Source organism: Ascaphus truei, chromosome 2, assembly GCF_040206685.1.
Source record: "Ascaphus truei isolate aAscTru1 chromosome 2, aAscTru1.hap1, whole genome shotgun sequence".
In the NCBI taxonomy this organism is placed as follows: domain Eukaryota; kingdom Metazoa; phylum Chordata; class Amphibia; order Anura; family Ascaphidae; genus Ascaphus; species Ascaphus truei.
In genome coordinates, this window is record NC_134484.1 from 189,665,582 (window position 1) to 189,809,760 (window position 144,179).

General features: G+C 44.5%; 3 protein-coding genes and 2 long non-coding RNA genes across 14 annotated transcripts in view; 3 read left to right on the top strand and 2 right to left on the bottom strand.

Annotated features, from left to right (window-relative positions):
• The first annotated feature begins 13,036 nt into the window (after positions 1-13,036).
• Positions 13,037-76,117, top strand: MAK (male germ cell associated kinase). 9 transcript variants are annotated; one of them, XM_075585714.1, is made up of 16 exons: positions 13,037-13,232; positions 31,369-31,475; positions 39,075-39,410; positions 39,939-39,993; positions 40,573-40,694; positions 51,453-51,535; positions 52,750-52,882; positions 53,739-53,910; positions 55,125-55,292; positions 59,604-59,900; positions 60,652-60,836; positions 66,547-66,674; positions 68,644-68,769; positions 71,457-71,582; positions 72,735-72,827; positions 75,214-76,116. In XM_075585714.1, the coding sequence occupies exons 3-16, from the start codon at positions 39,310-39,312 to the stop codon at positions 75,369-75,371; spliced, it is 1,947 nt and encodes a 648-aa protein (XP_075441829.1). In that variant the 5' UTR covers positions 13,037-13,232; positions 31,369-31,475; positions 39,075-39,309; the 3' UTR covers positions 75,372-76,116. The 9 variants fall into 9 exon arrangements, with proteins under 9 accessions (XP_075441829.1, XP_075441833.1, XP_075441835.1 ...); XM_075585716.1 differs by lacking the exon at positions 13,037-13,232 and adding an exon at positions 26,281-26,305; XM_075585718.1 differs by lacking the exon at positions 31,369-31,475 and having other exon boundaries at positions 13,037-13,293.
• An 18,913-nt stretch (positions 76,118-95,030) lies between these two features.
• LOC142487045 (uncharacterized) lies at positions 95,031-110,107 on the bottom strand. 2 transcript variants are annotated; one of them, XM_075585723.1, is made up of 6 exons: positions 109,920-110,107; positions 108,503-108,694; positions 100,828-100,904; positions 98,647-98,748; positions 96,681-96,768; positions 95,031-95,199 (listed from the first exon to the last, which is right to left on the bottom strand). In XM_075585723.1, the coding sequence occupies exons 1-6, from the start codon at positions 110,090-110,092 to the stop codon at positions 95,142-95,144; spliced, it is 690 nt and encodes a 229-aa protein (XP_075441838.1). In that variant the 5' UTR covers positions 110,093-110,107; the 3' UTR covers positions 95,031-95,141. The 2 variants fall into 2 exon arrangements, 1 of the variants encoding a protein (XP_075441838.1); XR_012799120.1 differs by lacking the exon at positions 95,031-95,199 and adding an exon at positions 97,673-98,080.
• Positions 108,438-111,739, top strand: LOC142487046 (uncharacterized). Its single transcript, XR_012799121.1, has 3 exons — positions 108,438-109,744; positions 109,875-110,117; positions 110,205-111,739. It is a non-coding gene; the product is annotated as an uncharacterized LOC142487046 (long non-coding RNA).
• Positions 111,740-123,864: 12,125 nt separating this feature from the next.
• On the bottom strand, positions 123,865-136,415 carry PAK1IP1 (PAK1 interacting protein 1). Its single transcript, XM_075585724.1, has 10 exons — positions 136,263-136,415; positions 133,995-134,157; positions 131,593-131,713; positions 131,430-131,504; positions 130,364-130,416; positions 129,560-129,705; positions 128,036-128,133; positions 126,752-126,851; positions 125,437-125,563; positions 123,865-124,523 (listed from the first exon to the last, which is right to left on the bottom strand). The coding sequence occupies exons 1-10, from the start codon at positions 136,341-136,343 to the stop codon at positions 124,360-124,362; spliced, it is 1,128 nt and encodes a 375-aa protein (XP_075441839.1). The 5' UTR covers positions 136,344-136,415; the 3' UTR covers positions 123,865-124,359.
• Positions 133,553-144,179, top strand: part of LOC142487048 (uncharacterized) — a 19,676-nt gene continuing 9,049 nt past the window's right edge. The window contains exon 1 of the long non-coding RNA XR_012799122.1: positions 133,553-136,676. This is a non-coding gene — a long non-coding RNA (uncharacterized LOC142487048). The remainder of the gene's footprint in view (positions 136,677-144,179) is intronic.

Here is a 144,179-nt window from a genome sequence, read left to right on the forward strand (position 1 = left end):
AAACCGCCCCTAATCCGCTAAGGCTAGCATCGACATGTAGAACATAGTCTCTTTCGGGGTCCGCGTAGGCCAAGACGGGGGCCTGAGTGAGGCTGGCCTTTAAGTTCTTGAATGCCTGTTCACATTCTGGAGTCCATGTCTTCCCAAAGGGTGTCTGCGACGAGATTCCTTTCTTTCCGGTTTCTCCCGAATATCCTTTTAGAAGATCATTCAGTCGCTTGGCCTTGCTGGAATAGCTCTCAACGAACCGCCGATAATAACCACAAAACCCCAAGAAGGACCGCAACTCTTGAACATTTTGAGGTCTGGGCCAATTCAACACCGCCTCTATCTTCCCTGGGTCGGTGGATACCCCATCAGCCGATACAATATGACCCACATACGTCACAGAGGACCGACAGAATTTGCATTTGTCCAGTGACAGTTTTAGACCCTCTCCCTGAAGTCTATCCAGCACCTTCATCAGCCTCTCGGAGTGCTCCGCTAGAGTCCGCCCGAACACGATAATGTCGTCCAAGTACACTAAGCACTCTCGCGGGTTAAGGTCTCCGAGGGTTTTTTCCATTAGTCTCTGGAACGTGGCCGGGGCACCGCAGATCCCTTGCGGCATGCGGGTAAATTGGTAAAACCCTAATGGACAGATGAAGGCCGTTTTTTCTTGGTCTTCCTGGCCCATGGGCACTTGATAATATCCGGACCTGAGGTCGAGCACACTGAACCATTTGCTCCCCGTCAGAGCATTCAGGAGATCCTCGATTCGGGGCAGTGTGTACTGATCGGGAATAGTACGGGTATTCAGAGTCCTGTAATCCACACATAGACGGACCGTCCCGTTCTTCTTGCGGACTACCACAATGGGTGAGGCGTAAGGGCTCCGAGATTCCTGCACGATGCCCGCCGTTTTCATCTCGTCGATTAATCCCCTCACTTCGTCCACATCCCTGGTGGAAAGCCGGCGGGAGCGCTCCCGGAAGGGGGTAGCGTCGCTCATTCGGATGGTATGGTGGGCGCTGCGACTGCAACCCACGTCCATATCACCAGTGGAGAACACACCCCTTCGGTCGTGTAGCTCGTTCTGCAGACTCTTCCTCCATTCATCCGGAAGTGCCAAGTCGCCGAAGTCAAACTCTAACACTGACTCGACGGTAGTAGATGAGCCCCTAGATGGTCCCGTCGAAACCTTCTCTTCGGGAGTTACTGGGTATATCCTTCCCAGCGTCTGCCGCCGGTCAATAGTCAGTGGGTACGGGGATATATTCTGCACGTACACCCCAGTGCGCCTCGGAATCTTCCCGGGCCATTCCTTGATAGAGGCCAATACTTTGTAGCCCCAACGTTGTTCGTCCTGGGCCACACTTTCCATGGTGAAGAGTTGATCCCCCCACCGTCGTCGGGGGTAACGGCAAGCGGCGACCATCATTCGTCCTTCCCCCGGGGGAATTTGAGTCGGTCCCCGTTCTTGGCTGTAAAGGACGCCATACTCTTCCTCAGTTGCAATTCTACCGCAGACCTCTTGGAGGGCGGGGCAGGCCGCTAAGGCCAGCAGTGGGGCTTCTCCCGCTTCTTGCAAAAACTGGCGGAATACTGCACGTACAATGTCAGTGTTGGTCCCCAAGATGATTGGGGCGCTGGGGTGGTCCTGAGGTTCGGGGCACACTAAGGCCTCTACTTCCATGGGATGATGTTTACCAGTATTCAGCTGAAGAATATCTAACTGCACCTTCACTACGCCGTCTATGGGGTAATCTTCATGACTCAATCCCCGTAGTCGTAAGGCGTCCGCAGATAACAACGGTAGTTGGTGCAGGTGTTGGTCGTAGAAGGGCCGGTATACGATGGTCACTTGGGATCCCGTATCCAACAATGCGGCGGCATAGATGCCCTCGATGACGACGCGAATAATGGAGGCGGGACCAATTCGGGGGTTCTGAGAGGGCAGTAACGCCTTTTTATCCTCCAGGGGTTGGCACGGCATCGATTGCGCCGGTCGGGACGACGTCCTACGCGAGGTGGGGCAGTGGGCCCGCAAATGCCCCATCTTTCCACATGCGTAACACTGCATTTGGCTAAGGTAAGCCTCGTCTCTCCTGGTTGGGGGACTCCGCCCTGGCGGGGGACGAGGTCTGGGTGTCACCGGGGTAGTGACATCCTCGGGGACTGGGTCTCCAGGTTCGGGCACGTCGGCCTTGGGGTCCACTTTCTTGGCTTCCTTACCCCCGGGCGAGGGCTTCTTCCCGGTGGCTAGGTCACGCCCTGACAACACCATTTCGTGCGCTTGGACCCGATCCATTAAATCGTGGAACGACAAGGCTTGTCCGGGCATTATGCAGCTACTGACCCGCACCGACACGGGGTGTAGGGGTAGGAGCCCCCTCAACAGCTGATTGGTGCGTATCCCGTTGGCTTCCTCCCTTGGCAACACGCCTTTTCTCACCATATTCCAAAGGTCCAGGTGTAGTCGCCTGAGGAAATCGGATACCATCTCCCCTTCCTTCTGTGCTAACGCATTAAATTTTGACATCAAAGTGTGCATGTCCACCGGAGCTCCATACGCCTTTGTCAGGCAGTAGATGAGATCTGCCGCCTCAGCTTCCGGATTGTCATCTCGGTAGTAGTGCACCATGTGGGACGCGGGGGGTCTTAAGCACTCAACGATGCGCTGCCTGCGGACCGCGTCCGTGCAGGTCCATTCAGGCAGTACCTGTTCTGTATGATCCAGCCAGTCCTCTATCCCTACTTCCCCTTGGGGTGTGGGTTTCTCACCGGAGAAGGCCTTCAACTTCCTGTACTGGAGCGACTGGGTGGTATTGTGGATAGCGGCGGCTATGGCGGGAAAAGAGGTGTCTCCCGGTAAGCTGTCCCCGACTGCAGGGTAAGCGTCCGATCTTGATAAGCTAAGTCGGTTGATGCCAGCCCGTAGGCCGGACGGGGTGGATGAGGAGCCTAGGCTCAGGGCTGCTGGCCAGCGAGGGTGCAGGCCACGGTCAGGGGATGGGTCGGGGCCTCCCGTCGCGGCACCTACGGCGGGTGCATACTCTCTCCGGGGGGTGGAAGTGGCCAGGGGCGCAGGGGTGTCCGCCTGGAGTAGGGGGCAGCGCACCCCCGGGGCCTCGGGCAGCAGCAGTATACGGGGCAACGCCTCAGGGCATATGTCTTGTTCAGTGGCATACAAGACCCGGCGCCAGGTCTGGTCGCGGTCATAGAAGTGGTCTTGTACTTGGGCATTGTCCAGGAGCGGAAGCTTTCGGACTTGCTCGGTCACGGTGCCTAGCGAGATCGTGGCGGGGACGTGACCCAGCGCGAAAACACGGTTCAAGGGAATCCCGTGCCGTTGGGCCCACTTGCGCACCTCGAGTGCCGAGGGTACCGACATGATGTGGTTGGTTGCACAATGAGACACACAAAAAAAAAATGTGGGGGAGGGGGGGCACCCCAGGTCTAAGATCTCAGCAGCGCCTCCAAATGTAGCCCTTTTTGTGAACGCCTGCAATAAGGAACTACTGTGGTGCATGTACCTGTGTCCTCAGGAGCTCTGAGCCTCCGCTATTTGGGAGCCTGGGGTCATACCTCTATTAATCGCGGTGCAGCGCCTCCACTTGCCCAGGATCCCCATGATAGAGATTATACCCTGAGCAAGAACATCACAACAGCATTATGCAACAGCAACCTTTTATATATCATGCATAAAGAACAAATGATCTGCAGAATAAACATATAACATTACACACACACACCGTGGCTCGGCCACACCTTATTAGGGATAATGTCCTGTACATAGGTGGCTCTGCCACTCTCCCTAGGAGTATGTCTTATAACTAGTATAGGTATGGTACCATAGGATTTGCACAGTTGGCCCAATTAGTTAGTTGGGGGCGGGATCAGCGCCTGGTGACCGGTATAGGTGCACTTATAAACAATGATACCTTCCGGTCACTGCGATGACCATCACACTCCACGCAGGGTCCTAGCGTTGCTCCAGCCTTTCGCCGTCACTCCTTGCTGCAGCGCCGTCTGTATCCAATCCAAGATGGCGGCCGCAGCTCCGCAGCCAAATCACACTAATGGGAAATGTCCCTACCAACTAAGGCCGTCCTTATAAAACAGCACCCTACGATGACAGGGAAATACTCCTCGGGCCGGGGGAATACCTTTCACCTAAGCGGACGGGTCACTGACCCTCCGCTCGCGCACACGAGGTTCCGCCAACCTCCTCCTTCACCTCCCTCTCTGCTCTGACCCACCGCCCACACGCATCCTGTTCCTCTATCCAGAGTCTTGCACCCGATTGGTCCTCAGCCTCAGCTGCCTCTCTCACAGTTCGGAGTTCAGAGTTCAACCCCCAAAGTCTATACAGATTGGTTGCCCTTCGCGCGCTTCTCTCGCACATGCGCAGCCTAACTTGTACACAGTGACCTTGCTGACAAAAGAACAATATGGTGCTTCCTTTGTGAATGCCAGCGCGGAACATATATATATATGCACATCCTTACACTAATTTAAAAAAAAAAAGAAGAATCTGAAAGTAAAATTGTCTCAATGTGAAAACCTGGCCTGATTGTGGCTCCTTTTAAGAGTGCGTTGAGAAACACTGGACTACATTCACAGACGTCTGAACACAATCAGGGTACACTTAAACAGCGTTCACAGTGACATCTATGAGACTAAAACCTGTTTATGTAGCGATAAACTAAAAGATCTTTAATGTATAATGTACTGTGTACGCCAATCTGACGGTTGATTGTTCTGATCAATACAAAGTGCAAAGAGTATAAACTGAAAGCAAGGTTGAATGCAATTTATAAAGACTGATGAAAAAGTTGCAGGAAAACAAGTAACAGCCTCTTCAAGAACAAAGGGGGGAAAGGGCTTTCATTCTCAAGGGTTCACTGTGTAAGCTACAGGAAGTGATTCTTAAATGAACACATTTACAAAAGAACCATTCTCTCTGAGTCAGAAGAAAGCTCTTGTATATCAATAAAAGCAACCATGACCTGCAAATAAGAGCAGTAGCATACAAGCAAAATCCTTTATCGTGCAGACGTTTTCAATTTGCTTTGTTATTCTTTATATTTTATTTCTGTCGATATTATGACTCATTCTTCATATATGTGTAGCCCCCTTTCCCTATGCCTATAGGAAATATGTGGACGACTCCGCGTTCTGCTGGTACCTGTATGCTCACAGGAGGCCTAAGCCTCCGCTTCTGGGAGCCTGGGGTGAGCTCTATCTTTTTGCAAGCAGCGCCACCACCTATGAGGGATCCCAGCATTGGCAGGATAACCCCTCACAGGAACCAATACAACAGTAGTAAGCAATAACACCACACAATATATATAACTGACCTTTACTGTACACAGTATATATATCACACACTAATATGCAACAACAATATAATGCAGTGACCCCGAACACTGAGTGGTTCCCCCAAAATGCTGAGGGTGCCGTGGCACCAATAACCCCTGGTGTCCGTTCCAACAATCCCACCCAAATTTGTGTTGGGTACCTGCCTGGGTACTCCAGTACCCAGGCGTAGCTTGCAGACATGTGTGGAAGCAGGTCCCATGCAGCGGGGCCTCCAACAATCCTCTCACACCTTATCCATGGCTTATCCAGGGAGTGGACCGCGTCCTGAGCTCCAGCCGGGGTGTCTCACACAATGTCCTTGCAACCTGCAGGCAGGTCCCAGGCTGCAAATCACCGTGTGGGCGTACGCCCACCGGTACAGCAATGCTCTCACTGATATAAGGGGAAGAGTCCCTATCTGGGGCCTTCCCTACAATACTTAGCTGATGGTGGCTCAGGGCCTACAGGTGCGCCGACGAGTATTCTAAAACTTGCCTTAAACTTGCCTTGGAAAATCTGGGGCTATCACCAACAAGACCCAGGTACATTCTGGGTACATGCTGGGTACATGCTGGGTACATGCTGGGTACATGCTGCAACATTTCAGTGACATTTATGCAGAGACTAATGGCCCATCGGATTAACACCGCAGGGGTCCCTGGCAGTCCCATTCAGTTTGAATAGGACTGCCAGGGACCCCCGCTGTTAATACGATGGGCCATTAGTCTGTCTGCAGAAATGTCACTAAAATGTTGCAGCATGTACCCAGCATGTACCTTGGTCTTGTTGGTGATTGCCCCAGATTTGTTTTAGAATACTCGTCGGCACTACAGTAGCTGAGAGCCTGCGGGGCAAGGTCTGGCCTAATCCAGGAAGCCACTGCTCCCTGGACACTACCTTCCAGCTTTCCGCCTCCGTCCACTCTCGTTCGCGGGCTCCCGCTCACGAAGGATATCCTGCACCTGTTAGGCTGCTTCAAGCCCATTTGCTGGATCACCCCACGTGATCTCCCTTCCCCCCCGAGGATTCTGGGACTCGTAGTCCTGCTTCAGTCTGTGTGGAGCCAAATCAAAGATGGCCACTGCGCTGGCCACACTGCGCATGCCCGCCCCTCTCCAAGTTGGCCACCCCTGCCAACGCCCCGATCGCGTGGATCTCCGCCGATCAGTAGAGCAGCTACCCCTCACCGGAGGTAAGGAGGGGGACTCCATACGAAATTATGTTGATCAATGAAGATATTATATCAAAAGGTATCTTGACGCCTTGTGTAACTACCAACGTTTCCTGACTGCAAAACTGGTGCAAACAGTACCAGATTTATGAAAGAATATGATCCCATTGATATTATTGTAAAAAAAAAATATTTAATACATTGGGTGCTAATATTGCAAATTGAAGTTTTGGCATAAAATTGAAGCACGGAAATAATAAATTATAATGTGTCGATGTAATAACATTTTTTTCCCCCGATTGTGCGCCTAAAATAGATTTTTTTTGCTAGATGTGTTGGCGCAAACAAATGGAATGCGCATGACGCACAGATGTAAACAGTATGTACTCAACAAAATTGTACCTGTGCGCCAACAAAATAGTCGAACCTGTGTCAAAATCATCCACTAAATTGAAGCTGGCAAAAATTCTAACAAGTCTGTTTATACCCTTAGCGCAGAATTAAGTTGCTATGTATCAACCCAAAATGTAGTTCATGATAAAAAAAAGATTCAATTTTTGCCACTTGACGACTCCAAAAATAAAAATAAATACTCAGTAAAAAATAAAAACCAACGAGCCCTAATCCACGGTCTGATGGCATAACTCCATCCTATTGGAGGTGCCCTGGGGTGGGTGGTTAGCAGGAGGGAGGTGGGGATTAACCCCTCTGGGTTAGTAAGGCATTGCCAATCTTAAATGTAGAGTTTAGTGAATAGGGTAGGAATCATTTAGAGCAAGCATGTCAAACTCAAAGGCTAACACAGGCCAAATAAACAAGGTTTAAGTTTAGGTGGGCCGCAAAAAAACAAAAACTTCAATTTTCATAGAAACGTAGGTTTTTTCGAAAAGTGCGGTATAAAAAATAAAATAAAAAAAAAAGAACAAGAACAACGATAAAATTAAGGTTTTCTTCCTGACACTTGGCATCTCTGACTCTCTCTCTGACTGACTGTCTCTCTCTCTCTGACTGACTGTCTCTCTCTCTCTCTCTCTGACTGTCTCTCTCTCTCTGACTGTCTCTCTCTCTCTCTCTGACTGTCTCTCTCTCTCTCTCTGACTGTCTCTCTCTCTCTCTCTCTCTCTGACTGTCTCTCTCTCTCTCTGACTGACTCTCGCTCTCTCTCTGACTAACTCTCTTTCTCTCTAACTGACTCTCTCTCTCTCTCTCTGACCGACTCTCTCCCTCCCTCTGACTTTCTCTGACTCTCTCCCTCTCTCAGACTCTCTCTCTCTCTCTCTGACTCTGTCTCTCTCAGACAGACACACACACAGATACACACACAGACACACAGACAGACACACACACACACACACACACACACACAGATACACACACACACACAGATACACACACACACACACACACAGATACACACACACACACACACACACAGATACACACACACACAGATACATACACACACACACACACACACAGGAGAGCAGTGGAGAGCAGAGGCAGCGACGGATGTGAGTGACTGGGGGGAGGGAGGAAAGGCATGCGATCCGTGCAGGACAGGCAAATGTACAACTAACTCCCCCCTCCCCCAGCACCCCCCTACCTTCTCCTATCACCCGGGGCAGAAGGGGGCGGGACACCGCGCAGCCACCAGCAGGCAGAGGAGCCAGGAGCGGGAAGGCAGACACACACACTCACCGTGTGCTCTGCACAAAGCGGAAGCCCCGCCCCCGGCTTCCTCTGACCTGCAGCCAATCCCCTGCGGCCCGGGCAGCATGAAGGAGGGATAATGGGGAGGGATAATCGGAGGGATGGTGGGGAGGGATAATCGCGGAGCCCCTTTAGGCAAGCCACGCCGCACAGATTTGGAACCACTGGGCTGGGCCGCAAATATGTTCGTTGTGGGCTGCATGCGGCCCGCGGGCCGCGAGTTTGACATGCTTGCTGTAGAGACTCATTAATGTAGTAGAAAATCAGGGAGCGCAGAGAACCAGTGTCTGCATGAAAAAATATAAAAGAAAGAAACACACAAATAGTGCAAACCTGTCTCAAAAGTAGGGACTATAAACACTGTTCCTAGTGGTTGAACACTAACAGTGCAAAAGGAAACACATGCAGAGTCCCGCATTTAGTCTATCTCAAAGAACTAAAATATGGAGTTATAATTAGTAATAGCTCCCCAAAGTACTGAGGTGCCCCTAGGCACCCAACCACCCTGGTGTCCACAAGAGTCATCCCATCCAATGTGTGCGACAGTGCTGCCCACAACTGCGTGTTAAAGTTGGTGCACTTGTAGGTGTAGGTGTGATACCTGGCGGGTACTCCAGCACCCGGTAGCGCCGACTGAAGATAAAGGGGCCGTCTGGTCCCACGTTGTCATTGTCAATGATGAGTCCGCCTCCACGTGGGGTGGTGTCCAGCTGGAGGGTCCCACCATGAAGAGAGTCTCTTATCTGTGGGGTGATCTTGTCCCAGACCACCGGATTGCCAGTTCGCTGCTGCGTCCTGGCTGTGTCCCTCAAACTTGGCACGACAAGGGCAGTGTCCCTATCTAATGGGCCTGTCCCTGCAGCAACTACAGGCTTAGGGGAGTCGGGGCCTATGGGGGTCTCTGGCCTAGAGCAGGGGCCACAGACACCCTGCACACACACCCTACCCTTTCCTTGTCCCAGCTCCGACTGGCATGGTCTCTTCAGTGCACCAAATGTATCTATTCCCTGACATGGGAATCCTGGTGCCCTATTGGCTGCTGTGTGCCACCTGTCTGCAGCCACTGGGGCTGCTGGGGGTTGTAGTCCCCAGCGGATCTATTCCCCTAATGGCCGCCTCACGCGCCTAACACTGCATGCACGGCATCTCGCGAATGCGCGGATACTACCAAGATGGCGGCCCCCTGCAATGGGAGCCGCCGGGATCCTCCGGCGACCCGGTCGCCCCTCTGGACATACCCGCAATGCACCTGAACTCACAGGAGTGCACACAGCCCGCTGCCTCGCTCCTGCAGCCCCCCAGTCGCAGCGGGGGTAAGCTGAGCCAACGATGGACACAAGGGGGAACCTGGCCACATACAGTTTTAGTAATATATACTGCCTTGCCGATTACAATTTACAGCTATAGTAAAGCTTCTGCACCATCTACTGGTCACATCCATTAATTTCACATCTTAGGATGTGCATACTTACTCATCCCAACCTATTTACATGGGAGACTCGCAATTCTCTGAAAAATATATAATTTTTCTACTTTCTCACTAAAAAAAGTTTCCTCAAACCAATGCAAGGGAATGGAAGAGTAAAAAGATCTATCACTTTCCTGTTAAATCTCCCTGATGAACTGCCATGTTCGGCCAATATGTGCAACTTGCAGACTTGAACAGAGCAGTATTCAGCAATGGATAACAGTTATGTACTGTATAGTTACAGTACTTCACTAGGGCCCGATTTAAAGGGGGTTGGGGGCCTCCACACACATAGTAAATAATTTGATAAAAGCCATTTTTTCTTAAATATTTTCGGATCTTGAATTTAGCTACTTTTGAAGTTTGCAGTCACTGCGTAATACTGTAATAATAAATATATATATAACATCTAAATATACTGTACATTAAATATATCTAAAAAAATAAGCTGCTATTCTACGCTACCTTTCTAGGTATGAAGTGAATCGCCTTCAAAAATCTAAATTATGCCAATTTGTTTGGTAAGTGAAAAGGAAAGATCCAGCGCTCCACGGATTTGCAAAAGTATCACATTTATTGCGCCATACACAATGACCGTTTCGACCTTAGTAGGTCTTTTTCAAGTGAAAAGGCATGGCATGGCATGCCTTTTCACTTGAAAAAGACACACTAAGGTCGAAACGGTCGTTGTGTATGGCGCAATAAATTTGATACTTTTGCAAATCTGTGGAGCGCTGGATCTTTCCTTTTCACAGTTCAAGCTTGGATATTTGTGACAGGTATCCCTTTGAACCAGCAGCACCGGTAATACTGTTTTGGTTTTTGACAAATGGTGTGCAGCATATCACTGTTCATTTGCATTTGTTTGGTAAGTAATGTTTTATTTGCTTGCTTTTTGTTTTCTAATTTTATATTATAGTTATATAAATATAAAAATCGCTTTTAAAGCAGCAGTCCAAGCTGTCGTTTAAAAATATATATATATTTTCCCCTTTAATATGTGCATCAATACAATCCACACAATAATAAGTAATTAGCTAAATTGCCGATCGATCCGTTCTTCCTGTAGTCGGTCGGTGAAGATTCGGCTCTGGGGTTTACTAAATGGCTGTCAGTGCAGCAAAAGAGGACCAAAGATACAAAGTTCTGTGGGGAAGATCATGTGACTAGATCATGTGACTAGATACAATTGGTGTACTGCTAGAGAGAGAGGGCTCAAAAAGGGTGTGCCAGAACCTGTTTCAGAAGAGGAAGGGGATGTGACTTTGTAAATTGTTGCTATAGAAACAAAAAATGCTTGTGAACCGGTGTCCAGCAAGCCGATGCATATATGCCGTCCACAAAGACGCGTATGATGGCAACCTTTCCCACGCGACTGTAAGCGTCCAATGGGGGTGCTTCATCGGGGCTTGGCGCTGGGGTGCTCTCGGAGGATGGGGGGGTGTTTCTGACGACTAGACCTTGCAGATCATGGTTTTAGGATGGGATATCCTAGTTTTTTGTTTTTCTGGGCAGTTCCGAGAGAAGTGGCCCTTCTGGCCACAGTGGTAGCAGATGACATTGTGTGGGCTCACCTCGGTTCTGTAGGTAGGTGATCCTCTTTTAGGCATCCTGGACGCGATGGCATGTGCTTTGGGAGGAGGGTCGTCTTCAGCGCCTTCCGCCTCCTTGGGCTTTGGAGTTGACGCCCCTTTGTGAGATTCTTTAACTTTCTTGGGGGTATGGAAGTGGAGCTGTACTATCTGTTTCCGGATGTAGCTTATCAGAGCTATGTAGCTGGGGCGTGTGGTGGCGGGAGGAGCGCATCGCATCATGAGGGCCACTGGGTGTCAGTGCAGGGATCCATTCAGAAGCTGGTTCAACCTATATTGCTCCACCACTTCAGTGGAAATGATTATTTTGGAGAGTAGTGTCCACAATGAAAGCTGCAGTCTTCGAACGAAGGCGGACAGTTCGTCTCCCTCCTTTTGGCTGATGCCTCTGAACTGAGCCAAAAGCTCATCCTCGTCGTCTTCCTTGGTGTAGGATTGGGTTTGAGGAGTTCCACCAACTTGTGAGCCGGGAGCCTCTGGCGACCTGCACGCCTCACCGCCCTCTCCCGGCACCTGCGCTTGCTTCCTGAATGCCCCCGGCACTCGCCGAGCGTCCCAACAGCCCTCCGCAGCTACCGGAGGTACAGGGAACCCCAGAGGGAGCCCTGGCCACATATATACATATATATCATTGAAGCAGGGCGTCTCCGGCGCTGAACCCCATTCATTTAAGCTCTAGGGTCCTCCTGCTTCCCGAGATACCTAGTTCTGCCTCTGCATCTATGCCATGCAACAATTCTACCAGGTTTATCACAGAACAAAATCCTATTGATTTCAAAGAGATTCCCTTTACTTAATAAATCCGATGCTCCACTTTTGCAGCTGAGAGACTCTGTTCCCGTTTTGTGATGTGCTTCAGCTTGAAACTTAACCATTTGCGTGCTAGAGGGGCCACTTCACATGATCGCTCTGTCACTGATGATGGAATGCAAGGGGAGGAATCATCCCCCCTTCCACGCCTCATTAGTGTAGATCCTGTCCGGATGCGACCCCCCAAAGAAAAAGCATTTTGGAGGGGGGGGGGCAGGGGGGCTGATAACATAGCTACTATGTCATGGGGTCCGTGGTGTGCCATACCCCATGATGTAGTAGCTATGTCTCAGGACACTCAAAGGGTTAAGGAGTGTCAGTAATTAGAGGCAAGTTATAAGACAGAAAAGTTTACCTTGATAGATTTAGGCAAAGTGACGCAAGATAAAAATGACACAATTCACCGCAGCAGATTTCCTATGGATTTGCTTGATCACACCCCCAGAGATGTTAACCTCCACAGACCAAAATCAGTCAGGTTTGGGGTTTCTGAGCCAAAAAAATGCCAATACTAAAATACTTATTTAAATCAGTGACCTCCCATTTTTAAATCTGATTTAAGTCTGCTGCTTGTGCTAAAAAAAAAACAAAAAAAAAAACTCCCTGAGACTGACTCCAAATCAGGGAGAGATTACCTCATCACACAGCTAACTACTATTATTTTTATTACGCGATCTATTACGTCACAACTTCCTAGCCCCGCCCCTCAGCTCTAGCTTCAGCAGCAATAATGTCACTAACTCAAAGCCCCGCCCCCTGCTTCTATCCCTATTCCGCAGAGCTGTCAGTCACACAGCTCCGCTCACCCCATAGTCACTTCACACAGTCCCCGCCCTGTTATCCTAACACGTTAATAACCCGGCTGCCTTTCAAGCATTCAAAGCCACGCCCCTTGCTGCCATACCCATGGAGCCCGCCTGCCAGTCATGCCTCTTGGACCCGCCCCTCGCACCTGTCTTGAGACCTAGTTTATTTCCTCCTCAGTCCTGACCTCATCCCCGTGCGCTCGAGCTCCGCCTGCTGTTGCCAGGGTGACGAGTGTCACACAAGGAGGGAGACGGAGACCGAGAGAGACCCGGCGGAGCCAGAGAACACTCCGGAGATCACGTGACCCGGGGAACCCCGAGACCAGTGAGAGGTGAGGGAGAGAGACACACAGAGGGAGACAGAGAGACGTGAGTGTGAGGAAAGAGAAAGAGGTGAGAGAGAAACGCACACACAGAGAGGGAGGTGAGTGTGAGGAGAGGGAGACACAGAGAGGTGAGTGTGAGGAGAGAGACATACACACAGAGAGAGAGGGGAGGTGAGTGTGAGGAGAGGGAGACACAGAGGTGAGTGTGAGGAGAGAGACACACACACACAGAGGGAGGTGAGTGTGAGGAGAGGGAGACACAGAGAGGTGAGTGAGAGGAGAGACACACACACAGAGAGAGGGAGGTGAGTGTGAGGAGAGGGAGACACAGAGAGGTGAGTGAGAGGAGAGACACACACACACACACACAGAGAGAGGGAGGTGAGTGTGAGGAGAGGGAGACACAGAGAGGTGAGTGTGAGGAGAGACACACACACACACACACACACACACACACAGAGGGAGGAGAGGGAGACACAGAGAGGTGAGTGTGAGGAGAGAGGAGAGAGACACACACACACACACACAGAGAGGGAGGTGAGTGTGAGGAGAGGGAGACACACAGAGAGGTGAGTGTGAGGAGAGACACACACACACACACACACACAGAGAGGGAGGAGAGGGAGACACAGAGAGGTGAGTGTGAGGAGAGAGGAGAGAGACACACACACACACACACAGAGAGGGAGGTGAGTGTGAGGAGAGGGAGACACACAGAGAGGTGAGTGTGAGGAGAGACACACACACACACAGAGAGGGAGGTGAGTGTGAGGAGAGGGAGACAGAGGTGAGTGTGAGGAGAGAGGAGAGACACACACACAGAGAGAGGGAGGTGAGTGTGAGGAGAGGGAGACACAGAGGTGAGTGAGAGGAGAGACACACACAGAGAGAGGGAGGTGAGTGTGAGGAGAGGGAGACACAGAGATTTGAGTGTGACCTCGATTTGTGATAAGAATAGTCATTTATTACACTGTGATATCACCCTAATACATCACTCACATCTAGCATGCAGGACATTTGTTCTGTGTGATATACACACATACACACACACAATATTATATCTGATTATATGATACGCTGTTTATGTATACACTACTTGCCGACTGATATCATTTACAGTAACTTTAACCAGAGGCAGTGAAAGTGTGTGTGTGTGTGTGTGTGTGTGTGTGTGTGTGTGTGTGTGTATATAATATATACATGTCACACATCTATCTATAGCTGTGTGTATCCGTATCTACTATGCTAATTTATGAAATGACGGTGTAAAGGGATAGATACAGATATAGATAATTGGAGATTTGTTTAACAATAACAAGTCAATGGGTTATCAATAAGTATTGATTGAATCATCTATTAATACATAATAGGTAGCCTTATTTAGAGAACAGTGTATAGATACAGACATCTAACTATAAGTGGATTCATTATACAGGTCGAGAGATGCTGTTCATGGAAATTACAGCGTTTAGTATCGTTAATAAATGATTAATAAATTATTAGGTGGTACAGTAATTATTATTATACAGTTGCATTAATGACTGATTTATCTACAAATAATATGTATCATTTTTTTTTTTTTTTTTATAGAGAAAGGCGTAGTACAAGGTTAGCACAGGCTTTGATGCCACTGAACCTGGTTTAAATCCAAATGTCAGCTCTCTTATTAACCTGACGAAATAATTTCTTCTCCTTGTGTCTCAATCACCAAAAATAGATTGTAAGCTCTATGGGGCTCGTGTTGTTGTAGATCTGCCCACACAACAGTGCCATGTAAGGAAAGATATTGGTGTACTTTAAGAAATCTCGTCATTGTAACATGTGTGGTCTCTTTAGGAACATCACACCATTTAAAATTACATGTAGCCCATTTTATTCCTCTGAAAAAATTTGGAGTCCTGCAATTTTCACAGCTAAATCAATATACTGTAGAGCACTAAATCAAAGTTTGAGTAGTGTCATTATTACAGCAAAAATGTAGGTATGCTTTTATTTATATAGAACTGACCATGTATGAAGTCTTATACTAGACCAGGGGTGGCCAACACTAGTCCTCAAGGGCCACCAACAGGTCAGGTTTTAAGGATATCCCTGCTTCAGCACAGGTGGCTGAATCAGTGGCTCAGTCATTCTGACTGACCTACTTGGACTGAAGCACGGATATCCTTATAACCTGACCTGTTGTGAGCCCTTGAGGACTGGAATTGGCCACCCCTGGACTAGACCTAATTCAGGGAAATAGAGTGAAAAGATATTGTTAGAAGTGTATATGAAATGGAAATGAATCAAGTTGGATTTCCTGAGATTTACAAAGTCAATAGGAGTACATGAGTGCATTGATTAATAGTACAGGGATTAGAGGAAAGAATGTGCATGTCATATGAGCAGTGGTTAATATATATGAACACTTCCTTAAAGCAGCATTTGTGGCTGCTTGTTTTGTTTTTTGTTTTCTTACCTGAACCCAGGGAGGTCCCCAACAGGTGATCAGTTGTCCTCTGATCCGGAGATAATTGTTGTTTTTTTTTTTTAATATTATTTGTGCCGGGTTTAGCACACAAAAAACCAACAAACATGGTGGCAGACAACAAACATGGCCACTCGGGTCACATTAGAAAGCGGCAACATTTCCCAATGACATTTCAGCTTTTCTAATGGCCACTGGAGTGAGCCTCGACTCCGGCGGCCATATTGTTTACCCAGTGGACAAGACAAATGGGAAACGAATCCCCTGAATGGGGCTTCCAATACAACAGTGTGTGGAATAACTGTATAAAGTAAAAGTCCAGAACCATAAGCAGTATAATGATAATGGTGACTATAATCCATCCATAATGCCCAATCACGTGTGTATGTATACTATCCAGCTCACCTGATATGCCACACAGGAAAAACCCGACATATGGGAGACCGAAGCCGAGCAACCTACGGATAAGTCCACTAACCACAGAACTTACCCTGCGAAGGTGCCCAGATATCTTCCGGTCGGTCCGTGTAGCGGGAGCAGGGGTGTGTGAACACACTGGCTATTGGAGGAAAGTCCCGTTGCAGTCGGAGTAAATGAGCAAACTCACGATTGTGTAGTCTGTCTGGGTCTCGGCAATGGCGTGCTTCAGCCCAAGAGGGATAATGGCAAAAATAGGGTAGAAGCTGAGCACAGCAATTAAAATAGGGCTGGAGGCAGGTACTAGTAAAACATATATTATGTATTGTGCAAAAATGGACAAAGGGGTCCTCTGACGCCTACCAGGCGAGAAACGCATCAGAGGACACCCTTGTCCATTTTTGCTATTATGCACAATAAATAATATGTTTTACTAGTGTCTGCCTCTAGCCCTATTTTAATTGATGTGCTCAGCCTCTACCCTATTATTGCCATTACCCAGTGGACAGTAGGTCTACCCCTGGCTTGCTGCTTTGGAAAGAAAGGGGTGGGGGTCCTGGAAGTCAGGGGACTACTCATGCATTTGGGGAGACCCCTCGGTTCAGGAAATGGGGGGGGGGGGGGGGAAGTAGTTGTAACCAGAGTTGCTGCTTCAAAAAGGGTAAGTTTTCAGTAAGGTCTTCAAGATGGCGGGAGACATGAGTTTGGCAAAAGGTGCAATGAGTGACGAAAGGTTCTAAGCCTGAAAGCACAGCGGAGATAGAAAGGGTAGAAAGCAGATGACCTGGAGCAAATAGTAAAACGGAATCGGACAGTTGGTCACGACCATCTTACAGCATCCAAGTTGCCACCGGGATTTGGCCACCGTGTGACCCGTCGCCGCAGCCACTCCACTGCTGGACACTCAGCAGCTGACCGTTTCGCCAACAAGTTAAGTTCATTTAAGGGGTTTTAGCAGTTCGGGTAGGGGGTTAAGGATCGGGGTTTTAGGGTAAGAGGTTGGGTTTTTAGGGTAGGGAATTAAAAGAAAGGGTTAAGGTTTTTAGGGTATGGGGTTTAGGGTAAGAGGTTAAGGTTTTTAAGGTAGGGGGTAGTGTTTAGTATTATTCATTTTTAGGGAAGGGTAGGTGCTTACCTTGGCGGTGAAATGGCCAGCAGCGAGATGTCCCTGTGGCGAGGTGAGTGGCGGCTAAATCCCGGCGGCAGAGAAGTACATTTGAAAGCGAGCAGAGACATTTGTATTGTATTTGTAAGAATTAAAGGGGAAATCAGCAAAGTGAATACAGGAGGAGGGAGGTCGAGACAGTTCTTGCAGCAAAGTGCTGGATCATTGTAAGACAGGAAGACCAGTCAGTAGAAGGTTGCCATAGTCAAGAAAGGAGAGGAGTGCATGCATTAGAGCTTTAGCTGCAGACTGACAAAGGTGACGACTCTTAAGACTGAGGCTCATAAAACAATGGAAGTAAGCTGTGTTCCTGTCCTGTTTTAAAAACCAATAAAAATCTGTTATAAAAAATTTAAAAAGATTAAGGGGCTCATGCTATGTTTTTCAAATACACGTCAGTAGGAGTTTTCGGCCAATTGCTGTGCGATATGCCGGTTTGGACAATACTGTAGGCAATAAGCCCCTCAGAGGAAGATTCACTAAGCTTTGATTTGGCGTATCAGAGCTCAATCTCGCATTGATTGTCAGTGAAGTCAATAGCAGTTTACATGGGATCGAGATACCATACCCCTTCTCGGAGCTTAGTGAATCTGGGCCTTAGAAGGTGATTACGGTACCTCCTTCCCTGCCAAGGAGCGCCACTCATTCTTTAGTTTTTTAGCATGATGCTGGCCTCTGGACAAGTGAAAGTGATAGCATTAGAGCTGTTATTTAATTTGGCTTCCTCGGCCTTCTCCAGAAGTGTCATCAATTCCTCTCACATACATGAACAATAACATAACCAAAGTATCACTTTGGTTTCATACTATTATCTGCTTGGACAGATATTTGAAAAAACAGAATAGCATTTTGAGCCAATCGTTGTGAAGCTTTCTTTTTATATTCTGAACCTGGTAATAATCTCTTAATCAACCCACATTATTATTATTATTATATATTTTTTACATGAACTGGACTATCTTCCAAAGCATTTACGTATAAGAACATTTATATAGTGCCCTTATCCAGGGCGCTGTACATTAGTTAGTAAAACAATGGTGGGGTTCTATATGGAACATTTCATGTGATGGGCATAGAGGAAAGGAGATGGTGGATATTCAGGAGGGTAGGAGGGAGGAGGAACAGGAAAGTAGAGGACTTTGTAGAAAGTGGGAGGACATCCAGATGGAAATTGCAGAAAGTAGGCAAAGGTACAGGTAGAACGTTTGAGTGAGAATAGCGGGAAGGAGAACTAGATTTGGATGATATCTGCCAAAAATGGACATTGATTCCATGGGAGGAGATGTCAAAGAGGGGGGCAGTGTAGAGGGTAAAGAGAAGAGGGCCAATTTCCAAGCCTTGGGGAGCGCCCACTTGGAGGCTGGTGGACGGAGAATATGAATTGTTGACGGTGAGTAGCCACAGTAGGAGGGATAGGATTGATGTCAAGATTGGTGAGGGTGGAGATGAGTTAATTGATGGACAGTGTCAAAGGCTGAAGAGAGGTTGAGGAGGAGGATAGAGGAAAGTTTGGAGTGACAAGCTTAGAAGAGAAAGTTGTAGGTGGCGAGGAGGGCAGTTTCAGTAGAGTGTAAGGGACAGAAGCCAGACTTGACAATGGGAAGGAGGGAATGGGGTGGATGAAGGTGGAAAGTTAGTTGTGAACAATGTGCTCAAGTAGATGGGGAGGTGAAAGGTATATGAGGTTACTGGATTTGACATGAGTGGAGGTTAGATTGTGTGGGGGGATGGGGGTGGTGAGGACAGAATTGAGAAGGAGGGATGGGTGGGGCAGAGCTTCGCGGGTAGGAAGGGAGTGGAAGGAGGATGAGTAGCAGGGAGGTGATCGTGCTATGGGGTGGATGAGGGATAGGATGGTGTGGAGGAGAGAATAGTTGGTGAGGGAATGATAATGATTTGTGAGGTTGGGTAATAAGCATACTAACAGTCTTATTAACAGGACTCCTGTTTGGGAAAATAAAACTTGAATTATGCTGTTTTTAAACTGTTGCAACATCATCTATCTCAATGTCTTGAATAGCGCATACATAGAGCAATGCCTGCTCCTCGATACATCACTGCCAATAAGCAAGTTAATCCTTCTATTCGTTGTCTATGAGATACGATAAGTCAGACCATTGCTTTGCTAATAATAGAGATTGTGCTCTGTAACACATCTTGCTTCTAATAACGGTGTGTGCATGTATGTATTGTGGCAAACGCCTTCCTTTATGTAGCGCTGCCATTTGCCCAGGCTCTTTGCGACAGTCTTCTAGGGTTAAATTTGTAGAAAAGGACGTGTGTGTGTGTGTGTGTGTGTGTGTGTGTGTGTGTGTGTGTGTGTGTGTGTGTGTGTACACACACACACACACACAAACGAGGCACTCGGCCCTAAACCTTCAGCGGTTTATTTTTCCTTAAACCACGGGTACACTGTGCCTTTAAGAAAACAAAATCATAAAAAGAAACCTATTCCCTATAAGGAAACTAACTAAACTTTGCTGTGGCCCTTTCTAATGGTGCTGGGCAGCTAAACTGGTTCCCAGCCCAAAACATATACAGGCATACCCCGGTTTAAGGACACTCACTTTAAGTACACTCGCTAGTAAGTACATATCGACCAATAGGCAAATGTTAATGTCAACTCACGCATGCGCCTGTCAGCACGTCCTGAACAGCAATACCAGCTCCATACCTGTACCGAAGCTGTGCGCAAGCGGGGAGACTATAGAGCCTGTTACACATGTGTTATTTACATCAGTTATGCCCGTATATGACGATTGCAGAACAGTACATGCATCGATAAGTGGGAAAAAAGGTAGTGCTTCACTTTAAGTATTTTTTCGCTTTACATACATGCTCTGGTCCCATTGCGTACGTTAATGCGGGGTATGCCTGTACTATCTTTTATGCAAGCAAACAGTCTTTTAACATTACAGAGTCTTATTGATTTGTTTTTTTGTATTGTAGGGGATTCCTATCCTAGGGTCTCTGTGTAGGTCCAACAGCAAACAGGAGCGCCGGTTCCGGGGAGCAGGCTGTGTCCAGCCCGTGTAAATCTTTATCCCGGGTGGGGTTCACGGCTGGTCCCAGCAGCTGTGCTTCCTTCAAGGCTGGGGAACCAGAACAGCCAGTGTCCTTCCATCCTTGGAGAAAATCAATCTCCCCCCTTGCTGGGGAAAAGCAGTCTCTCTTGTGCAGGCTACTTCCTGCCTTTTAAACCTTCACTTAGGAGTGCTGTCTTAATTAGTACCAGGTGCAGCAAGCTCCCTTAGAGGAATTTAACCTCATGTACACTGGAACCTATCCACTCTGCTAGCTCTCTAGTCCAGAAGGACAGTGACTCCGTCACTATATTTATATTCTCTGTGTCTCTGTGTCTCTGTGTCTCTGTGTCTCTGTGTCTCTGTGTCTCTCTGTCTCTCTGTCTCTCTGTCTCTCTGTCTCTGTCTCTCTGTCTCTCTGTCTCTCTGTCTCTCTGTCTCTCTGTCTCTCTGTCTCTCTGTCTCTCTGTCTCTCTGTCTCTCTGTCTCTCTGTCTCTCTGTCTCTCTGTCTCTCTGTCTCTCTGTCTCTCTGTCTCTGTGTCTCTCTGTCTCTCTGTCTCTCCTCTCTCTGTCTCTGTCTCTCATATCACATTAACTTTTTCATGGAGAATGTAGAAAAATGCTGAATTTTCTGAGAGTTATGAGTAGGCCAGTAAATGGTTAGTTACTTTAATGATGTAAATGTCTTAATTTAATGTAAACCTCAGCTTTGCGTCTTGTAGATGCTATTCTGATGTCCCTCCGTCCTTTTCCATCCGTGTATGATAATTGTTTTTTTAATGGAAGGAAAGAAAACCTGATAGTAGCTGCCCTATAAAATGTAAAAAAAAAAACACAAAATCTTGTTATACTTTGGAATGCAGCACTGTTACTATATCTTTTACCCGAGTAAGAGAAAATAAACACGTAAAAGGCATTTTCTTAGTTAAATACCAGAGGCTGCTGCAAAGTCAAATTGTTAAAAGAAAAAAAATCCTCCAAAGATTTTATGAAAAAAGAGCAAGAAATGTTAAAAGCAGATCTGCCTGTTAATAATATTCTTGGAGCCAATGCTACAGAGCCCTCTATATGTCCTCTGGCTAATTCCTCCATAATCTTGGGTAAAGCGGTTTAATGTTTAGTGTGTCACTAATAAACAGTCTGTTAGCAGTGGGATTTGCGTGCCCTATTTAGCACACTAAATAGCACACCCCATTTTAAGGCCGCATAGATTAAACATACTCTTCTTTTTAAAGCACTTTGTTTCATTAAAGACTTGAATTGTTACGAGAACTCTGCAATATCTATTGTTGGATCTGGAATGTAAAGTGCTATGAGTCCATCTGTCTTTTATTTTACATGTCACCTTTAGCTTCCCAGTTCCTTGTAAAATAGCTACAGTACTCAGTGATAAAGTTTGTTATACTGTTAAGTCCACAGCAAAAAAAATAAGTTTGTTTCTTGAAGCTGTATCAAGTGTAACACCTTTCCCCCTTCCTATGTGAGATTGGGTCGCTACCAGTGTAATCTGGTGCTGGGGCATATTTAGCTGGTAAACAGGAGGCTGGAGAGCTCCACGATGGTGTGGGGAGGACATCAGGACAGGCTCACGGGTGGTTTCTCAGTTGTGGCAGCGACTCCAGCCCAAGAGGATCCTGGTGCGACCAGGATGGACCTCAGGGGCACGTCTTCTTAGGGTGGTCAGCATACTTCAATTATCACACGAGATTTGGGATAACTGGGGTTTATTGGTACAGCATTATGGTATACAGGTTACACTTCCTGAATGCAATATCCAGACTTGAGGCCTTGAATATCCTATTCTTAGATACCTTACCCCCTAGTCAGGCAAGGCCTCAGCCTGCTCCCACTGGGGAGAGGCTCTCTACTGTATCCTCATACTCTGAAGGGCAGCCCAGAAATCATATTACACTCAAACCTCTAGAGGAAACCCCCTCCTTCCCATGGGAGTGGCTTGTAAGCCGGCCTCCTATACTCCTAGCCCCCCTTACAATAACAGGCTATTCCTGAACTTTATTAATAATGCACACAGAACAATATAACAGGCCCTGCATAATCTACTCCCAACACTGCCCACTCTTTACTGGGACTTACAGTGTTGGAGGGGCCAGGGAATTAGTAGTCCAAGGGGAGTTGGCTACACTAGTATATCAAATGTAGGAAACTGATTAATCTTACATTAGTCACTGCTGGCTATTCAGAGGGCTTGACATAAAGAGGGGAGACGGTTGCAGATAGAGGCTCATGTTTACTAAACAAGGCTATTCCACAATATATTTTACAACCCATTCACTTGTGTGGGCTGCAATGTGTCTCCCGGCCCATTCATTTAAATGGGCCATAAGGTGTCTTCTGGTGCCAGAACGTGTAATGAGTAGCATCACTTAGTAAACATGGGCACAAGTGGGTCGATCCCTAATATAATATGTAACTCCTTTTATACCCACTCCTTTAGATACATACCTACCTGTTCTACCCACTCCCATAGATACATGCTGACACTCACAGGACAGAATAATATTTTGATGTCGAAATACATATACAACAAAATAGGAAGCGCTCTAACTAAATAAAGTCCAAACTTGAAAAAAAGGGGTAGATGTGGTGCAGCGTGAAAAGTCGAAATTGTTCCCAATTCCCAGCAGCAATAGATGTCCAAGATAATCATAAGAAGAAAAGAAGAAGAAAAAGAGCACAATAGTGAAGCAAGTTCACAACACAGTGTTTTTAGCTATAAATGGTGAGATATGCACTTACATTTCAGTGCCTATTACAGGCATGTAATGGTATCTTTAAGCGTCCTCACCACCATGAAGTCATCACAATTTTCAAAGAACTTCTTTTTAAAAATTCTGTTGATGTAAAATATCAGGAATATAATTTCACACAACAGGTTTAAAACATGGGCACAGACCAGTTCATGATGTTCCGCAACCTCCGGTGTCCGCGACAGTCACTTGCCGAACTTATCGGCGTTCTATGTCACTTCCGGTTCCTGGGACTTCAATGAAACAGGTCCTCCCGGCAACCCTACGTGTTTCAACGGTGATTCGTCTTTGTCAGGGGTAAGTATCGTATCGTAGGGTTGCCGGGAGGACCAGTTTCATTGAAGCCCCAGGAACCGGAAGTGACATAGAACGCCGATAAGTTCGGCAAGTGACTGTCGCGGACACCGGAGGTTGCGGAACATCATGAACTGGTCTGTGCCCATGTTTTAAACCTGTTGTGTGAAATCATATTCCTGATATTTTACATCAACAGAATTTTGAAAAAGTAGTTCTTTGAAAATTGTGATGACTTCATGGTGGTGAGGACGCTTAAAGATACCATTACATGCCTGTAATAGGCACTGACATGTAAGTGCATATCTCACCATTTATAGCTAAAAGCCCTGTGTTGTGAACTTGCTTCACTATTGTGCTCTTTTCTTTTTTTCTTCCTATGAAACGAGGTATGTCGAAATACATGTTTAAAGGTCTCAGAGCATCCATGTGTGCCCCTCCATATGTATCCATCCATATTATTGTTTTACCTTTCAGGAAAAGTAATACTTGTGTAACCCTTTGCCTATTTGGGTGTACACGAGGCGTGATTTAAACCATATATTGCAGAGTTGAACTCAAAGTTCAAGCAATATATTGAAAAGCAAGATGTGGCTGGGATGCATATGTGTTTTTTCTTGTCATATGTATGACTGAGCCACTAATTGAGCCAGCTGTGCTGAAGTAGGGATATCCTGAAACCTGACTTGTTTGTGGCCCTCGAGGACTGGAGTTCGACAGGCCTGCCCTGTGTCTATCAGCACAGGACATGGCCCCTTTAAGAATTACATTCCACTGGACCATGTGACTGTGCTCAGCCAGAGGAATGACAGCTGGAAAGGGATTGCTGAGGGGACTGGTGTGGAAGTTTGTTTTGATAAGGTGAGGCTGCTGCAGGACACTCTGCAAGGGCCTGCCAGATCCATGGAGTGAGGAGACTGTACTGTCCAGCAAAATCCACCATAGTACTGTGACACCTCAGGGAGCACTGCACAGTTCAGAGGAGATATATCAGGATTTAACAACCAGAGGAAAGAAAGAGATCCCCCTGCATTGTAACAGCCAGAGGAAAGAATGAGATCCCCCTGCATTGTAACACAGTAACTGTAAGAAGCAGCCATTGCATCTGTTTGACTCCAGAACTCCAACGAAAGATTATTGTACAAATACCCTGTCCGATCAACAGGGTATGTGAACTAATGTGACTGTAAAATATAGAAAGACAGAGGCTACACTTGGAAAAAACATTGTCAACGTGTTTTTGTTGTGTTTTTTTTTTTTTTTTTTTAACTTGTATTTTAATGTATTTATGTGTAGGGTTGTGTGAGTACAGGAAAAAAATAGGGGGGAAAGGGTAATAATGGTACTGAATGAAAAAGTGAGGCTAATTATTTTAATTAAATTACATCTAGTTTCTATATCGTTATACACCTTTTTGTCCTAAGGCGCCTTGCTGCAAGACTTTGGTGAGAATATTTACATCACTTCAGGTGATCATGACCCGGCCAGGCCAGTTCTCAGGCCCGTCCCAGACCAGTTCCAATTATTGTGGTCGTGCCGAGATGAGCCTCAACCACATTCCTTGACCCCTGAACACCCTATGGGGGGGTGGTCTTTAGCTGTCTTAATATGTGAGTGGGGGAGGAATTCGTACATTTCTGCAATATTGAAACCATGGCTTCCAGATACTAATGAGCTTATGGTGTGTATCATTCACTAGGCTGGTTAGCTTTTCCATTTGACATGAGAAGCAGATCTTATCCCGTATTTGTGTTAATGTCAGGATTGTCGGCTTTATCCAGTACAATGCTATCCCATGTCTAGAAGCTGTGGCTATATGAGTTAAGTTTATTTTCTGCTTTGTTCAACCCTGGAACTAGTTTATACAGCAGGAACATCCAAAGGGTCCATCTCTATTGTGTAAGTATTCTCTGTGCCATTCATGCACTGACCTCCATATCCGTTCAATCCTAGGGCACCCCCACCACATGTGTAATAACGTTGCCTGTTCCCCGCACTTTCTGTGGCACAGCAGAGAAGAGCCAGGTTAGGCCTACATTTCTGCCAATTTAGTGGGTGTGCGGTACCAACGGTATAAGATTTTGTCCATTCTTTTTAATTGAGGTACAAAGGAAAAGCTTCACTGTAGCCTCCCAGGATATCTTCCCACTCAACAGAGTCCAACTCAGAGCCCAGGTCCTCCTCCCATTATACCGTGAATTTTAAGCTTTCCGTGAGCATGTAAGTTTAGGAAGGTGCTGTATAAAGTGGTAATTAATCCTTTTTTGATATGTTGGAAATACAAGCACAAGTTCTCAAATGGGGTCAAGTTGTAATCTGGCTTCTTCAGGTTAAGAAGTCTCTGAGCTGCATATATCTGACAAACACTCTCTCGCCTTGGAGGCTCACTTCTGGGAACATGGACTCCTGAGGTTTAATTTTAGCCTTACCTCTCAAATCTTGAGTACCCGGCAGACCTCTAGAGCTGAATGTCCGTCCCTTCCATATTCAGGGTTTCCTAATACAGGGACCATGGAGGAGCTCTTTGCCGTGAGACCCGGCCTCAGACCATTGGCATCCCAAAATTTCAATGAGTGTCTTATTGTGGGTAGTAGTTCAGGTAGTGGACCCCATAATGCCATTTCCACCCTTAATGGGTCTAGAAGATCTGACTAATTTAACCCATCACCAAGGTTTGCATACCAAGCTATAAGTTATCTTGTTTGTGCCGCCTTATTATAAGATAGCAAACATGACTGGGCCAGACCTGCTGCAGTAGCGGGCAGTGTCATGATCTGTTTCTTTACTCTGTCTCCTCCCTGCTCAGATAAAGTCCGTAATCTTATTATGTAAATCGGTGATATCTTGGATTATAAGGGTCTGGAATAGGTAGAGCAGCTGGGGGAGCAAGTTCATTTTTATTCATTGGATACATCCTATCCAGGATATATTACATTTTGTTCAGGTATTTAGATCTTTGCTTACGGTTTTTAGCTGTTTTGGGTAATTATAAAGTGTTGTAGGTACTCATTACATGAACCCCTACATATTTGACGCTGTGGTGTTGCCACTTGAAAGAGTCAACATGCTTTTCATTAACTAATTATTAAATATTTGTATGTATCGCTAAAATGTATTACTTCTTCATTTTCAATAGCCTAGTATAGGAATGTTAGGAAAATAATATATACTATACTAGCTGATATACCCGGCGTTGCCCGGGATGTAAATGCGTAATAGGTAGTATTAGTTATAAATAGGGGAACAATAGGTTGACCATTTTGCGGAAAGGTTGTATAATAATGTTGAAAAAAAAGATGTATGAAAACGTCATATCATGTTGTTGTATACCAAAGGTTTATTGTAAACACACCACAGTACAATGTAGATTTAGGTTACAAAATGGATGTAAAAATGTGAAATGGATGGCAGGTTGGTGTTCAGTACGGGCGGCGGGTTGGTGTTCAGTACGGGCGGCGGTTGGGTGTTGAGTGTGGGTTGTGGGTGGGGGTCCCGCTATGGTGTGAGCGGGTGTCATGCGGCGGGTGTCAGGGGAGTGTGGGCTGACGGATCGGTAGTGAGTGCGGGCGGTAGGGTGTGTGTGTGTGTGTGTGTGTGTGTGTGTGTGTGTGTGTGAGGCGGCAGGTGCGTGGGGCGGCGACTGCTCAGTGATGGCGGTGTGCAGGGGTGTGAGTCAGCGTTAGGTAGTGAGTGCGGCGGGTGTGTGGGAGGCGGCGGTGCGGGGTTTGAGCCGGGGTGCAGTCAGTGATGGCGGGTGGGGGAGAGGCGGGTACGGGGTTTGCTCACTTATGTGGGTCCGCAGGCGGTGCAAGGCGTGTGGGTAGCCACTGGATCAGAGTGGTGTAAGTGTCACGGCCTGCATAGCCCTGGCCGTGACGTCACCCCACCCCGCAGGCCAATGAGAGCGAGAGCCATGGGAGGGCGAGACAACCAATCACAAAACGCACAACCCCACAGATAATTATCCTGCCAGACAAACATTTCAGTATGTGTGTATGTATATATATGTGTGTGTGTGTGTGTGTGTATTTATTATTATTATTATTATATATATATATATATATATATATATATATATATATATATATATATATATATTATTATTATTATATTTAACATATTAAACAAATATGTCCTTTGTATAAACGCAAAAAACTGTTATTTGTATTTTCCATTATTATTTTATTGTCTCATACATTTCCTGCACATTCCCAGATAACCGTACAGCTAATTATGGGGCACAAAGGGAACAGGTCCCTTTCTACCTTCTTCCTTTTTTTTTTTTTTTTTAAAGATTATTTTGTAGTAAGTAGATGGGCCAAGTGTCCCTTTCGTTAATTTCCCTGTACTATCGTGTGTGTGTGTATATATGCATACACTCGAGCTGTCACTATTTGTACCTGTATTTTGGGTCTTTTGCACGGAGAGGGGGTGACGGAAAGAGGGAGAGACAGACAAAACGTTCAATAAATCTTCAAAATGATTTGATGGTGTGCCTGCTTCCACTGCTGTATATACATAGCTTGCATTATTAATGCTGCTGGCACCCACAATTTAACTAACCTCTCAGAGAAAGAGATCCTATGTTACACGTGTCCCCAAGTTCTATATATATATATCCCCCCCAAACCAACCTTCAAACTACACGTTGAGTGACACCTATGCACAAAAGGAGCACAGTTGCATAATAATAACATGCAAAGTATATTTAAATGAGTTAAATTAGCATGTATCTTGGCGTTGGTCCTTTTTGTGCACACGTGTTTCTCTTGCCCTCTCCAGCAAAAGTAAAGGGGCCTATATAGGAAGCACCTCTACCCCATAAAGATAAATACTTAAAGGAGCAATCCCAACAATGTCCTACATGTATGTTTTTTTTTTGTTTTTTTTTTTTTAATACATCCGTTTTGTAGTATTAGATAATACTTACTACGTTTTTTTTTAGTTTTTTAAATACAATTCTTAATGCCATATCTAATGAGTTTTAATATACTGAGCATCCTCTGATTTCTATATAAGGCCCCGGACATGTTTGGCGCTTGCTGGCGGAAGCGCGCTGAGGCGCGCTCCCGCTCAGCACTGAGCCCCTACATCCGCAATTAGAGCGGCTTTAGTAGGGGCTCACCTGCGCTTCCGCGCGCTTGCAGAAGCGCAGGTCTTGGGGGAATTTAAAATTCCCCCGCTTGCCGGCGAGACAGGCCGGTCACGTGAGCGGTTCGCCCAATGAGGGCGAACCAGCTCCGTGACGTCACTGGCCCGCCCCCGGCCAGTGACGCGCCCGCCCCCCGGCCAGTGACGCGCCCGCCCCCCGGCCAGTGACGCGCCCGCCCCTGGACTGCCCCCGTACTGCCCAAGGACCGCCCCGTGACGGCTGCTGAGAGCGCTTGCGGTAAGCAACCGCAAGGCCAGGGAAAGCACCCGCTTTCCCTGAGCCTCAGCGCGCCTCAGCACGCCAGCGGTAAGCGTGTCCGAGGCCTAAGGCTTTAGCCCACCTGCCCAGCAGTGCAAGATCTTTGTAACACTTTCCTGTTTGTGATAATTTGATGCCAATATTTCCAGGGAGTTTGGAGCTCCAAACTGTAACAATAGATAATGTTAGCTTAGTAATATAAGAATATATTGTAGCTCCTGAGTTACACTAACTGAAAGATTGATTTGAAACCATTTAGTGAACCCTGGGAAGCAGGATCTTTGCTGATCAATTACAGGTGAATGAATCGATCGGCAGCTTAGGTATTTAGTTTTCATTTAAGGTAATCAAAGGCTGCATATATTAAAACAAAAAAAAAAAATATATATATATATATAAAAAAATTTTAAAGTGCCTCTTTAGGTGTGCCTGTATCTTCAAACGGTCAGTGTATTAATATTCTGTTTTGTGTAAATGACATTGGTATATCCAACTATATATTTGCATATTTAAATATCATTTAAAGGTTTCCTTGTGTGCAAATTACTACATACAGTTGTCATGAATTAGTGTACAAACTTTAGTCACTTTTGTAAGGGACCAGTGTAAACTATAATGGCAGTGCTAATTAAAGGTTATGTGCATTTCATGTTACCCGGAATAGCGGCAGAGAGCAGATATCATCATATGGTGTAACTTTCTCCATCTGATGTAGGTGCACTTAACTGAAACATGAGTTGGTACAAGTAGGTCTCAGCCAGGACTGTTACTTGAGAATAGTATTACATTTTAAGCGCTCCTGGACAGAGAGCATGTCATAGAGGAATGATTAATAGAAATTGTTTAAATACTGTTTAGAAAAAATGAGGCAAAATGTAATTCCATAAATGTTAGAAGGGACTAAACGGGCAGAATATTTTCTGGCAACTTTCTTGTGGAATCGGGCTCATTATTTGTTACAGACGTATGTATGTATGTTCTTCAGTATTAGGTGATACCTTTTTTATTTGGACTAACAATTTATGTCATAGGACAAGCTTTCGAGAGTTCTCCTCTATTCCTCAGGTCAGCAATACTGATATACAAAGGTTTCTATGACTTAGACAGGGATCCAATCTGTTAGTCCAAATAAAAAAAGGTATCACCTAATACTGAAGAACTCATTTATTCTGCACTATCGCAACTGGACTAACACAGCTATTTCCGTTAGATATATATATCTATCTCTATCCCCACTGCCCTCCCCCCCCCCTCCTACCTCACTACTCTTACCTGCGGCGGGATGCGGTGATCTCAGTCTACTCCCCTGCAAATTGACGCCGTCGACGTCACTGTTTCTTGCAACGTGGCACCGCGTGACCTCACGTAGTGTCCCGTTGCCATGGAACGCAGCGTCATTTGTCGCCGCCATGTTTTCAGGACCTGCAGATGAGAAGACGGAGATAGCCGCATCATGCTGCCTGTCTCCGTCACAGGTAAGCACTCTACAGCGGCAAAAAAAGTGCTCGCCACAAAAGTGGCGTGCGGGCGAGTGCCTTTGTCGATACATATGTGTGTGTATATATATATATGTATGTATCTGTACCGTGTTAGCCGAAATTAATAATCAAAAATGAATAGATGATACCGTTCTGTGGCTAACAAAATGCTTTTATTTGTGTGAGCTTTCGAGATACACTGATCTCTTCTTTCCGGTGGTGTTGCAATGGATAAGGCAAGAAAGGTTTTTACGTAAAAAAACAAAAACAAAGTGAATCTTGGAATGTATCTGTGACTGAAGCCAAGCCCTCCCCCCTGTGCAGTATGCGATTTATGACTTAAGGTGTTAAATGGGGTATGTGTGTGTGTCAGTGAGGTAATATACGTACAGTATTCTGAAAATTGGTTTCAGTCTTACATAGTTATATTTTAATATTAATAATATTTTTGTACTGATCGTACACAAATGGTGTTTGATGTTACAGAAAAGTAGGCTATTTGCATTTTCACAATATTGGTCAGTTTTGGTTAAATAAATCCATTTACCTGATATTCGTTACTACTGTATCTTAACCGGGGTGCTGCTTGACACTCTACCAAGGGTGCCGTGGCCCTCTGCTGGCCACTCATCAAGCATATCCTGACTGTGTGTATGGACGCGGAAGATACGTGGTGTAAGTAAAGAAGGATGGGTGAATGTGGCTATGATTCTGAGAACGCTGGGGTATGACAGAGGCTCAGGAAGGAAGATGATGAAAACAGGGTTTAATCAATAGTAGAGGCAAGCAATTTCAGGTCATTAAGGGGGGATAAGTGTTGAGTATAATGGGGGCCTGCTCGATGGCGGTTCCATCTGTGCCACTGCACTAAGGCTTTTGGTTACAGAGGCCCCACAACAATTGAACAGATTAAACTGGGGGGTAATACAAGCAACTGAACTTTATACATAGCGTGCCTTTTAGTAATGTAACACGCCCTTCTGCGTGCATGCATACTTTTTTTATTTGTAGTTCAAGTATATTTCTTGGAGATTGTTGACAATACATATTGTAAATTACAATTTACAATGATACAACTTTAGTTAAATGAGGTGACATATATTATATTATTTCCCACAGTTTCTTGGTAAGGATGCGTTCGAAGTGGATGAAAAAGGCAGAACTGCAGGGTCCTATAACCCTTATCCCCTGGCAGAAAAAGGGTTTTAAGGCACAGTACTGATCAGGTTAGAAACACAGAAAATAAATACTGGTACAGCATATGGACAGCTTGGATGTGCTATTTGGTCTACAGAAGAGTATAATAGCAGCTGTTTTGACAGATCAGGGAGTCAGAAAAGGAGATAAATGAAAACATAATGTATTTATTGGACTAATGGGAACTGGGCATTGGGAATTACGTCAAAAACTCCACAGAGACGTTGTGCTTTGGTGAGAGGAACAAAACAACTTATCAAGGGTAAAGCATGCAATGTATAATTAGTATGAAGTAGGTAATTACTATACACGCAGTGTGTATGCAGTACTTCTCATTTGTGAAGTCTTGTCTGTTTGGACTTTTATTGAAGGCTATTTATGCTTTCCCCAAATTTCTGATACTGTGTGAATGAATACGATAACAAATTAATTGCTAATAAGTTATTGAAGTGCAAAAATTCATTGGGTCAATTGGTCCAGATGAAAGTAGAATTCTTGAGTACTTTTAAATCAACGGCTTAAAAATGAGTACTTTTTTAAATCAACGGCTTAAAAATGAGGAGTGTAGTTTACTGTGCAGGAACTTGCATGAACAGAACATTGTCTTCTTAAAGGTGCAATCCCATGTAGCCCAAACCCTTTTGTAAAGAATTTATCAGTCTAATCAGCTTCGATATAATAAATCTAGAGGCCTCTGAATAGGGAAATGTTTCTCCACGAGTGTTTACTTTACCCTTAGCCAGCCCTGTCCTTATCAGAGAGTCAGTAATGATAAGGGAAGTAACAGAGAGGGGGGCTGCTCAAGCACTTATTGAGCACACAGTGACATCAGACAATAAGGGAGCAGCCAGAGCAAATGACCCCTCCCTCCCCAGAGTCTGAGCTCAGTCTGCTTAAAAGATGCACAATGCACTCGCAAACTTTCAGATGGTAATGCATGGCTAGAGATCAGCCCAGGAGGCTGTGATAGAGGGACATACCGGTACTCCTCCATGGGTGATGCGCGACTGGAAAAAATCCTTCCGCGTCACGTGATGGATCTCTCCTCTCGCGATGTTTGGATGGATCAACCAGATAGACGGCAGCCTCTACAGCGGGGCTCTCACGCGTTAACCCTACACGTTTCGCTTCGTCTTCGATTCATTAATTAAAATGGCAATGTCCAATTATCGAGGGGCATAGGGAATATAATCAGAACCAAAAATATTAATCAACAAGCATAATTATGACAATAAAGAACTGGTGTAAAAATGAATAAAAAAACTTAAAGCACAAATTGTATATAAAAAAAATGCATATAGACATTTAAAAAAAAAATGTATGGAATTTGTGCTTTTTGTATGTTTTATTTATGGGCATAGATGACCATAGTGATAATCAATGGATTAAATGGGTAGAGTTTTGTTTTATAGTAATGTGTTTTTATAGTAATGTACTGTATTTGAGTTTTTTACACTGTTGATTATTTGAATATGCCCAATGCGTCACAGACAGACAGCCACATTAGCAAGGCTAATGTTTTATTTTGAATGGATAATAGGCCTTTTGCCCATCACAGGTTGGGGATACAGATGGGGGACAGGTTGTTGGGTGACCATTGCTTGCCAATCTGGCTCTCTGTGACCTGTTGGGGGCATAGATTACCACAGTGACAATCAATAGATTAAATGACTAGAGTCTTGTTTTATAGTAATGTAATTTTTATAGTAATTTATCTTATTGTATTGCACTGTATTGATTATTTGAATGGGCAAAAGCGATCTTTGGCTAATAGCACTTTTGCCCATTCCTGTGTGGTGTTGGTCGTAGAGGGGGTGGATAAAGGGGGTAGTGTCACCTGGGAGGAGGTTAATCCCTTCATTACTCTAGCGTTTTTAACCGCTAAGGAAAGGGAGGGGTTCATCCTTCCCGGGAGGCCTAACCACCCACCCTGGGACAACTATAACCTTCACCCACCCCCTCTACCACCAACAAATTGGGTAGTGGCAGTTAACCCCTTCACTACCTCAATGGTTAGGCGCTAACATAATGAAGCTCTGTTTTTATTTTCAGTTTATTAACATATTATTGAAGCAGGGGGTCTCGGGAGCTGTACCACATTAATTTCAGGTCCGGGGACCCCCTGCTTCCCGAAGTACAGGCCCCAGTATGGGGTGCCGGTATCGCCTACAAGGATAGTTCTTCCTGTCATGTGACGTGGGAGAATTACATTTGCAGGAGATACCGGGGCCTATAACTCGGGAAGCAGGGGGTCCCCGGACCTGAAATTAATGCGGGTCAGCTCCGGAGATCCCTTGCTTCAATAATAAGTTAATAAAATTAAAATAAACAGTGTGATCGCCTGTAACAGCAGTGCAGGGAGATGCAGCATTGTACAGACTGTAGGCAGATTGCACGGGCAGATCTTAGAAAAAGAAACTTCAGGTAGCTCCGTTAAGCTGGCTGCCATACTGTATCAATCGGTATGGCATTTTCCTACAAACGGAATCTGGCTTGCGCTAACTCTTTCTGAATACCTTGATAACACAAATGTCAGACCGTCAGGTAGGAACATGCTAACTCAATCGATATGGCAGCCAGCTTATCGGAGCTACCTGAATATTGCCTAGAGTCACTAAGGGAATTTGTAATCTATTACAGATACTTTTTCATTAAAACGAAATGGAGTGAATCGTGCTAGTCTGCAACATTACCATGGCGTTTGAACATTTATTTATAACTAGCTGAGAGACCCGGCGTTGCCCGGGATGTAAATGCGTAATAGGTAGTATTATTTATAAATCGTGGAACAATAGGTGAGTATTTGTTGTAAAGGTTGGATAATAATGTTGAAAAGAAAGATGGAATAAAATGTAATACGATGTTGCTTAAAAATGGTTTATTGTAAACACACCACAGTACAATGTATATTTTGGTGACATAACATATGTAAAAATGTGAGGCGTGTGTCCTGCTAGGGTGTGAGGCGGCGGGTGGCACATGGGTTGTGAGTGCTGTCTGTGAGTGGGGTCCTGCTAGGGTGTGAGGCGGCAGGTGTCACGTGGGTTGTGAGTGCTCTCTGAGTGGGGGTCCTGCTAGGGTGTGAGGGGAGGGAGAAAGGGGAGCGGGGGAGGGAGAAAGGGGAGCGGGGAGGGGGGAGAAAGGGGAGCGGGGAGGGGGGAGAAAGGGGAGCGGGGAGGGGGGAGAAAGGGGAGCGGGGAGGGGGGAGAAAGGGGAGCGGGGAGGGGGGAGAAAGGGGAGCGGGGGGGGGAGAAAGGGGAGCGGGGGGGGGAGAAAGGGGAGCGGGGGGGGGAGAAAGGGGAGCGGGGGGGGGGAGAAAGGGGAGCGGGGGGGGGGAGAAAGGGGAGCGGGGAGGGGGGAGAAAGGGGAGCGGGGAGGGGGGAGAAAGGGGAGCGGGGGGGGGAGAAAGGGGAGCGGGGGGGGGAAAAGGGGAGCGGGGGGGGAGAGAAAGGGGAGCGGGGGGGGAGAGAAAGGGGAGCGGGGGGGGGAGAGAAAGGGGAGCGGGGGGGGGAGAGAAAGGGGGAGGGGGAGAAAGGGGAGCGGGGAGGGGGAGAAAGGGGAGCGGGGAGGGGGAGAAAGGGGAGCGGGGAGGGGGAGAAAGGGGAGCGGGGAGGGGGAGAAAGGGGAAAGGGGAGGGAGAGAAAGGGGAAAGGGGAGGGAGAGAAAGGGGGGGAGAGAAAGGGGAGCGGGGGGGGAGAGAAAGGGGGAGGGGGAGAAAGGGGAAAGGGGAGGGAGAGAAAGGGGAGCGGGGGGGGAGAAAGGGGGAGGGGGAGAAAGGGGAAAGGGGAGGGAGAGAAAGGGGAGCGGGGGGGGAGAAAGGGGAGCGGGGAGGGGGAGAAAGGGGAGCGGAGGGGGAGAAAGGGGAGCGGGGGGGGAGAAAGGGGAGCGGGGAGGGGGAGAAAGGGGGGGAGAGAAAGGGGAGCGGGGGGGGAGGGAAAGGGGAGGGGGAGAAAGGGGGAGGGGGAGAAAGGGGAAAGGGGAGGGGGAGAAAGGGGAAAGGGGAGGGAGAGAAAGGGGAGCGGGGGGGGAGAGAGGGGAGAAAGGGGAGGGGGAGAAAGGGGAGGGGGAGAAAGGGGAGGGGGAGAAAGGGGAAAGGGGGGGAGAGAGAAAGGGGAAAGGGGGGAGAGAGAAAGGGGAGCAGGGGGGAGAGAAAGGGGAGCGGGGGGGAGAGAAAGGGGAGCGGGGGGGAGAGAAAGGGGAGCGGGGGGGGAGAGAAAGGGGAGGGAGAGAAAGGGGAAAGGGGAGGGAGAGAAAGGGGAGCGGGGGGGAGAGAAAGGGGAGCGGGGGGGGAGAAAGGGGAGCGGGGAGGGGGAGAAAGGGGGGGAGAGAAAGGGGAGCGGGGGGGGAGAGAAAGGGGGAGGGGGAGAAAGGGGAAAGGGGAGGGAGAGAAAGGGGAGCGGGGGGGGAGAGAAGGGGGAGCGGGGGGGAGAAAGGGGAGGGGGAGAAAGGGGAAAGGGGCGGAGAGAGAAAGGGGAGGGGGAGAAAGGGGAGGGGGAGAAAGGGGAGCGGGGGGGAGAGAAAGGGGAGCGGGGGGGGAGAAAGGGGAGCGGGGAGGGGGAGAAAGGGGGGGAGAGAAAGGCGAGCGGGGGGGGGAGAGAAAGGGGAAAGGGGAGAGGGGGAGGGGGGAAAGGGGAGGGAGAGAAAGGGGAGCGGGGGGGAGAGAAAGGGGAGCGGGGGGGAGAGAAAGGGGAGGGGGAGAAAGGGGAGGGGGAGAAAGGGGAGGGGGAGAAAGGGGAGCGGGGGGGAGAAAGGGGAGCGGGGGGGAGAAAGGGGAAAGGGGGGGAGAGAGAAAGGGGAGCGGGGGGGGAGAAAGGGGAAAGGGGAGGGGGAGAAAGGGGAGGGGGAGAAAGGGGAGCGGGGGGGAGAAAGGGGAGCGGGGGGGGAGAAAGGGGAGCGGGGGGGGGGAAAGGGGAGCGGGGGGGGGGAAAGGGGGGAGGGGGAGAGCGGCGTTGGCCGTGAGTTACATTTAGCGCTAGGAAAAGGGGGGGGAGAGGGGGGGAAAAGGAGGGGAGGGGGACGGGGAAAATGTGGGGAGGGGGACAGTGGACAGGGGGGGGGGGCAGTGGATGGGGGGAGGGAGGGGGACAGTGGGCGGGGGACAGTGGAAATGACAGTGGACAGGAGGGGATGGGAGGGGGGGGAGAGTGGACAGGAGGGGGGGGAGAGTGGACAGGAGGGGGGGGAGAGTGGACAGGAGGGGGGAGAGTGGACAGGAGGGGGGGAGAGTGGACAGGGGGGGGGGGTGACAGTGGACAGGAGGGGGGGCAGTGGACAGGAGGGGGGTTGGTTTGCTTTAAATTGACGGGTCGTCCCTCCTCTCCACTCCCCCTGTATCTTTCTCCGCTCCTGCCCCCCCTGTATCTTTCTCCGCTCCTGCCCCCCCCCCCCATGTGTAGCTCCGGTCCCCACTCTACAGTGTCTGAGACACAGTGTAACACACACACACGCACACAGACACACACACACACTGTCCCACACACACACTGTCCCACACACACACTGTCACGCTGTGACACACACACACACACACACACTCTCTCTCACCTCTCCTTCTGGCCGCCGCCATGTTAGTTAGTCCGCGAGGGAGGAAGGGGTCCTTCTGTCCGCCGCCATCTTAGGTGCCGCGTGGCAGCGGTAGGCTGCCCTGGCCAATGCCTGTCCCCGCGCCAGGGAGGTGAGCGGGAGGTGAGCGGGAGGTGAGTGGAGGCAGCGGCAGGCTGCCCTGCCCACTGCCTGTCCCCGCACCGGGGAGGGAGTTGAGCGGGAGGTGGAGGGAGGTGAGCGGGAGGGAGGTGAGTGGAGCGGGAGGTGGAGGGAGGTGAGCGGGAGGGAGGTGAGTGGAGAGGGAGGTGGAGGGAGGTGAGTGGAGCGGGAGGTGGAGGGAGGTGGAGGGAGGTGAGCGGGAGGGAGGTGAGTGGAGAGGGAGGTGGAGGGAGGTGAGCGGGAGGGAGGTGGGTGGAGGGAGGTGGGAGGGAGGTGGGTGGAGGGAGGTGAGCGGGAGGGAGGTGAGTGGAGAGGGAGGTGGAGGGAGGTGAGCGGGAGGGAGGTGGAGGGAGGTGAGTGGAGAGGGAGGTGAGTGTGATGGGGGGGGGAGAGGACAGAGAGAGAGGTGTGTGTGTGTGTCTCTGTGTCTCTGTGTCTGTCTGTGTGTGTCTGTGTGTGTGTGTGTGTGTCCGTGTCCTTTGGCCCGTCATTCCGCCTCAGGCCAATGAGAGGTGTTCGGGGGCGGGCGGGCCAAGGGACCAATGAGATTTCCCCTAGGGACGCAGACATACAGTGATTTCAGAAATATATAGTAGATTGTGACTTCCCTTTTAAAAAAAAAATATTTTATTGTCTCAGTGTCTGCATATGGAGGACTATGTACAAAATATGCCATACTGTATTAGAATAGTTCTACATATACCCAATAATTATGTGCAAGGACATCCATCAAAAGTTCACATTAGTCAAAGGTACAGTATAACAGAGTTGATCCCAAGAGGATCAAAAAGACTCCCTCACATAAAGAGCGCTCAATGTTGGAGTACAATGAATTGGACTCACAGTGGTCTAACAGGTAAGTGCTGTTGATAGGTCAGAATAAGCCTATCATGACCGGAAAGAGCTTGGAAGAAAAATAATAACATTTTATTCAAATATTTTGGTTAAAAACACATATATCACATTCAAACATTAAAATAACCACATAATGAAGTGGCAAGATAAGCAATATATTAGTAAGTATCCTGATGATATAGTAAGTCAATTGCTATCAACAAGCGTCTAATTTCAAAATTCAAATATTTATAGATAAGCAGGTAAGTATCACTCTAAGCCTATAAACAACAAAGTCTCAATAGGTGCAATTTAATAACTAATATATTGCTTGATACTTACCTGCTTATCTATAAATATTTGAATTTTGAAATTAGACGCTTGTTGATAGCAATTGACTTGATATATCATCAGGATACTTACTAATATATTGCTTATCTTGCCACTTCATTATGGGGTTATTTTAATGTTTGAATGTGATATGTGTTTTTAACCAAAATATTTGAACAAAATTATTATTTTTCTTCCTACTGTAGCTCTTTCCGGTCATGATAGGTCAGAATAAGCCTATCAACAGCACTTACCTGTTAGACCACTGTGAGTCTATTCATTGTACTCCAACATTGAGTGCTCTTTATGTGAGGGAGTCTTTTTGATCCTCTTGGGATCAACTCTGTTATACTAGTTTATTTTTCCCTCTGAGCACCTGTTTTTTACATGATTACACATACATATATGGATGAACGTTTTTTTTCTCCTTTATAGATAGTCAAAGGTACAATAAGGATGCAGTTTCCGATTCTCGTGTACTTGTGGTTTGTTTTTTAAGTAGGATATATACATATACATATAGCATATTATACACTTTGTAAAGAGCTGGCAGTCTTCTGTTTCTTGATACAAGGCACATGGAAATTCGTCATTTTCCAGTGGTCACAGAGCACTGGAGCAAGTTTTTATCCATGGTTTCCCATTGAAGTGTCTATTGGCCAAAAGGCAACTCCTCATTCTTCTCAACAGACTCATCCTAAAGTTGTGGTATCATTGGGTTTTTGTCTATGTACTCACAATACTTATTCTTATTTTTAAAGGTTGTACCTGGGGATGGCAGCTTCATTCTTTTCTCAATTTTTTCATTTCCCGAGCTTGGATATTATTTCATCAATACCTTTTTGAGGTACACTGTTGACATTTACAGTCCATTATAGTTAATCTCCAGTATGTAGCATTTTTTTGACAAACCTAATTCTTCACGGCTCACCATTGCAACTTTACTTAAAGAGGATTTCCTTTGCCAAGGATTAACAATCCAGTTATTGAATAAAAATGAACCGGTATACTACCACAAAACAGCTTGGTGATGGTACCTACGGAAGTGTGCTGATGGGGAAAAGCAATGAGTCGGGAGAGTTAGTGGCTATCAAAAGGTAAGTGTGGCTTATGAAAAACACTCATTATACTGTATACATTGCTTTTACAAGGCTCCCTTCAAAGTTATAGTGTATGTATATGCGAAAGCTGCCATGGACGTGACAGACTGTAGCTGATGGTTGGATCGCAGGGTGACAGAGCTCCAGGAGCCAAGATGTGTAGGGGGTTTTGGCCTGGATGTGGGTGCATCACGGGGTCATTGACCGGTACAAAGTGCAGAACAACCTTTTAATAGAGTATTTGGCAGTGTAATAGTTTTTTCCCGTGCCCAGTGGGGGGCTGCAGTGTGTTGCTCAACACATTACAGGTACTTGGCATGGAAGAGCTAAAACAAAACCAGTGGGGCTGAGAACAGTAAGATGGTTAAAGCAATAATGTGCCTTTATCTTAACTTGGGTCCAAGGGAGAATGCACCTGTTTCATATAGCATTTGTATGTGCATTGGGTACAGGTTCCCTAGCATTAAAGAAGCTTTAACCTGTATTACTTTTCCTTGCAATAACTGTAATGTTGCAATTTTGTAGGATGAAAAGGAAGTTCTATTCTTGGGAAGAATGTATGAATTTGAAAGAAGTGAAGGTAATTTTATCTTTCGTTTGCTTTTTGAATTGAATGAGTTTTCGGTTTTTGAACATATAATACCCGATGTGTCGCTGAGCCCTCTGATGGTGAAAGGGCGGAACATTCTATTTAGAATTGATGCTTCTTATCACAAGGTTTTCTGTCACTTTCTTAATTCAGTTCAGACTTGCACTCACTTTGAATCATATTTTAGCATTGGACAAAGGCAGCGAATACTGTTCTTTTTGTCTTTGTAATTCAAATAAACCTGTGTTACAGAAATAAGGTAACCCTAGCTGTTCTCTTATACAGGTACTGCATCCCTTGGAAGCCTATGATAAGTTTGCATTGGAAAAGCCTAGTGTCAAGTACAGATATAGCAAGACTTAGTGTCCTCTGTGCCGCGTTCACACGCGTGGGATCACGGCCCTTAAAACAAAGCGGATCTTATGAACTAGATTTCATCTAATCTCACTCACTAATAGGAGCTGCCGATGACCACTTCTAGACATTCAATGACATACAGCCCAGATGTATAACCTTATATGTCCTTTTGTGTCTTTTTTGTTTTAATACTTTTTCTTTTCCTTTTTGCAGTCTCTGAAAAAACTGAATCATGCTAATGTGGTCAAGTTAAAGGAGGTTATCAGAGAAAATGACCAGCTGTATTTTGTGTTTGAATATATGAAAGAAAACCTTTATCAATTAATGAAAGACAGGTATGTCTTTAATGTCAAACATTTTTTGAAAGAAGTGTAATTTTGAAAAGTCTCCGATGTTCTTTTTAGTAGCAAAATACACAGCCTACATTCAACCGATCCAGTTGCACACAATGTATATAATAAGTTGTGGAGTGAATATGGTGCTGTTATCGTGAAGTAGTGGAAATAAATCCATGCTAAAAGTGCTTAAACACAATAAAGGTGCTTTATGATGAAAGTGCTCATACAAGGTGAATAAAACAGTGTGAACAAATGCAGCTACAAAACCCTTTTGAGGAAGATGTCTTTCTCTGTAAAGAGCTTGGCAGTGAAGTTTGGGGAGTGCAGTTAAGTAATAAAAATATAAGACACAAATAGTGCAGGTTGTACAAATAGTTGGGATATAGTTAACTAATGATGATCCTATACGGTGTACACTCACATTCTTTCACAGAAAATAAAGCAGTTCTAAAACTCTGTTTGGTGTCTGTTTGTGTGTAGTGTCAACTTCTGTGGCGGTGATCTTGTTTGTTTTTCTTTAAATGTTCCAATTTTCTCAAAAAAGATGACTTCTACCCGGTGCATTTTCGATGTAAATCACCAGATCTAAGAATTCTTTTTCTGTTTGACTTGTTTTTCCTGTAAATCTTAGATTAAAATAATTTTGATTTATATATTTAACGAAACTATCTACATCTTTTTGTTTGCCCTTCCAAATAATAATAATAATAATAATAATATCGCTAATATATCTCTTGTAGAGGACCAAGTTCGCACCGAACTCGTTCTGGGACCAGATGTATTCCTCTTCCCATATGCTCATAAATATATAAGCATAGCTCGGTGCGAACCTGGTCATCCATTGCTGTACCGCACAACTGTAGGAAAAATTCACTATTAAACCAAAAATAGTTACGTGATATTATGAATTTGATACTATCCATTAAAAAATTGGTTTGTTCTATTGTTATTTCTTTATCCTGAGTTAACTTTTTTTAATGGCATTTTAACTACTTGCATTTTTATTATATTATGAGTATTTTCTTCAATGTTCTTCATCGTTATTTTTTCTAGTATTTTAATATATATATTATGATCTATTAATAAAGCTCCCTCTCCCATTTTTACAATGGTTTTTTTTTTTCCATTGATACATCAAATGTATTATATGGTATGTATATGTACCAATGCTGTTGCAATCATACATCGGTGAATTAGTAAAGTGACCAATAGGGATAAAGAAGAGGCTATATATACAAGAACATCAGACACAGATAAGTATTGACTCCTGACGAAGCCGAGTACGAGCGAAACGCATAGTCACCAGCGTTCGCCATTCCCTGCTGCACCAGGTAGATGTCCAGTGTTCTTGCATGCCAATCATCTGCGCTCCAATAGATGGAAGTGACATGCCCGGGGAACCGGAAGCTTCACCATCGGAGAGATGCCGGAATGTCCAGCACCTCGAGGACATCGGGCAGTCGTAATCGGAGACACTGATTTACAACTTAAGTATTACAGGATTGCTGTTTCACGCTCGTATGCAAGTGTGATTCCTATATTTTTATGTTATAAATTGTAGAATCTACAGATAGCACTATGGGTATTTTTCATCTCTTTTGAGAAAATCGGAAGATTTAAAGAACCACAAACAAGATCGCCGTCACAGAAGTTGACACTACACACAAACAGACACTAAACAGAGTTTTGGAACTGCTTTGTTTTCTGTGAAAGAATGTGAGTGTACACTGTATAGGATCATCATTAGTTAACTATAACCCAACTATTTGTACAACCTGCACTATTTGTGTCTTATATTTTTTTATTTAAAATCAACGACAGATCATAGAACACAGACAGAGCCCAATGCTACTTCCAATGACACAGATACACTGTAAAGTACCTGTATATCTAAACTAAAAACATATGGTCATTTAGTTGGATTCTTTGGCCAAAGTATCTTAAGCCTGCACACCAAACGCCAAGATAGACCAAATCTGTGAAGGTCCTAACACTAATCAAATTCTTAACCTGTATAATACCAGGAAGAAAACTTTATAATAAAGCTGTTGTGATTAGCTGCATAGTTCTTAGTTTGATTGAAGCTCTTATTTACCTGTATAATACCAGGAAAAGCACTCTGAATTAGATTTGTCGCAAACAAACTGCATGCATGGACCTGCATGTGTGGAAAATGAATGACCCTTAACCATTTGGAAGCATAGTGGGATGGGGGTGAGCTTGGAACCTGGGAAATAGGAGCCACCCTCCCTTAATCAGCTGTGACCAGCTGGACAAGATTGCAAAACAGAGAAAACCAGTAAGCTCCTAATTTATATACCCCCAAAGTAACCACAATATATATTTGCATATGTTCTGTGTTCCATCCTTGATTTTAACTATATATTGCCATGCCCAGTAGCACTCCGTTTTGACACTCATATGCAAATATATATATATTGTGGTTACTTTGGGGGTATATAAATTGGGAGCTTACTGTTTTTCTCTTATATTTTTTTTATTACACAATTGATGACAAACTGCGCTCCCCAAACTTCACTGCCAAATATAATAAGTTGTGGTAGGGCAAAGTCCCACTTTCAAATAGTCATCCATTGGTTATAAGCAGGGATCAACAAAGGCACTCGCCCACTCACCTGGGGCGTGTGCAGATGAGTCGTGATATATCCAGGGGATATGAGGCCTCGCCAGCAGTCCTGCGAGTCCCTGGTGCAGTTACTTTAATCCCATCACCCGGCTAAGCAGCAGACCCCGTCCTCTCCGCACGCTGCTTCTCACCCCCCCGCCCCCCCCCCCACGCCACCTTCCTGTAGGTGAGAACAAAGGAGCGCTGATCTCCAGAGAGTAGATGCAGTCCCTGAAGAGATCCAACGTGAAGTGCTCTGCTGGTCGAGTCTAGGTGCTGGCCCTGGGTGCATGCGTAGTGTGTTGGGGAGCCTCCTGTATGTACAGTATGTTGCGCAGCCAAATTCTGCAGAGCCTGCTGATCTCTTCTCATCTGGATGATGCTTTGTACACGTGAGTCTCAGTCTCCACACCTAAACGACTTCAGTAGATAGAAGTTATATCTACTGTTGTCAGATTGCTGTCGGGTGAGTGGTGCTTTTGAGCTTATTCTTGTTGCGTTTTTGGTATGACTGCTTTGCAATGAATTTGTAGCATCCTCCTCCAGTCTCCGATTGTTTAATGTCCGTGTATGTTGGAGTTTCTCAGTGAGGTCACTTTGAATTTCCCCTCACTTGCTCGGAATTGCCCTTTATATAAAGTACCCCAGTTACCAAACAGTTAAAGTAGTTCCTCCCCAGCAGCCACATACACTGCTAGTGATCACCACCCAGTTATTCACTATTGGACCCTGCTATCTGGCACATACAATATACATTGCAGTGATTGAGCACCCCTCAGGGGTTCTGCGGCCGCCAGAGGGGGAGAGCTGGGATAACACAGCTGTCCCAGACCCGGCAGCACGACGGACGGGAGCCCTACGCAGCAGTGAGCCGGTATCAGCAGCAGAAACTGGCAGCTCAAAGCTCTTCCTTCTCCGGGCTTCTGCCGCTTCCAGCTGACAGGAGAGAGAGGAAGAAAATTCAGAGCCGGCTCTCTTAAAGACTGTGTGTGTTAGGGGGTAGATAAAGGGGGAGAGTGAGTGTGATTGGGGGGGTTGGGGTTCCCCAAAATTTGGATCTGTGCTTGTTGAAATTCTCTTCTTTGCCTCCTTGTGTGTGAAGTTGTTAGCTGAGATCATCCTGAAATCTACCTTTATTATTGGCTGCATGAACTGCTCTGTGGGGAACTCTAGAGAACTGCAGTAGATGCAATTCAGGACTATTACTCCAAAGGAAGCAGTCAACACACTATTTTACATACCGTAACCTCTATGGCTGTGAACAGGTTACATGGATGTGCGTGCAGATCTTGCGTAGTGTGAGCTGCTGCTGAGACTGGAAATCCAGTAATCTCTGTGCCCCTGTTAATTTTTTTTTCTCATAGTCTTCTACCTACCGCAACATAGGGTGTTCTGCTACATGGTTCTGCTTCTGCATCTCCCCCCTGCCCTCCCTCTCCTCAGCTGGCTATACCGGGTACTGGCTACTTCTGTGATTTCACACTCCAGTCTCCGATTGCTGGGGACATACTTGGATTGTATTCTATTTACAAATGCATCTGAGTAGATGAACACTGTTCCCATATCTGCACCTGAATTTACTCTGTTTATTACATTCTATTCCTCTTGACTGTGCATCAATATACTTTACAATTACTGTAAATATTTTGGAAGATCCGTTTTCTCCCAGAAAAAAGTTCCTACTTTGAAGCACTGGTTATGAACTCTGGTTCTATTTTTTCAAAATAAATACTGAATGGTACTTTACACTTATGTCCTCATCATTGATTCACATAGCCTTCAAGAACATTGATTGGTTTGGGCATGAGTATAAAATATTAGCAGTAGCGATAAATCGTAAAATATTAAAAAATCGCCACTCTTTGAACTATTTTATAAGTGCACAAGTCCCAAGGGTTTCTTCCTTGGGGTATGTTCTGCTTGAGGGTATTGACTTGCTATGTAGCATTCTATACCAAATGAACCCAGTATGTCAAACAGTTTATAATTGTGCTCATTCATACTTTTTAATATAATAAATGTATTTCTATAAGGAGAGGCTAGCTAAATTAGATTTCTTCACATTAGAAAAGAGGCGTGTAAGAGGGGATACGATAGGTAAACATTGGAAGGATGTTGATTCAGGGAGAAATCCGATTGCCAATTCTTGGAGTCAGGGAGGAATTATTTTTTCCCGTTAAGAGATATCATTAGATAATGTGTCACTGGGGTTTATGGTCCGTGCTTCAGAGTACCCAACAGATAAAGCTGAAACCCGTTATAAAGCGGTCCTCGGGGTCCACAGAATGAGACCGCGTTATAAAATTTTGACGCTCGAGGACTTGCCTCTCTCCAGCTCTCCTCTCCCTGCTTCATCAGGCTGATACACGTGCGCGGAACTTACGTAGACTTTTGAGTGCAGAGAAAGGTCACATGACACACATGCACCCCTACACCAGGTGGGAATTTTTTTATTTTTTTTAAACATTCAATGCTTTATTGCTACATATGCTACACGCAGGAAGAGGCAGTCTCAGAGCAGTGTTCTCAAGGAGAAAGAGCCACTACGGCTTGAAAGGCGTGGGAGGACACTCTCTACTCTGAGACTGCCACCTTTTTAATGTCTCAATAAAGCCTTGCATATTTTTTCATTACCTGGGTTCCCTGTTTCTGTGATTTTCGGATTTTGCGTTGGTGCTTTGAATCTCCTGCTTCTGTTTTACTGTTCTACACTGATAGCTGTTAGCTGTATATATATATATATATATATATATATATATATATATATATATATATATATATATATATATATATATATATATATGAACCTACAGTAATATTTACAGTTGCTATATATATATATATATATATATATATATATATATATATATATATATATATATATAAACCATAATACTGAGTTAAGTTATGGTGAGTAAAAAAAGTGACAAAAACCCTCCACAGGAAAGCAAATATGCAAATATAGCTGTATGCTCATCTGCATGTCTTAGGCAGGTCTGCAACCCCGCCTTTCCCCATTATCACCCAGCATACAGCACTTCCACTGCAGCAAGGGATTCTGGGAAATGACATGCAAATGAGCACACAGTGTCACTTTTTGCCTCAATAACCATTTTTAACATGGTTCCCTATAGGCTTAAGCTTGCTGCATGGTCACAGCTTTGAGTACAGCCAGGGTTAAGGTGCATACCCAGAAAACCACCCACAGACAGCTGTTTCGACCTTGATGGGTCTCATCAGTGTGGGGTTGATTTTACTGGGAATGCACCCTGGCTGTGCTCAAAGCTGTGACCATGCAGCAAGCTTAAGCCTATAGGGAACCATGTTAAAAATGGTTATTGAGGCAAAAAGTGACACTGTGTGCTCATTTGCATGTCATTTCCCAGAATCCCTTACTGCAGTGGAAGTGCTGTATGCTGGGTGATAATGGGGAAAGGCGGGGTTGCAGACCTGCCTAAGACATGCAGATGAGCATACAGCTATATTTGCATATATATATATATATAAACAGCTAACAGCTATGTGTGTGTGTATGTTTATGTGTATCCCAATCCTATCCAAAGTCATGGAAAAATGTGTCCACTCCCAATTAAGCGATTAATATAACAAGACAAATTTCCCTAGCCAATTCCAATCTGGCTTTCGCCCCAAACACTCTACCGTAACTACCCTGCTAAAAGTTTGCTATGAAATTCAGTCTGGAATGGAACGGGGTCAACTCACTGGTGCAGTATTCCTGGATTTTGCAAAGGCTTTTGATACTGTTGATCATGCTATCCTGCTTAACAAACTCCAGAGCTCTGGAATAGGGAAGCATGCTTTAAACTGGTTTCAGTCCTACCTATCAGGTAGATCCCAACATGTGTTAATCTCAGACTCTAACTCTAACCCCCTGGATATCACCTGTGGCGTCCCGCAAGGCTCTGTTCTGGGGCCCCTACTCTTCTCAGTGTTCCTCAATGATCTCCCCACAGCTTGTCAGGAAGCCTCAATACACATGTATGCAGATGACACAATCCTATATGCACACAGCCATAGCCTCTCTGACCTTCAACACATACTTCAGTCTGACTTTTTGAGACTCGAAAACTGGATTTCCCAAAACAAACTGTTTTTAAACACTGACAAGACTGTAACAATGGTATTTGGGACCAAGACTACATTTTTAAAGCTTCCAGCGACTGAGCTCCACATTAGAACCAACACTAACACCACCCTAACTCCTGTTACTAGTTTTAAATACCTGGGCATATGGCTTGACTCCCACTTAACATTCGGGATGCACATTGATACCCTGACAACCAAGACCTATGCCAAACTAGGGGTACTTTACAGGAACAAATCCTCCCTAAGTCTCCTGGTCAGAAAACGTATCGCACAGCAGGTGCTAATGCCAATTATTGTCAAAGGAGACATAGTATATGGCTCGGCAACTCAATCCCACCTTAGCAAACTTGACACCCTCTACAATTCAATTTGTCGTTTTGTTCTCCAATGCAACTATAACACACATCGCTGCGAAATGCTCAAAGAACTAGATTGGTCATCACTCGAGTCTAGGCGCAAAGTTCACCTTTCCTGTCTTGCCTTCAAATTCTTTATGGGCAAGCTACCCAGCTATCTGAACAAGCTCCTCACCCCTACCACATGCAGCACCTATCACCTGAGATCTGACTCCAAAACACTGTTCGTGGTCCCAAGGCTCAACAAAGTATCCGTCCGCTCCTCCTTCTCTTACCGTGCACCCCAAAACTGGAACAACCTACCAGAGTCTCTTACATCTACCACCAGTTTAAGTTCTTTCAAATCTAACGCTGTCACACATTTTAATCTGGTCTGTAACTGTTTCATACGCCCATAATATATATTATCTTTAACTGGGCACGCAATGTCTTGTATATAATGTATACCCTGCTCATTTATGTAACTGTATTTGTAAACATGTATTTGTCTTCATAACTCTGTGCCCAGGACATACTTGAAAACGAGAGGTAACTCTCAATGTATTACTTCCTCGAAAAATATTTTATAGATAAATAATATGTGTGTGTGTGTGTGTGTGTGTATATATATATATTATATATAATATATGTGTGTGTATATATGTATATGTGGGTGAGGTGGGTTCCGATTGATGTTGTTTTTTTTTATTTATTGACTTATTTTTCATACCCGCGTTAAAAATATTAAGTGTCCAGGAAGTCATAATTGAGCTTTTCCTGGAGCCCACTGCAATCTGAGAATACTATGGACATGCATATGAGGCAAGATACAAACATCATAAGTTAAACTCCTACAAGGCTTAAGGGGAATTGCTGCTTTCAGACAAAAGATATTATGAGTACAGGCAGTCCTCGGTTATCCGACACAATGAGTTACTCAAAATGTCGTTGTAAAGCGAAACGTTGTAAAGCGAAACACGTTTTCCCATAGGAACACTGTTTAAATGAAAGGTTCCGTTCCTGAAGGCATTTTTAACACTAAAATACACCAAATATTTTATGTAGGCAATAAGATATGCAGCACACACATAAATTATATAGTGTATATACTGTATTATATATATATATATATATAATATAACAAAATAAATAATATATTAGATAGTATAATATAATATTATATAGTATAATATTATATATATATGCTCTTACGACGCTTTGCAACAATGTTTATGTGAATGTGTATATATATATATACACACATACACAACGTTGCAAAGCGTTGGATAAGCCATTTTGGCGTTGTAAAAATGAATATAGGTATGCATTGCATAGCGTTGGATAAGCCATTCGTTGTAAAGCGAAGCGTTGTAAAACGTGGACTGCCTGTATCCTGGTAACAACATTGACAGTAACATTTCTAGCAATATCATCCCCTATTGGTTGTTGGGCTACGTTGAAATGGAACATTGGAAATATCCTTGGTATGAGCTGCAGTAGACACATCAAATGTCTAAAGTCATATCCACAATTAAGGCGACAATGTGCAATTTTTTTCTACTGCCGTTTTGGAGAGTATTGTATAACACCTGAAGCGGCTGAAGTTTCCTTTGAAGTTAGTGTAGTATTTTAGCTCGATTGTCCACTTCGGCTGATATAAAATAAGACCCGTAAACTCTCACTACCTAAACTCTTTAGTTATGTGCAGAAATAAGTCCACAGTATACAATAACATACAGTGTTTCAGCATAGCCTTTTTTTTTTTTTTTTTTTTTTTTAAACGTACTCATAAATATTCCAACTTTCAAAGGTGTTATTTTAAATTAGGAATTCTGCTTGAATGTGTCTTTGTAGATGTACTAGCCACTTTACAACAGTATTGCCCTGTGAAGTGATTATATGAAGCAGTAGAGAGAGATTTTTATAATAATGGGAGTTGTAAGATTCTGCATCACGTTCTGTTGCCAGGTCTGAGGTGGAATAAAACTCTTTAAAGCGTTGCATCAAATGGCAGAAACGTGATTCCTTTTTCTTGCATTTGATGCTGATGCAAGCAGAAAATGTTTCTCTGTTCCTTTAAAAGCACCAACTTCAATGATACTTACACCACGGATCAAAGATATTTTCTCTTTAGATACAAACTTCTTATCCCCATTATTGCTCTTACGGGTCATGCATACTGTAATTGCATATTCATGTAAAAATAAAAAGTCTGTAAAAATTGATGCTTATTGATATCTTAAAAATGTATACTTTTTACAACTACAGAATTAGATGCACGGTTCAAGTTTGCCCACCCTGAAAAGGTATCGAAGACTACTTGGTCATTGGAATTTAAAAAGCCAAACGTTCATATCTTGCAAAACAATAGTTTATTAATAGATTATCCAAACCATACTGCATATACTAATCACAAAAGTTGAAAGGCATCGTTTTGTAAATCATACCTTAAAAATTACTTGAAATTGTTAATTTGTCTCTTCACAGAAATAAGTTGTTTCCAGAGTCAGTCATCAGAAACATTATGTACCAAATTTTACAAGGGCTAGCTTTTATCCATAAACACGGTAGGTTTCATGTGAGGGTTGTAACTTCTTCACTTTCCTCTCTGAGTAAGTGTGCTCATTTCAGCATACAAACCCAAATAATCATTGAGTGTTTGTGGGTTATTCATTAAACTGTGAAAGTGCTAATTGGGGAGCTGTCACATATAAACTCCAATAGACATGAACGGGAGTTTAAAAAAAACAAATATTGTGTGCAAAAGTGCTCTGATCAGCAGTGTTACAGTTTATTGAATTCACTCTTCTGTCTAAGCTAGGAGTAATATCAGACCCATGAGAATGATAGGCAAGCTTTCACCTTGAGACATCCACTGCAGCTCATATTTTACAGTACCACTGAAACAGTAACATATGAGAGAGTGTTAAGATGTATGTACTGTTTAATTGCTAAATTCAACTGTAAATTAATATCTTGATATTTGTAAACAATTTTCTAGTTTACGAACACTTAAAATCAATCCATGGTCAATTATTTCTTACAGCTGTATTTAGTTAACTATTTGTGAGCTAAGTGACTGTCTCAAGGGAGTAGCTGTCCGTTATTGACTACAGTTGAAACTTGAAAAGGTTCAATCTACTTGACCAGGAGTGCTACAAACTATTGTTTGTGTGCTACAAACTATTGTGCCTCTTGCTACAAACTATTGTGTGTGCTACAAACTATTGTGCCTCTTATTTTTTTTTTGTGTGCTACAAACTATTGTGCCTCTTATTTTTTTTTTTTGTCTTACTGCAGTAGTCCACAAGGGCCACTGATACCATTTTGGTTGATATAGTTTGGAGCTCGGACATGCTGCATAGTGTGTTTTGCAATAGGAAATCAAAGTAAGCTATGGTAACTAAAAAAAGCTACGTTTTTATATACAGTAATGCAAGACAATTACTATAGGAGTATGCATTATGCATGGCCTTGTGCACACTATAGTCAAACTCTCTCTACAGTAAACTAAAGCACTCAGTCCAAATTGTTTCGCTTTTGTCACCAAATGTCTGAAAACATGGTATTCACACCTACATGGTATCAAGTGCCCTTAGAAGAAAACATTTAATTCTGTCTCATTCCTTCTCATTCTCTGTCTTTTTTTTTTCCTGCTATTGCTTTCCTACTTTTGCATCCTACCAGAGAAAATAAGATGTTCACTGAGAATGAAATAAGGAACATAATGTTCCAGGTGCTCTCTGGCTTAGCTTTTGTGCACAAGCATGGTAAGCATTTACATTACCCTCCTTACCTTGTCCTTGCTTTGTGTTACATTTCATATGCAATCATTGTCTCTTGTATAATACATTTATGTGCTGCGGGAGTCTGTGACACATTGAATAGCAATGTTTTCAGCCCTGTGATGTCTCCTTTGGATTTTTTGGATAAGAGTTGTTGCTATGATACGTTTAGATAAAAGAAATGTTCAAAAAATGTTTTAGTTCATTTTTGAAAATATAAAATAATGTTTTGTTACATTCAAATATGTGGCACATTACATACAAATATGGCACGTTACATACAAACATATGCCACACCTATGCAGGAGCGTCCCTTCCCCACATTGATTGGTTTAATTTTACCTGTAATATTTGGTCGAATTAGTTTTATCAGTTTTGGTATTTACCAAGTGCAGTCCCCACCACCCCACTTACAATAAAAAAAGGTCATGATATACATGCTGCATTGCACAGTGCTAATGAGACATCTCAAACCCCCTAAACTCTTCCCATTTTAAGAAATGTAACTTTGAACTACCCAGGTCTGTGTGACTTCCATGTGACTTATGGTAGTAAGCAGTAGAAAGATGTACCACACAGTCGTGATTCCTCTTGGGGCTAGATGACTTTAGAGGTTGGAACAGATGGTCCAAATGTGTCAAAAGGCGTGACCTTATATTGTTTAAGGATCTGTTATTAAAGCTGTAGTTCAAGCTCCTGTTTTTTTGTATTTTTTTTTTTTTACTTCAATAGTTTCATGTGGGTAATCTCTACTAATCTAAAGAACTACATAGCTGCCGGTCAATTCTTTCTCCGTCTATTGATCGGCGAAGTTTGGCGACATCTTTAAATATGGGGAATGTAAATGGTTGTTTAGGAACAAGTATGCTTGTTAAAATAGAATACAAGAAAATTGGTCTTTCAAAGTTGTTGTTTTTTTAAACAGAAAATGCTAAAAGTATTTTTTCTTACCACAGGTCTGATTTATTAAAAAAAAAAAACACACACACATGAAGGATATTGCCTGAACTGCAGCTTTAATGTGGGGAAGCTTTAGAATAAACAGCTTTAGGATAAATCCATTTTATCCTTGCCGTTTAAAACTAATTTGTAAATATTGACATTACTTAGGCTACACATAACTCCTTGGGATAAAATAGGTCTCAGGGCTTCCTAGTAGTGGAGGGTTTATTGTTTGTTCTATACTCACTCTTAATTAGGCTTTTTCCATCGAGATATGAAACCTGAAAATCTTCTCTGTATGGGTCCCGAACTTGTCAAAATAGCAGATTTTGGATTAGTCCGAGAACTCAGATCTCAGCCTCCCTACACCGATTATGTGTCTACCAGGTGGTAAGTTACATTAATTTACTCTTCCACTCGTGCGATCTGTAAAAATAGATATATAAAAAGTATTTGATGGGACTGGATGTAGTTCACAATAAATCTCCTCATCACAATGAGACTCCAGCAGAGACATTAATCTATCAACTCATGTCACCTGATCAGCTTTGTAGTCCATTTGTTTACTAAGGTGATATAACTGATATCTACCGATTTACTTCATTCATTCTAAATAATCTCTTTCTATGGAGAGATTGGGCTGGTTTGGGCAGATTTGGAATAAACCCCTTAGCTTACTGTAGTTGGCACAAGATTTCTGGTTATTTATGGAATGGATAAAATAAATGCTAAAGTAATGTACTAAAAGGGAATGATGCACTTCTTAACCATTACAGTGTATATCAGTCTATTCGGTATCGACCGAGAGGTTCAGCATGACGCCAAAATGCCATGTTCCTATTAAAGCTAATAATTACATGCTGTAGTCCCAAATTCACTTTGTGATCAGGAGGAGAGTTTTGTAGTGGAAATGGGGAAATAAACAAATCTACATAACACACGGGTATTTATTTTCATACCCTTTTTTTGTGCAATATTATTTTAGTATATTGATAGAATACAAATATAATTACAAATACTCACATTGCTTTGTTAGGATTGTGTGGTTTACTATTTACTACAGTCTCCCGGCTACATTCCTTGGTTAATCTACAGTAATGCAATTCTTTTGCACTGGTTTTGCTGCTGAAAAACTTGAATGACCCAGTGTGGTTTTTTTTCTTCTTCTTGTACTGCGCAAACTAAGCTTGCAGCTATGGAAATGGAGTGTCAGTTCCATACATTTTTTTTTTTTTAACCTTCACAGGTATCGCGCCCCAGAGGTGTTGCTGAGATCGTCTGTGTATAGTTCTCCAATAGACCTATGGGCAGTTGGCAGCATTATGGCTGAACTGTATACTCTAAGGCCTCTCTTCCCTGGAACGAGTGAGGTTGATGAAATCTTCAAAATTTGCCAAGTTCTAGGAACACCTAAGAAAGTGAGTGTTTTACTCAATTAACACTCTGACCGCTTCACGGAGTAGCCACCACTCCAGGGGCCTTGTGAAGTACTATCTACGTCCATGAGCTTTCAGTTTCATAGAGAAGATCGCATTGCAGGGCCGGCCTTAGGGCAAAGCGGGTGCCTTGGGCCCCGCGCTCCCTCCTCTCCCTTCTCCTGTTGGTTCCGGGGTCCAAATTCTGCCCGACATCAGAGGGGAGAGCAGGGAGCTGGCGAGTCCCTGAACATGGCGCTGGCGAGTCCCTGAACATGGCGCAGGACCGCACCGCTGCTCAGCCCAAGGTAGGGGGGGAGGGCAGTGTGTCTATAGCTGGGAGAGGGGGAGATGTGTGCAGCTGGTCGAAGGAGTATGTAGCTGGGGGAGGTCTTACTTTATACTGAGCTGCCTTCTGCATCATTGCGATGTGTGTCATTACAATGCAACATCGTTAATCCATGACAACGCGATGTCGTTACACCGTGACATAATTATGCTGCACGAGGAGTGGCCCTGCTGCCGGCATGCCGCCTTGGGCCCTGCCAAGGATATAACTGGCCAATGAACGAGATATAGCAGGCGGTAGAACGGAAGAGGACTCCTATTCTTCTGTTCTGTCATAAGTCCCACAGGGATTTTCGATGTGCCGACACTCAAAGGGTTAGATAATTGAACAGGAATTACAAACACGGTTGCAACAAAATTATTATATAGAAACAATTGAAGTTGTCAGTAATTTTATATATTTGATGTATCCTTGCTAATATATTTAATTAAAGATGAAAGCATTTCACAATGAAACATCTGTAAAATACCCTTTTGTTTTATGACAATATGTATATCAGTGCAAATTAGATAACTTTATATGTAGCAATATCAGAGATCTTCATGGATGTATTTTTCCCATGAGCTTTAATCAAATTTATATTACAATTTTCTTTTTCAGACAGCGGCATTTTTTTGCATCATAATAACCATTTATATTAAAATTGTTTGAAAAGTGTGCATTAGTCTCTGGACTTTTTAGGGTGTTCTCAACAAAAGACATGGTCTTCACCCTAAACGTATTAACAATTCTTTCATGTTTAAGGATATGGGTGCAAATATTGTATAAAAATCTACATGTTCATCAGTAATTAAGTAATTTGCTAATCGAGCATAGAACAGCTTAACCAAAATATAAATAAAACCTGTGTTTTTTTGCTACTTGCCAGAATGACTGGCCTGAGGGATATCAACTTGCATCGTCCATGAATTTCCGCTTTCCGCAATGCGTTCCTATAAATCTGAAAACTCTCATTCCCAATGCCAGCGAAGAGGCTTTAACAGTAATGAGAGACATGCTGCATTGGGACCCAAAAAAACGGCCCACATCAAGTCAGGTATGGGGGATACAGATGGGATTCGTCTTTTTTTTGTTTTTTTTACAGTAAAATCATGATTTTCAGCAAATGTTTTAACCCTTTAATCTTAACATGGAACATTTGCAGGGATAGAAATATTAATTTGATGAATATTGACTGCAATTTGTAGATTCACAAAGTGTTTTTATAAATGCCTGGCTAAAAAGGGGACATTTAACATTGGTATTGCTGCAGTCTTGGCTTCCAATAAAACATGACTCCTACAGCTCTTCAAGAGCCCATTAGGAACTTGCTACCTTGGATACCCGGTGCACTGTCATTAGTGAACTTTCTATCAAGTGTGAGGCTTATCTACACTTGATATATTGAATGGGATGGACAGCAAACACTAGGTATTGATTGACCTCTCATGCAGTTAAGTTATTATTTTAATTTGAAATAACAAAGTGGAAGGGATTAATTTACAAAAAGAGTGATGGGAATTACAATGCAATAATGACACCGCCTGTTAATTAGTGTTTTTATCGTTGAATTTATTTGTTTAGCCTTATTTTTTTTACCAAAACAATTACATAATATGCAACATGAACAAACATAATAAAACCATTAGGGAAACAGATCAGGCAGATTTGAAATGTCATTAACCAATGACCATTTTGGTTTATCAATGACCTTGAGGTTGGCAAAGAGAGCAAAGGCTCCATCTTTGCTGATGACAGTAAATTGTGTAAGGTAGTAAAATCAGAGCAGGATGAGACTTGGATAGACTGGAAACGTGGGCAGGTAAATGGAAGATTAAGTTTAATACAGATAAATGTAAGGTAATGTATTTAGGAAACAAGAATAAACGAGCTACTTTCAAATGAAATGGGGCAAAATTAGGTCAATCCTTAATGGAGAAGGATTTAGGAGTGATTGTAGACTGCAGACTTAGCAATAGTTCCCAATGTTATGCAGTAGCTGCAAAGACGAGATCTTATCTTGCAATAAATGGGGTATGGATGGAAGGGAAGTAAGCATAGTTATGCCCCTCTATAAAGCATTAGTAAGACCACACCTTGAATATGGAGTAGATTTTTGCCAAATTAATAAAGGAGATGAATAATCTTCTGATGAGAGGCTAGCTAAATTAGATTTGTCTACATTAGAAAAGGGTAATCTAAGAGGACATTTGATAACTATGTACAAATATATCCGGGGACCGTACAGGGAGCTTTCAAAAGAACTATTCATCCCACGGGCAGTACAAAGGACTCCCTTTAGGTTGGAGGAAAGGGAATTTCGGCAGCAAAAAAGGAAAGGGATCTTTACAGTAAGGGCAGTTAAAATGTGGAATTCATTACCCATGGAGACTGTGATGGCAGATACAATAGATTTGTTCAAAAAAAGGTTGGACATCTTTTTAGAAAGGAAAGGTATATAGGGATATACCAAATAAGTAAACATGGGAAGGATGTTGATCCTGGGAGTAATCTGATTGCCAATATTTGGAGTCAGGAAGGAATTTATTTTTCCCCTTATGAGATATCATTGGATGATGTGTCACTGGGGTTTTTTTGTTTGCCTTCCTCTGGATCAATATACTGTAAGTACGAATATAGGATAAAGTATCTGTCGTCTAAATATAACATAGGTTTAACTTGATGGACGTGTCTTTTTTTCAACCTCATCTACCAATAACTCTGAAACAAGATTAAAGCTTATCAAAGGTTGCTATTCTAAGGCCGAGATTCACTAAACTCCTTTAGCCTATTTAAAGTGACATTAACCCAAGTTACCGCACATTAATCATAGCGCAGTATTAACTAAAGCAAGAACATGATGTTAACTCGTAAAAAGCTTGGTGCTGAGTCATTTAAGTTATTCCTAGCTGTATCTCTGTGTCTGGCTGGGAGTGCCGCCAGGACACAGAAGGCGTTCACACGGAAAATAGCCAGTCCTGTTTTGCTAACGTCCTGTTATTTTCACTGATTTAACTAGACCAGGGGTCTGCAACCTTTCAAGAAATTAGAGCCATTTTATAAAAAATGTCTTTGTTCAAAATATTCTGAGATCCGAAACACATGCATGAATATTACACCCCCACAAACACATACATACTGTATACTGCACACACACATACATACTGTATACTGCACACACACTAATAGGTATATACTGTATAAGCTTAAACATACGACAAACTTACTTAAATCACAATTAGGGAAAGGAAAAAATGTGTGGGAATAAAATGCATCTCACAATAATAAGTAACTTTATTTCGTTTTGTTCATTGTTTTTCTGTGCAAAAGTTTGTCATTAAGAAATGCATTCATACACTACCCCACCAAATACACACGCACACACTACCTCCCCCCCCAAATACACACACTACACACCCCCAAATACACACACTCAATCCCTCGTCCCCTAAATATTTTTTTTCCATTGTTTTTCTGTACAAAAGTTTGTCATTTAGAAATACACAATACAAACATACTCTACCCCCCCTCCAATACACACGCACACACTACCCCCCCACACACACATACACACAATACCCCCCCAAATACACACACAATCCCCCGTCCCATATATATTGGAAGGGGGATTGTGTGTGTGTGTATTTGGGGGGGTAGTGTGTATTGGGGGGGGGGGGGGTAGCGTATGTATGTACTGTATGTATGTATGTATGTATGTATGTATGTATTTATTGTGTATTTCTAAATGACAAACTGTTTTGCACAGAAAAACAATGAAAAAAACTAAATAATAGTTTTATTCCCACACATTTTTCCTTTCCCTAATTCTGATTAACGTGTGTATATATGTATATAGGGGCTATCTTCTGCAAAACATATTAATCACCATCTCTTCAGGTGCATTATTGGTAATCTGTTTCACTTATTGTCCAAATAAACATCACAATGTGTTCTTGAAGGAGTAAATATTCTGTACACACACACATAAAAGGCAAAGAGATCGATCATAAAGTAATTTAAAACAGGATAGATTCACTATAGAAAGCTCAAGAACGTCGGTTTTAAAGTAAGAGATGCCACAAGGTTGCACCTTTAATATCTGAAACACACATTTACTTTGGGCCTGCCTCTCCCCCTCACTGTCCTGGGTTGCCGCTCCCCAGCTGCTGCCTCTCTCGCTCACTGTGCTGCGGTGACTGCGTGGGGGCCTGGCTGGTCGGGCCCCTGGTTGCCGCCTGGCATCTCCCCAGCTGCTGGTCGGCCTCCTACACTGTCCCACGCCGGGTCTCTCTGATGTTGGTGCACCGCAGCCACTGACAGCACAGCGAGGGAGAGAGGCAGCAGCTGGGGAGCGTCAACCTGTGGACAGTGGAGAGCCGCATGTAGGTGTGGAAAGAGCCACATGCTGCTCGGGAGCCGCAGGTTGCCTACACCTGAACTAGACCTTAGTGAATCTAGTTCAATAACGTTTGTAAGGATGCTAAATTAGCCAATGAGGTGCTTACATTTAAAAAATGAATACAAATTAGACTCCTTTTGTTTTCCATTTACTACGTAACCATCTTTTTACCTGCACTCCAAGTGTTACAATCCAACCAATTTCAAAATGAGTCAGGCAATTAATTTTAGAATGAACACCTAGTTGAAATACTATATTACACAAAGGATTTCTGTTTTAATAACAACATTTTGGTTGGCATATTTGACAACTATCCCTCCCCACACTTTACCCAGCAGAGTAACATAGCAATATTAAAAACGCATAAACATACATGTCAGTGATATAAGATCCTTTTGGTCTCCAACACCAAAGAAACCACAAATGTTTTCCTGAACCCCAATTTCCTACACTAGAGTCTCCAGCATTCACATTGAGCTAATGAGGTTGCAGTGGCACTGCTAAAAAAACAATAACTAGCCACACATCTACCATAAAATGCCAGACTAATAGCAAATCCACATCACGGCACCGGGCATCTCGAACAAAGAATATAACAATATGATGTATTTATTGTGCTACAACCAGTGTGTCTGTTTAGTCAGATACCATCTGCATACAGTGTGTAGCTACTTGTCTGTGACCACCAAGATGCACTGAACTTAGAGAGTGTGCGTGTGTGTGTGTGTGTGTGTGTGTGTGTGTGTGTGCGCACGCTCCTTGGTTACTGTGTTTGATGTAACTCCTGTATAAAAGAAGAAAACATGCTGGGGTGTACACTAAACCTTTTATTATCTCAATATGATGAGGGCATTGTGAAAAGAATAATACACAAATACATCTCTTGCTAGAAGTGGATGGCCTATGAAGCATAGTTTGAAATAAGAAGGAAAATGGGATCATTCATGTATTCATTTTTTTTTTTTAAAGGCATTAAGGTACCCGTATTTTCAAGTTGGACAAGCATTGGGACCTCCACCACAATATCTTGAGCAGAAAAAGCCTTTGAACAAACCAGTGCAACCCCCTGATCCACAACCATCATCTGTAATAAAGAAGCTATTCCCATCTCCATCTGATGCTTTAGAGAAGACATCAGCTAATTCAACGCAAATAGTCCACCGGCCTCTCCAGCAAATTCAGCTGCCGCAGAGCACAGTTGATAGCGAGCTGCCATCCAAACCTCTGCAAACGTTTCTTCCCAACATCAGCAAAACCATTTCTCCTGTAAGTAATAGGATATGTGTTACAGTATTTGAAGAAAGTGGTATACAGTAACTGCTTGCACTGGTTTACAGACTCTGTTTGTTATGATGATAACATTGTGACAATCTGCACCTTGGACCTTCTGCTTTTTAAAAAAAAAAATGTTATTTACTACCCTCAGGTTATTAAAATATGTACTATTAAAATATCATAAAGAGGCCACCTAGGGGCTTGACATCAACCCACCAAGTGCTGGAGGTCAATATGTGGCAGAGCCTTAAGGCTTTAGAGCTCTGCTCTTGCCTGTACATCAGAGCAATTGGTTGCAGCTTTCTTTTCTTTTAATCAGTTAAAAGCACCACAGTTTCCCGGTGTTTCATCATTTTACGTCCTACATTAAAATTGCTATTGCATGCATTTTAAACGATTTAAAATTAATATTAAAAATACACATGTAAAATGGGTGAGTGTTTTTGCATAACTGCAACTCCTATTTAGCTAACTAAATGGATGTGTTCATTTACATTTGGTTAAAAAAGATGTATGTTTCCTAAACCATGTAAAAGAACTCCTTTGCTGTGATTCAGACGTAGCCTTAATGTCTTTGGTGTGCTGCCAGATAACTGCGGCAGCGTAGGATTAATGCCACAGCGCAACGTCCCATTCGCAAGATCGGACCCGCCGCAGCTCCATCATGGCAGACACTGTCTTGTTCAGCCATGGCGCAGAGGACCACATATTCATTTTATTTATTTTCTATTTTGCAACATAGAAGCCAGTTGCCATTGGATCTCAGAACAGTGCTGTCAGCTTTAAGCATGGAAGACGGCGCTGGGGTCAGTCTGTCTTAAAGGATAGCTGGGATGAGTTTAATGATGCAGAATTTGGCATTTCACATTCTAAGAAGCCCAGCATGACTGTAGTAAAAGAGAAGAAAAAAGAAGATGTTTTATTCGGGTAAGTTGCAAAGAAAATTACCGCATGTCTCCCAGTCCAAAATGTTAGACAAAGCTCTTCATTTTCTTCGTTAACGATTTTTCTCCTTTTATTATATGGTAATACTGTTTGCAAATGAGTTTGTTGTTCATCATGAAACCAAAATCAGATATGTATTACTGTTTCACGAACATGGTCCCATTTTCACACTATTGTTTACAAAGATAAATGCATATTGTCAACATGATAGCTTGGAAGGTAAAAGAAAGATGTGACATTTTGAGGGTATAGTTCCCTTTTTCTAGGTAAAGGGATAAACTCTTGCATAATATTACAGTACCTTTCTTTTTTGCTTTCTTTCTAAGTTATCAGTAGTTAGCACTAATACTGTTTTTTTGTCTACAGTGCATGTTACATGTGCAAAAAGCTTTTATTTTGTTGAACAGTTTTGTATAATTTAATCATATTTATCAACATTCTGTGTTGGAAGCATAACACTGAAAACTTAAGGAGTTACAACCAAAAATTAGAACATTTGATTAAAGGTCCCTCACCAGAACCGTGATGATTTGTTATAAAGGTCCTGAAATTAAAACTGAAAAATGTCCTGTATGTGCATGGTAAATTATTACATTTCTGTACACGACTTCTTTTTATCTCACTCTTTGCTGTAACTGAGACTTGGCTCACTCAGTCTGACTGCACCGGAAGCTTCACCCTCTTAGGGTAGCCTTACTGATCTCTTCTCCCTCTAGCACTTGCCCTCTTGACCCTATTCCCTCACATCTCCTCAAACCTCTTGTTCCTACTCTAATCCATACACTCAAACATATTTTCAAGTGCTCCCTTTATTCTGGTACATTTCCCTCCTCCTTCAAACATGCAACCGTTATAATATTACTCAAAAACAGAAAGCTTGACCCTACCTGTCTCTGCACTCTGCTCATATTGCTCGACCTCTCTGCCGCCTTTGATACTGTGGACTCGCCCTCTTCTTCTGCACATCTCCATACTTTTGGTATCCGTAACAAAACTCTATCCTGGGTTTCCTCTTACCTCTCCCATCGTATTTTCAGTGTCTCATTTGTTAACACCTCCTCCTCTATCAATCTCTCTGTGGGGGTACCCAAGGCTGCTGACGGGGGGCAGCTGGGACAGGTGTCCTGGGCCCGGTGTGTGCGCGGCCGGTCATCAGGCCCTGCAGTTGGACCTAACCTCTGGCCAGGCTTGGCTGCCGGTCCTCTCGCAGCCAGGCCCCGGCTCTCCCTCACCTTCAGGCCTCTTCCTGTCCCACGCCAAGATTCCAATGCCGGTGCACTATGTGCCTCTCTGAAGTCAGCATGCCAGTGTTGGAAGCACGTGGAACAGAGGGGCCTGCCGCTGAGGGAGAGCAGAGGCCCGGCCGCGAGAGGACAGGCAGCCTGGCCTGGCCAGAGGTCGGGCCCAACATGCATCGCCGGCTGGCTGGGCCCCCCGCAGACACTGGGAACCCAGAAGACACGGGCCTGGCCTTTTTTATGTATTGCTTATCTTTTATATGCATTGGGTTTTTTTTTTTAATATGTATTTATACATATATATTTATATATTATATATTATATATATTATTATATATTATATATTATATTATATTTATACATATATGTATTATATTATATTGGTTTTTATTTTTTATATATATATGTGTGTATATGTGTATATATATATATATATATATATATATATATATATATATATATATATATATATATATATATATATGTATGTGTATGTGTATGTATTGGGAGGTGGGGATTTTTTTGTATGTATTTGGGGGTGGGAAGTTTTTTGCATGGGGGGATTTGGTATATATGTTGTGGTAAGGGCGGAGGAAATAAGTGAGAGGAGGGGGATTGAGTGAGAGTGGGGTAATTGACGGAGGGGGGAGAGTGAGAGGGGTGAGAAATACATGGGAAGAGAGAGGGAAATAGAGGGGACTTGCAAGGTGTGAAATGGGGCTCGTAACACTGCCAACAGGGTGGCGGGGGGCCAGTCAGAACGGTAGTCCTGGGGCCCAGGAAATCTGTCTGTGGCCCTGGAGGTACCTCAGGGGTCTGTCCTTCTCTTTTCACACTCTCTAGGTGACTTTATCACATCTCTTGGGTTCAAATATCACTTCTGTGTTGATAACAAACATTTATTTTTCAACCCCTGATCTTACACCTGCTGTACAGACCAAAGTCTCTGAATGTCTCTCCACTATATCATCGTGGCTGGCGACTCAAACTTAATGTGTCAGAAACGGAGCTCCATATACTTCCTCCCTTGCCTGGCCCTACTGCCCCCTTCTACATTACTGTTGGCAGCATTATCATAGACCCAATACCCAATGTAACAAGCACGCTGCCTAGGGGTCGCATTTGGCTCCTCCCTCACATTCTCCTCTCACATTTGAAATGTAGCCAAAACCTATAATTTTTTTCCTCAGCAACATTGTAAAGATATGCCCTTTCCTCTGTTGCTCTACTGCTAAAACTCTTAATTAGATTGTAAGCTCTTCAGAGCAAGGACTCCTTTTCCAAAATGTTACTGTCATGTCTGAAGCACTTCTCTATGTGTTGTTTATATTATTTGTTATCTATATCAGCGTTTCCCAAATGGTGGGTCGCGACCCGGCACCGGGTCACGGAAGCAAAATTGCCGGGTCGCAGCGAGGCTGGCCGCACGGCGTTCCCCCCTCCCTCCTTGCGGCGGCCCCCCCTCCCTCCTTGCGGCAGCCCCCCCTCCCTCCTTGCGGCGGCCCCCCCTCCCTCCTTGCGGCGGCCCGAGGTGAGGTGCGGGACAGTGCTGAAGTGGTGCAGGCTGCTATCGCTGGGGTGTCAACGGTGATTCGCTGACTCGGGCTCCTACTGCAGCCCCGCATCATGATGTTGCCGCCCATGACATGCTCCGCCCCCCACAGGACACGATGCCCGGCATGATAGGAGGTAGAAAGTGGTGCGGGGGCGCACCTGTGCCTCCGTTCCTGGCGCTCCCTTCCCCTCAGTCCCCTTGGTGCGGGAGATAGGCGCAGGGGGTGAGCAGTGGTGGCTGCGCAGTCGCTGGCGGGAGGCGTGGAGCCGCCTGCTCGGATCGCGGGCCTTTCCTCTCTCCCCCGCCCCCCCTCCCTCTCCAGTCACTCACATCCGTCGCTGCCTCTGTAATAAATTGTGTGTGTGTGTATATATAGTGGAGTGTATCTGTGTGTGCGTGTGTGTGTGTGTGTGTGTATCTTTGTGTGTGTATGTATGTATCTGTGTGTATGTATGTATTTGTGTGTATGTATGTATCTGTGTGTGCATGGGGGAGAGAGTGTGTGTGTATGTATCTGTGTGTGTATGTATCTGTGTGTGTATGTATGTGTGTGTGTATGGGGGAGAGAGTGTGTGTGTATGTATCTGTGTGTGTATGTATCTGTGTGTGTGTATGGGGGAGAGTGTGTGTGTGTATCTTTGTGTGTGTGTGTGTGTGTGTGTGTGTGTATGTGTATGTATCTGTGTGTGTATGGATCTGTGTGTGTGTGTGTGTGTGTATCAGCCACAGCCACTGTGTGTATCAGTGGCTGTGTGTGTGTCTGTGCAGGCCAGCAGTGGCTGTGTTTGTTTGGTCTGTCTGTGTGAGTGTCTGTAGGTCAGTGACTGTGTGTGTCTGTGCAGGTCAGAGAGAGGGTGGGGAGGGAGAGAGAGAATAGAGGGGATTGGGAGAATATATGAAATCTGTATGGACATTCATAACGGTTTTATTTTACCTATAGGCGATAAAAAATTTAGTGGGTCACGAAGGAGAAGTTCAAAAATAACCGGGTCACGGAAAAAAAAGTTTGGGAAACGCTGATCTATATGATTGTCATGTGTATTACTGCTGTGAAGCGCTATATAAATAAAGACATACAATACAATACAACCCATGCCCTCATTCTCTCCCGTCTCGACTATTGTAACCTTCTGCTGTCCGGCCTCCTGCCTCTCACCTGTCTCCCCTTTAATCTATCCTAAACGCTGCTGCTAGAATCACTTTACTCTTTCCTAAATCTGTCTCGGCGTTTCTTCTGCTGAAATCCCTCTCCTGGCTTCCTATCAAATCCCATATCACACACAAAATTCTCCTCACTTTTAAGGCTATAAACTCTTCTGCCCCTCCTTACATTTCAGCCCTAATCTCTCGCTAAACATCATTCCGACCTTGTTCTGCTCAAGGATATCTTCTCTCTACCCCCTTTGTATCTAAAGCCCTCTCCCACCTTAAACCTTCTTCACTTACTGCCCCACACCTCAATAGCCGACTAGCACCCTCTCCACCTTTAAGACCAATCTTAAAACAAACCTCGTTAACGAAGCATATGAGTAGCTCCGTGGTTGATACTTTACACTTTATACTGCGACCGTGAACCTTGCAGACGCACTTACCAGAACACCCTCCTGCTGTCTCTGTACGTTCTTCCTATTTTACACTTGGATTGTAAGCTCTTCGGGGCAGGGACTCCTCTTCCTAATGTTACTTTTATGTCTGAAGCGCTTATTCCCATTATGTGTTATATTATTATTTCACGTGTATTACTTCTGTGAAGCGCTATGTATATAAATGGTGCTATATAACTAAAGATATACATTAAATGGGTTTTTTTTATGATGGAACCCTCCTAATTTGTCTTAAACATATTGTTACTTTCTTCAAATCACAATCTATATTTACCTTGATCGCATTCTTCGTTATGAAAGGCTCCAGTAGTTTTTCTGTTTCAGAGATATATGGTAAAGTGTCTTGTTTGAAGACTTTATTGTGGTTCTTTTCTAAGTACCAGCCCTGGTCAGTGTTAGACATTATATCAGAGGGGCTTATACCATTTGGTGCTGTTACTTTATTTTTGCAACTACAGATATAGCAAGACTTACGGTTTCAATGACCTGTTTTCATTGCACTAAGCCAAGTGCAATTCCCCAGTATTTCTTTGCATGTTGTGACTGCAGGGGACCTGCGGGTGCCAAATGGCGTTTTACGGCTGCAGTAACGATAGGTGGTGCTAGTGTGTCTTTAACCTAAATTCAATGCACAGTAACCCACTCCTTATTCCCATACTGCGTTTCAATGCTAAATAAGCTTCCGATAACTACAATGTATTTATAAATTATGAATTTATTAAAGTAGATTAGAGAGAAAAAACAAAGACTTTGGAAAGGCTACACCTATAGCTAACACATACAGCCCCTGCAGGCTCAGAACCCAAATCACCATGATATATATGTGTTTAAAGGAGAGCTACTAGGATTGTGACCTCATGTATAGAACACAACACAAAAAGGCCTAGTGCTACATCTAACTGGACATATTTATTTATTTATTTATAAAAGGTTTTACCTGGAAGTAATACATTGAGAGTTACCTCTCGTTTTCAAGTATGTCCTGAGAATTAAATACTTATCTTTTTTTATCTTGCCATAAGCAAGGGTCATTTAGCTCAATTCTTTGGCCAAAGTATTTTACGCCTACAACCACGGTACGGTATGGCCCATCTGTAGGTCCGAACACTGCTGTACCAGAACCCAAATCCACCACATCATATGTATATATTTTTGTAGCTATTCTGGACAGAGCACCTTGCACATCTGTATACACTGACCTGGATGTGTTATGCAATCAAAAGCAAACCATTTTTGAAGCTGTACATGTGTATACTCAAATATACAGTATCCTAACTAATTTTGTTTCTTTTCAGTTTCCCAGAATCAGTCCCCATTGAAGTGGAAAACAAAGTCCCCTCAAATGTGGGTATTGTGAGAACAGACTCTGGCCAGACGTCATCAGCTAAACAGCACTATCTTAGACAATCAAGATATATTTCTGGTAAACAAATAATTTTAGTAAATCTTTATCAATGGGTTTTAATCTAGCTCTATTACAAAAAACTGTTACAAAGATTCTGAAACAATGATTATTCACTTTTGTGCTCAGGGAAGTAAAAGGCTATTATTAAGGTGGCCGTAGTTGACAATTGTCATCTCAATACTTGACATTGAAGATAAAATGCTTGCATTGGTGCTGTGCTACTCTTATAAAAGTACAGCTGCTATAGTTCACATGTACTTCTGCCCTTTGATTGATTGACACTCTTACTTGTATTTCATACTGCCCAGACGAGCCTGAATCTCCACTAGTGCAGGGGTCTGCAACCTTTCAAGGAAGAAGAGCCATTTTATAAAAAATGTCTTTGTCCAAAGTATTACGAGACTGCAACACATGCATGAATATTACACCCCCACAAACACATACATATACTGCATACACACTAATAGGTATATACTGTATAAGAATTCAAATACAACAAACTTAGTTTAATCAGAATTAGGGAAAAGAAAAAATATATGTTGGGGAATAAAATGCATCTCAAAATAATAAGTCCCTTTTAGTTTTTGTCATTGTTTTTCCATGCAAAACAGTTTGTCATTTTCAAATACACAATACATACATACACTACCCCCCCCTAAATACACACACACTACCCACTCTCCCCCCAAATACACACTCAAACACACTACCCTCCCCAGATACACACACTACCCCCTCCCAAATACACACACACACACAATCCCCCCAAATATACACACACATACATACACTCTTACATTGGGCCTGCCTCTCTCCTCACTGTCCTGGGTTGCCGCTCCCCAGCTGCTGCCTCTCTCCCTCACTGTGCTGCCGGTAGCTGTGGGGAGGCCCGGCCGGCTCTGGTCGGGCCTCTTGTTGCTGCCCGGCATCTCCCCAGCTGCTGGCATGCCTCCTGCGCTGTCCCACGCTGGGCCTCTCTGGGTCGTCGGCACGCACTTCCAGTACGTGCCAGCATCAGACTTGTGAGATATTCCAAAAGATTAACTTAATGTGTGATGCCAATACAGTATTTGGAAAAGTTTAGGTATGTTTTTTTTTTTTTTTTTTAAATAAAATAATGCAGTAAATGGGTCTCTTGAAATTGTTTTTTAGTTCTTTGCTCAAATTTAAAAATCTGGGACAAAGTTTGGGACAACACCACCAAATCTGTAACATCGTATCAACTTCACCACATCCTCTCCAACATCTATTAGAATATTGTGGATATATTTTATGTAATCTATCTGGTACTAGGTACCAATGGAGTAGGATTTTATATCCATTCTCTTTTATATTAGTATAAATCGAGCTTTTAGAGGATATGGCTTCCCATTCTTCTAGTGGTATATTCATACCTAGCTCTTTTTCCTATTTAAGCATATATAATAATTTATTATCTTAATACATGTTTTGTAAGAGATTATATATTGGAAATACGTTCTTTCATAAAGAGAGAATCCATGCACAATTTTTCAAAACAAGAAAGTTCTCCCAATCTATTCATAGGTAAAATCAGAGACAGTATGAAATGTCTTAGTTGTAGGAAGCGGAAAAATTCAGATTTGGGAAGGTAATAAAATATTTTAATGTTCCAGATTAAAAAAAAAAATAAGTCTTGTAATTCCCGCCTCTTGCCAAGAAGAGAAAAAAAAAAGACACCTAGAGGAAAGGCTTAAAAAAAAAATGTGGTCAAAGCCAAGATGGCAGCTGAGCTACTTTCTGTTAATGAGAATTTTATCATTAATAGCGACATAATTAGTCGTTACTGATTGGCTCCTCCACAGCCATTTTTATCCATCTCAAGATATACAAAACGGGCATCAATTGTTCTTGAATCAGTTGGTTTCCTTTGTTTGACCTACAGTACAAGATCTGGCATATTTACGTCTGTGTTGCAATTAAAAATGTTGTTTTTAAATGGTAAAATATCTGCATTTTCTACACTAAGGAATGAATCCCAAGAATGTAATGTCGGCTAATAAGGAAACAAAGCATGGCACATGGAGCAACACAATAACATCTAAACCACTTGGTCCAATAGGAGGAGGGCTTGCATTCAATAGAACTAATGCAGGTAAATACCAAATTGAAGCAAATTAATAGACCTTTATTTTTTTTTTATTTTTTTTTATTTTTATATATATATATCTATCTATCTATATATATCTTGTGTTTGTATCTGCATTTGGGAAATAGTATTAAAAAAGTCCATGATGCGTGCTGATTTATAATACCTACACCTACTTTGCCTTTAGATTATATGAATTAACTTAGAAATAATAAACACCCATGAGACTTGCCAATGTTAGAAAGTGTAATGCAGTGAAAGGATGGTTATCTCTACATTTAGGAATACAACAGATTATTGTATATTGTGAAGCACCATATTATCCTTTCACCCACTGGCAGTAGTTTTTACCTCTCCACAGTCATGCTTTACAAGGCGATACACTGTGCCTAGATAAACAAGTAAAGTATTTGTGGCACTACTCGATACGAATCTAAGGTGTCGATTATAGTCACCGCACGCGTGACAGAGCGCATGCATGTGGCGCACACGCCTGTCGCTTTCATGAAATGTAAACTGCTTCAGGCAATGGGGAGGCGTGGCGGAGGTGGGACCGTGACGTCACAAAGCTGTTTTGTCCTCATTGGCTGAACCGTGACGCGGCCGTAGCTTGGATAACACATTGCTTTGTCTGTCCAAAATGCCATTGCGCCTCATCGTGCTTGTGCGCACTTTGGGCGGGCTAATAGGATTGAGGCATGTGGTTCTTGGCGTGCGTGTGCACACGGGCTGTAGTGGCCATAGTAATTGTCTAATTGTCTACAGTATATTACAAGTGACACAATTTCAATCTAAATAAAAACACTGTAATTTGCTTCCATATTAGCAAATAAAAGTCCAAGAGCGCACACTTAGCTACAGCAGTACAGCACATATGGGACAAACCCAGCAGAGACTTACAACATAATACACCACAGATAACATATAAGCAAAAAGTAAAAAATAGGGAGAGAAGAGGGGAAAAAATGGGACCAATTCACCAATTTTTCCCTCTTCACTCCCCATTTATTTTTTTTTGCTTATATGTTGAGTGAATCAGAAAAGGGGGGGAAGGGGAACACAAATTGACTTTGCCCCTAAAAGAATTCACTAAACTGCACACCACAGGTATAAAATTTAACTTTTAATAAATTGACTTAAAACATATATTACCAAGGATAGGTGTAACGTGAGTTAAAAATAAATTAAATTGAATATTAAATATATATCTCGTGCATCTATGTCATATAGTGTATATAATAATAACCCAATTAATCAACTATTGATGGTGGATTAAAGGCATATGATGCAATAGGTCAGGGTATTACCCCTCTGTATCAGCTGTTGGAACAGATGGTAACAATATGATAGTCAGCGAGACCAATAAAGTGATTGAAAAAAATATAGTGATATCCAGACCTCCTAAAATGAACATATAATTAAATAATTCTGTAATGGGATCTGTCACTCGAAGTGCATAACCTGTGAATACAGGGATTAGCACTCACAGGTTATGCACTTTAGGAGCATGAACACATAGTTGGCTATTGAGTGATTGTGGCTATCACATTGATTGCATATCTTTGCGCAATATCATTGCGCAATGTTGTCAGTCTCCTACTTGAAGCTGTTTTAATGTAGTTTTGTTAGGTTCCTGGTTCAGTATGCTTATATCATAGAACTTAGCTCATTTAGTCTAGTTTGTGTAGTCAGCGAGTACTGTGGCTATTTCCTCCCCCCCTATATCAGTGTGTATGCACCTCTATAGAGTATATGCTATGTGTTTGTCAACATTGTGGCTGTGAGTGCTAATCTTTGCATTAACAAGATATGCAATCAATGTGATAGTCACAATCACTCAATAGCTAACTATGTGTTCATGCTAGGGGTATAGGTTATTTATCACTCCTCAATTGTTCTCGCTGACTTCTATACAGTTACCATCTGGTCTAACAGCTGATCCAGAGGGGTTAATACCCTGACCTATTGCATCCTATGTCTTTGAATCCCACCATCATTAGCTGGTAAAATGGGATATTGATACCATACACACTAGTTGACATAGATGCTTGACACCTTTTTTCGATTTAATTTATTTTTAACTCACGTTACACCCTCTTTGGTAATATATGTTTTAAGTCTATTTATTAAAAGTTATTTTTTACACCTAGTGGTGTGCAGTTTAGTGAATTCTTTTAGGGGCACAATCATTTTGTGTTTCCCTTCCCCCCGCCCCGTTTCTGACCTATTATAAATCAACAAGCATTTTTTGTTTCTATAGCAACCATTTACCAAGTCACACCCCCTTCCTCTTCTGAAACATACTCTGGCACACCCATTTTTGACCCCTGCCCTCTCTCTAGCAGTACACCAATCGTATCTAGTGACTGTCACATGATCTTCCCCACAGAATTTTTTTTATCTTTGGTCCTCTTCTGCTGCACTGACAGCCATTTAATGAACCCCCGAGCCGAATCTTCGCCGATTTGGTCACAGGAGAACGGATCGATCGGCAACTTGGCTAATTACTTATTATTGTGTGGATTGTATTGATGCACATATTAAAGAGAAAAAAAAATAAAGACGGCAGCTTGGACTGCGGCTTTAACATTGGGCGACAGCATTTCAGTTTGAAAGATGGGGAAATGAACCCATCTCTGCTATGCTGCTTGCTGCTTTGAAGACTGATCTCTCATGACATGTCATTCTTATAGGCACTGTGGGAGGATTTGGCGGCTCCGCTTACAACCCAAGCACAGGATACATGCCTTCGTTTCACAAAAAGGAGGTGGGATCAGCAGGACAGAGGATACAGCTCGCACCACTCGGAGCAGTAACAAGTAAGGCCTCTAGAAAAGGCATCATTTCAAGTTGAACGCATACAAGTGCCATTTGTCTTTACCTCTAGCCTACCATCTACCTATATCTATCCTATCACTGATAAAAGAAAGTCCTAGTTCTTTGTTTCTTTGAAAGTATTCAGAAGATTTTGCCAAATTATAAAATGGATAACTAATTTGCATGTCATTTCCCAGAACCCCTAGCTGCAGTGGAAGCATTGTACTGTATGCTAGGAGATGATGGTGAAAAGCAGGGTTGCAGACCTGTCTGAGACACGTCAATGTGCTCATAAGTGATATTTTTATTTGTTATATGAATAACAAAGGTAAACCCAGTTCTAATTCTGAATAAAATGGAAACGAGGTCTGGAAATGTTCAACAAAATGTACAGAAAATATTCAAAATCATTCACTCCAGGTGTCTCGTGGCTGGTTTAGTTTCTGTTGGGCGAGACAAATGCTATGTTTCATTTGTTAGAGATCAGATTGTATCAGAGGATTAGTTCATGTTTGATAAGGGCAAAGCTTTAGAGCAAATACTTTTACATATACTGTTTTTTTTAACACTGATAAAAATAACTATTTGAGTATTTGCTACATGTAGGGTGACCATATTTTTCCCGGGACAAATGTCGCGCATGAGCGGCCAGCGCTTAGCGGCCAGGCATGCGCGCCCTGTGCTTGCCGATCGAGCATCTACCGTAGATATGTGACCACTGAGCTTTGGTCTGATGTGTGTGCCCGAGGGCAATGGAAGATATCTTTTCACTTCTGCTATCTCACTGAAAGCTTTCTCCTGTACTGCATTGAAACTACTGTCTGTTATGCCCTTTTTCCGCTTGAAGAATGAAAGTACAGTACAAAGTTTGCTGGTTTTCCACCTGCAGCATAACTTTTATAATGCAAATCTAGTTTCTTTTCCTCCTAATACAGCTGACAGGATTGTTGCTACATGTGCATGTAGTGTCCGCATTTGCTAATAAGTAGACCACCCAAAGACGGTTGAAAGTGCTACTGAATGCTGCTGTGCCTGCCTCTGTATCTGTAAAACATATGATTTTTCTCCACTCTGCCTTATTATTTTCTTTTTCTTTCCTTTTTTTAAATATTTCTTTCTTTCTGTTCTCTTTATTCTGTTATTCTGCCTATCAGCTGTACCCATCAACAGTGATGCTATGAATGGTAAACCGAAATGTATCCGATCAAAACCTAGCTGCCAAAAGGCAGTAATTGAGAATATCTCAGGTAAACTATTCACCTTTTAGGTTTCTTATATCATATTAATGCGTGTTCCTTTAGAACAACAAAACTTCTTACTGTGCAATCATTTTGTACAAACATGCAGGCAAGGTACTCACTCCCTCACCTATATTCTATGTGATCTTGTCATTTACATAGCCTCTCATTATAGGTTATAGTCGGACTTTATGACATTTAATTTTTATTTTCTGTAGTCTACCACTTTCTTGTGTCTTACAATTTCCCAGTTGCAGTCCTATTGCTATCAATAATATGTTTTCCTCTATACATCTGGTACACTTAATTGCACCAACAGGCGATCGCAGGGGTTTTATTTAATTTTAAACTACTGTATTAAAGAAGGGGGTCTCCGGAGCTGAAGCTAATTAATTTCAGGTCTGGGGCCCCCCTACTTCCTGAGTTCCAAGCTCTGTTATGGGGTGCCATTATCCCCGCCATGTTAAAATCCTGTGGGTCACGTGACCGTGGGATTTTAACATTGCAGAAGATACCGCCACTCCATAACGGGCCTGTATCTGGGAAGTAGGTGGTCCACGAGGTTGAAATCAACTTTGTTCAGCTCAGAAGACCCCCTGGTCCCGCACACTAGTATCAAACAACCCAAAGAAAAAAATCATTACCTTAGCGGGTAGCTGCTAAGGTAATGAAGCTGCTTACATTTTATTTTTATTCATAGTGTGCGTGAGCAGGGGGTCTCCTGAGCTGAACAACGTTGATTTCAGCCTCTGGGACCCCCTACTTCCTGAGATACAGGCCCCGGGTATGGGGTACCGGTATCCCCGCCATGTTAAAATCCTGTGGGTCACAGGACCATGGGATTTTAACATGGCGGGGATACCGGCACCCCATAACGGGGCCTGTAACTCGGGAAGTAGGGGGTCCCCAGACCTGAAATCAACTTTGTATACTGTAGTATTAAAATGAAATAAATCTCCCGCAATCACCCGATAGCGGTACGCAGGTAGAGAGGCTGAATCAGCCTATCTCTTACTGCACGTCTCTTACAGACAGGTAGACCTCGGTAGGATTAACACAGCAGAGACCCCTGCTGTGTTAATCCGATGGGCCATTAGTCTGTCGCGGCAAATCTAACGAGGATCTCCGGGAGATCTCAAAAACAAATTCAAGAAATGGTCGGATAACGGCCGCTGCATCTGTACTATTCCCTGGTCAGATCTGTGCTTTTTCTTGTCAAATCTGCCTAGTGTAATCTCCCTAAAAGCTTTGTTCTAAAACAAAACGGCGAGGGGGGAATCGCTCCACCATCTAGCACACTCTTCCTTTCCATTATCGGTTTCCTTATTGTAAATTATCTTTAAAGCGTCACATTCTTATTTTGTTGCTGTGTTTGTTAAATGAGTCCAGCAGGCAGCACACCAGTGTTGTAGGCAAACTGCCTAAGGCTGGGACATAGTGCGCGCGGCAAAAACAAACTCATTACCTTAACCAGTCCGGCCATACTGCGCGCGGTGCGGCACACGCGGAAACACGATGGCGCAGCAGGATTTGGTGAAGATGAATGAGATTTTTCGCGCACTGGCCGTGTCACGTGAGTGTTTGAGCCAATGATGGTGAACCAGCCTGGTGACGGCCACGCCCCCCCTGTTGCAAGCTTCATCAGAGTTTACAGATCGCTGTGGCGACAGGCGCGCGCACCTCCTTGTGCTTCATCACGTGTGTGCCTGCACTATGACCGCAGCCTAAGGCAGGAGTGGCCAACTCCAGTTCTCAAGGGCCACCAACAGGTCAGGTTATAAGGATATTCCTGCGTCGGCACAGGCGAGTCAGTCTTCGACTGAGCCATTGATTAAGCCAACTGTGCTAAAGCAGGGATATCCTGAAAACCTGACCTGTTGGTGGCCCTTCAGGACTGGACTTGGCCCCCCTCAACTAAGAAGTAGGGACAGTTTTGAAAAATTCCTGTAATTTTGAACTCTTTCCCCCCCTTCCTCCCCCCCCCCCCCCCACCTCAATGTCACTGAAGGACAAAACATTTCAATTAACATGAAAGAATCAAAACGTCCAAATCTGTTGGTCTTTTTTTTAATCAATCACTTATTTTAAACCTAATAAACATATCACGGTTATTACTTCAGTTTGAATCATGAATACTTTACCCTCTAGTTTCTTTTCTTCCACCCAATGGTTCTGGGAGTAGGGAGGAAAATGTGTACAGGAAAGGTTTGATTGGTTTGGAATGGGTGAGAAATCACACAATATGCCATAGTTTACCATATGTATTATTAACCTGTTACTACAGTATATTGGAATTGAATGTATGTAGATTCATATTTGCCAAAAATTCCTGTTTAGAAAGGTGCTACATTTTTTCATTTAATGCTAAATCTATGTATTCATGTGTCTATTTCAGATTATGATGGTTGGAAAACAAAAGCTGTACGTTCTCAATTACCAGGTCCATCCTTCAAGCCAGCAGCTAAGAACCTCAGCATGTTAACACGCCCGCAACCAATTCAGCCAGTGCATGGAAGAACAGACTGGATAGCCAAATATGGAGGCCATCGTTAGAAGCACAGTGTATGGACACTATAAACCATGTGTAAATTTGTTATCCAAAACCTTCATGGTATTTGAACTACTTGTATGCAATAGCAGCACAAGCAAAAACACAACAACAAAAACTACACAATATCTGCACCATCATACTTCCTGCACATGTTTGGAGGATACCTTCGATCTGCCGCACACATCATGTCATATATGGTTTAATCTTGTGCTGTAGAATCGTGTGCATTTTTCATGCAAGCCAATAATACAGTAAATTATAGGCAAATAAACAGTGCAACAATTTTGTTAGGGATTTTCGAAATGCACAATACCAATTAAAACAAAAACATTTTCTCCCTCTGTTCCATAATGGCCTGCAGCCACCCAGAGAAGAATGGTGATATATTTTCTGTCAGTCTATATCAGGCCTGCACAACATACGGCCCGCGGGCCGTCAGGCCTCTCTGCGGCCCGTGATGAGTCCGGCCGGGCGCCACTTAAATAAATAAATATTAAAAAAAAAAAAGTTTAAAAAATGGCGGCGATTCCCCACGGTCTTGGCGCGCATGCACACGGCCGCTCCCCCACCTCACCCCTCCCCCCCCCGCTATTTCACCCCCCCCTGCTCGCAACGTGGGACGGAGGGGGAAGTAACAGCCAGCTGAGCTCTTCTGCAGCCGTTCCACCCCCCCCCCTGCTCCCAACGTGGATATGTGCAGGGGGGGTGATGGGAGGTGCAGGGGGGTGAGCTGAGGTGCAGGGGAGTGAGGTAGGGGGGGTGATGTGCAGGGGAGATGATGTGAAGGGGGGTGATGTGAAGGGGGGGGTGATGTGCAATGGGAGGTGATGTGAAGGGGGGGTCATGTGCAGGAGGGGTGAGGTGCAGGGGGGGTGATGTGAGGTGCAGGGGGTGAGGTGCAGGGGAGGGTGATTGGAGGTGCAGGGGAGGGTGATTGGAGGTGCAGGGGAGGGTGATTGGAGGTGCAGGGGAGGGTGATTGGAGGTGTAGGGGGGGGTGATTGGAGGTGTAGTTGGGGTGATTGGAGGTGTAGGGGGGGTGATTGGAGATGCAGGGGGGTGAGGTACAGGGGGGAGAGTGATGTGAGGTGCAGGGGGGGAGAGTCGTGAGGAGCAGGGGGGAGAATGATGTGAGGTGCAGGGGGGGTGGGATGTGTGTGGTGTGCAGGGGACGTATTGTGTGTTTGATGTGGAGAGGGAGTATTATGTGTGGGTGAGGGGGAGATATAGGGGTATGAGAGATAGATGGGGAGTATCGCAAAGGTTGATAGTGAGGGGTTCTTGGGGAGATATGAGGATGATGATGAGAGGTGCTGGAGGAGAGATGATGATGATGATTTTACCCGTGCAGCCCAAATTTTTTTTCCTTGGAGCAGTTCGGCCCTTCTCGCTTTACGAGTTGTGCAGGCCTGGTCTATATCATCCTTGTAGAGGTACAACTCATTAAGTGCATTTTTGGTTAAAACTCACTAAATGTACTTCCTGACTTGGCATTTTTGAGATTTCTATTGAAAAACTCATTAGGTCATAGTTCAGAGTTATCAAAACGTACAACTCATTAAGTATGATTTTGAAATAATGTCCAAAAGAAAATGTAATCGCCTTTTCCTCGAATGTAGTTAATGACTTACCTCTTCATCGACGATATGAGATAAAGGTTATAGGAACCTTATCATTATAAAATAGTTCACAACTCGTGGAACCAAATGATGCCCATTTCAAATCAAACAACTGCTACAATACATTAGACAATTATATTTGGATAGTGTGGACAATTGGTTGCTTATTTTAGTTATAAAAATGTATTAGTACCTGCAGGCAAATGCAATTTGCCGTGTGTGATATATATATATATATATATATATATATATATATATATATATATATATATATATATATATATATATATATATAGAAGAAAAAGCGCAATCCCATGTAGCTGTTAAAATGTGGGGAAAATTTAATAAAGACAATAAAGGTTGGTTACTGATGGTACAAATGACAGAAATAGCATGACAATAAAACAATTCACAACAGTAGGTGATGGACTTATATAGAGCTAATTGAAACCCAATAGATTAATTGAGGAGGAAACTTGTATGCATGCAAGAGCCTGTGACTTCCCTGGATCCTACATATAGGAAACATCCCACAGCCTATCACGGCTATTTCTACCTTCACATTTGATATACATCAGAGTCACTCTACTCCCAATGTTGCTCCTATCATCATCCATGTCGGGCAAATAAGTGCATTAATCAATCGAGTGCTACTCCCTCCCATTAGATTTCTGGACATTTTTTGGACACAGTTTTGGACATTCATTTGTTCCTCCATTTTTTTTATCCACATATATATTGTTATATTGTTTTATTGTCATGCTATTTCTGTATTTGTGTCATTTGTACCATCCGTAACCAACCTTTATTGTCTTTATTAAATTTTCCCCACATTTTTAGCAGCTACATGGGATTGCGCTTTTTCTTCTTTTTTTCAATTCTTTAGGATAGGCATATCTTTTTAGAACTGCATCCTATGGTTTATTCTCCTGACCAGTGCTTGATATTCTTTACACTATATTATTAAATTATTATAATTTACTAATTCACCTAGTGCCATTTCCAGCGCTGACTTGTTTTTTTGTTTTATATATATATAGCAAAATAGTGAAAGTTAGATATATGTGCTATATATATATATATATATATATATATATATATATATATATATAGTGCAATATGATGAACAAGACAAAATACAAATAGGTAATATGTTACACTAGTAACAATTAAAATATTGCAAACCAGTCCCAGTGGTAAAGCTGTGGTCCAAATTGGATGTAGATGAGGAAGTCCAAAAACAAATGATCTGTGTGGTTTGAGGAGACTTAACTATAGCTTCAATTAGTGATGAACCACATCACAAAGATAAATCAGAAAAGAGAAAAAAACAGCAAGCGCAAGCTCCATAGCTTGACTGGTTAAAAATTATTTAATAGGAAAGAAAAAAAACTCAACAGGAACTACACTTACAAGTGGAGCATTCTAAAATGCATATTAGAGTAAGAACTCTGCAGCACAGCACGCACAGCTCACAGGAAGGGTGAGGACAGGTACGATCCATGCGGTTCAAATCAGCCGTCAGACAATTCGCAGCTACCGACCAGGCTGAGCTGATAAAGGGGCCTGCAAGTCCGTAAATCCACAGGACAGCTCAGCCCGGTAGTTTAGAAGAGGTAAATACCGCTGGATCCAAAATTGAATGAACCACCTCACATCAATTCACTTCCGCATTGGCATGCGCTAGGCGTCAGAGAACCAATTGCACATGTTCTCTTTCCCTAATTGGCACATAGTGTTTTGTGCTTACTGTTGCTTAGCTACAATGGGTATTTAAGTCCACGCCTTTTAGCGATGCATCACCGTTGTGATGCGTATGGTACGTTCTCTACGTACGCTATGGAGCTTGCACTGCCTTATTATTTGTGTGTGTGTGTATATATATATATGTATGTGTGTGTGTGTGTGTGTATATATATATATGTATATATGTGTATGTATATATATATATGTATGTAAACAGATAGAGCACAGCAGGCACTCCACACAAAAGAGTCAAATCATCAGGTGCATGTTCCATAAGACAAGTATATGCAACAGATTGCCTTCCCAGCAGGGAAAGCACAGAAACAGCACTCGGTAGTATGTAGCAAAAAGATTATATTCAAACAACATGACAACACATGTGTAAACCAACGTTTCGGTCCACTAAGGACCTTCAGTGAAGTGCAGGGAAGGGATCGTATATATATATATATTATTTTTTTAAAGTTATGGTGGGTGAAAAGGTGACAGAAATATATATATATATATATATATATATATATATATATATATATATATACACACATACACACACACACACACACACACACACACATTAAAAGATGTTACTCCGCTGGAGAGCATATACTTTTACTTTGAAAACTAAAAAACTAAACTACACTCCCTCCTTCATGTATCTTTTTAAATTAAATTTTCATTAGAATTGTTTAATGTGAAAATGCATTTTGAAACCTGCCATTTCATCTCTACATTTTAGTATAGTACATTCTTACGTGTGTGTGGAAGGTTAACATTGTAATCATTTATTGACACTTGTTAATGCATCATAAACATTGTGTTTAAAAAAAATTTATTTTAGAAACATTTTGTGAGTGTTCTGATATAGGCTACAATACCGCCATCACATGGACACGTATGTAATAGCATAGCTGACCTGAAGCCTGGCTCACCAGCTCCATATTCAGGCTCTGGTCTAGGAATATCCAAACTAGAAAACAATTTGCTGCTTGGCAATAGCGCTACCTACTGACCACTTTGCAAAGTGAAAATCATTTAGGCTGCTATGGACTACATTCAATTAGTTGACACTAACAGATTATATAAATATTTATAGGAATAGAATTTTCTTAACATAAAATGTACCCTATGTGTTTTTTTAAATGTTTTCATTTAAGTAGTCTAATTTCTACCTATGTGCATGTCATCTTCTTTGTACTACTTAGCATGGCTATATGCGATATATTTTAAAAAAGAAAAGAAAATGGAGACAATAGATTTTATTTAAAATTACAATTTGCAATATCTCTATTTACTAAAGTGTAACATTTTAAATGCTGGTATATATTTCCATATGGTGTCATAACTTTTTAATAAATACTTTACAACTGAATCATTTAAATGCATGCGTTTGGGTCGTATCTTTTGATGTTTCCTGCGGTGACTACTCATTATTTGAAGTTTGTTTTTCTTTTTAATTATAAATCCTCATTTTGTGTCTTCTCCATTTTGTGACACAGGTCAGAAGAAAGAGGGATACAATAGGGATGTTATTGCTTTGCTTTGCTTTGCTATGCATTGCAGACACACCTAGCAGCGAGGGATTAATTACCACTTTTATTGGTTTGACCATCAGTAGTGGCTTTTACAACAGTGGTCCCAACTCCAGACCCCCAACAGGCCGGGATTTAACTCGAGCACAGGTGGTTCACTCAAAAATACTGAGCCACTGATTGACTCACCTGTGCTCATGCAAGGATACACTTAAAAACGAGACTGTTAGGGGGTCCTTAAGGTCTGGAGTTGGGAATCGCTGTCCTAAAGGATACTGAACTGCTGGATGTTGCCAATCGCGGGTCTAGGGGTCTTATTTAATATTGTTTGATCAAACTTCTTTGCCTAAAATACAGTTAGTCTTCACATTATCAATAATTGTTTTTTCCATTCACCTAATTTAATAACTTGGCTATGAATGTTGTGTGTACTTAACAGATACTTTTCATGCAGGTATTGGTGAATGGGACACATATTTTGATAACTCATAGCCGCCAACAGAAATCTTGGGCCTAAGACAAATAAAGGGACCAGGGCCCCTTGAAGGATAAAAGGTATGGCGAGGGAGTGGGGTAGTTATGTACCAAGGGTGGGGGGAGGGAAGAGTTATGGGCCGGGGAGGGAGAAGGAGGAGGTATGGGCCTTCGGGTAAAGTTATGGACCTGGGGGGCAACGTGAACAAAATAGAAGGGAGGGGGAGCCAGCCGTATCCCTACCTGCAGCCTTGGAGGATGGAGGGGGCCTACTAGAGGCTTGCCGGGGGTGGCATCCCTCCCACCGGCCTCCAGCAGGGCCACTCTGAGAGGCGCCTCTGCAGATCTGGCACTCGGCGGCAGGGTGCCCTGACTCACCAGGCCCAGGACAGTAGTCCCCCCTGCCCAGTCGGCGGCCTTGATAATACTAGCATTGTGTTTGCAGTATTTTATTCCTCCCTTTTACCTAGTTGCCTAATGCAGTCCAGTTTCATCTAGATAATGGCTGGAATATATTGCATTGCAATATGTACAGTAAGTGGCATCGGGTAAAAGGAGGGACAACAATAGATTTACACACTGCATTTTCAAAGCAAAACTCCAGAACCCCACTGGATTGCAAGGGGTTAATAGTCCTTACACTATAGTCTTAATTGTACAAATTACTTATTTACATGCTAAATATAACATCAGAGTAATTGCATAAATGCAGCTGGCTTAGACATTATTTTCATCTTCTATTAAATATCGTGGAGGTTTTTTGCCACACTATTCCAAAGCTCTGTAAAAACACAAAAAAAATGTAGACTTCTCTGAATGGACCTATATGTTTTGAGACAGTTTATTCTCATAAAATCATGAAACTGAATAGCTAACTCGGTAATCAGAAGTTATATCCTCTTTTTAGGAAACCTTTTCTTCTTTTTTTTTTTTTTAATTTTCCAATTTTTTTTTAATCTCATGGGCATTAAGAGCTGCATGGAGTAAAACCAGCACCCAGGACTAAATCCTAACCTGGGCACCTACTTTATTACTACCCTTACGCCCTTCCAAATCCCAATACACCCAGAACCTCACATCTACCATAGAATAGAGGCCTACTAGCCAGACATTGCTACTAGACTTGTGATTCCCAACCTTTTTTACATTGTACACTCCCTTCTAGAATTTTTTTTCCCACAAACCTCTAATAAATCTTCTTGCCCATTCATGAGACTATTGCTAATAAAACTGCCTGACCGATCCCAGGCAGTATAGTGTCCCACATTAAAGTGCAGTCTGGGGTCTTAAGCGCACAGTCTGCAAAAGGGGCTCAGGAACCCACTGTACTGCCTGAAATCCGTCATTAGGTATTTCTTTTTGGTGAACCCCTTGAAGACACCTCCCGAAACCCCCTCTTGGGAATCAATAAAAGACAATTTTAGTGAAAATATAACACCTTCAATCCCATAGCCCTCTTAAGTCATGTCATTAAGGCAAAAAAGAAGATCAGTATGACTGCCAAACGTGAAAAAGCTGAACTCACCAGCCAGGAAATGAAGTTAAAAAAACTTTATTGAACTACATTGAAAGTGAAGACATCATACACAAAAAAGCAGCTCCTCTCACGTGTTTCACGCCGTCACTGGCGCTTTATCATGCCATTAAGGGCCTGAGGTAGTTTTGATGGCCGTGAATAGGTTACAGAAGAAAGGTATTTTCTACAGCCTGGACCAGGTGAAAATATTCCGGGGAAGCTGCACTCCTGTTATCGCAGCCTTTATTGAATAACCTGTGAATTAATAATTTTCTGGAAATGATTCATTAATACAGTATATCACTGATGTTATTGATGCTGTTTCACTATCATACAAACACTTTATTGATTATAGTAACTGGGTGTGTAACAGAGCCTGCTAATATGCTGTAATCAAAAGTTTCTTCCTTTTCTTTTATCCTTGACACTTTCGTTGTTTTATTTCACTGACATTTGAGGCTACAATGACCAATCTATTGAATGTGTATGTGTCAATGGCAGTTTATATATTGAGCACACTGGGTGTCTCCCAAACAGTGTACCAGGATTCACACCCCCCACCCGCAAACAGAATCTAATGGCAGATACCAACCCCTTTACCCACCTAATCAGTCCATTTCCTCCCAAACCTCCCACACCATTGTATTCCTTGGCTTTCTTTCACATTCAGTCCTTCTCTACCCATACCGCCTCTGCTGGGAGGCCACAAACCTACCACCCTTTCCATGAAGAAGCACTTCCTCACATTTCCCCTTGGCCTGCCACCCTCCAGCATCAGAGGTCAGAGCATGACCTTGTTCTGTCACTTCTTTCTCTGAAATATCCTTCACACGTGGACTTTGTTGAAACCATTTATGTATTTGACAGTTCCAACCATATCCTCCTCTCCCTTGTCTCCTCTAAGCCAGGGCTCTTCCGCCCGTTCTGCTTTTCTCTGCCCAAAAACTTGTACTCGCTGTCCACAGCTCCAGGTAGGGCGATCCTAGCCATCATCTTTTTTTTCTTCTCTTCACTCATTTGTAAAACAAAAGAAACTAAGCAGGTACTCTAACAAACTACAATAAAGTGAATGAAATGGTAATTGACGACATAGAAGCCATAGTTTTTCCACACTGGGTGCTGAATTGAACTACAGCAGGAATCTGTATCTTAATACTGTATGCTTTCTTGTGAATATGTTAATTTAAAACAAACTGCTACAGGTGCAACTGCCTGTTGTTGACCGCATCACGGGACAAAAGCGTGGGCATCTCGCAAACACTCCACTAGATGGTCCAACGCAGGCTGTATACATCTCCAAACAACATTTCTGGTGATTGGTCGGTATATGTTTAACATTTCTTTGTTTTTCCTAGATCAGTAACATTTGTTATATGTACAATGAATGCCATCAATTTACTGGCTATCCATGCTTGTTTAGGAAGTGTACATCTGCATCGCCCCAAAGGCGGACGTCTGATGGGGCTCCCCTCTGATCAGGACCAGCATGCTAAGGGTTAACAAGAGTAGAGATGATCGATATCAGCGCTGCTCCGTTAGATGACAGACTCACCAGGTAAGGTAAAAGCAATTTATTAAACCTACATAAAACGGATAATAAAGAACATAACAAAAAGACCTCCTCCCACGTGTTTCGGGCGAGTTCGCCCTTGAGAAAGGGCGAACTCGCCCGAAACGCATGGGAGGAGGTCTTTTTGTTATGTTCTTTATTATCCGTTTTATGTAGGTTTAATAAATTGCTTTTACCTTACCTGGTGAGTCCGATATCAGCGCTGCTCCGTTAGATGCCAATCATCTCTACTCTTGTTTACCATTGGATCGCGGTCGCGCAGGAAGTGCGTCATTCACCCTCTCAGGGAACACACGGCCGGGAGCAACAGACGGGACGGACCATTGTGAGCTGCATGAGCTCTATCCGTGGGCTGCTGTATCTGCGGCCTCTGGCCCCACATGGGAAGCGGGTCTGCAAGTGGCTCTTACCCCGTACCTCCAGAAGCCTTTTTCCTGCTCCACACATTTTCTTATTTAGCTGGACAGCTGTGGGAGTCATCCTAGAGTGGACAGACGGTCTCCTTGGATATCTGCTAAGGGTTAACATTTGCTTCTACATGGTCGATGCCAGTCACTTGAAAAAGACCACTTGGATGGTCGAAATGTTGTGTTGCTCTGACAATAAATGTAATCTTTGAAAATCTGCAGTGCCCTGGATCATCTTCTGTTTACTTCCGGGTAAAACATTTTTTTATAAATGAAATACATTTTTTATAAATAAATCTTGGGAAGTTACCCTTGAGAATAGAGTATGGTAATACCAAAACCAGTTCAATGTTTTTTTCCCCATTTAGTTTGTCCTCATGGAACTTATAACATGATTTTTTTTATTTTTTTTAATGTATTCTTTATTAAAAAAAAAAAATTCAGTTAACTTTTTGAGGACTACACTTCAGGAGAAACCATGTTTGTGTTCCTGTCTTCATTCGTCAATCAAATGTGTGGGATGCTAGTTTAAGTAACTTTCTCAAATGTAAATACATTTAGTAAGTTGCAGGCCAAGTATTCAACGATTCTAAATGATGAATTGATATATTGATATTGAATCTCTAAGGATGTCAGCACATCCCTCTGTGATATGCTGAACGGCCTGTCACTTACCCAGAGAGGTTGCACATCCTGTGTGAGGAGACAGCACATTGGCTGTGTCGCATATAAAGTGTCTGTGGGGTTCAAATTGGAGTTGAAAAATACAATAATTAGACTCTGCACTTCATCATCAACCCTGCAACTGTGAGGACTTGGTTTTCTAAATGCTCTGACAATTTTTTCACATCTAAAAACTAACTTTCTAAGCTTACACCTGCTCTTTCACAACCTACTACTCATATCCTCCAGTACCTGGGACTACTCTCCTCCCTGCATCATATTATGCCCCCCCCCCCTTCCCCCTATTGCTTTTTCTGGTTGCGGTTTCCTCACTCCTTTTGTAAACTTGTTCTCTCCAACTTCCCCCCTCTCCTCCTATCCGCATGTATTCATTTCTCCTTCCCTCCAGCTACTGTATGCTTGTGCCCATACACTGCACCTCTATGTACACCGCTTTCCCAACAACTACAACCCTCCACCCCTCTTTCCACCTCCACTTGTTACTCTTCCTCCTCGATGCTGGGGATATCTTTCCTAGTCCTGGACCCAGCTATACACACACCTGCTCTCGCCCACACCTCCCTACCAACTCTTTCCCTGCTAATGCTGTTAACCCAATACCGACCAACCATAAAACTCACCTCACAGGAAGCATCCCAATTGCCTGGACTGTCAACTGTCCCACACCCAATCACGCCTACCAAGCACTGCCACCTACTGCACTCATTCCCTCACCTGCTGTCTCTGTAAGTCTCCCAATATACCACTTAGATTGTAAGCTCTCTGGGGCAGAGATTTCCTTTGTCTTGACTGTGCTTATTGTATTATTATAATTCCCTATACTGTATTGTCTTTGTAAAGCGCTGAGTACACTGGCGGCGCTATATAAAGATATACATCCCACCTCCTTTGTGATGCACTGAGCGGTCGCTCACTCACCCAGGGAACCGGAGAGGAGATTTTAATGGCAGTAGAGACAGCAAGGAGACAGGTGAGATGAGTAGGAGAGGAGGGAGGGTATCATGCACTGAGAGGAGCAGACACAGTAAGGCAGGGAGTGCAAAGAACACAGTAAGGCAGGGAGTGCAAAGAGAGGGAGGGAGAAAGTGCAAAGAGAGGGAGGGAGAAAGTGCAAAGAGGAGCAGGGCAAGACGGAGGGGAGCAAAGAGGAGACAGGAGACGGAGAGAGACAGCAAGGAGGAGACGGGGATGACAAGGAGCAGGCAATGGAGAACTGTGCATATCAGGCAGGAGGGAGTGCAAAGAGTGGGGAGGAGAGATAGCAAGGTGAGGAGACGGATGAGAAATAGGAGAGGAGGGAGTGTAGTGTGCAAAGAGGAGTAGTACCACGCAAGTAATTGCGCTTAGCATGGGATTGCCCCTAATTACAACTAAAAACACATCCAATGCACTGTGCAAGATATAAAAAAGCTGTGTGTGCTGTGCACGCGCATAGTAAGTGAAATTTCTTTGACTTTTGTCACAGAAATTGTATTTGTGTTTGTGATGTTTTAATTAAAAATCAAAATACAATTTCATTGACAAAACGCAAATAAATTTGACTTATAACGCGCGTGCTCGGTACACATCCCCTGTATTAGCTATTTGCACTAAGTGTGAATTCCTCGTGTGTGCGTGTGACTGAGAGTGTGCGTGTGACTGAGAGTGTGCGTGCGACTGACTGTGCGTGCATGTGAGTGTGTGTGTGACTGTGCGTGTGACTGACTGTGCATGTGACTGTGCATGTGACTGTGACTGCGTGTGACTGAGTGTGCATGTGACTGTGAGTGTGCATGTGACTTTGAGTGTGCATGTGACTGCGTGTGCACGTGACTGAGTGTGCGCGTGACTGAGTGTGCACGTGACTGAGTGTGCGTGTGTGTTACAGTGTGACACAGGGGGTGTGGGTGGGTGGTCTGCGCTCCGTGTCCTTTTATTCAAAATTTAATGGGCGCGTGGGGGTAACGGCGCCGCTGCCAGACGCTTCTGCGCATGCGCGGGCTGCGCAGAGGTTGGCGGCAGCTGAACAGATCCCCTTGCTGCCTGTACGCGAGTGAGCCCAGCGGGGGGAGCTCTGTCTGAGTCTCCCGCCCGGCGGCAGAGGAGTCTCCCGCCCGGCGGCAAAGGAGTGTCCAGCCCCGCGGCAGAGGAGTCTCCAGCCCGTGTATCTTGTGGCAGCAAGCCCACCTGCGGAGGTATGTGTATGTATTTATGTGTGTGTGTTTGTGTCAGTGTGTGTGTTTGTGTCAGTTTGTGTGTGTGTGACATGTCAATGGCCTGTGACCCTAGAAAACATACATTACACATGTACTGTATATACATCTGCTTTAATGGATTATCTTCCCCTCGGGCAAGGAGAGCACAAATGGGGAAGGGTGCCCATCTTCCCCCCGGCTTGCTCCGGGGGCAGGGGGACTTGCAGGGTGCCGCTCGGTTCAAGCAGTAGATGCTGCCCCCATCACCGTGCAGCAGAAGCACGCGCCCCCGATGGAGTACAGAGCTACTACTGTAATTTGAGCTTGGCCTGCGGCAGGGACAGAGAGCGGGCCTGGTCCCAGGAGCCAGTCAGCGGGTTGTAGCAGGAGAGCCGGTCCCGATCCCCACTGCCCCGGATGCCACCCGTGCCCATCTCCAACTGGGGGAAATTGCGGCCGGCCGTTAGGAGCGGCGCCGGCGGCGATGTCTGCGGCCGTGTGGGGCGAGCGGCGGCCATTAGGAGCGCCGCTTCTGATTTTTTGAGCGGTTGGGATCATGTCAGTGTTGGGATCGGGCTGAGCCAGAACACAGCCCGGCCTCAACTGCCAGCACTGACGTCACATCCGTTTCATTTCTGTCTCCACAATCCATTTTTGCCCCAGTTCGAATGAGGTGCCACTAAAGAAGTTTCACTTCAATATGTAAGTTTGGGCAAATACATTTTTTGGTGGGATTCTTCTTCCTCTTTTTATTTTGAACCAATGATATATGTAGCTATTTACAACACCCCGGATGCTCCTCATAAGAATATTTATTTGCAGGAGGATTAGTTCTTATATTTTCCCTGTGTAATGAGGCTTAGTATAAGATTGCCCCACTATCATAACCAATAACACACAACATAAGAAACACACAGAATTGAAAATCATTTTTTACTGTGGATTATATATCACGTGATATATGTTGTATTTGGACTGAATTTATGTGGCTTTAATCCCTATATCAGCTTCCATTTGCATGCATTGTGTCTGATTAGCATAGATCAACATGTGTTTAGATTCAATTTTAATCATGAGGGTTACATATACTGAGTGTCACGATAGAGGCGTCACACTCCTGACGAAGCCACGGCTCACACCCAGGCGAAACGCGTAGAGTGGGGGGGACCTCTGTGACGTCTTGACACGCAGGAGATCGGCGCCGAGCAGCTTCCACTAGTGGTTCCCGTCTATCGCGAGAATAGGGTGACGGAGCTCAACCTACGCCGAGTCTAGATCGACCTCGATAGATCTCAACAAAGAGGGGGTGGTGAGAAATACTGCGGAGCAGTGATCCTGCCGACACATTTATGTGTGATATGCCCTGATTTTATTGCACTATTGTAAGTGCGTCTTTTATATTTTATACATAGTTTCTTGATACAACTGATCTGTGCTATGTAGTTTTCTTATATTTTCCTATATTGGATTGGTGTCCCCCCGAGCCATCTGAGGGAATCCTTGATTACCACACACTTCCAGAGAATCTCCAGCCACAGCACTATTTGTGTTACCTGCTTTATTTCATCTAACATCTTGTGAGAAGGCTGCGTATAGAGCCAGGTCCACAGCACATTTTCAATACGTCTGCACTTAAATTGTTTGAATTGCTGTCTTTTTCTCCCCATATGCTCCCCCTGGATTGTACGAAAAACATATTCGCACTTTGGAACCAGTGAAGACAGGACCTAACCGGAGGGTCTGAGCTGGGAGGGTCTGAGCTGGGAGTATAGATGCATTTATTTATATTTCACCAATACTCACTTTGTGTTATATTTGTATATTTACACATTTGTGTTATAATTAATCACTAAAGTTATAATTATTTATTCACTATAGATTTCTAGTGAGCACTTAGTATTGTTTGCGCCTTTTTGTCACCCTCACTTGTGCACAGAGTAGGCATAGTAAGACAAGGAGTGCAAAGAGAGGGGAGGAGAGGGAGCAAAGCAGGTCATGATGGAGGAGAGAGTGAGTTGGGGAAGAGGGTTAGACACAGCAAGGCACTACAGGGAGGGGTAAAAACAAAGAGTAATGCTTAATAACCTTTCAGATCGCCTAGATCAGCATATGTTATGCCGGGTACACAGCGTGTGTATAATGTAGCCCCCTCCCTTCCCCCCTCGGTACTAAGAAGGGGGTTTACAGCCTTAATGGGTTAACCAGATGGGATCATTCTGGTATTGCTACGACCCATCATGTGATGTAGGATGACTGAAGAAGGGATTGCCGCTCCCGTGTGTTTCTTGTGACCAGTGATGTCACTATAAGCAGATAGAAGGGTGTATATATAGCGCCACCCAATGTTCTGGAAGCAGGTTCCTCTGCGTTCTGAAAGAGGGTCTCACCGCGAGTCCTGTAAATATGTTTACGTGTATAGATACGTATATGAAGATGGTTCTGTCCCTGATTATTTTCAGTTAAAAAAGCAATTTATACAATAGCCTACGTGTTTATTTTTTAAATAAATCAGTTCTGTAATATTAAATACTTAAAAAATATATAATTCAACTCAATGCCATTTTTTATGAGTTTTAATATACTGAGCATCCTTTGATTTCGATAGCAGGCGTTATAACACTTTCCTGTTAGTGATCATTTGTTGCAAATACTCCCAGCAGTTTGAGCTGCAAACCACAATAATAGCTGTTACCTTGGTAATATAAGGATACATTGTAGCTGCTGAGTTACACTGACTGAAGGATTGGTTGAAACTGAAAGGCGGCCATTTAGTGAACCACTTGGAGTGACTAAAGAATATGCCCTACATAGTTGGCAACTACAGTAATGGCCCAAAATTGTTCTCATTCGGGAAGAGTACGCATGTGCTTAGGAGTTCTCAGAGTAGTAACTCCAGAGCATAAATTGGATCAGCCCCACCTTGTATGAAGTATGTATTTGTATGGTGAGCCTTATAAATGGATGTTGGAAAAAAAGTTATTTTTGTACTATAAAAGTTCTGGGCGCCCATCATTCTATCTGCATAACCATGCCCAGCCTACACCCTGATACATACGTATGACAGACTGGGCACTGCCATGTATATAGTTCAACTCTAAGTGAACTCCTTTACATGCAAGCAAGGAGGGTTACATACATTATTTTTAATATCTAATGCTCTCTCTACAGGTTTTTCTTTATCCTCATCCGTACAAGAGCAGCAGTTTGTGGCAGAAAGTGATTGGTTGGTCAATAGAATATATATATTTTAAATATTCTGTGCTTTGCACATCTTTGTTGTCAACAACTCCGTTAAACCATAAGAAAAACCGCTCACGTAAATGATTATAGGATATTTAACTCTTTCAATACTGGAGTTACCTACTTTGCAATGTAGTGCAGGGTCTTGTCATGTAGTTTAGTTATAAAAATGTTTTATCAGGAAGTAATACATTGAGAGTTACCTCTCGTTTTCAAGTATGTCCTGGGCATAGAGTTAAGAAAAAAAATACACGGATGCAAATACAGTTACATAAGTGAACATTATATACAAGACATTGCATGCACAGTTAAAGAAGATGTATATTATAGGCAAATGTAACAGTTACAGACCAGATTAAAATGTGAGACAGCTTTAGTTTTGAAAGAACTTAGACTGGTGGTGGATGTAAGAGTCTCCGGTAGATTGTTCCAGTTTTGGGGTGCACGGTAAGAGAAGGAGGAGCGGCCGGATACTTTGTTGAACCGTGGGACCATGAACAGTCTTTTGGAGCCAGATCTCAGATGATAATTGCTGCATGTGGTAGGGGTGAGGAGCTTGTTCAGATAGACGGGTAGCTTGCCCATAAAGTATTTGAAGGCAAGACAAGAAAGATGAACTTTGCGCCTACACAAGTGATGACCAATCTAGTTCTTTGAGCATTTCGCAGTGATGTGTGTTGTAGTTGCATTGGAGAACAAAACGGCAAAGTGAATTGTAGAGGGTGTCAAGTTTGCTAAGGTGGGTTTGGGATGCCGTGTCTTATACTATATCCCCATAGTCTATAATTGGCATTAGCATCTGCTGTGCGATACGCTTTCTGACCAGCAGACTTAGGGAGGATTTGTTCCTGTAAAGTACACTTAGTTTGGCATAGGTTTTAGATGTCAGGGTATCAATGTGCATCCCGAATGTTAAATGGGAGTCAAACCATATACCCAAGTATTTAAAACTAGTAACAGGAATTAGGGTGGTGTTAGCGTTGGTTCTGATCTGAAGCTCAGTCATTGGAAGCTTTAGAAATGTAGTCTTGGTCCCAAATACCCTTGTTACAGTCTTGTCAGTGTTTAAAAACAGTTTGTTTTGGGAAATCCAATTTTCAAGTCTCAAAGTCAGATTGAAGTATGTGTTCAAGGTCGGAGAGGCTATGGCTGTGTGCATATAAGATTGAGTCATCTGCATACATGTGTATTGAAGCTCCCTTACAAGCTGTGGGAAGATCATTGATGAACACTGAGAAGAGTAGGGGCCCCAGAACAGAGACGTGCGGGACACCACAGGTGAAATCCACGGGGTTGGAGTTAGAGTCTGAGATGGACACATGTTGGAATCTACCTGATAGGTAGGACTGAAACCAGTTTAAAGCATGCTTCCCTATTCCAGAGCTCTGGAGTTTGTTAAGCAAGATAACATGATCAACAGTATCAAAAGAAATCTAGATATATTGCACCAGTGAGTTGTCCCCGTTCCATTCCAAACTGGATTTCATTGCAAACTTTTAGCAGGGTAGTTACGGTGGAGTGTTTGGGATGAAAGCCAGATTGGAATTGGCTAGGGAAATTTGTCTTGGTATAGTAATCGCTTAATTGGGAGTGAACACATTTTTCTATGATTTTGGATATTATTAGAGAAGAGAAATTGGCCTGCAGTTTGAGACAGTAGTTTAGTCCCCACTTTTGAAGATTGGGATAACTCTGGCAGTTTTCCAGGTCTTAGGGATATGGCCTGCAGACAGGATAGAGTCGACTATGGGAGCAATTGGTTTGGGAATGGCTGAGGCACCAAGTTTTAGGAACTTAGATTGCAGTAAGTAAGGTCCACATTGGCTGCTTAATTTTAATTTGAGGAGCGCTTGTGTAATCTCCTCTTCGGATACTGGGAGAAATTGAAAATTGTGATCAGGTTTGTTAGAGGGTAGGGCTATAGAGGTACTCACATAATGAGGTTCATGTTTGTTGTTTGGGTTACGTTTCGCTAATAAGTTACTAGTACACCCCACAAAGTAATCATTTTAATGCATTTGCATTGTCAGTAGGTGTGACGATGGGGAGGATTTGGCCTGGGATAAAAGAGGTTACACCCCAATTGGCCACCCTCTACCCTCACCTGGGAAGCAGGGGGTTAACTGGACTGAGGTCCAGTAATGTGTTTTTACCTCGCTTCAATATCCAAATGCTTATTCCCCTGTGTAACTGTATTGTGTTATCCTGGTGTTTGCACTCACACATACACTAGGGTTGATGCGGAGGGAAGGGGTTAATGTTAAAATAGTGATTCTAGCCCTTTGTTTTAGTTACCCTCAAAGATGCCTGCCTACTAAATGCAAATGGTCAGCGACCAAATGGTTAGGAAGCAGCCCCTGATCAAAGGTTCAGCCACTCTACCTGTTCGCAGGAAGCTGGAGTGTATTGTAAGCGTTATAACTCACACTTACAAATGCCTCTGATTTAGGAGGTCTGGGGCATTGGGTGTGAAATCTAACACCAGGCGACAAATGTCCACTACCCAGGGGTCCCTGCTTCAAAGGATTTATTGATTGGGGCCAGGGGTGCGGTTACGCAAGGAGATATCAGAATGAGTGACCGTATTAAATATAAGAATATTATGAGATGTCCTCGGCTGAACATGCTAAGAGTTACATATGTGTATTCGTGGGACCGAGCCCCAACTAACGAATACAGACACCTGAGGTTTAACAGATACTAAGAGCCAGATATTAATATCTCTCTTAATTTTAGTATTACACGATAATATTTAGTCTCATTGGGAGCGTCATGCGTGACGGAATGTATTAATGTCTCGCGTGCCGGTAGGTATTACTGAACTGAAGTTATGAAGTTATTTAGATAGGGAAAAGCCGTTTTTAAACGTCCTTGGGTGGGAGGAGATTTACTCTGAGGAAAACTGTCAACTTCACCGCTGATTTATGAGAGGGGCTGGGTTTAGGTTGTGTTCAATGTGAAATAATTGTATAAGAACCAGGCTCAGCCTATGGCTATTGTCTTTTCATGTCTTTCGTGTCTTGGGATTATGAAGATTGCTGTATGAACTGCCAGTCCAGATGTGACTGTTTCATCATTCCATTTTAAGTGAGTGTCCATATTTTGCCTGTTATTTGTATATCTTGTGTGTTCACCTTTATCAAGGAATAAATTATATTTTATCATATCTAAGTCTCGTACCAGTTCCACCGAGTTATATATATATTTTTGTGTATTATTAATAGCCTGTCACAAAGTTCCCGTCACAGTAGGGTATGTCAAAGTAATATCCTCCTTAGTGATACTTGGTTGTTGATGGCTAGAAAGAATGGTGGGAGAACAACCCCCAGCGATGCTAACCAGAATAATATCCGTGTAGGTATGTATTCAATGTATAACACATTCCGTCTCCTTTTTTATGGACAGTATAGTGAACCCGGTAACAATGTCCCACGTAGTCAATAATATGCACCATGCTTTGAAAACCAAACAAATTTAAAGACCACATTTTGTGCATGCTCAATAGCCTTGTGGATAAGGTATATCTTGTATGAGCCAGCAATGGTGAATTCAGTAGCCAATAGTTGCGATAACGTGACGAGTGTATAAACATAAAGGTGTTACTCACTCCATACACTGCAGGACTCCGGGAGCTGTTGGCGTGCTCCTACCAGGCAAGATCAACGAAGAAATGGAGTAGTGAGGCAGAGCAGCTGCCTTAGAGAAACAAGTGAACCGGACTGGTATATTCTTGGTGCAAAAAATACTTTGATAAAGCGCTGTCTTTTTAATGTGCCATTAAAGAGTACAAAACACTAACAGGTGAGCTACATAAATACCCACAATACCCCCTGACCGGTAACGAATCAACGCTCAGGACATAAAAACCACCCCCCACACCTGATGTATCCGTAACCTCCTCTGTCTGGCTCCTTTTTCTGTTTTATGTGTGTGCCCACGATCATCCTGTTCCGTTGTGGTACATCCCCACCTATGATTTAGAATAAGAGGAGGTTACGGATACATCAGCTGTGGGGTGTGCTTTTTTTATGTCCCGAGTGTTGATTTGTCACCGGTCAGGGGGTATTGTGAGTATTTATGTAGCTCACCTGTTAATGTTTTGTACTCTTTGATAAAGCGCAGTGAAGCCGCGTAAGAAGATACTCTTGCCGTCTTTTTAATGTGCCATTAAAGTATTTTTTGTACCAAGAAGATAGCAGGCCAGTTTACTTGTTTCTCCAAGGCAGCTGCACTGCCTCACTACTCCATTTCTTCATTGAAGGCTGGAATATATTGTTGATAACCTTCCAGCAGGTTTGAAGTATTCTGGTGAAGATTGTCAGAGTAATACTGTATTGTACTTTTGCATGCCTTGTGCACATGTTCCGCAGGCATCTGTACTAACTTTGTAGCTTTTCCACAAGGCATCCCTGAAATGGTAGATTGCTATAAGATCACTTGTAACCCACGGAAGGTGGGCCCCCCGTACCCATATTCTGCTTAGTGGAGTATCAGAGTTTTAAGAACTCGGATTGGAAATAGTAAGAGTGCAGAATCAGGGTCGGGAATTAAAATTGATTCTGTACCCAAGTGCAGTTGGTAAGATCTGCCAGAAACTGCTGTGGGTTAAAGTTTCTATATGTTCTAGTGAGGAGAACTTTAGGGCTTAAGAATGTCGTTGCAGCACAGTCAAGTCAGGTTTCACACAAATGAAACAGTGCAAGTTATTACTTTGTAAAAACATGGCTCATTTTAGTCACAAGTGAAATTTGTATACATGCTGTATAATTATTTGTACATAGGTTTGTCTATTACACTGCAGCACATCATCCTCATTATGTATCGTGGGGTTTCTCCAACATCTTCAATCCAAGTCTTCCAACCATTAAGATACTGTTAGAGATAGAGAAAACACAATACATATAAATATTGCTTTATAGATACATACATCTGTTTAGCACATGGTTTATACGATTAGTTCCTAAAGCAGCAATTCACACCTCCTTACAAAATGAAATCAAAGTAGCAACATATCCTGGGAGTACATGCGGTTCTCCGCTTTTTCCTAATTTTTTTTATATACCCATTTTTATTTCACATGGATTACAGTAGTAACCTCTGTGTATGAATAGATGTAGTAAGCCTTATTACATTCACTGTATGGAATATTTATATACAAATGTATCTAGAATACAAACAGGCTTTGAAATGGTTTACATCACTGTAGAGAACAAATGGACTGCAAAATAGGGACAAGTTAAAGAAAGAAATAACTACTGGATTTAAGGAGTTACCGAGTGGTAATGTCACTGGATTTGAAGTGGGTGAACCCTAGTTTAAATTGGTGTCAGCTTCTTGTGACCGTAGGTTAGTCACTATCAAACACTGGATTGTAAGCTCTTAGTTGCAGGTACAATGAACTTTCTATGGACATCAATGCATAGATTTGTCAGCACTATAGAACAGAAGGTAAGCCATACATTCTGACAGGACACTCGCTTATCTAATGACCATGAAGAATAGTCTAAACTGAACTTCTAGTTATTATGTGGTCATTATCTGTACTGTGCGCTGGAGATGTAAGAATCAGAAGCGGGAGAATCACAGACCGGAAATAAAAAGTAGGCATGGACAACCGGAGAGACAATCGGACAAAGCAGTGAGCGGAAAGACCGGTGCCTACTAAATGTAGAAATGGGAAAGCATATCTTGGTATTAAAAAGATATTCATAAGAACACATGCTACACTGGAAAATAAATGAAAAAAAAAAGACAAGTTCTATGAAAATGAAACACAATGGAAGAGGTTTACTAAGCGCCAATGGCTTCTAACGCCTGATCCATTTGTGATACGGACATTAGTGCTTAGTGATTCCTGGCGAATGTCAGATAAACTCAAAATTAGAGCAGCAATTAAAACATTGCGCTCCTAGTAAAACCAACATGCAGAATACTGGGTTTAGTATTTCATAAGCCATTTGCAACTATAACAGGGAATGGCACCATGGCAAATATTGGTCAGTGTGAAATCTCTCTCTATAGTGTGTGTGGAGCAACAAGAGACGGAAAGCTGTGACAATTCTATTGATTCAGTAAATATGGCAAAGAGAGCAAGTTTATGGAAAATAAATAATTACAGCCATCTTTGATCTAAATATATATGGATATCAATTTCATAAACGTCTATGCCGCACATTAAATATCTCAGAATAGATGGGTACACAACAGTTTTAGTTTGACCACTGGAATTGTTGATATACTAACTTCGTTTTAACTGAAGCAAAGTGGTCACAGAACTGGGGCAACTCCCAAAATTCATGCCCGAGTGGTTCCTTAATCATGTAAATAGCTAATTAACTTCTAGAGTACTGTACCTGGCACCAGCAATTAAACCTGCAGGCATGAATCTCCCAGAGTTGTAAAATCGGAATCCCATAACTCCAGCCAACGTGCCTGAGGCAACTTTAAGAGCGAAAGGGAACGTTAGAAGCATTATTCAGAAAACGATAAACAAAACTACAGTTTCAACCAACTATTCGTGCAAGAAATGTACAGGTCATATTATATTGGCTTCTATTAGAAAGGGAACCTTGTGCACTAATCTGCCGCATTAAATTAGAGCACCGGTATTCTCAGAAAGCTGTTATCGCAGTTTGGTGAATAAGGCACTAAATGCCCCAATACTCCGTGCACTCAGGGAAAAAATAAAACACCCCTGCCCCCCCCCCCCCCAGAAAATAAATGGTAAATAAAATGACGTTATTATACAGGCACGGTCTTTGCATTCCTCCTAGTTAATTTTTAGTTAAAAGAAGCATGCCAAGCTTTTAATTATTTATTTATTTTTAAATAGGAGGAAAATATTGTTCACTGAGCCAGCCATGCTCCCGGCAGCGCCTTTGGAGGTAAGTATCTCAGGAAGCAGGGGGTCCCTGGAGCTGAAATTAACATGGTTCGTCTCCAAGGACCGGCTGCTTCCCGAGATACTTACCTCCGGCATGCGGGCCAATAGAAAGCAGCGATGTCATCCGTTCCACATTTAAAGCACCATATTGTTTCCCCTGGCAGAGATGATACAGGCAGCACCTTCTGAGATAACAAGAAGCAGGGGCCCCCGAAGCTGAAATTAACACTGTTCAGCTCCAGAGACCCCATGCGTCATACCTACAAAGAAAAACAAAAGTAATCTAGGCGGAACGCCACCTAAAGGCAGACTACATCCTACAAAATGTAAGAATAAAATATAAGTATCCCAAATACACTGGGATTTCAAAAACTTATTATCTATCGGCATAGATACTTCCAATACTGGCAATACATCACTGATAAAGAAACTTTCTCAAATAAAAACTTTGTTCAAACTCACTCTTTTTAAACACCTCCCTTGTGCAGCAATTAAATGGTGTCCCCATCACAGGCAGAGCGATAAATGAGACCGCAGGAGGTGATGGTGGGAGAGAGACGCAGGACACTGAACATGGCAGCACACAGGGAACCAGGAATCCTTTACTTGGGAACATTTAAAATCAGCCTGCCACCCCCTCCACCCCCCATTTGTGAAATGTTACAATTTTAATGATAGGAAGATCGTATCTGGCTGTCAGGGCTGTAATGTCAAGCTCTGATAACATTGCGCTTTTCTATTGGCACTCGGAAGCAAGGCATGGTTGGCAGCGGTATTTATTTCCCAAAAGGTAAATATTTCAGGAACCCGGGGTTCATCGGATGTAAAAAGTGCGTGGTTCAGCTTCACAAGATCTCCCCAATTCTGATCCTGTATAAAGAAAAAGGGAGGGACTTATGCTTAAACTTACCTATGTTATTACTTAATAGGCCTTTTTTTTAGAATTATTTTTATTTGGAGTTTTTATTTTTTTTTAACCTCTGGGTCATGTGATTGCTATGAAACAACCGGGCACTGGATGCCCAATGCCGAAGTGGAGGTGACTCCACTTGTGTGTTGATCAGGCTGGCTGTTCTGTCGTGGCATAGAAAACAAGCAAGTGCCCGTGACGTACCTGGCATGTCATAAGGGTCTTTGGTGTGCCAGGGACCCTCCCATACCAGGTACGTTACTAGAGCACTGTGAGGGTTAACCGTCAAAGCATCACATCAGAAGAGAAATGGGGAGAAGGGAGCTTGTGACTTTTACATGAACATTTCCAGATTACAAAAAATGGTGTCTGTTAAACAATGACAAGGGAGCGATAAGGGAAAATATGAAACCTCTGCAATGCCCAGAGAGTATTAGCCAAACCTAAGTCTTCTTCTGTTGTACGTCACAACACTGCAAGTTAAAAGTAGAGGACAGAAATCTAATATTTAAGGTAGGCAACTTACTCAGTGAAAGTAATACATTCTTTGAATCATTGGACATCTGATAGGCACCCACCCCAGCTAAACCACCAAAGACCAGGCCGGCTGCCAGAGAGGGAACACTACCTGAAATTAAAAGGATGCATGCAGAAGTAAAACATTTTGTCTATCATAGATCTGGACTGCAAAAAGAACACCAATTGTGCTGGAAAAACATAAAACTATTACATTAATAAAGGGTGGAAATTATTTGAGCATCCAGGATAAATATAAGTTAACACAAGAATTAATTCTGTTTACATAAACAGTCCTCCCGCAAAGTGAAAGCAAGAGCTCACGCAACACGTCACTGGTGTTTTGAAATCTGGATTTATATATGAATATGTTCAATACTTGCATTCTTTCTGTGTATACTACACCTACATTCTGCATTGTTTTTCTTAACTTAACAGCCAGGACATATTTATAAAGTTTTTAATAAGGAAGTCACAGGCTGCCATAGTTAAAGAGATCTTGAGAATCACATTAGCATGTCAGTGTATCGTCATATACAGTTGGTGAATCGCTGTCTGACAATGTATAGAAGTGAAAGGGGACACAGGATATACCTACTGTATAAAGCACTAAAAGAACCTGGCATTACTCGGGAATGCTAAGAAACCAACCTCATCCCTCCTCATCTCTCCTTTAATACCTCATGTCCTCAATTCTTTCCACCTCTCTTTCCTTCTCCAGCTTTCTTGCTTTCTCCTCACGTATACAACTGGCTTCCTTTCTTTCTTCGTCTGCTTTCTGTGTAAACTTTATAGCTATCCAACTCTCCTTATCTGCCACCAGGCTATGCGCATTATGATGTTACCAGTATGATGTCATGTGCCAGATACATAGCCTACCAGGTACAACACCCAGCGGCCGACTTGCTGTCAGAGAAATTGTAATAACTCAGAATTAAAAATAGCATGTATCCAAATTCCAAACAGACAAAAACCTGCTCGTTGGTCTCAGGAACTATCAAGCAAACTTTGGTTTCGGTATCTTAAGAGGTGTCCAAATGTATTGCGAACAGAAAACTTTCCAAAATATATAGTAGACTAGTTGAAAGTACCGAGCTTTGCATGGGTTGCAGTAATCTACTCTCTGCCCCCTCCCCCTCCCCCCCCATATCTCCCTCTGCATTTAAAATGGAAGATAGAAAAATCTGCTTTTCTCCCCACCGCATCTTTCTTTTAATAGCTTATGATGTCCGCAATTCTTTCCGCCTCTCTTCTCCACCATTCTTGCTTTCTCCTAACCTGTAAATGGACTTCCTCTCTTTGTCTGCTTTCTATCTAAACTTTATAGCTAGCCAACTCTCCCTATCTGCCACCAGGCTATGTGCATTATGATGTCAGGTTCCAGATACATAGCCTAACAGTTACAACACCCACTGGCTTTTATATGTAGAAAATTGTATATACCACCTAGAATACATACATTGTATCTAAACAGACGAAAACCTGCTCCTTAACGTCAGGAACCATCACGTAAAATGTGGTTATGATATCTTATAAGAGGTGTTCAAATGCATACCGAACAGAAACACCTTTCCAAAATATATAGGAGATAAGATAAAAGTAACTGTCCCTCAGCACTTCTGGTGATTTCAGGAATTGTAATATTTGTACGTGTCATTCCTTAAATAGAAAAAGAAAATAGCAGTAGTACAGCTACAAAGGGATATCTACTAAATTAAGCCATTAGCCAAAAGCAAACTATCCCTAGCACAGTCATATTAGCAGTAAGGCTGTCCATATAAAAAGTTAAGCAAAGAAAAGAAAGAAAGAAATCGGCTATTAGGGAGCTTTCTTTCTTTTCTTTGCTTATCATTAACCCCATCCCTGCCAGCACCACCTCCGCACTCTTATTGCAGTTTTTGTTCCGTCACCACACATTCACAATTTATTGGTTCCCCATATCTCCATTGGTGTAGTGCAAGGCGCACAACTTGACCTTTTTAGGCCATTCTATCTTCCTTCATATAAAAAGTTACCTTAAAACAAATATGTAATGAAAGACACGTGGCTGATCATTTGATGGGATTCTGACAAATTGATGCAATTTTCGCATATTTTTAATTACCTGATGTGCTATAAAAATGTCCCCTCAAGGCTGAAAATTTCTGTAACACATGGGGGAAAATGATGCCACTCACAGGCAAATACATACCTGCTTTTGCATAACCGATAATTCCTCCAGAGGCTATCAGAGCCGCGTATCCAAAGCCAAACCAGTCGACACCCATTCTAAAAATAGACAAAAAACAGTCAAATTATTTAACAAAACCTAGGTCTGAAACAAAGTAGAACAAACTGTGCTGACCATGTGTATATACAATCGAGATAGGTCAAGAGCAGGGTTTGTGAAAGTATTCTCTTTTAGCAGTAAAAAAAATAAATAAAAGAATTATATCACAAAAATATAGAAATGTATGACCCTTTCAACTGTGCTGGAGGGATCCAGCAACTCTTGCACAACTATTACGTGACGGCTCCTCGGAGTGATTGCAGTGACACTGGGGAATGGGAGAGGAGTACTTTTCCATTCGCTTGCCTGTTTCGCTCTCAGCATTTCTCAGGAGCACACAACACACAATCTTCCCCTAGAAAACTATCTGAAAGCCCATGACGTAAGCCACTACGTCAGCGATTTTCAACCGGGGTTCCGCGGCCACCAGGGGTGGAGAGCTGGGACAACTCTCCCAGGTGTCCCCGGCCCGGCGGCTCCCGAGATCAGCACCAGCAGCTGCGATCTTTCCTCTCCATGCTCCTGTCGGTGCCAGAAGTCGCGTTCAGCTTCCAGTTGACAGGAGGGAGAGGAAAGATGAGGTAAGAGCGCTCACTCTCACTGCAGGGAGAGTTTTGCCGCACGCTGGCAGCTCCCATAACGTGTGCGCGGAAGAGCGTGTGGGAGAGTACGAGCGCACAAGGGGGTGGGGAGCACTCCTTTTTTTTCTTTTAATATCTACTTAGATAAGTACTCTCTGTGTTGCTTTTTGTGCCCAATATATATGATCTCACTTTACCTTTCAACCCCTGCTGTACAGACCACAGTCCCTGAATGTCTATCTGCTATATCATCGTGGATGGCCATCCGCAGACCCAAACTTAACATTTCAAGACAGAGCTCCTCATATTTCCTCCCAAGCCTGGCCCTACTGCCCCCTTCTACATTACTGTTGGCAGTACTATCATACACCCAGTATCACAATTACACACATTCAAATGTAGCTATGATACGCCCTTTCCTATGTCCCTCTATTGCTAAAACTAATGCAAACCCTTATTCTCTCCCGTCTCGACTATTGTAACCTACTACTGGCCTTCCTGCCTCTCACCTGTCTCCCCTACAATCTATCCTAAACGCTGCTGCCAGAATCCCTTTAGGCCCAGATCAGAAAGGACGCTAAGCGGGCGCACTTACGTGCGCGCATGTTTGTCACTTTGAGGCTAGTGGATGACAGTTGTCACACTAGAAACTGCATGTGGCGGCAAACTACAGCGTTGACAATTTTCCGCCACAACCCAAACTGAAATATGGGGCTGCAGTCGCGTCACGAGAGCTGGTTCAGCCAATAAAGGCGAACCAGCTCCGTGATGTGTTCGTCACGCCCCAACTCCTGCAGTTTGAGCACAGATCGCTGGACTGCAGGAGCGCACGGCGGAGGCACGCACGCGCGTGGATGTAGCAGCTAGTCTGAACTCGGCCTTACTCTCTCCTAAATCTGTTTCTGCATCTCTCCTGCTGAAATCACTACTGGCTACAAATTAAAACATCACTTACAAAATTCTCCTCACAAGTGTGTTATTTTGAGTTCAAATGTTTTCCATTCTTGAGTACTGTACTTTTAAAACATTTCATTGAGGATTTAAATGTAAGTCATTCATAGCCAGATCATTCCATAAATGACAAAAATGTAAATCCACAATGGAATGTTTAAAAGCACTCAAGAACAGAAAACATTTGAACTCAAAATGAGAATGCAAATTCACACTAAAACAAGAGGGCTTAATTCTGATTTGGGGTTTTTAACCCCACTACCATAATAATTTTTTGTAATGTTTCTCGCGTCCTCTCTGTGTATCTTAGGCCGCGGGCATGGCCAGCGCTTAGCCAGCGGACTTACCACCGGCACCCTTTATGAGGGCGGCTTTAGGAGGCGTTACCGTAGGCGACAGCTCAATTTAAGTTGTGGTGCTGAGGGGAGCGGAGGGCCGGTCACGTCAGCGGTTCGCCTAATGAGGGCGAACCAGCTCTGTGACGTCACTGGCCCGCCCCCAGACGACGCACGCACTAAGGCCAGGGAAAGCACCCGCTTTCCCTCAGCCTCCGCACGCCTGCAGTATCTATGGACTCAGCCTTACAATTCATGGACTCTGCCCCCTTGCACACTACTGATAGATGTGTCTCACTGTCCCTTTCATCAATTTATTGCCCTGTCTGTATCATCTGCCTTAGATTGCCATCTGGTTTTTCTTATCTGTATTAAACTCATGGGATCGCTGTAAAGCAGTATTGCTGACCTGAAGAAGAGAGGACTCTCGAAAGTTTGTCATATCTATTGTTAGTCCAAATAAAAAAAAAAGGTATCATCTACTACTGAAGTACTCATGGTATTACTTGCCATTGTGCATATTAATTCACAGGCAAGACAAACAAGAATGGTTAACCATTTTAATGTCCTGTGTAGTTATGTATTATTTTATAATATGATTACATTGATGCAGCAGATTATGGATTCCAAACACTTTACTTAAATGTTTGTTTAATGTAATATGTGTAAACAAAGTGTTATATAGTCATAGCTATAATCACCACAAATGTTAATTTATATTGACCATCTCATTGCCTTTGGAGGGGGACATAGGACATGTTCATCTACTATATATTTCTGAAAGCACTGTATGTCTGCGTCCCTAGCGGCAATCTCATTGGTCCCTTGGCCCGCCTGCCCCCGCACACCTCTCATTGGGCTCACACACGCACACCACCCCCTTGGCCCGCCCCCCACACCTCTCATTGGCCTGAGGCGGAGTGACGGGCCAAAGGTCCAAAAAAAACCAAAAAAAAACAAACGCACATCTCTGTCCTCTCCCCATCACACTCACCTCCCCCCCTCCCCGGTGCTCACCTCCCTCCCGCTCCACTCCCTCTACACACCACTCCCTCCCGCTACACTCACCTCCCTCCCGCTACACACCACTCCCTTCCGCTACACACCACTCCCTCCCGCTACACACCACTCCCTCCCGCTACACTCCCCTCCCTCCCGCTACACACCACTCCCTCCCGCTACACACCACTCCCTCCCGCTACACACCACTCCCTCCCGCTCCATTCCCTCCCCGGCGGGGGAACAGGCAGGCTGCCACGCGGCGCCTAAGATGGTGGACCCCCTTCCTCCCCTCGCGCTCCATTCCCTCGCGCTCCACTCACCTCCCTCCCGCTCCACTCACCTCCCTCCCGCTACACTCACCTCCCGCTCCACTCACCTCCCTCACGGGGGAACAGGCTGCCACGCGGCGCGTAAGATGGCGGACCCCCTTCCTCCCTCGCGGCGCCGAGTGAGAAGATGGCGGCGGCCGGAAGTACAGGTAGGTGTCGCGTGTGTTGCTCCCCCACCTCCCCCCCACCTGCGGCGCCGCACGGAACGGAGAAAGGGCGCATCAAGGGACTGAGACGTGTGTGTGTGTGTGTGTGTCTGAGTGCGACACTGCCCTCCCTCCTGTCCACTGCCCCCCCTCTCCTGTCCACTGCCCCCCCCCCTCCTGTCCACTGCCCCCCCCCCTCCTGTCCACTGCCCCCCCCCCTCCTGTCCACTGCCCCCCCCTCCTGTCCACTGCCCCCCCCCTCCTGTCCACTGCCCCCCCCTCCTGTCCACTGCCCCCCCCCTCCTGTCCACTGCCCCCCCCTCCTGTCCACTGCCCCCCCCCTCCTGTCCACTGCCCCCTTCCCACCGCCCCCTCCCCCCTTCCCACCGCCCCCTTCCCACCGCCTCCTCCCCCCTTCCCACCGCCTCCCCCCCTTACCACCGCCTCCCCCCCCCCTACCACCGCCTCCCCCCCCCCTACCACCGCCTCCCCCCCCCTTACCACCGCCCCCCCCCCTTACCACCGCCTCCCCCCCCCTTACCACCGCCTCACCCCCCCTTACCACCACCCCTTCACCTCCCCTCCACCCCCCTTCACCTCCTCTCCACCCCCCTTCATCTACCCTCACCCCCCCTTCACCTCCCCCCCAGCCCCCCACCTCCACCCTTCCCACCTACCCCCTCCGCCCCCCCCTTTACCCCCCCCTTCACCTCCCCTCCGTCCCCCTTCACCTCCCCTCCGCCCCCCTTCACCTCCCCTCCGCCCCCCCTTCACCTCCCCTACGCCCCCCCTTCACCTCCCCTCCGCCCCCCTTCACCTCCCCTCCGCCCCCCCTTCACCTCCCCTCCCCCTTCACCTCCCCTCCCCCTTCACCTCCCCTCCGCCCCCCCTTCACCTCCCCTCCCCCTTCACCTCCCCTCCGCCCCCCCTTCACCTCCCCTCCCCCTTCACCTCCCCTCCGCCCCCCCTTCACCTCCCCTCCATTCACCTCCCCTCCGCCCCCCTTTCACCTCCCCTCCGCCCCCCTTTCACCTCCCCTCCGCCCCCTTTCACCTCCCCTCCGCCCCCCTTTCACCTCCCCTCACCACCCCCCACCACCCCTCCGACCTCACCTCCCCTCCTTCAATGCCTTTCGTCCGCCCTCCTGCCTCTGCCCCTTCACCTCCCCTCCACCCCCCCTTCACCTCCCCTCCACCCCCCCTTCACCTCCCCTCCACCCCCCCTTCACCTCCCCTCCACCCCCCCTTCACCTCCCCTCCGCCCCCGCTTCACCTCCCCTCCGCCCTCCCTTCACCTCCCCTCTGCCCCCCTTTCACCTCCCTTCACCATCCCCCCCCTCACCACCCCTCCGCCCCCCCTTCACCTGCCCTCCATTCACCTCCCCTCCGCCCCCCTTTCACCTCCCCTCACCATCCCCCCCCTCACCACCCCTCCGCCCCCCCTTCACCTGCCCTCCATTCACCTCCCCTCCGCCCCCCTTTCACCTCCCCTCCGCCCCCCTTTCACCTCCCCTCCGCCCCCCTTTCACCTCCCCTCACCACCCATCCTCCTCACCTCCCCTCCGCCCCCTTCACCTCCCCTCACCACCCCCCACCACCCCTCCGACCTCACCTCCCCTCCTTCAATGCCTTTCGTCCGCCCTCCTGCCTCTGCCTCTGCCCCTTCACCTCCCCTCCACCTCCCCTCCGCCCCCCCTTCACCTCCCCTCCGCCCCCCCTTCACCTCCCCTCCGCCCCCCCTTCACCTCCCCTCCGCCCCCCCTTCACCTCCCCTCCGCCCCCCCTTCACCTCCCCTCCGCCCCCCCTTCACCTCCCCTCCGCCCCCCCTTCGCCTCCCCTCCGCCCCCCCTTCGCCTCCCCTCCGCCCCCCCTTCGCCTCCCCTCCGCCCCCCCTTCGCCCCCCCTTCACCTCCCCTCCGCCCCCCTCCGCCCCCCCTTCGCCTCCCCTCCGCCCCCCCTTCGCCTCCCCTCCGCCCCCCCTTCGCCCCCCCTTCACCTCCCCTCCGCCCCCCCTTCACCTCCCCTCCGCCCTCCCTTCACCTGCCCTCCATTCACCTCCCCTCCGCCCCCCTTTCACCTCCCCTCCGCCCCCCTTTCACCTCCCCTCCGCCCCCCTTTCACCTCCCCTCCGCCCCCTTCACCTCCCCTCCGCCCCCTTCACCTCCCCTCACCACCCCCCACCACCCCTCCGACCTCACCTCCCCTCCTTCAATGCCTTTCGTCCGCCCTCCTGCCTCTGCCCCTTCACCTCCCCTCCACCCCCCCCTTCACCTCCCCTCCACCCCCCCCTTCACCTCCCCTCCACCCCCCCCTTCACCTCCCCTCCACCCCCCCCTTCACCTCCCCTCCACCCCCCCCCTTCACCTCCCCTCCACCCCCCCCTCCACCCCCCCTTCACCTCCCCTCCACCCCCCCTTCACCTCCCCTCCACCCCCGCTTCACCTCCCCTCCACCCCCGCTTCACCTCCCCTCCGCCCTCCCTTCACCTCCCCTCCGCCCCCCTTTCACCTCCCCTCACCATCCCCCCCCTCAACACCCATCCTCCTCACCTCCCCTCCGCCCCCCTTCACCTCCCCTCACCACCCCCCACCCCCCCTCCGACCTCACCTCCCCTCCTTCAATGCCTTTCGTCCACCCTCCTGCCACCTCCACCCCCACCTTCACTCCCCCCTTACAACCTCCCACCTTCCCACCACCTTCCCCCCCTTCCCACCACCTTCCCCCCCTTCCCACCACCTCCCCCCCTTCCCACCACCTCCCCCCCTTCCCACCACCCCCCCTTCACCTCCCCTTCATCTACCCTCACCCCCCCTTCACCTCCCCCCCAGCCCCCCACCTCCACCTTTCCCACCTACCCCCTCCGCCCCCCCCTTCACCTCCCCTCCGCCCCCCCCCCCCCTTCACCTCCCCTCCGCCCCCCCCCCCCCTTCACCTCCCCTTCGCCCCCCTCCGACCTCACCTCCCCTCCTTCAATGTCTTTCGTCAGCCCTCCTGCCTCTGCCTTTCGCCCACCCGCACTTCTGCCTTTCACCCGCCCACCGCTCACACCCCTGCGCCACATAGCCGCCGCACGCACTCAACAGACACCCGCCACTCGACACACACCCGCCGCCTCTCACCCACCCCACACACTCGACACACACCTGCCACATCCTGCCCCTACGCAACAATATCACTGACCAGCTGTCACCCGCACTCGCCACACACCCGCCGCCTCACACCCTAGCAGGACCCCGACCCACAACCAGCACTCACTACCCACGCGCCACCTGTACTGAACACCCACCTGCCGCCTCACACACGCTCACACCCTAGCAGGACACACGCCTCACATTTTCACATCACTTATGTCACCAAAATATACATTGTACTGTGGTGTGTTTACAATAAACCATTTTTATACAACATCGTATTACATTTTCTTCCATCTTTCTTTTCAACATTATTATCCAACCTTTCCAACAAATAGTCACCTATTGTTCCACGATTTATAAATAATACTACCTATTACGCATTTACATCCCGGGCAACGCCGGGTCTCTCAGCTAGTGGTTACTAATTTGTCCACAACAGGAGTCCTGGATCCCAATGGCATATTTGCCCACCATCTATAATATTAGGGAGGACCGCACACACACTGAGTATAATGAGGCTGCACACCCAGCAGAGAGCACTCACGTGGACTGGCATGAAAGTCACAAATTGTCAAACCTGCAAAAATAAACCACAATTTTGATTTTACAAGGAAGTCCACGTGAGCGCTCTCTATAATTGCACAACACCCAGCAGCCATCAGGCCTGTACATTGTGCAGGACTCTGCTCCTACCTTCCCTACAATAGGATGCCCGCTACGATCAAACCCCTAATGGTCTGAAGATGACACACACAGAGACAAGATTAGTACAGCCACCTCCCCCACCGCTTATGCTTCAGCACAGGCACCCATGCCGGGTCCCGCCCCACACTTGCAAAAGTCCGGCACTGCCAGAGCCTGGCTACCAGTGCTCAATCTCCACACTGCAACAGCGACAAGATATATCCATAGACTAGCCACCTGGGCACATACAAGGCAGAAAAGCATGGAGTGCAGGCTTTTTTAAAAAAAAACTTTTAATAGCGAGAGGAAGCGGGTGAGCAGGCACTGTGACCTCCACCCTCACCTACAGGAAAGTACTAAGTCAGCAGCACAGACAGAGCCACACTGCGCGCCGGCTCCGAACCCCGGGTGCTGCTGCTGTGACGTCACACTCACCTGCGAGCCGGTGGAACTGCAGTGATAATGATGAGAACCCTTCCGAGCCGGTGATTCCGGAAAGCGGAATGCGCAGCCCGGGCCCGCAGTCTCTCACTGGCTGAGGGGGGAGGGAGGAGTTGGCTTGTCACGTGATCTTGTGTAACCCCCACGTGTGTAGCTGTGGACTCGCCCACAGGGCAGTCCGCTTGCCTGGCAAAAACACAAGCGGTCACGTCGTTATTGCCGTCAATGAGCAGAGACATGTGACTGCTTACTTCTGAGCAGGGCTAACCGGTGGTGTTCATTTAAATGTTACAGACTCTGCATCATTTTGCACATAAAAGTAGGTCCCACTATAGTTCCTGCACTGGTGCTGGACGGAGCACTTCCATGTAATTCCTATGGAAATCCCTTAACCATGGGGTGCGCAAACTTTTTGCCCTGCACCCCCCTGCTTACTCTCCCCCCACTGTTCGGGCCCCCCCCCCTCACCTTGCATCAAGCGTTAAATGAGACGCATGGCAATGCGGTGCAGCGGGTCATGTGATCCCGATGTGTCATTTCACGCCATGTTGCCATGGCGATGCGTCGCCTGAATCAAGGTAAGTGAGTCAGGCTGCGGTCCCAGTACACCCTGTGCGCACGGCGCGGCGTGCACTGTGCGTGTAAGCACCGCCCCTCAATGGGGCTGGGCCCACTACGCACCGTCACGCAGAAGGTGCAGCCGCGCCGTGCGGCAGGGTTTTTCACTACTAAATAAAATTGAGTTTACACCTAGCGACGGAGGCGTGGCCACACCCCCACCGGCGGTTCACCCAATGAGGGCGAACCAGCCGTGTGATGTAATGGCCACGCCCCGCAAATCCCCAACCACGCCCCCTCCCGTCGCAAGCTCCCCTCTCCCTGTCAGACCGCAGATCGCGGTTAGCGCTGTGACACGCACCGCCCCCCCCGCCGGGCGCGCGTGTCACAGACATTACTGGGAGCGCAGCCTTACAGAGACCTCGCGCGGTCCCCCCAGCATTTAATTGAAATGCCTTGGGGAAGAGCACCGCCGTGGCCCCCCCTCCCCAAGAAATCTCGGGACGCACCCCCCAGTTTGCACACCCCTGCCTTAACCTATGCCGCTTACATACACACTAAACTTTGTGGTTAACCCCATGTCTGTTAGAGGGGCTGCGGCCCCAGAACGGTCTAGGACAACGCACAGCTGCCATTTAGCCGCTGTGATATCTAGCTGCCGGCTGTTTCACTGCAAAGGTAAGCTCCTAACCTTAACCCAAAAAGCACCTAACCATAACCCCATACCCTAAAACCCCTAATGTTAATCTTTACCCATAAAACCATAACCCCATACCCTAATGCAACACCCCTCCCCCCCCTCCCCGAGGGAGATCTGTAGGTTACTATGATGTTATGGTGCTGTGGTGCTCACCTGCTGGCTCTGAGGACGACTGATTCTCTGCGATGGTGTGGGGAGTAGGACAACAGGAAAGGTTTTCTTGATGGTGCAGCGCCTCCATCTTGCAGGGCTGTGCCAGAGACAGGGATTTTTCCCCCACGGGAACACAGAGTAACTGTAATCCAAAGCCAGGAACAGTATAACATCTTTATTGGCAGACCAGCACATACAGTAAGTACATCAGCCTTCTCATACAAGAGAGGTGCAGTCACACAGGTCTTCAAAGAGCATACCCCTCACAGCTTGCATCTCTTTCAGGGACAGAGCTCTGCTCGCAGGACCCTTCTCTCCTTGACTAGGCCCCCAGGAGCTTGAGGCCCCTGGGCTAGTCTTTACCCCCTCAAACCCTGATGGGATGATGTACAATCCTGGCTACACTGAAACAGACTACATTTGGTAGGGAGCCATCTTTTATACCAGAGGGAGGGTCCCGCTCCGGTAACTGGGTAGCACTACTCCAGTGAGAGCCCATCCAATAGGAAAGAAAATCCCTGCTCTGAAGAGCTTACAATCTAAGTGGTATGTTGGGAAATTTACAGAGACAGCAGGTGAGGGAATGAGTGCAATGGATGGCAGTGCTTGGCCACAATGGTTGGTAGGAGTGGATGCTTGATTTTGTGAGGCGAGTTTTAAAAGTTAGTCAGTATTAACACAATTAGCAGGGGGAAGAGGTGGCAGGGAGGCATAGGTGAGAGCAGGTGTGTATATGGCTGGGTCCAGGATTAGGAGAGATATCCCCAGCAGTAGGAAGGAGTAGATAGAGAGAGGGTGTGAATAGAGGATTTGTGGGGGAGGGGCTTTTTTTGAGGGGTAAATAAGTTGTTGGGAGAGAGATGTATAAGTAATGGTGCAGTGTATGGGCACAGGCATAGGTGGAGGGGAGGAGAGATGAAGAAATGTGGATAGGGGGGTGGTGGGGAAGTTGGCGAGAACAGAAACATTTACAAAGGAATGAGGAAACAGTAAACAGAAAAAGCAATAGGGAGGGCATAGTGAGATGCACGAGGAGAGACTTCCCAGGTATTGGAGGATAGGAGGAGTACAAATTATCAGAGCATTTAGTTGTTGAAGTGCAGAGTCCAGATCATCCTGTATTGTTCACCTCCAATTTTAACTCCAAAATTAACACCACAGACACTTTGTGTGACACAGCCAGATGCATGGGGCATAGAAGGAGGGGTGCAGGGGGTGCTGCAGCCCCCCCTGCATATATACACTTTTACGTTATGGTCATGCATGTTTCTGATTTTGTATGTACAGTTACAGTACCCCCAGCCAAAAAAGTGTTCCTGCCCCACTGCCCAACCACGTTTCACACACACACACATGCTTCATCAGGGAGTCACCCTTAACATCCCTGCCACTCTTGATTACCCGTAGCTTTGTTGACAATCCTCTATATACAAATAATTTGTAACAAATTGGAGGATAGAGCAATATAAAAAAAAAGTATAAATATAATTTTTAAATTACGTGTTTTATTAATATTAAAGCGTGTCCAGTTAAATCTGTAATTTAAAAATAAAAACGGTAGGTGTCTAATGAAAAATCATTGTAATTATAAATATAGTTGTCTGTAAAAATTATAAATATAGTTGTCTGTAAAAAATGCATAATCATGAGTATATAATAAATATGTGATCAATCAAGCACACGGGTGGTGAAAGGAAGGAACTTTTTTAACCATTTGAATGCCACTGTAAGGCTATCACACATTTTAATCTGGTCTGTAACTGTTTCATATGCCCATAATCAGTGGTTGACAAATCACCAAAAAATCTACTCGCCACCTAGTACCAAACGTGTGCTGCTTGGGCCAATATTTACTCGCCCGGGGGTTAAATCCACTCGCCCGGGGCGAGCAAATGTATAGGTTTGTCGAACACTGCCCATAATATAAATTATCTTTAACTGTGCATGCAATGTCTTGTATATAATGTATACCCTGTTCATTTATGTAACTGTATTTGTAACCATGTATTATTTGTCTTAACCCTATGCCCAGGACATACTTGAAAACGAGAGGTAACTCTCAATGTATTACTTCCTGGTAAAATATTTTACAAATAAATAAACTGGGGTTCGTGGTGGCCGAGTGCCATGGGTGGCCGAGTGCCATGGCCCCCCTGGCACAGTGCGGTCACGTGACCACGGTGACCATTTTGGAGGAAATGGAAGAGGGATCCTCCTCCTCACTGGTTAGATTGTAACCTGGAAAACACAAGCTCTTTGAGGATGACATGGTCACTAGGTCATGGGGCCCCAGTGTGCCAGTCTCAAGGATGTAGGAACTATGTCCTGGGAGCACTCAAAGGGTTTAATTTAGAACATGAAACACCTATATAAGGTACACTGAGGCACGGCTGATTAGACTTGACAAAGAACAGAGGCCTGAAACGTTGAGTCTCTGAGGGCAGTGTCAGAGCGTGTAAGTTTTTTTACAATTTGATTTATGTCGTTGTGAAGGGTATATATTTATCAACGTGAGAGTGCTTTCTTATACTTTTAGCCCACACTGTTTTCTATGTCACATGGCCAATACAGATAAGAGGAAGCAGAGAGAGCGCATAGCTTGTGCCAGCCATTCTCATTAAATGCAGTGACAGGAAACCAAACCCATCCCATGTCCCAGCTCATTGTGGTGCTAAGGATAAGAATTAGGTACTGCACCTATAACAAACTTTACAACCTAAGATCTCAATTTGCTTTACAAACGCAATTTTATTCAGTTACTTTCATCTTTTTTTTTCCAAACATTTTTATTAGGCATTGATACGTAACATTACAGACATTTCAGAATGATCATAATCTAACACCATAATATTTTTTTTTTAACATTTTTGGTTGACAGAGGGAGGGTGGAGAGGGGAGGGGACACCGACTGACCACACTGGCGTGTGGTTGACCTCCAGGGTCGTGCAGTGATCCCTAGGAACAGACTCCCGAAAAAGAAAAGGGAAATTAGGAGGGGGGAGGAGGGGAGGCAAGGGGGTGGGAGGATGGGAGGGAAGGGGGGGGGGAGGATGGGAGGGAAGGGGCGGGGTGAGGGGCGGGTAGGAACCGGTAGGACACCCCTTCCTCCCCCGGCGGCGCCTCCCGGTGTCGAAGCAGTGATCCTTCGTGGCAGCCCTTATTGGGCCGAGGATATAGGTTTTGCTATCAGTGGGTTATCCACGGTTCCCATATTGAGTAAAACCTCTCTGTCGAGTGGTTGAGGAATGCTGTCAATTTCTCCATTAGCATTACCTCGTTGAGTCTCTTTTTAACCAATTGCTCTGTGGGGGCAAGATCTTGCCGCCGTTAATATAAAGGAGATTAATTTCCATACTGGGCGGTCGATTTCCTCTATCGGCCTGCCCAGTATGTAGGTCATTGGATCTATAGGGATTGTGAGGTCCGAGACCTCTTTTATTAGGTTTTGAATTATGAGCCAATATTTCTGAATTTCTGGACATAGCCACCGTATATGGGCCATGTCCCCCTTTTGTCCACAGCCTCTCCAGCAAAGATCAGAGGCCAGAGGGTAGATTTGTTTCAATCTCACTGGTGTGAGGTACCAGTGGAACAATATCTTGTATATTTTTTCCCTAGTTGTGGTACATAAAGAGGTTCCTGATGCCGAGTCCCATATTGCTTCCCAATCCTCTCTGTCTATTTCTGTGGTTAATTCTGCCTCCCACTTGAGCATATAATCATGTTAGGCAGGGTTTGTAGGTTTCTCTAACATCGCGTAGATTTGGGATATAAGACTTTTTTGGTGTGTCTCCTCCCAGCACAACCTTTCAAACTTTGTGAGAGGTGGGAATTCTAATGTAGGGGACAATTTTTGTAAAAAGTGTCGAATTTGGAGGAATTTGAATGTGTCTAATTCTGGGGTATCAAATTTGTTGCCCAGTTCTTGGAAGCTGAGAAACCTCTTGTCACTTAACAGGTCGCCCACCGCTCTGATCCCCTTGTTTTTGATTTTATCGAATTGTTTTGTCTCACAACCGGGTGGGAACTCTGGATTATTATACAGTGGGGTGAGTTGTGAACCGGGACTCGAGAGCTGGAATGTGGTTTTGGTCTTTTGCCAAATGCTCCATGTATGTCCCATCGCTCCTAATTTGAATTTGCCGACCACCCTATTGCCTCTGTTTGTCGCCCATAGACACGCTTGCAGAGAAGGCAATTTGGCATATTGAGACTCAATCTCGAGCCAGCAAAGCTGGTCCGGGTCCAAATTCCACTCAACAGCTTGTTTTAATTGGGCTGCGAGATAGTATCTCAGGATGTCTGGCACGTCCATACCCCCTCTCGCCTTAGGCAACATTAGTACTGATCTTGCGACCCTTGGTCTTTTTCCTTGCCAGATAAATTTAAATATTCTATTTTGGATATCTTTCAATTCTGACACAGGAACTCGGATCGGGAGTGTCTAAAAAATATATAATAATCTAGGGAGTATGTTCATCTTAACTGAGATCATCCTCCCGATCCACGGAATTTGGTATTCATGCCACTTATCCAAGTCTTTTTTAATTTTTTCGAAGAGGGGTGGATAGTTGCATCTGTATAGAGAATGGTAGTCCTTTGATACATTTACTCTCAAGTATTTTATTTATGAAGGACTCCACCGGTAATTAAAATTTAGTTTTAATAGTTGTTTCTCTGATTCCGATAAATTAAGATTCAGGGCTTCTGATTTGTCGCTGTTTATTTTGTAGCCTGATATCTTTCCAAATTCAGTTAATTCCTTTTGTAAATTGGGGAGAGAGGTATGGGGATGCGACAGCGTAAGGATAATATCATCGGCGAATAGCGAGATTTTGTAGTTGGTTTTTCCAATTAGGATGCCTTGAATATCTACGTTGTCCCTTATTCTTGATGCTAGAGGTTCAATTGTTAAAGCAAAAAGAAGAGGGGACAGGGGGCAACCCTGTCTTGTGCCGTTTTTTATCTCAAATGTTTTCGCTAGTCCCCCCGGTAGTTTAACCATCGCTGAGGGGCTGCGATAGAGTGCACGAACTCCTTCTAGGAATGAGTAAGAGAAGCCAAATTTTTGCATTGTTTGATCGAGAAATAGCCAATCAATTCTGTCGAACGCCTTCTCTGCATCATGGCTTAACAGAATTGCCTTGGAGCCTGTGAGGTGAACATGGTCGACTATGTCTATAATTTTACGCGTGTTATCGGACACCTGTCGATTCTGGACAAAGCCCACTTGGTCGATATTTATCAACCTAGGTAAAATTGGGTTCAGCCGGTTGCCAAGGATCTTACTGTATAGTTTTAAATCATTGTTTAGTAGGGAGATAGGACAGTAGCTCCCACATTGTTGAGGGTCTCTCCCGTCTTTATGTATTACGGCTAAGCTGGTGCTGGTCATAGACGTCGGAATCGGGGTGCCTTCCATGAAGGAGTAAAATAATGTTAAGAGATGGGTGGATAGAATTGGGAGGAACCGTTTGTAATAGGCATTGGAAAAGCCATCTGGGCCAGGGGTCTTAGATATCTTTGATATTTTTACTGCTTCCGCTAGTTCTTTTTTTGTTATTTTTGCATTGAGTGCTTGGGTTTCTTCTTCCGTAAGTTTTGTAAGTTTGCAGTTAGAAAGGTAGCACTTGATTATTTCGGCGTTTGCATCGAGGGGGAGGGCGGGGCACTTTGCGATCTCAACATATTGTGCCCCTGTTGGTAGTATACTTGTGTAGGAACTCGGTAGGCATTTTAATGGCCAACATTTAACGCACCCCCTAGTGGGGAAACCAGCAACTTTAGTAACCGTGAGAACACAATGTGACTTAACCAACAATATTTGTGAATGAAAAGCGACGAGTAGTTCATGAGCCACATACAATGTTCAATTTGGTAGTCTCTGAACGTCTTTTCCACCTTCTCTAACTGTGGGTTGGCGGCGGTGGTCAATCTAAGCATATATGTCCTGTCCTCCGAGCGACGGTGCTCAAAGGTAACGTGTACCAGGTAAGAGTATGGGTGGAGAGAGGGGAAGTCGCGGGGGGGGGGGGGTGGGGAAGGGATAGTACCAGGGGGGGAGACGAGGATACCAAGGGGGGGATGAGGATGCCGGAGGCGGGGAGGGGGGTAAGTCAATAACATAACACAGTTTGATTATTTACATGCCTCTGAATATTCTTGGAAACCTTAACCACGGCTCCCAAGGGAACCTTCAGAACAAATACCCCGTGGGACAACAGATACACTCCCGGACACGACCTGTCTGGCCGGAGCCCGAATTTAAGCACCGGGTTTCCAGTACCCGAGAGTGGCTCGAGCCGGGGGGAAGGGGGTTACTTACAGTTCTCGATCTTCTGCTGTATTGGGACAATCCTCTCTTTCCCCCCCCCCCCCATCCCACCCAACCAGAAAAGGGATTCGCTCCCGCGGACCAGCAGGGCCCACGAGCCCTCGGACCCCCAATCCGCCACAACAAATCAGTCAGATCAGGGTGTCTTGTCAGCCGGGCAATTCCGATCCAAACTTTTCTTTTCGCCGGAACAGGCACCGCCGCGGTAGGCTCCCTCCGTCACGGGGTCATCGCGACAGTTACGCCGCTCTCCAGTGGTGATCAACTCGTGTGTCGGATGGTTCGGCTCCTGTTGTGGAGGGTGTCAGATGAACCTAGGCAAAGGTAAGTAGCGGGTAGGGGCAGGTCTTCAGCTGGCTGCTTAACTCCTGGTCTCCTTCTGGTGTGTCGGGGCCGTTCTTCTCGCTGATCCGGCGGCCCTTTCGTCTGGTCCCTCTGTCTGCGGTTGTGTTTGCTGTGGGTCGGGCGCCCACGAGGATGGTGGTGTCAGGCCCAGGGCCCTCACATACAGGGCCATATCTTCGGGGTACCTGATCGTTAGGTATTTACCTCCGTGGCTCGCTGTCAGCTTAAACGGGAATCCCCAGCGATATTTGATATCGTTGTCCCGCAGGAAGGTAGTCAGGGGTTTCATTTCTCTCCTCCTGATCACGGTTGTTCTGGACAAGTCACTGAAGATTTGTAGGGATTCGTCCATGTAGGTAAGCGATTCTTTCCCTCTGCAGGCCACAATTATTTTTTCTGTGTAGTTGTGTAGCTGTGCATTCTCACAATAACATTTGTGTAAATAGGTGAACAAAAAGGCGCGAACAGCTATATATGAAGTGAATAAATAATATTGGTGTAAATGATAAAATAAATATAAGTGATGACCAAAAAACCCACAGCTCAAACCTCACTGGTGGGACCTGTTTCACGGGTTCCAGAGTTTAGAAGTATCTCAGAACATCCAGGGGGAGCATATAATGGGTTGAGAAAACAAAACAAGATACACAAATATAAGTGCAGACGTAATGCAATCAGTGAATAAATGTGGCAGTGTCTTGGCTCATATAGCTGTACTACTCACAGGACTAAAGTGTATATATAAGCAGTTGGCAAATAGGGTTGCCACCCTTGATGGTATAAAGGCACCGGACCCCTTATCGATACTCCGTCAGCATAAACCGCATGTATAAAGAGAGAGAAAACTACATAGTGCGATCAATAATATAAACTTTATAAAAAATGAATGGGTAAAAAATGCGCACTTACAATGTGCTAATAGAATAAAAGCATTGGTCACAAATTGTGAGTAGGAGTTGTCCCGAGCAGCTCACCGCCTCCCTGGGTCATCAGGCTGAATGCCACGGCACTGACGAAGCCGTGAACAGTTTCTGGTGCTGGGCGAAACGCGTAGAGGAAACCAGCAGACCAATTTTGGTCTTGGAGGCGACCCGTAGCTGAACCTAACCTGCAGCCGTGACGTCAGAGGATCAGACGGGCGCACAGAGGGAGGCTCCGATCGTGGATACAGTGCCGTGGCATTCAGCCTGATGACCCAGGGAGGCGGTGAGCTGCTCGGGACAACTCCTACTCACAATTTGTGACCAATGCTTTTATTCTATTAGCACATTGTAAGTGCGCATTTTTTACCCATTCATTTTTTATAAAGTTTATATTATTGATCGCACTATGTAGTTTTCTCTCTCTTTATACATGCGGTTTATGCTGACGGAGTATCGATAAGGGGTCCGGTGCCTTTATACCATCAAGGGTGGCAACCCTATTTGCCAACTGCTTATATATACACTTTAGTCCTGTGAGTAGTACAGCTATATGAGCCAAGACACTGCCACATTTATTCACTGATTGCATTACGTCTGCACTTATATTTGTGTATCTTGTTTTGTTTTCTCAACCCATTATATGCTCCCCCTGGATGTTCTGAGATACTTCTCACAATAACATCCCGTCTTCTGTTGGGATCTTCAGATCGCAGGCCCAGCGCTCTAAGGACTCGATCTATTTCTAGATCCTTGTCCTCAACTGAGTCACATATTGATTTAAACAGGTCTACAAGGTATTGACGGAGGAGGCCAGGAAGAACCTCCTCTGGGATATTGCGTATTCGCAAGTTTTGTCTTCTATCCCGGTTCTCCTGGTCCTCCATACCGTCTGATGCGGTGTATCTCTTCCTTCAGCCTGAAAATCTCTTCCGCTCCTGTTTGGCGCAGGGAAGTCTCAACCATTTTACGTTCCAGGCTTGTCGTCCTCTCCGTTAGGCCAGTGATCTGTTGCGTGAGATCTTGTACCGCCGTTTTTATTTCCGCCTGGAGTGAGGAGTATAATTTTGAGTGCATGGAGGCCATAAGCTCTTCCATGTAGGCTCTTGTGAGAGGTTCTTCCACTGCCGTGGTTTCCTTGGCCCGTGCTCCTTTCCCGTGTGCTGCCGCCATCTTGGATTTCGGCCGGTGGCTCTGGGCTCCTCTGCTGCGGGGGAAAATATTTTGAAACTGCTTGGTTTGCGATCTTTTTTTGTTGTCTTGACATTCCTCCCTCGGTGCCCTAGTAGGGGGATCACAGTTGGTGCCAAAATTTCGGGTGGAAGGGCGCGTATTTCTTCCGTTAAGCAGGTGAGTCCGCGGAGCTCTCACACTACACCTCCATGTCGGGTGACGTCACCGGAAGCCTCCCAGTTACTTTCATCTTTATAGGTAGCAATGCATTTTACCAATACTTGTATTCTTTTAGTGGCAATGCATTTTGTTGTGCTACCCCCTATAGCACCAACGTCTCTATTCAATAAACTGACCAAAAGCAGCAACAGTTCTGCTGCTCGTTCCCCAATGTATACACTTTTCGTCTAATTCAATATGCATGATTTTTTTCAGAGAAATGGCAAAAACCAGAGATAAAACAATCATAACAGTTGGGATAAACCCAGGTATATATCTCGCATTAACTCCATCTCGTTCACTTACTATTGTCTATCACACATGATCTCTCTTATCCTAACATTAAAGTTACACACGAAAATAAATTGCTCCATTTTTGTGGGAAGGCATTATGGGATATCGCAAGCCTTATTCAAAATAATTTTGGCATCTTCACAGGTCTTCTAAATGATTGCTTCACTTCTTTGGGCAGTTTTGTTTCAACCTTTTTCCCTTCTGTGCCAAAGCACAGAGTCTATTGAATACAGTCTTTAAGGGATTAACCAAATTGTTATAGCTAGTGCTGTATATGCATATAATGCTATAATGCATATTTGTATTAGATTGCTCTGTAACACAGAATGCTTTCAACAACTCTCAAGCGGTTAATAGTTCAGGGAACTTTTTATTTTGAAGCTTCAATTTAATTTACAGAAGCTTGCGCTTCTCAACGCCTCTGAGTTTGATTATCTCATTTCAGCCTGACTGTAAGAGTTTTAACTGTGTTTCTTGGCTATACAGATAGGGAGGTTTATCTTCTTGAAAGCACTATTGACAGTTATCTGCAGTTCCAGTTGGAATTCACTAGTTTACTCTGCAAACAGACCGAGTGTCAGAACGCTAAACAGATAATGCATGAATATTGTCCCCCTCAAATAAGAAATATTTCCCATCATGACCTAGCCACCAGAGACTTTGCACGGACATCAGTTATTTTCTTTGTTGTTTTCCTCCAATATGATATACTGTATGAAATTTAACATGTATTTCGTATTAAGCATAAAAACTCCCAGCTCCTTTAAATGTTCTTCCTATGACTTATTCCTGAGCCTTGAAGTTTTATTAATTGCTTTTTTTTTTCCATTTTGTAATATGGTGACAAGAACTCTACATGATACGCACACAGTGTGTCCTGACTAAAGCTTGGTTCAAAAGTGCACATTTGTTTCTAACACAAACACAATATTGCAGGCTCCCTTCCTCTCAGTTTGTTATTTTGTCCCCAAAAGTGTTTCAATGCATCCCATTAATATCCTTATCTACATGGCACATACAAAAATGTGTAAACAAATATAATCTACAAAGGCTGACACTGCACTTTCAATCTCTGCTCAACAAGGTTACATTTATCTGATCAGACCATGGTCAGTGTGGTAGAAAATGTTGTATATTCCACTTTGTGACAGCTTGATACATACTGATAGTTTATTTTTAACGTGAATGGAAGTTAGAGCATCTCTAAAGACATTAACTACTTTCCATAATCTAGAACAGGGGTGCGCAAACTTCTGGATCTGCGCCCCAGTGCTCGCGCCCCCCTTACCTGTGTGCCAGCGTCAAATAACGCAGCAGGGTCATATCACATGACCCTGCAGCATCAAATGATGCCGCAGGGGTCATGTCACATGACCCCGCTGCGCCGCCTGAATCATGGTAAGAGAAGTTAGAGAAGCCTTGCGCGGTCCCCAGGTGTTTAATTGAAATGTCTTGGGGAAGAGTGCGGGGCCTCTGTAACCCAATTATCGCAGCTACATATACCAGCACAGGTCCTATGGGACACTCCCCTCAAAAGGTGCCTTAAGAAAGCGTTCTAACGTGAAACTCGTGCGTCGGCATCTCACGTGCACGCGCAGTTCCAACGCCTCCGCATGGAAACGGCAAGGAACATAGGTACAAGTTACTGCCCGTGTACAATTTGTAGCTCAACCTTGGGAGACCCAATGGTCTGAGGGAGCCAGGGAGGGTTTTGGCACCATTATCACTGACATCTACATCACTGGTAGGCACGTCGGCTCCGGTTACAGAATCCTAGTCGGACAACAGAAATACTTCATGGAGAACTGGTCAGGTGACTATCCAGCTAATCTTACAGTTTATGACTTATCAGAGCTCCGCTTGGGGTGTAGAGGGTACTGATCCCCATTCACACATAGTCTATCCCGATGTGCTTTGTGTGTCTAGTCTTGGCTTAATATGACCTTCAGTCACTAGTCTTCACCTCAACACTAATAGTTTGCCTGCCACTGGACTCTCCAGGTAATATGCTATACTGGACTAGATATACTACCCAGCCACAAGCTTACCATAATAGAGATTCTATGTTCTCAGTGACAGGAGTCTTATATTTTTTAGCAGTGTGCATTTTACCTCATGCACGCTCTCTTGCTTTACCTACCTTGCTTCACTTACACAGTATAGTATCAGGCTCACCCTCAACACTGGCATCTGAAACACATTGTGTACTGGCTTTCTTGCCTTCTACTCAGGATACTGTGGCAGACCAGGCAAGGGTATATTATTATATAATTAGCAAGGATACTGCTACAGGCTCTGGGAGCACGCCCTACTGGGATCTCCAGTGTTCGTGGTTGCTAGCCTCCCCCACCTTCATCTGCTCGATTTTAGGGCAAGGGGATATTAATACCTTTTAATAGGTTTAGAGACACTACTTGGTCCTCCTACTCATGTAGCCATCACAGCCGATCCAAAACACCTACCTTAGTGTTCAGACATTAGGATCTATTTTGCATTTATCGGTTTAACACCCCTTATTTTACTTGGATATTGGTTAATAAAATTATTTTAATATCCTCACTAATCATCCAGCGGGTGGGTGAGTGGCCTTACTGGGTCTCTTTTTCTCACGTAATCTATAAGATTTTTCTTTCCCCAGGTCTCTCACAGCCCCGAGACCGGCTGCTGTCCCTCTCCATGAAAGCACCGTTATGGCGTGAAACACACAGGTTTTTTTATATTTTTTTTTTACTGACCTTTTAGGTGAGTTAATTTAATAAAGTCATTTGCTACTTTTTCACTGATGCTGGGCTCCTGAAGATACTTTCAGTTGTGCAGTGCAAAATCTACTTGAAGTTTACACTTGGCCACAGCCAAGGAACCTGCCTTCTATGGCCCTCCTAGGTGAATTTATTTTCTATTACAGGCCCCTTAAAAAAAAACTCAGAGCGCTATCTCATTGGGGGAGATTCACTAAATTTAGTCTCAGAGCTCAATCCTGCGATAACTCGAGTCAATCGTGATCACCCTGCGAAACCCCTTATTGGAGCTTAGTGAATCCCATACTTTATATTTCATTGATTGCAAATAGAAATATTCATACCTGTAAGCCGGTAGTGGCCCTTACATACAAGCTTTTATACAGTAACTCAGGGGTGCTCAAAGTGGGTGGAACGCCCCCCCCCCATCTGACTTTCTGGGTGGAGACACGGTGGTTACAGAGCACTGCACTTCCCCGAAGGCATTTAAATTAAATGCCGGGGATTGCGTGAGGCCTCTAGCTTCATTTACCTTGTTCCAGCAATGCGTCATCATTTGACGCCAGAGCCAAGCAGGGGGGTGGGCGGAGGCGCAGGAAGAAAGCTTTGTGCACCCCTGCAGTAACTTAATGCGTGGCTCATGTCATGCAAATGAAGACTTATGTTTTGTACATAGCAAAGCTCACCAACAGGTTTTGTTGACAAATTCTAAATTATGCTCATGAATGGATCAACAATACAAAACGTGACCCTTTGCCTATGAAAGGCCAGTCCTACCTATGACTAAATAGAACTATGGATAGTATCATGTGTAATGGGTTAAATATAGTTAATTTATAACTTTAAAAAAAAAAAAAACAAAGCTGAAAAATCTTTTGTAAGCAATTTGTTACATTTAACGTTTCTAAAGCTAAAAACAAGCTTTGGGTGCTTTATTTCTTTCTTTAACAATCTTTAGCTAATATCTTTTTCAGGATGAGGCAGTTTTGTCAGTCCCAAAAGCTCTGTCCATTGTTTGTACAGTATATATGCGGCCAGTATTATTCAAACAAATAAAACATAAGTCGCTGATCAGCTCTATTTCAGTGAACCCACAAAAAGGTAAAAAAGTTAATATGAAGCAAGCAACATAGTTACTTTAAGGGTGATTAAATGTTTGCGGAAGCCACTTAGGACAGAAAATGTGTTTACAGTACCAGTCCTGTGGAGCAGGTTCGTTGTTTGTTTATTTTAGTTGAGTGCATGTAGGTACATATAAATTTACAATAAAAACATGTCCTGATCAAATTATGGAAAAAAACATAAACTCATTTCCCATTATTTAATGCCACAGTTGGCTAAGTTAACTTATTTTTTTTGTTTTGAGTACAGTATATTAAGATTTGTAAACTAAACACTGCACTCCATCCAGATTTAAGTTTAATTTGGGCCCCCCCACATATAAAGAAGAAATGCAGAACACCTTCCTGCAAGATTTTATTTTTTTAGTCCCATCATTTTTCCAACAGTACAATTTTCTAGAGATTTTAAACTTGAATCTGGAGTGCAGTGTTTTAATTAGGAGTGTATCGGAGCAGAAGCAGATTTTAGAGAGGCAATCATACCGTTTTACCACCAGGCACATGGAAATTACCAATTAAAGTGCAGACGTTATTGCACCAGCTGCCCTGTTTGTTTACCATACCAGTTTCTCCCGCTGGAGCGTTGTGCGTGTGTCCCGCAATAACAGCTGCTGCATCTGTATGAATATTAGAAGTGTACAAATCTAAATACAATGCAGGTTTTTAAACCAACAGCTTTTCTGAACTATACGTGTGTTGATATATCCAGTAAAAGGTTTAGCATAAGTACATATTCCTAACCACTTTGGTAGGCCTGCAGCATAGCCAATAAGGGCATCAATAACAAATATAGCCCTATGGTACAGTATAAAGATGTTTTATTCATACATTGGAACTTTAGGATTTTTTGTCAAATATATCAATTCTTAGAACACAATGTGCCAACTGGCGATGTAAAAAACAAACCACAAAAAAACTTATACTGCAAGGAAAAGATGTCAGAAATGGCAACTGCTGTTGTAAATGTAAGACTGCACATAGGCATTTCTTCCAGACCGTTTCCTCACTTACAGTGCAGCTGGAAGCAGTCTGTGGAACTGTGAAGAGTAGGCCGGTTAGGAACATTCTGTGTCACTGTGCAGCCAAAAATGATTTAAGAATTAGTTAGAAAACAAAACGCTTGGTAAATTATACATATATTACTTTTGGAAATTCTTTAAAACATGCTTCGCATCCAACTGAGCTTCCCATCGCAAAATCACTTCATTGTCCCTCTGTGCTTCCTCCAGGTTTACTTTTGAACAGCTGTCATGAGAAATGTATTGATTCAAAGCTGTGCAGCAAAAATATGCCAAATCAGTCTTTGTTTTGGAGCTTATTTTTCTTATTTTGTTTATTTCCCAGTTTCCTTCTCTTATGTACCACTGGGGTTTCTGTTTCGCTTGCTTCGTCAGTCTTCTTTGTTTTGTTCCTCTGGGTGTTCATTTTTTTATTTGAGGCTTCCGTGTCTTTTACTGGAACTGAAATCAGCATGTTATCAAGTTTTGAAACAAGCAACACAGACTCAAACAAATATTACATTGATACAGTGGTTCGAGAACATATTAAACTGCCTCCCCACATTGACAGCAATTATTTTGCCTTTTGGGCTTCCTATTCTGTGCAAAATAAAGATGACCAGGATTTGGGCCGACACAATCTCGTTTAAAAATTAAGGATTACACATATAGTAGATATATATTCAATGGGTTATTGATGCAGGCAAACAATCCTATTTGACAGTGACAAAATCTCTAAGACCTCGTTCATCTGTTTTTGTCGCCCCTCTTTTTATTTCTCCCAGTGTGTAGGTTGGGAAATAACCCCATTATGAAAAGAAGATTCAGAAAATAAATGCATTTTTATATTTTTCTCATCCATCACAAAAATAGCTAGTTGCACACTATATTGTTATGGTATATTTACACCTCTATATTTAGCGATGCCTTAAATAGAAATAAATGTAAAAAGAAAGCAACATTTACAAATAAAGATGACATTATTGAATGTCCAATGTTGAATCACATTTAAAGTAGCATTGCAAGTTCTGAAAATAAAGTTAAACTACACAAGATTATAGCGTGAAAAAAGAAAAAAAACAAGCCATCCGTACAACATTATCTACATAATTATCAGGGGTGCGCAAACTGGGGGGGGGGCGCACGTGGCAGTTACAGAGGTCCCACGCCTGTAACAAACTCACCTTGCCTTCCAGCGACAAGTCGTCATGGTAATCTGGAGTCAAATTACGCTGCAGGGTCACGTGCCATGGGGGGAGGGCGGGAGTGCAAGCCGGGGAGGAGAGCAGGGGGGAAAGTTTGTGCACCCCTGATCTACAGTATAATTAAATCAAGTGTGTCCAATAGGGATCACTACAGCGACTAGTACCCTTACCCGTTGCAGCTGGGGCATCTGTGTTGGTTTGTTCTTTACTTTTTATGAGTTCAGGTAGCCACACTGAAAGGCATGTGAGCCTGGCTGACGTGCTGACTTCACACATCAAAAGTGGGGCAGTCTGCAGCTGGAACAAACCCAAACGCTAGATTTATGGCAACATTTGAAAACAAAGGAACACTAGAATACATGTTCTCAAATAAATGCTTCAAAGAATGTGACGTGTTTCTCTGACCCTTGTGGTCACACTAGGTCGAGCGGGTGCACTTTTTCTGTGTCAAAATAAGTGTTTAACAAGTGACGGAGGAACCAAATACTATATATGGTAGGACCTTCGTTAAAAAGGCCTTCATGCTACAGTATTTCTAAAACACACACACAGTTTGGGGCCTATGTATAAAGTGTCATACCGACAGAAAGACGACTGGCAAGTGTGTGTGTGTGTGTGTGTGTGTGTGTGTCAGTCAATGTATTAAACCGATTTTGATAGGTTTCAATTTTTACAAAAAAAATAAAAAAAAGACAGTAGGCGTTAGAGGCGGAGTTTACATGTCTGTGGTGCACATATGCAAAAAATATGCAATAACAAATTACAAGTATGCACCACTTCTGTGCGCCAAAATTGTCCTTGTTTTTCTTGGTATTACAAGTAGATGCAAATAGTTCTTAATACATGTATATGTAATACGTGCACATTTTCTTATGTTCATACAAAGAATGACTAATGATATGCCGCTAATGATTTTAAAAAATAGATTGGCAATGCACTTTCGATTTATTTAAAAAAAAAAAAAAAACTCTTCTTTGTAAGTAGTCCCCTGTATATCTTCAAGCATTGTACATATTCAATTGTTATACGTATTTCTCTTCTGGTAGTCCGTCCTCAAAGTATGTCATATGGACTTTGTTGAATGCCAATCCTGGCTGAACAATAATACCCAACACGAGAGTTATTTATCACATTAAGGGTGTTTGATGCGAGATTAGAGGCCAAGAACTACAATCCATGGCCGCAAAAAAAGCAACAAGTTTTGAGTAACTGCCATTCATGGTGCATGATGAATGGAGAAACACCCATTTAAAGCCACAATCCCCTCTATTTTTTTAAACGGGGTCCTCTGAACTTGATCCATGCTTTTCTTGGCTGCGGAGATCCCCCCTTTCCCAAGATAGATACCGTTTTATTTATTTACTAGCAATTAATGGTTTCCACAATCGAAGAGGCCTCAATTATACAGACATTGAACTCATTATCATCGAATGAAGCTTATGCAGTGATCTTTTTATTATTTCTGTGATGCTTAGTAAAACTCACCATTTCCATGTCAAGCTCCCACATCTTAACGTAACCATCGCTCGAAGAAGATACGATGATGTGAGAACCTTCAAGTTCAAAATTGTGGAGATTTTTTACTCTTAATACAAAAAGACAAAAAGAATTACTTGTTGGTATGATGTCTATTAGCTGCGCCTCTTATTAAAACAGTCTAATGTGCAACACATAAGCTATTTGCCACCATGCCACACACAATGGAAGTTTGGCATTTGAGTTAATGTTTGTCAAGTCTCATTCGTCACTTTTAGCCATAAAATGCTCGTATGTAAAAAAGACTAAAATTAAATGTTATTGCCTTGAGATTCAAAATCACACAGAAAAGACCTAAGTTCTTACAGCAGTAATGCCACATACTCAGACTTTTTCCCCCAAGTAGTGGGGACACGAGCACATTAGGAAGACATCTCGCCACCAGCACTCTGACCACTTGTTCTTACAAGAGATCAGGACTAATGATACGCAAAAATATTCCTGGCAATTTCCAGTAGGACGGAGACCTGAAATGCATAGCAGCGGTTGATATCTGGGTTGCTGGCGCGTCTTAAGGCGACAACCAAGCATTCGATTAGTCACTCCAGGCCACTGTAGGATGAAAAGTGCTGCATTTTGGTGCCAAAATCGACCTCCCCCTTCACTATAAGAAGGCAGTGTAGGGTACACTGCTTTAGGAGCTTGCTAAATGAGCGTGTTCCGAAACGTCGCCCATTTTTACTTATTTTTCTATTAGATGGAATCAATTTGAACTTTTAATGATTCTCTGAGCGAGTGCTGTGGATTCTTTTTTTGCTTCATATGCGATTTTGAGCTGGAGTGGTGATCCCGGCCTATCTACGTGCACCCTACTAAAGCAAAGTAACTTCGATTCTCTAGACCGTTTTTTTCTACAGGTTGAGTGCGGGTGTGTATATGTGTCACACACTTTTAGCATCAAAACTATTTTTTAATCAACCAAGAATGAAGTGAATTATACTCTAATGCTTTAACCCATTTTATGTGCCCATGTGAATAGTTTGGGTTTGTTGCCACAGTTTATTTGTTTTTCCATAATTGCAGTTGGTCTGCAGGTATTTTTGGAAAAAATTTGCAACATGATTGAAGAGATTTTTATTAATTAAAACTACTTTATTATAGAATCGCAAGAAAAAAACAAAATAAAACATTACATTGCCTTGAGGTTTTTACGCCATGTGTGTAGGAATCATGTTAGGTTCCAGTTAATCTCACATTGCTCATATTATTAGGAGCAGCAATAACCCATCTTACCTATTCTCATGACCTTTGAACTCACAAAGGCACTTTTGTGAATCAGTGTTATAAAGGCGGATCACTTCCTCATCTCCAGCCACAGCTAGGATGGTCTCCTGTCAGAATAAAGCAACAAAGCATTACAACGTGTAGGAATATCCCTAAATATTTGTGCCACAACTCTAGAAAGGGCATCTTAATGTGGAGCTTTTTATTTGATCAATCTGGTGTAGTTTTTCTGCTCTGGTCTTGCAGCCGGGAAGCTTGATACGAAGCACCCATAAAATGAAAAAGGGAATTATTCAAATCTGTCTTGTTTGCATAATTACACACATTATACTGTGCTATTCTACTTTATTTTGCATTTCTTATCTATTTGCATGAAGGGGGGAAAAAAAAGCGCATTTGTTTTATTAGTCGGTTGTTCGTTAACCTCTTTACTATAAGGGAGAGCATTATAAGGCCTCCTGTTAGTGAAATGGCCAAACCATTAAATATCATAAATAGTTTGTGAAGGTCATCACAGAGTCCTGCTGCAATGCCAAATTTGTTAATACTATGTATATGAACCAATATCAAAACTTCCGTCCATGGTATGTTAGAAACCCTATTACTTAAAGGTGACAACTCTTCTATACATGTTTGTTCTCCTTACGTTTTGGAAGGCGATGCTTTCATATTACTAAACTTCCCTGGACTACACTAAAGAGAGGGATTTACTGTGCTCCGTCCGGTATGGGAGTATTAAGGTTTCACCTGGCATTAAACTGTCATACAAGTGAATTGCAGTTAACGCCAGATCTAACTCCGGCATAATCTGAGAAATCGCTGATGTCTAGGACAGAACCGCAGTCTGAGTCAACTGAAGTTTAAGGGGGTAAATTAACATAGTCCAAGGCGGCTGACCGAAAAAAAAAAAATCCATTCAGACTATATGTGATACTTTACAGGACTCTGAAAGTAAGAACGTTTCTACAGTTTGGACTTGGCAACAACACAACAGTAAGACAAGCATGAGAGGTACACACTACTAACTCTTGCAAGCAAGTTTCAGACACAACAGCTGCTCTATCAACACAAAGTGTGCTTTAAGTCATCTGTCTCTTACATGTTAAGTCCTGTTTTTGAATACCAATAACTTTGGTCCCAAACCAATAATAAACGGAAAAATCCTCGTTTAGGTGAAAGACAGGGGTTTGGTAATCTTACAGTTGGGGAATAACTGGTGTGGTCAGTTTCAAAAGTAAAATAGCTGTAAAGTTGGGTTTGCCCTAAATGTTTATTTTTTTTCCAGAGGAATAGGCTTACCCTAAACTTTGCACACTGATAGTTTACATTCCCTTTAGTGCCTTTTGCTCAAGTTGCCTTTTCACATTTTGCAGAAGATTGTGAATTTTTCTACATTTAGCACAGATTTTTTTTTTTTTTTTTTACATTTGTTTCAGGAACTCATGTGGTTAGCGCTATTTTGAAAAAGGGTGCAGAACTCTACAAATGTGTCTCCATGGACTGCTAGACCCAAGTCTCAATAAACTGACTTACTGTAATAAACCGGACAGCAGATATCCTCTTTGGATTATTGATGGTGGCAATGATCGATGCGGTTTCAAGTTTGTACACATCCAGTCTGTTATGTATTGCAACTAGATATGTCTCGCCAGTGGGAGACCACTGGACTATATGGGCATCTACAAAAAAAGAATCAGATGGTTAATCAGAAGTTAAAGCTTGTAGAATAGTAAGAGGGTAATGAAAATGTTCCAGATGTAAAAAGGAGGGTTCATATGGGATATGGTTGGGTCAAGTGTAGAAAAGGGGCTTCTGGGTTTTGGGGTACAACAAAGAAAAATGTGCATGGATGGCAAGAAAGGATACATGCAAATGGAGAGACTAAAATTATAAGGCGCAAAGACACAAGACAATGGTAGGAGACATACATGGGTGGTGCACAGCAAGAGACGGGCAGGATAACAGAGGGACACAAGACACCGGGAAGGATATAGTGGGTTAGGAACCATCCAGGCTGCAAAACTACATAAACAAAATGCATCAAACCAATCCTGCTGTATATAGGGTATTTTTGCTTGAGACATAATGTGTAATTTTTTCCCCTCCAGTTTTGCAGCTGGGAGACTGATACAAAGCACCCATAAATTGAAAAGAACTACAATAATGTTTGCCTTGTTTAAATAATTTACACACATATTGTGCTATTATACGTTTGCATTTCTTGCTCCCCCCATGCAGTCAAATAAAATAATCCATGAATCATTCAAAAAATTGCTCAAAACAACACAAATAAGGGGGGGGGGCAGAGAGGCAAATATGATCTTACACGCCACTTACTTTGCTTGATATTTTTAATAAACGCAGAACGACCTTCAATAAGATTCCAAGTTCTGTAACCGAGAAAGCAGGAGAAATAAAACACAATGAATGTGTATGTGCGTTTATAAATGCTTGTGTAAACCCCTCTTGAACTCGGACTATTCGTGTCTCACTGGCCCACAATTCCACATTATGGAGCTTCATTTCACGGGAATAAGCAGCTCTCAGATGACAAGTCATGAAAGACTGTACTATGGTTAACTTACACAATTCAAATACAGCTTTTATTTTAGACATAGTTTATACTTTTTTTTTTCCATTCTTCGTTTTCAATTTCAGAAAAATATTAATGGGAAATAAATCTGCCACGGCCTTCTAAATATGTCTGGCAAGGTGAATTGAAAAATAAATGCTGTGTAACGGAATCAAGCAACTCACATCTTAGAATCACAGCAGCATTTACTATGTAAACTGACCTCTAATGAAAGCAAAACGTACGGTATAATCTGTGAAATTAGAGATTTTTGGAGCTAGGCTTTTGGTCCTACATGAAGCAGCAATCCCAGCTGTGTTATGAGATATTTATCTGTGTTATGAGATATTTATCTGTGTTATGAGATATGTATCTGTGTAAATACTGGTTTGCTTCTCCCCTTTTGGGAATTCAACATTGCAGCCAAATCTGGAAGGTCCCCCTGGGACAACAGGAATCCGCAACGTCAGAGGTTGCGGCTTCCTATTAGACAGCCACTGAAGTAATTACACCAGTAAGCATGTACAGAACTGAAGGGGAGGTGTAAAGAGCGGAGTATACTGCATTTTAGCTCTGGAGTACTCCTCGGTTCCCATGGGGATAGATATACACACACATTTTAGACAGGGTTGGTGTTCTCAACATTTCTTTTTTAAACTATGAGACACGCAGCATGTTTTATTCTATCACTTCATTGCAAATGCAAGCTATGTTGCCGACTAGGGACAAAGCTAAAAGCAGTAAATATGTTTTGTAAATTAAAAACACGATAAAAGAACATTGAATTGGTTTATCATGAATTGGCATGATTCACATTCATTGCACACTTACCTTAAGGTTTTATCTGTTCCCACAGACAATGCTAACTTTCCAGAAGGATGAACTGAAACAGAGGTGACCTGCCCCCTGTAATTGGGGAAGAAAATCAGGTGATTTACATCTCCAGGTTGATGGATAAACCTAGTGTAACACGGTTATGTACAGTACTACTCACTTGTGCGCTCTGAAGGATTTCTGGCATTCCCACTTCTTTGTATTCCATACGCAAATCAAGCCGTCTTCAGCCCCACTCAGCAGGTGTGTGTTACCATGAAACTCCAGACATGTGATGGAACCTAACGATTGAAGATTAAACCACTTAGAAACATGCAGGAAAAAATCTCCATCATTAATAAAATGAAATGTAAGGGTGTCCAGCATAGGTGAAAAATTGATGTAAAAAGAGTGTTCAGTTTTCCTACAAAACAAGTATTTGCGGTAGATTGCAACACCTTATAATGCACTAACAAGATCGTTTTTCATACGAAATTACAAATGTGCAGAATGTTTGAGACCACACGTGTCTTCTTCATGTAAACTATCAGCGCATTAACGCTTTAAACTGGTTTCACTCCTACCTACCGGGCTGATTTCAATATGTGCCTCCCAGGCTCTAAAACCAACTCCTTGGATGTCACCTGTGGGGTCACGCAAAGTTCTATTCTGGGACCACTACTCTTTTCAGTCTTCATCAATCAGGGCTCGACAAATGCACTCGCCCACTTGCATGGGGCGAGTTCATTGTGCCCGCTGTCGAGTGTTTCCGGCAAAGGGGTGCGGCGTCTCCTGGCATTGCCTGCATCTCTCTCAAAGTTCAGTGTTTCCCCTGCATCTGGTGTGAAATGATGTCATGATAACGTGACGTCATGACATCACTTAGCATCCCGTTGTCATGGCAACGTGCAGCCATTTTCACACAAGATGCAGGGGGAGACACTGAAGTTTGAGAGAGACATGCAGGAAAATACCAGGAGACACCACCGGTAAGACACGACAGTGGGTAAAGTGAAGGAGGTGAGATATGGAGGTTACAATAAGACAATTTTTTTTATACATTTTTTCCTGTCTTGCTTTCTGGATAAGCCACCCACCTATCTGAACGAGCTCCTCTCCACTACCAAACGCAGCACTTATCACTTAATATCTGACTCCAAAAGACTGCACGGACCCAAGATTCAACACAGAATCCGGCTGCTCTGTTACCGTGCACCTCACGACTGGAACAGCCTAGCAGAGTCTTTCAAATCCGCCTCCGGTTTAAAGTTCTTTCAAGACTTCAGCTGTCTTGCCTCTAACTGTTACATATGGTCATAACATTATCTGTAACTGTTCATGATCTTTAAATATAATGTACAATGCTGTCCATTTAATGTAACCATGTATAGTCATCATAACTCTGTGCCCAGGACATACTTGAAAACGAGGCAACTCTCAATGTATTACTTCCTGGTAAAAAAAAAATGTATAAAATGAAAATTCATTTGTGACAAGGACTTCAAGAAGTGTAAGGCTTCGTCCCCAGTGGCTGCACGTGCGACGGCATGCGCAGCGCACATCAGGTAAGGCCCTTTGTGGGGCCGGCCCTAGTAGCTGCCTGCGCACACCTGCACAATGCGCGATTTACAACCTCCTTTGCCACAAGACAAGAATTTTGTCTTTTGGCTCGGCGGCCGAGCAATGGCCACGTCACTGTGGCGGTTCAGCCAACGAGGGCGAACCAGCCACCGAGGGCGAACCAGCCACGTGGCGTCATGGCCACACACCCCCAATCGCGAGTGATCTTAAGTCCATCAGATCGCTCGGCTGGAGACGGAGAGCGCCGGGAGGCACTCTGTCGCATGCGCGGCGTGTGCAGTGGGCCCGTAGCCTATGGGTAAGCACCGCAGAGTTCTCTGACATGCTCGGTGCGGCTTCAACTTCTGTGGCAAATACAGGATTTTAAAGAATACATCTGTAGGTTTGAATGATTCTTCCCTGCATATCCCGCTGTACCTTGTGCTCTAGGGAGGACATAATGGTTTAATGATGGCTTCATTCTGCCTGCCTCACTTCCATGAATCATCTGCTTGAGACACCCTGCTATAACATAGGAGGTAGGTGGCACGAAGACATATTTACTAAGTGGTGATAAACTATAAGGCCTCGGCCGTGTTACTTGCTTGCTGGCGGAGGCGCGCTCCTGCTCAGCACTGAGCCCCTACAGCCGCAATTAGAGCGGCTTTAGTAGGGGCTCGCCTATGCTTCCGCAAGCGAGCGGAAGCGTAGGTCTTAGGGAATTTTTAAAATTCCCCCGATTGCGGGCGCGACAGGCCTGTCACGTGAGCGGTTTTCCCAATGAGGGCGAACCAGCTCCGTGACGCCACTGGCCCGCCCCCTGACGGTGCGCAGAGAAAGCAACTGCAAGGCCAGGGAAAGCACCCGCTTTCCCTGAGCCTCAGCAGGGAGCCTGGCCGAGGCCTAAGGCACCTTACAATAAGAGATGAGGTTGTAAAAAGACATGTCCATCAACTTCTAAGACAATTTTAGTCGCCTGAGATACTCATCCTATCAGTGGATTGCTGCTTTAAACGGACATACCATTGTGATGCAGCAACGCTCCATGTTCCACCTTCTTCTTCATGTCATAAATCTGAATCGTTTCATCTTTGCTTCCAGTGGCTACAAATCGATTATTCACGGAAACCACCGATAAAGAAGCAGTGTGGGCATGATGCGTGAAATTTGGAGTGGCCACACATTTCTAGAGGGGAAAAGGAACAGAAAGGAACGCAGCGATTATTTCAAAGGTCAAACGTATTTGTTTGGAACAGTGCTGTCTGCGAAGCAGTGATGTGAAACTAGAATATAAAGAGATACTCATTACTGTATATTAACTTTCAAAGTGAGGCAGGCCAAATATGTTTCCCTTGGACACAAAATAGAAAACACCAGCAATTTTTTCAATCCCCAAAGCATAAAAGATTTAATAATAAATAAAAAAAAATAAAAAAAACGACAACATTAAAGCTAAATATTAGTTCAAATTAAAAGTATCACAGAGTAAGCCTCACAGATCCTTCCAGCATTTAAAAGGCTCATGGCATGAAAAAAATTGTTGTTACAAAAGTTATTAACTTTTATTATTGCGGCTTCTGGCAGTGAGGTGGTTAAGTAGAGGTTGACGTGCAGCGGTACCAGGTCTACCGAATACTAATATTTTATTCACGCACTCATCCTCTTCCTGTTTTACAGTATATTGCCCAAATCTAAAGTAATGCTCAAAGAGCTCTGGTCCAATGTTCAAACACATTTAGATATTTTCTTACATCAGACAGTGCCACTACGTGTTAAAGCCACTTTTACCACTGTGAAGTGATTATGATGTTATTTGCTGTTGTGTTGTTCTGGTATGTCCTTGGCTCATACAGATGCTCCCAAAATCTTACTCTGAAGCAGGGGTGGGCAACTTCAGTACTCAAGGGCTACCAACAGGTCAGGTTTTCAGGATATCCCTGGTCCAGCACAGCTGGCTCAATCCTTAAAACTGAACCAGTTGGTGGCCCTTGAGGACTGGACTTGCCCACCCCTACTCTGGAAAGTAGCTAAATTTCTCATGGTATGTCTGAATTCGGCTTGCCAATTTTCTGTGTTCATCGGTATATGCATTTGTTCACATATGTATGTACACGTATGTACTGCAAGTTTATTTATCTACGTATGCACAAGTGAATGTACACCTGAACCTGTGAATGAGTCCAAACCATAGAACTATTTTGTCTTTAGTAGTTGATAGTGGGCTCCTAAATTTGCTTGCCCTCTTTGCTATTCCAGTCCAACACCTACAATAAATTACATATTCCCAATAATGCAGACCTGTTAAGTATAAACAGCTGACTGTCAGTCTGCTTAGCATTATTCAGTTGAGTAAGAGGTACTCTGCTGCCTCACACACCCACTGGTCCAACTTGAATTTCAAAATCATCCTATTTTTATTATAAATGGTCGAGACAATAGCACAATGTTTCGGGGACGCATCCCCCTTTGTCAGATGCAGTGTAGTGCGTCGACCATCTGTAATAAATATAGGGCGATTTGAAATCCAAATTGGATCGCAGTATATGTGTAGCAGAGTACATCTTCCTGAAATGTATCCTTGGGACTGCTCCCCCCACATCCGGTACCATCAAAAGTTTACTACATAGCACGAGTGCACTGGCTTCTTACCCTCTGAAAATGTACCTAGTTTATTTATAAAAATGTTTTACCAGGAAGTAAAACATTGAGAGTTACCTCTCGTTTTCAAGTATGTCCTAGTTCTTAGCATTAGCTGTCTCATACACTTCAATTTAGTCTCAACCATTGAATAAAAATAACTACTTCATATAGCGCTTTTCTCCCAATGGGACTCAGAGCGTGTCACAATTACAGTGCAGTGTGCTGTATGCAGCACATAGGAATGTTATAGACACAGTCCCTGTCTAGAAGAGCTTACAATCTTTTTTTTTTTTTTGGTGTCTGAGGCACAGGGAGATATAGTGATTTACCCAAGGTCACAAGGAGCGGACATTGGATTTGGTTCCCCTGCTTCCAACTCAGTGTGGTTATGAGTCAGTGTCTTTACTCACTTCAGTACCAAAACAGCATTTTCCTATTAAAATGCCAGCACATGGTCTAAACCTCACTGATCGGACATCTCATCCTACTACAGAATATGACACGTTTCGCTATTCAAAACTCACACCCACACACTTAGTATTGCCATTTCTGTGACTCCATTTCTCCGTGAAAATATGTATTTAATCAAACTCGCGTCACAGGCAGCTAGCGCCCTAAGATACGCGTCGGTGTATGTGCTACCCGACTTACCTTATTCCCATCCCGCTGCACATTATACCCAAAGAGTATCTGCTCATAGCAGCCCACCACTAACTCAATGCCACGGTCCATGCTGCAGCATCTCCCACAACAAACACGTGCATCCAAAACACGCGTGCGCGCCCCGCCCACGGGGTCCTGCGGCTGCAACGTGGGCTGCCCATAACATTGCCTGCATCGTCCTTCCCGAGTGTTTCGCTTCCCGCCCGTGGCATCCCCCCAGTAGCCGCTGTATCTGTGTCATTGCGGTGGGAGGCCGGTCTGTGGATGCCGTGGTGAGGTTAAATAACAGGCGGGTTAGACAGGCAGAGTCAGGGCGCCCCGCACGTCCCCGGGTGAGGGGTGTTTGTGACGTCACAGACACAGCATTGTGTCAGGATGAAGGGGGAGAGAATGCAGTGATAAGTGAGTGTTCGGCAGTGGAGTGCTGGGTGCTGGCAGCGGGCCTGGGATCATCACGTGACCGCAGATACTGCTCATGAGTGATTTGCAAACAGCAATCTCACTTCGGGGGTGGGAGGGTCATGTAGTTTCATTTTTTTGGGGAGGGGGACTGGGTGTCGGTGGAATGTTTAGAGCTGAGATTCTCATTGATAAACTCATATTTCTAGTCCTACAACATTGTAGTTTATTAGAGCATGGGCTATTTACAGTGTTTATAGCAGCAATCCTTTTTTTTGTTTTAAATCTTATCTGTACTGGTAGGTCTCCTATGCCTGGAAACTCCTTGGTTCTGGATATATTTGTAGTATTCTCGGGAATTTAACCCCCCAAAACCCTACTAATATAGCATGGGTTACATGCCTGGCAACCATGGTCACCATGATTAGACTGTAAGCTCCTCGGGGCAGGGACTCCTCTTCCTTAATGTTACTTTTATCTCTGTAGCACTTACTCCCATGACCTGTTATTTATATTATCTGTTATTTATTTGATTACCACATGTATTACTACTGTGAAGCGCTATGTACATTAATGGCGCTATATAAATAAAGACATACAATACAATACCATGAGGAAGCCGAAACAAAATCAGATCAGTGACCATTTTGGAGTAACAAAACATTTTGTCCACCTACCAAGTGTCGAACATTTTCAGGAAAACTTGCCGACTGTTTCTCAGTGACACTCGCTGGATTCTTGCCCAGTGGATGCAAGATGACTGCCGCGCCAGCCTTTACTCTGGTGGCCGTAGAAAGCTGCAACCGTTGCTTTCTATTGATGACCCTGGGGACCCAACTTGTCATTCTTTGTAGTTGCTTTTATGTTCCTAGACCTGCGGGTCACCCTGAGCTGAAACGCAGTCTCCGGACCTTTTTGGAGGCTCTCTGGTTCCTGTTATATTTGTTTTTGGTTTTACACACGCATACATACATGCAAATAGTAATTAGTAATACCATAGTTCATGTAATCCCTAAAATAAAAGCAAGCAATGAGTTAGTGAAAAGAGAGAAACGTGCTGTCCATTTTACTGAAAACAGTCATTGCAGTTTTGCCCTTACAGGAAAAAAAAAATCTATAAGAAAATATCACCACAAACGGAACTCGGGATTGATCCATTTCCTTTCCGGTGATCTTGTAAAGATTAAAAAAAAAAATATTGTTAAGGGCGTTACTGTTTTTTTTATGCTTTTTCAGTAAAATGTAATACACTGCTGTGTGCCCCTGCACTTTCTCTTCACCATGTACATACATGTATTGAGCTACCTGGAATCAGCTGCAGGCGTAATTACTCAGAAGCAAGACTGGGTAGTGGGCTCAGGAGATGATACCCTGTCACCTGATCCTTATGAACACTTGAATTTGGAGAATTCTGTTTTATTTTTTAGATAGATGCCTTTTTGACAAATATTGCTATTGTTCTATTTGTTGTGGTGACTGTTGTTTATATTCACTTTTTGATCACTTATTTACTGAGTCCTTCCCCCCCTCCCCTTCCAGTGGACTGTCGCGATTATTACTGCACCTCCTTTACCTTTTATATATTTTTCTTTTATGCTATATACACGCGCACACACAGAGTGGGCAGGGTTGCGTAAGAACCACTGTTTGTAGTTATCATTTCTTTTTTCTTACATACTTTCCTTTTTTGAAGTGAAACTTCCTTAGTGGCGCCTCATTCGTGATGGGGCAAAAAAGAATTGTGGAGACAGAAATGAAACGGATGTGACGTCAGTGCTGGCAGTTGAGGCCGGGCTGTGTTCTGGCTCAGCCCGACCCCAACACTGACATCACACCCGCTCCACAAATCAGATGCGGCGGCGGCGGCGATAGCCGCCGGCGTCGCTCCTAACGGCCGCTGCTCCCCCCACATGGCTGATGACATATGCGGCGGCGGTAGCCGCCGGCGCCGCTCCTAACGGCCGCCATTCCCCCCGCACATCCGCTGCCAAGCCGCGCATGCTCAGTAATCATGGGGACTGGAGCAAAGCCACGCATGCGCAGAAGCGGTTGGCAGCGGCGCCGTTTCCCGCCCGCTGCCACGGCTGTAAACATGTGTTGCCGTTCCCCGCCTGCTGCCCGGGACAGCAGAGACCGCCCGACCGGGACAGCAGAGACCGCCCGACCGGGACAGCCCCCCCCCCCTTTCCTAACCCGAATGGGACCTCCCTCCCAGCCCACACATGTGCCCGCCTAACTTCCACTACCGCTGCCATGCCGCGCATGCGCAGAAGCGGCTGGCAGCGGCGCCATTCAGCCCTCCAGTGACGCGGGCGTTTGCGGCCCCCCCAGGAAGCGGTGGTACAAAAACCCGGGCGCAACCCGCGCGGACCCCCCCGGACCCCCCACACACTGACGGACCCCCCACACACTGACGGACCCCCCCACACACTGACTGACCCCCCCCGGACCCCCCCACACACTGACAGATCCCCCCAGACCCCCAAACACACTGACTGACCCCCCCAGACCCCCACACACACTGACTGACCCCCCCAGACCCCCACACACACTGACTGACCCCCCAAGACCCCCACACACACTGACTGACCCCCCCAGACCCCCACACACACTGACTGACCCCCCCAGACCCCCACACACACTGACTAACCCCCCAGACCCCCACACACACTGACTGAATCCCCCAGACCCCCACACACACTGACTGAACCCCCCAGACCCCCACACACACTGACAGACCCCCACACACACTGCCTGACCCCCCCAGACCCCCACACACACTGACTGACCCCCCCAGACCCCCAAACACACTGACTGACCACCCCAGACCCCCACACACACTGACTGGCCCCCCAGAGACCCACACACACTGACTGAACCCCCCAGACCCCCACACACACTGACTGACCCCCCCAGACCCCCACACACACTGACTGACCCCCCCCAGACCCCCACACACACTGACTGACCCCCCCAGGCCCCCACACACACTGACTGACCCCCCTAGACCCCCACACACACTGACTGAACCCCCCAGACCCCCACACACACTGACTGAACCCCCCCGACCCCCACACACACTGACTGAACCCCCCAGACCCCCACACACACTGACTGGACCCCCACACACACACTGACAGACCCCCACACACACTGCCTGACCCCCCCAGACCCCCACACACACTGCCTGACCCCCCCAGACCCCCACACACACTGACCCCCCCAGAGCCCCACACACACTGACTGACCCCCCCAGACCCCCACACACTGACCCCCCAGACACCCACACACACTCACAGTCACACGCACACTCAGTCACACTCACACGCACAGTCACACGTACACTCAGTCACACTCACACTCACAGTCAGACGCACTCAGTCACACTCACAGTCAGACGCACACGCACAGTCACACGCACATGCATAGTCACACGCACAGTCACACGCACACGCATAGTCACACGCACAGTCACACGCACACGCTCAGTCACACGCACACTCTCAGTCACACGCACACTCTCAGTCACACGCACACTCTCAATCACACGCGCACTCTCAGTCACACGCACACTCTCAGTCACACGCACACTCTCAGTCACACGCACACTCTCAGTCACACGCACACTGTCACACGCGGAATTCACACTTGGTGCAAATAGCTAATACAGGGGATGTGTGCCGAGCATGCGCATTCTAAGTCAAATTTATTTGCGTTTTGTCATTGAGATTGTATTTTGATTTTAATTAAAACATCACCAACACCAACACAAATACAATTTCTGTGACAAAAGTCAAAGAAGTTTCACTTACTATGCGCGTGCACAGCACACACAGCTTTTTTTTAAATCAAAAGGATCTATTTTAGAAAGCTGCTCTTCTTTCTGTTTTTATGGCATAATTGTCAAAATCTCCCTAAAACTAGGTCCAATGACATTGCCGGCATTAGAATTTCTTGTAATCGGCACATTTCCATTTGTGTGTGTATATCTGTATGTAAAGATGATGCCTTTTTAATGGGTAACTGATGTTACAAAATAATAGTAATCTTTGGGACAACTAAGCTCCCCCTCCCGTTTTGAAGTGAAACTTCTTTAGCGACATTCATGTGTTTGCTTGAGGCGGAAGTCAGTGGTGACAGAAGTGATGTCACTGCTGGCAGATGAGGCCGTCAGTGTTGCCAGCTGCCAGCAGGAGTCACCAGAGACGGGGAAGACAGCGACACACACCACCGCATCCCCCAAACACCCCCCCCCCCCAGTGACCCGCCGAACCCCCCACCCCCCCACACACACTACTGGTGCTGCGCGACCACCACCTCCGCAGCCAAACTGGGACCTCCGCCGACGGGGGGGTGGGCCACCTGAATCATCATGCTGGGCTTCCCCCCCCCCCCCCCCCATGTTACGCTGAACACCACCTGAGTGATGCGCACCCCCTCCCCCCCCAGCTGCCTAACACCCCCCCCCCCCCGTACCTCCGCCGGTGGGCTGGCTGCAGTAGGACACACAGCTGTGTCCGCAGCTCCGCCGGGGGGAGAGAGTGGGGGCTGCTCCGGCCATGTACCTCCGTGGGGGGGGGGGGGAGGAGAGAGGACAGGGGGGCTGCTCAGGAGACTCAGGCATAGGCCCCCGTGTCTGCAGCTCTGCTGGGCGTGGAGGGAGTCAGGAGAGAGAGGGGGCAGTACACAGAGAGAGAGAGATGCAAACACCACACACAGAGAGACACACACACTGACTGACACACACACACGGAATTCAGTTACTATAAATATAGACGTGCAAATAGCTAAAACGCGGTAAAACTTTTTTGTGTTTTGGAACTGAAATTGTGTTTTGATTTTCAATTTAAAACATCACCATCACAAATACAATTTCTGTGACAAAAGACAAAGAAGTTTCACTTAAAATGCGCGTGCACAGCACACACACACTTTTTTTTTTTAAAGGCAAGTATTGTAAGACCTGTCTTTATTCTACGGTGATCACCAGTGACACTTCTTTCTCTCTCTTTCTCGCTTCCTTTCCTGTAATAACTGTAATCTAATCAGATAGTCTGCTGGAATTTACCCAAAGTAAGACAAGGTTATCTAACCTTAGAGTGACCGGGTTATTTTCATGTATCCCTTTCCTCATCCAGTGTTATCTCAAAGCGCACAGTCATGTTTGAAGTTTGTTTAGTACCTAAAAATGAATACTAGATTGTGACAAACGGTAATCTTGATTTATCCCTAGACAAAATATAATTTAAAGAAGCAGTCATGCCTATTAATGTTTTAATTTTTTTATTTACAGACATCACACTGGTATGTCCTCGGGGACACCTCAATTTCCGAGATACTGGTTTAGTTCCCGGTGTATCTTCCTGAATTTTTAAAAATGGAACCTGCAGTCAACTAATAGGAAGCCCCAATGTTAACCCTCTGATGACATTGCAGCTTCCTATCGGTCAGTAGCCCCTCTGAGTTTGGCGGCCACACTGATTTCCCAAATCGGAGCTGAAAAACTGGCAACTAAATTGTTAAATATTTGAGGATCCAGGAAATAAGAATAGCGCTGGTCAGCTGTGGAGGAATCGTTTTGAATTTTGTCAATGAAATTCAGTAGTGAAAACAAAAATAAAAAAAAGAATAGGGAGGGAATTGCTGCTTTGAAAGGTGCAGGTCCCCAATAAATAACCGGCCTTTAGAGTGAGCTTGACGTGATATTCTTTAAAGCAGATTACCAACCTTATTTTTTATTTAGCTGTCCTTTTATTTTATTATTTATTTAGTCTCCATTACAAAAAGTTTTTTTTTTTTTTTTTTTTTAAGTTAATGTAGTTGGTGTATTCAAGGGGGTTAATGGGGAATTCAAATGTATAGAAACAACTACATAAAAATATATGGTGCAAAAAATCCCATGGAAGCGCCCCCCATAAAATATTGAACCCCAATTATCAATGAAGAATAACCAGGGAAAGAAACTTGGTCAAAAAACATAGATCACACCAGGTGTTACCAGCACTCCAAAAAAACAAGAGAGCTAATAAAGCTTAGAGATAATATTCTGCATTCACTGAGAAAAAAAGAGAAGCTACAACCATATGCAAATACAAAACAGGTGGTAAATGAAATGCATGTACAGAACCTGAGAGGTGATGAGGGAAGGGGGCGGGGGGTGATATCACGATAAGGTGGGGGTGGGGTAGAAACAGTCCCTGACTGGGAAAGATGTCTGTGCAGGAAGATGGGGGGGGGGGGGGGGCAATGTTTCAGGGTATTATACCCCTTCTACAGGCCCATTCCCCATAGCGTCCACAGAGTGGGACTATTGTACTTCTCGACTCCCTCACAACGCAATCCTCCTAATCTAAAAACAAAAGTGAAGGGTACACACAGCTATGTAAGTGTTACGGTTGTGCTCGCCACAAACCGGGGCCGGACCGCGTGGCTGAGGCTGGGTTATGAAATCACCGACCTTAGACCGCGTAGACTGGTCCGGAGTGCGAAGTTCATAGTCAAACAGGCCAGGTTCAGGATTGGAGAGAACAGCGTAATCGTTGGACGAGCCAGAGTCAGGATAGGAGATATCCGGGTAGTCGTAGTCCAAGCAGGGAGTCGGTAACAGGAAATCAAGTAGGTCCTCCTGATTCAGCGTAATCGGCTGCAGGTCGGGAACGGGGTTTGCGCGAGTGGCGTCCACGTCCCATGGCGCTGGTCTAGGAGAGGGAAGGCAGACCGGAGTGGGGACACCGCCAGGCAGCACCGGTAAACCACTGCTTCAGCGCAAGAGTTCAAGCTGGCCTCTGCGAAGTGTGCAAGATCAGCATGCCACGGGGTCCAAACAGCAACCTCTGCTAAGGGTAGAAGCAGCAGGTTGCGGCTCCAGGGAGACAGCACACAGCAGGTCTCTGGGGTGCTTCAGTGCGGGAGTTAAAGCTGGCCTCTGCGAAGGGAGAAAGAGCAGCAGGCTACGGGGTCCAAACAGCAAGCTCTGCTAAGGGTAGAAGCAGCAGGTTGCAGGGAAAGCAGGAACTAATGCTGGAACACTTCCACAGGATTAGTCACGAGGAAAACAAGCAAGGGCTTGTGGCTGAACACAGTAATGTCCAAGAAGGATTATGCTCGGCAGAGAAGCATTTTGTGAATGCAGTATTTAAAGTCCGGCGGGCCAATCCCAGGAGGAGGGTGTGAGGGCACTGCTCCAATGACTAAGTACAAGGCTAGGTTGCAAAGAGGGAACTAGTGAGAACAGCACCTTGCAAGGCTACGAGAAAAGCCAGGAGTGGATTCCTGACAGTAAGCAGGCAAATGCAGACAATTTTACATGAAAAGTGTAATGCCATATAGCCTGTTTGTAACCTTATGTAATAGGCACTGTGCGTAACCTTATGTAATAGGCACCTGACACACCACAGCAAAAAAAGAACCTGAAAACAAAAGAACACTATAGTCTTAACCGAACTTCTGAAATATATATAATCTGTCCCAGAAAATGGTGTTAATAGGCTGTCAAGACTCTCAAAG

Coding starts and splice junctions, on each gene's coding strand:
- LOC142487045 (XM_075585723.1), bottom strand. CDS start 110,092: ATGTTATACTGTTCCTGGCTTTGGATTACAGTTACTCTGTGTTCCCGT. Junction 108,695..109,919: donor GTCGTCCTCAGAGCCAGCAG/GTGAGCACCACA, acceptor TGTTTTTGCCAG/GCAAGCGGACTGCCCTGTGG. Junction 98,749..100,827: donor TATCGGTTATGCAAAAGCAG/GTATGTATTTGC, acceptor TTTTAATTTCAG/GTAGTGTTCCCTCTCTGGCA.
- PAK1IP1 (XM_075585724.1), bottom strand. CDS start 136,343: ATGGACCGTGGCATTGAGTTAGTGGTGGGCTGCTATGAGCAGATACTC. Junction 130,417..131,429: donor GGAACAGATAAAACCTTAAG/GTAAGTGTGCAA, acceptor TCTCGGTTACAG/AACTTGGAATCTTATTGAAG. Junction 124,524..125,436: donor AGATGCCCCAGCTGCAACGG/GTAAGGGTACTA, acceptor TGCTGATTTCAG/TTCCAGTAAAAGACACGGAA.
- MAK (XM_075585718.1), top strand. CDS start 39,310: ATGAACCGGTATACTACCACAAAACAGCTTGGTGATGGTACCTACGGA. Junction 60,837..66,546: donor AAAGAAGATGTTTTATTCGG/GTAAGTTGCAAA, acceptor GTTTCTTTTCAG/TTTCCCAGAATCAGTCCCCA. Junction 71,583..72,734: donor ACCACTCGGAGCAGTAACAA/GTAAGGCCTCTA, acceptor TCTGCCTATCAG/CTGTACCCATCAACAGTGAT.